At 43.1% G+C, this 144179-nt stretch overlaps 2 protein-coding genes across 5 annotated transcripts; both read left to right on the forward strand.

The window, feature by feature from the left end:
* The first annotated feature begins 9711 nt into the window (after window positions 1–9711).
* LOC147895580 (Protein kinase superfamily protein) lies at window positions 9712–102695 on the forward strand. Of its 4 annotated transcripts, none has more exons than XM_087383535.1 (12): window positions 9712–10050; window positions 10132–10260; window positions 10369–10426; window positions 18949–19029; window positions 38359–38479; window positions 49091–49343; window positions 62100–62171; window positions 95370–95558; window positions 95723–95804; window positions 95933–95979; window positions 102185–102266; window positions 102413–102695. In XM_087383535.1, the coding sequence occupies exons 1-12, from the start codon at window positions 9767–9769 to the stop codon at window positions 102494–102496; spliced, it is 1482 nt and encodes a 493-aa protein (XP_087239661.1). In that variant the 5' UTR covers window positions 9712–9766; the 3' UTR covers window positions 102497–102695. The 4 variants fall into 4 exon arrangements, with proteins under 4 accessions (XP_087239661.1, XP_087239662.1, XP_087239663.1 ...); XM_087383536.1 differs by having other exon boundaries at window positions 38359–38433; window positions 49096–49343; XM_087383537.1 differs by lacking the exon at window positions 38359–38479 and having other exon boundaries at window positions 49096–49343.
* A 30299-nt stretch (window positions 102696–132994) lies between these two features.
* Window positions 132995–137345, forward strand: LOC147895581 (alpha,alpha-trehalose-phosphate synthase [UDP-forming] 5-like). Its single transcript, XM_087383737.1, has 3 exons — window positions 132995–135609; window positions 135733–136006; window positions 136111–137345. Exons 1-3 carry the CDS (start codon window positions 133604–133606, stop codon window positions 136423–136425), a joined length of 2595 nt encoding a protein of 864 aa, XP_087239863.1. The 5' UTR covers window positions 132995–133603; the 3' UTR covers window positions 136426–137345.
* The last annotated feature ends 6834 nt before the right edge of the window (window positions 137346–144179 follow it).

Here is a 144179-nt window from a genome sequence, read left to right on the forward strand (position 1 = left end):
ACAACTTAGATGCTTGGTTCACAATTTCCTTTTGAGTAGGTTTAGATGGCATGCACAATACTAGAGCTCAACTTGCTTGGCAGATATTGATTTTAGCATAAGCATTAGGAAGCTAGGTATCATTGTTCTAGAGATGCAAACTAGTGCCCTTTTGGGCAAGCTAGTGGTCCATCGTGTCACCCCAAGTATAGAGCCCTAGAAGCTACTTCTCTAAAGAGGTATCCTTAGGAACACCCCCCACTAGAGAGGTATCCTCTAGGAACACCCCCCACAAACATGAACAATGGTATGGAGCCCTGGAAGTTACTTCTCTAGAGAAGTATCCTCAGGAACACCCCGCACACAAGTGAACAGTGGTAGCTATCCCATAGATGGATCTAGTGGCCCCTCTCACCTCAAGTATAGAGCCCTAGAATCTACTTCTCTAGATAGGTATCCTCATGAACACCCCACACACAAGTGAAGAGTGGTATAGCAGTCCCATAGATGGATCTTCTCAGTGGCTCCTCTCATGAGGAAAGGCTCCCCTCTAATGCAGAGTGCTTATAGCACTTGGCAAAGGCTATTTAGGGGACTAATTTGGGGTTGCCCCTCGTGCTAGGAAGAGTTTGAGAGATAGTCACTCATCTAGCACCTCAAGATGAGAGATGTAGAGGGTTGCATGCTTGGGTAGCACACACTCATTGGTTTGGAATAGTGGGACAATGGCCCATCAAGGTCCTTTTGGGCTTAGAAACAGTTCCCGCAAGTAGTAGAGGAGAAGATGTAGGTATTGGCTCACCTGAGAGGGGTAGCCACTAGGATGGCAAAGATTGATGCAGCGATATCAGACTCACGGTGGAAGGGGCTACTCAGTCCTACTGTTGGTCCAGCTAGTTCTCATGGATAGGGATGCCCCTCAGAGTGTGCTTCTTTTGAGATTCCCTTGGGTCCCATTGTCAAGAAATTCTATAGAGTAGGGCCAGCTAGCCCCCTACACACCGAGATTAATAGAGACCCAGGGGATGAGGAGCTCCTAGATGGTTTGGAGTGGCAGAGGATCAAGGTAGTGGGTCGTTTGGGTAGGGAGTGGCACATTGATATGGTCTCTATCTTATGAGAGTCAGAGGGAGTAGTTTGGTGTCTTTGGCTCTAGGAGTAGACCCTTTGCAATCTTCAATGGGACCCAAAAGAGTTGTTCTAGCTTATGCATGTAGGGATCTTAGACAGGGTGGAGGTGGTACCCTTCTTCTCTTACATGACATGCATTGGACATAGTATTCAACTAGAGGTAGTGGCTTGGACACCTTCGAGGGCATGACATTGGTTAGAGCAGGATGTCCCTTGGGAGGTATCCTTCTTCTCCTACATGACATGCATTGGACATAGTATTCAGCTAGAGGTAGTGGTTTGGACACCTTCAAGGGCATGACATTGTTTAGAGAAGGATGTCTCTTGGTAGGTCATCCTCCACTTTTGGCCATGTCTGTGGGCCAACTTTAGGCCACGGAAGTTCTCTTATTTCTTCTGGATGCTCCTTAGAGCAATGTCTAGAGCGTATCACTTGAGATGAGCAGTGAGGACATAGCTCATTATAAGTTGAGGTGAGTGTTAACCTCTAGTTAATAGGCCACTTAGACTTGGTTGACTCAATCTTAGCAGTAGTTATGACACTTTTATTGAAATTATGGATTTTTAACACATGAGAGGGAGTAATGGCTAGCACGATGACCATGTTTGTGTAGCATTTTGAGCATGTGAGGGGGACGGGTCGAGCACAAGATTGGGTTATCAAGGGGAGAGCGGGGCACCCTTCTATGAGGGGGATTGGGGGGAGCGGACAAGGCACTATAGAGAGTGACAATGTGGAGGAGGATTTTGTTAGGGGAATATGTTCAGTGGTGGGAAGGGTTAGTCGAATAGGGCAACATAGCAAAGGTATAGTTGAGGTAGTGGAGGGCACAGTTGGGGTAGCACAAGGGGACAAGGATGTGAATAGAGCAATGGAAAGGGCACAATGGGACAATGAGAGGGTGTGGTTTGGGGCAACTAGAGGTGGACAAGGAGAAGGTTTGAGTGGGGAAACGGGGTCGAGTAGCTGTGTGAGTATTGCTACAAAGGGGTAGCAAACAGTCTACAAGCATGGGGAGTGTGGGGTGCACGTAGGGGATGGGCAAGTGCAAAGTTAAGGGGATGGTTGGGAGAAGGAGGATAAGGGAGAAGAAGGAATAGGGAAGGAGTAGTTGGTAGGTAGAGGGAGTATAAGAGAATGGGCCGCAATGGTTAAGGGGGGGACCTAGGAGAAGGAGGACAAGGGAGAAGAGCGAGTAGGGAACGAGAAGTTGGTAGGAGGATGGAGTGCAAGAGTATGGGTTACAGGGGTGAGGGAATCCTAGTACACATTGGTACTTGAGACCAAAAAATGGGGGGGAAGTTGAGGGGGAGAATCAATGAAAAGACAAAGGGGCAGTTGATGGCTTATGGAAGTCCGTGATTGATTGGAAAAAAAAACAATGAGAGGGCATTGACATAGAAAAATGGGGAGGAAATGGGGGAAAGGGGGAAAAGATGGGAAAAGGGAAGGGGAATAAGGGGGGGGCAAGAGAACAAGAGGGCTCGATGGAATGTTGGGGGGGGGGTCGAAAAGAGAGGGGGGGAACATTAAAAAGGCAGGGAAGAGAGAAAATGGGATGGGGGAAGGAAAAGAGACGGGAGAGGAATAGAAAAAATAGGAGGAGAGAGAGAGAGAGAGGGGGGGGGTAGTAATGAAAATTTAAGAAAGACAAAAAATGGGCGGGAAGGATACAGAAGGGTATACCTTGAGCATCAGTTGGTGAAGGAGAGGTAGATGGAAAAGTGGAGGTAGAGAGGATGGACAGAAATTGGAGGTGGATGGAAAGTGATGGTGGGGGTGGAGAAGAGATGGACCGAAAGCGGTGGTGGAGAAGAGGGGGACAGAAAGTGGAGGTGGAGTGGAGAAGAGGAGGATAGAAAGTGGGATTGGGGTTCGAGAAGAGGTGGACGAAAAGTGGTAGTGGATTGAAAGTGGAGGTGGAGATTGAGAAGAGTCAATAGAAAGTGGAGGTGGGGGTGAAGAAGAAATGGATGGAAAGTGGACATCAAGGAGTGGTGGACAAAGTGGAGGTGAGAGTGGTGGACAAATAGAAGAGGTGGGGGCAGAAAGTGGAGGTTAAGGAGAGGTGGACAAAAAGTGGAGGCAGGGGAGGTGGACATAAAGTTGTGGTGGGGGTGGTGGATAGAAAAGTGGTTGTGGAGGAGATGTGATGGACAGAAGTGGAGGAGCGATGATGGACAGAAAAAGCAATGGCAAAAGATAGGTGGTTTGAGAGATCTAGAAGAGAGGGGGGTGTGCAAAACTGAATGGGGGAGGATTGAGGAATAGGGTATGACATTTATAAGGTGTGGGTGTTTAGAGAGCTATTTTTTGTAAGTAGTAGTTCATTTGCTTTATGGAAAACACCTTTTTGAAGCATGTAATTATGGTAAGATTTTATAATTTGAAGCATCTTTGTACTTGTTTGCCTCGATAGATTTACTATTGATAGTTTTCATATGTAGTTCTTTTTTATGGGGGGATGTTTTTTGGCAAGCATCTTTTGGCGAGCTTGCCCAAAAACAGTGAGTGTACTCTCTCTCTTCTCTCTTCTCTCTTTAAGTGTCTGCTTCCTTCTCTCTAATTGCACATGTATGCTCTCTTTTTCTCAACTCCCCTACATCCACTCGTCCCCCGATTCAGCCCCCCTTCTCTCTCTCTCTCTCTCTCTCTCTCTCTCTCTCTGTGAATGTCTGCTTCCTTCGCACTCGAGGGTGTCCTTTGGACACATGGCAGCCATTCAGGCTACCAACAAGCATGACTATGCATTTGATCCTACCAATTGAAAGCAATCCAAGTAAGTTTTCCTTCTTAAAAAATTTCACCAAACACATATACACAACCCAAAAAAAAAACACCCAAAAAAAGTTAATTTATACTATATAAAAAGACCATCATGTGGCAAGTTTTTTTGAGGTGTCAATTTGTTTCCATCGTCGAAATGCCGAGAGAGAGAGAGAGAGAGAGAGAGAGAGAGAGAGAGAGAGGGGGGGGAAGGGAGGGAGATCCACCCCCCCCAAACCGCCCCCCCTTATGCTGCCCCCCCCCCCCTTATGGGCCAAACACTTGAAACAACATCCTGGCCTTGAAATACGGGCACCACAAACGGGACTCCCCATAAAGGTCAAACCATCACATGGATACAAGAGCCAAGCAAAAAATGTAGCCACCCTTGCCAACACACGTGGACTACACACTCCATCAATCCTATGTTAGCCACATTAAAATTTATGCAAATCAACACTACCTAAAACTGCCTTTCTACTACCAACAAAATCAGCCCATAATCCTGCTCTGATGCAAAGACATCTACTTGCAAACATATCGACTTTATTCTTTTAAGAGTGATGGGCCTTCATCAAAATAGGCACATGTTCATCCATCAACTTATGCTCTCAATGATAGAGGTTGCCATGGCGCTATCTTGTGAGCAGACATACCCATGACTATGTGTGAATGATAATAGAAAATCACAATGTAATTCAAGGAGAGTTTTTGGGATATGAAGTTGTGACTTTCATCTCTATGCAAGATTCCATAGTCTAACATCTTAAGAAATACAAGCTCTCTTATGTTTCAATTTCTACTCTATTCCACAATCATTCATGTCTGAAGTTTGCTTCATTATAAGTTATCTCAAGTTTCAACTTTAAGTGAAAAACACATTTTTGAGTGGTTTATTTTCAATATTCATGCCAATCCTTAAATGTGAAGGTGAGATTTAATAAAATCATGTGTTTGGAAGAGAGGTCAAAGACATGGAGAGAGACTAAGAGAATAATGTAGTGCAATAATATTGATAAAGAAGACTAATAACTTCTTTCTAAGGGATGTGATGGAGAGAGAGAGAGAGAGAGAGCAATAAAATGACAAGAAAAACTAATATTTTTTTCAATGGAAAGGTGATAGAGAGAGAGAGAGTCATAGTGCAATAAAAATTACAAGAAGAAGAAAATCATTTCAATGGAAATGTGACAAACGGACAAACGGAGAGAGAGAGAGAGAGAGAGAGAGAGAGAGGGGGGGGGGAGGAGGGAGGGACGGAGGGAGGGAGAGAGAGAGAGGGGGGGGGAGAGGGAGGGAGGGAGGGAGGGAGAAGAGAGAGAGAGAGAGAGAGAGAGAGAGAGAGAGAGAGAGAGAGAGAGAGAGAGAGAGAGAGAGAGAGAGAGACTAAGCTTGCCATTTTTGAACATGCTCGCCAAAAAAATGCACCCTTTTCAATGCAAGCAAACATGCAATCCACTTCACTTTCGATGCCAATCTTCTCAGCAATGACATCAAAAGGTTGTCACTTTTTCCAAGTACTTAGGGATTAGACACCTATATTTAGGCTGTTGCACATTGTAGCACAGGTATTCATAATTGTAGAATAGGTCCTTGTGCTATACTCTAGTGAGAGGTGTAGGCTAAAGCATCAAAAGCAGTTCTAGTATGCACTTAGATGAAAAAGAAGTGTTAAGAAGTATAGGCCAAAGCATGGAAAGCAGGTTTTGTATGCAACAAGGTGACAAGTAAGTGTTGATCACAAGGTTTGATGGAGGTTCTCACCTTCATAGGGATTCAAAAGTTTAGGAAAGGGTTGTAAAATTCAAAAGGAGAATAGGATTGAGAAATCTAATCTGAGATCTAAGGTTGAGAGAGGGTTGCACGGTTGAGAAGTGGAGAGCTAGTCTCCTTCATAAATTCATGGGAATCGCCCTCCCCTTATGCAAAGATGAATGTAGGATGATTTTAGACCTACAAGAGTAGGTATGAAATCATGAGAGCTCAAGCTTAAACTTGCAACTCTTGGAAGGAAGGTGCAAGATATGGAGAGTGGTGGGAAAAAGGAATTCATGGCAAAAGTATTACACAAATGTAGCATGTCTCATCCAACACCACTGTTTCTCTCCATCATTAAGGACATTATCACTAATCAAGTAAAAGAAGAGATGATTGCTAATGCTAGTAACAAAATAAATAAAGTTGATCTTTATATGGAAGCAAAAGAGTAGGAATCTAGAGTGAAAATTACAATGATTTTACGCATTAGAGGGTTGAATATGCCTTAAGAAGGAAGTACCACAAGTTGAAAGGGACCAAAATGATATATGCAATATCAGTCAAAATGGCACATAAGCATAAAGTCTACTCAGAGGGTGGGCAGCAAGAAGGAGGGCACACAAGCACAAGTCTACTTCAAATGGATGGGCAACAAGAGTTAAGATCCTCAAACAAATGCATAAGCTGAAGGGTACAAAGACTTGGATATATGAGGAGCTCAGACAAAGAAATAGTGAAGTCACCAAAGCAAGGGAAGCACACAAAGCATGAAAATGGGTAGTTTATGGAGATCTAATTAGGGACTTCAAATCTAAACCCAAATACTCGCAATCTTAAACTGAGGTTATAAATGCCACCTTATGATACTATTAGAATGTAGTTATGCCCTATAATAACTCGAGAGGAGCTTAGCTTTGTGCACTCTCCTGACTCTCTAGTTACCTAGATGTAGTAAGTCACTTTTTAGTGTTTGTACTTCATCTCATTGACTTGTCAGGTATTTTTTGTAGATGTTAATAGACCTCTTTCTCTCTCTCTCTCATATTATGTTTCCACATATGGGGAAAATAATACATTCGGATTATCTGCTATGGGAATTTTTTTGCCTCTACACAAGCCAATGTACTCTACACTTTGTCAAGTCATGCATGCATTGCGAAAAAGATAGCATGGTACGTGACATTGCAGCCTCGTGTTGGGATGGTAGTGGAAGGCTTGCCTAGTTTGTCATCAAAATAAATAAGGTGCCTATGCCATTATTGGCTTGCATAGGGGAAGGAGAAGGAGGAGGGGTTCCCAAAGTTCAAACAAGGTACCTATCCCATTGTCAGGTTGTATGGGGAAAGGGGAAGGGGTAGGGGATGTTTAAACTTAGTTTCAGCTATCCGTAATCCTTTGATCCATCAACCACTCTTAATGGACCATGATAAACTCACATTTTGATCATCCGTAATTGCCTACGTGGCATATCACCTAAATAAAGAAAAGAAAGGAATTACACATTGCACAAAGCCTTGCATATGCCTAACAAAAGAATGAAAAACACACTAATCAACCTTCATTGAGATAGAGTTTCTTATACCCCACTATGCATACATTGTACTCTTTAAGGCTTCTCGCTCCACAACTGTTCTTCTCCTTCTCCAAGCTCTCATAGCCTTCCCTTGGCTATTCTAAGTTTTCCTTTGGTGTCGGTAAGCTAGATCAAGCATTTCTTGCTCACTTTAGTTCTCACTCCTCTCCTCTCCAAAATCTTATTTCCACCTTTTTCTTAGTCAAGTTTCATGTTGGAAACCAATGAAGTTTCTTTGAAGGCACATCAAAGGGATATATTAATTAAAGAGACTTAAATATTTACCCAACCATTTCCTCCCCTCAAAGATCACTTACGTTATTTTATTGCACTTTTCTCAAGTTATGCATGCATTAAGTAAAAACTGTACATGACGTTGCCACCTCTTGTGTTGTGGGAAGGTAGTGGAAGGCTTGCCATTATAAAAAATAAGGTGTCTATGCCCATTGCACAAAGCAAAAACTAAGGTACCTATGCCCATTGCACAAAGCCTTGGATATAATGAACAAAAAGAATGAAAACACCACTATGTACACATTGTACTCTTTAAACTGGGAAGCTCCATGGCTATTCCACTCCATCTCCAAGCTTCCATAGCCTTCCCATGGCAAAGTTTTCCTTTAGTCTTCCTCAAGATGTCAATGCTGTAGTTTAGAGGGTTTTAAACTGGATACAGATGCAGGGCAATATCTTCGATTGAAGGATGCATTGATTTATAGGGCCTTAGCAGTTAATGCAAAGAATTGCAATCAATGTTGTCAGAATTCATGAGCTTGCTTTGGATTTGCAGGGCATCACATCTTGCGTCCTCTGTTTAAATATACTTGGGCTCTATTGAAGGTGCTTTTTGGCACAAGTTTTAGTCCTGAATAATTCAACAGCAAGATGCCCCTGAGGTATCATGGCCACCTTTGTGATAATCCAAAAGACGAGTGAAGTGGCATTTTACTTATTGTTACCATCCATCTCCATGTCCATGATGTGTTTCATGCATCATTGTTGAGACCATACATGTGAGAAGGTGCAGGTTTTCTCTGAGTCATTGATGATGGCTGAGGAGGGATAGATCGTCTACATCCCCAAACACATCATGAGATTTAGTGATTGGGTCCTTCGGAACCTTGCAATGAATTTCTATGGCTCCATGAAAGGTTAGGGAAGGGGGGTTTGACCATAAATTGCAAGGTGTTTTGAATTAAAACTCATCGAACCAGAAGTGGATGATGCTCTATAGGGTGTACAAGAAAAGAGAGGTTTGGCGAAACAATGGAGCGATGGTGGAGCTATTTAACGAAAGAAGGTGCTAACATATGATCTATTGTGGGCGGCAACAAAGCGCAGGTTTCCCACTAGTCTATACTATCTATAAAGTAAGGGTTGGCTCGGGGAGCAATTATAGAGGTTCGAGTGGAGGCTTAGGGAGGTTCGGAGAGCTTCGAAGATGAAGATACGCTGTTCCATCCGTCTAAAAGCAGATACTCCGTTAGGTTCGTCCAAAGGTAGGACGGCCTGATGATGACATGTGGTAGAGGGAACAAATAGAGCAGAGAGCACAATGTGCGATGAGTGACACGTGTCGAGGGAGATGACACGTGGTGGCGCGTGGACACAGGTTGTAGGATTGACTGGCGACGACTGACCCAGCGCGATTGACTGTGCTGCTGACTGCATGACTCTTATGGCTATTGAAGAAGTTAGAAACTTTAGTTCTTGGTTTTGCAAGTTTTCCATATACTCTTATGGCTTTACCAGACACTATAGTAGTGTCATGTTGATAAGCAAAGCATGGGTCTACTTTCTCGGTGGAAACTCTCCAAGGTCATTAAGTGCCCATTAGCATGCATGTGTGTGTGTGTGTGTGTGAGAGAGAGAGAGAGAGAGAGAGAGAGAGAGAGAGAGAGAGAGAGTGTCACAAGAGAGAATTTGTTTATCTATGAGAGAGAGAGAGAGAGAGAGAGAGAGAGTCCATAATAAGGACATGTGCATGTATGTGTATGCCAATGTACATGAGAAAGAGAAGGGGGGGATCTCCTATGTTTGACCGTCCCCGTGTGTGCATATGAGGAATCCACTCAAGGGCAAGAGAGCACATGTGTGTGTGATGGAGAGAGAAATGTTATATGTGCACTAAGCGAGAGAGATTTTGTGTGTGTGTGTGTGTGAGAGAGAGAGAGAGAGCGGGATTTGCTCCTCGAACAACATCACCATCTAGCTTAGTTGTTGAGTAAACTTCTCATAGAGCCAAGGCCTACTGTGGGGGGAACGAAGGCGGGTCTAGAAACGTGAAATTTTATTTCTTAAAATTAAACACATTTTAAGATCCCACCTCACACGGAGTGGAGGGGATCTCTAACCCATCGTATAGTCTAGTCCAATTCAAAGGCTTGAATTGTAATACATAGGGGCCGATGACGTCAGCATGAGGGTATGCTTGCGGGAGCTGCACGTGGACCAACGAAACAGATGAGGCTCACGCTAGCCTACTTACTCTGGATTGCATTTGGACAGCAGCCCATTCATCATCATCGCCAACCCAAGGCTCCCCATCTTCCTGGAGGATGACAGCTATCCCTGTACGCATTTGCTGCTATGGTCACTCTCCTCGCCCTCTTGCTTCAATTTGCATTGGCATGTTCAGTGAATCGCACGCGGCTTCGTTCCATAGCCCCACTTTGAGCTCGTCCATGCTGGGCAAGAGGTTGGTCTCACCCCCAAGAAATGCAGATGGAAGACACCGGGGTTCTGGGTTTTCCAGTGCCTTCGCAAGCATCGAAATATGTAATCCTGAGGATTTTGAAGTCCAGAGGTTACTTGGAACTTACGGTTATATGAACGTCACGAGGTTGGTTTATTGCTTTCCCCCGGGCATGTACAGCTCACTGTGTTGAGGTGCTAATTTCATTGCATTCGCCTTGGTGAACAGCTATGCCCCTCCACAAGCGGGTGGGCTGTTGGGTGGTGCCTTTTTGAGCAATGTCCCAGCAGGATACGATCAACGGGACTTCCAACGGATGAGTGAGCAGGAAGTTGGCGAGGGCGGAGTGCAGACCAGGTAATCAAATATAAAATGTCGCCTTGTGGACTGCTTCACGATGTGAGAATCACAATTATGGCGTCCAAGTTTACGCTCATAGTCTTCACGTTGACAGTCTTCATGCAGGTTGTACGCTGGTCGCGTCTCTCGTGGTGGGAAGATGGGCACACGCGTCATATTAAAGGTGCTTGTGTGTGCGCGTGCGTTAGAGAGAGAGAGAGAGAGAGAGAGAGAGAGAGAGGTTATAAACATCCATTTATGGCCTAAATATACTGTTGGGAGAGTTACCATCCGGATGGATGCAGAAGAAAAGATCAAAGACCAATTTCTAGGATATAATTTTATCCTAGCCTGCTCCTTGTTCCATGGCATGTCGTCCAAAAATACCAGTTTTATGTGTGACAAACAAGATCCAAAGTATCAATTAAAGGTGGTACTGCATCACATATACATTGAAGGAGCAACAGAGAGATTTCAGACGGAAATCTATCCTTTGTGAATACTTGCACACATCTAAGGCACCTTCTCTTAGGAAATTACAATTCATGCACAGCAAACAAGCCCAAGTATGGAGAATAAAGGTGGAGCTTTGAAGACCGGAGAACCTGTCTGCTTCATCAATTAATAATGAAGAGTCCAGATTAAACTTTACCCCCCTCCTAATCTCTCTTTATATGTCACCTTTGTAACCGAGGCTTTGTTTTGTGAATTTAATGACGTCCTCAAAATCTGTAGTTGATGTAGCCCTTAGTTTCTTTCCACGAGCAAGATTACATTACATATGATGAGGACGCAATCCTTTAGGCACCTTACTCATGGACTGATTTCATGTGCTTAGGAGCGAATGATGATGTAGAGTTAGGTTAATTAAATATAGCTCACTTGCTTCAGTAAAAAGTTACACAAGAACAGCACAAAAAGGAGTTTCGAAGAGATCCTTTTTCATAAATTCAAGCATGGGTCAGGATGCAGGATCCGGGAGTTTACACCAAGTTCTGTGATCTGGGAGTTTACACCAAGTTCCGTGACCGAAGTACCCATGAAGCAGTGTGGTTGGACGAACATTTTTTCCAGGAGTTTCCCCAAATATTGGCGGACTACTTGGAAGCAACGAACCTACCGCCAAGTTAAGGAGGAAATGTCACATGCACCCCTGCACTTGGTGTAAGAAATCCTAGATTTACTATATTTAGAAATGTGCTAAGGAACAGAAAGGAGACTGAAATAGTAGAGAACAGGGAATATTTGTATTGCTTGAGTGTCTGTAGTGTGTCATCCATACAGTTGGGCCTCTCTTATATAGAGAGTGAAGAGTCACACATGAAAAGGTGTGTACTCCAAAGTGTATGTGCATGAAGAGGTGTGTACCCCTTGTGAAGGGTGTGACCCTTGATGAGAGGGTACATTACAATGATAGTCTCTTCAATAGAATGTGTCTCTTGTGAAGGGTCGTGCCTCATAGGAAGTCCCGTCGAAAGGGCATACCCTTCCACAAGTGTCCATTCATCAAACCATCCATAAGTCTAAGGTATAGAGAAAGGAATACGTCACAGATTGTGACATCCCCTCCCACTCAAAATAATGGTGGAGATAATGAACTGGTAGAAAATATCACGGTAAATTCTGAAAATATTGCTGTAATATGTCAGGGTACTGTTGTAAATCTTCATCAGATTTCCAAGTAGCGTCGGAGTCGTCGAGATCTTGCCAAAGAACAAGGAATTCCGTGATAAGTCGATGTTGAGTCTCTCGCTGTCGATGGTCCAGAATATGCTCAGGAATAAGGACATAATCGTTTTCGATTTCTGGGACATAATCACCTTTTAGTCGGAACTGGAAGAGGCTGAAGAAGTCCTGCTGGAAGTCGTTGGCTTGCTTTCATTTGTTGACAAGATAAGCAAGATGTAACCATTTTGATGACGTCGCTTTTCATCTGAGGCCAGTAGTATGTTGCACTGATTAACTTGTAAGTCTTGTTGATGCCTGGATGGGCCCGCATAAGGAACTACATTATGCTCTTTTAACAAAAGACATCGAACATCCTTGTTATGTGGTACACAGATGTGATCTTGATAATACAAAAGGTCGTCCGTATAAGAATAGGATGAGAAAATCTTATGTTCGGAAGTCGAAGGTTGATCTTTCGAAAGAACTTGTAGTGCTGTGCTGAAGTCTTTATCATTGAGATACTTCCCTTTGAATGAATTTGGAACATCTACAGATAATGCAGAGATTACCATAGCTGATACTAGAGTTAACCTGCTGAGAGCATTTGCAACTACGTTGCGTAGTCCTATGTACTCAATGGTCATGTGAAAGTAGGCTAGAAACTCAACCCAGCGTGCTTGTCAAGCGTCCATTATTGGCTGAGTAAAGATATACTGTAGAGAGTAATGGTCTGTCTTTACCACCGAGTCGGCTCCCATGAGAGAATGTTTCCAAGAGCGATAAGCATGTACAATGCCAAGAACTCCTTATCATAAACCGGGTATTTGGTTTGGATATCAGAATGTTTATGGCTGTCAAAAGCAATAACTCTGCCTTCTTGCATCAAGACTGCTCCTGTAGCGATGTCGGAAGTGTCGGTCATGACCTCAAATGGAAGGTTTGGGTCAGCAATAGCCATAACAGGTGTGGTAGTGAGTGCTTGCTTGAGTCATTGGAAACTATACTCTGTTTCGGGAAGCCACTGGAAAATTGCCGTGCTTTTCAATAATTCAGACAAAGGAGCTGCAATCTCGAAAAAATGATAGACCTTTGTATGGTAGAAGTTTGCCAAGCTGAGAAAAGAGCAGACATCATGAAAGTTCTTAGGAGTAGGCCAGTTTCGGATTACCTCGACCTTCTTGGGATCCACAGAGACGCCTTGGGCTGAAATAACATATCCCAAATATTAGAGTTGGGTTTTGAAAAACTAACTCTTCTCAACGTTGATGTAGAGAGAATTTGCATGGAGAACTTCAAAAACTTGGTGAAGATGTTGTTTGTGCTCATGTAAGGATTTGTTGAAAACGAGGATGTCATCGAGGTAAACGATGACGAACTTATTGAGGAAAGGCCTAAAGATGTCGTTCATTAGTGTCATGAATGTGACCGGGGCATTGTTAAAACCAAAAGGCATGACTAAACATTCATAGTGTCCATACTTTGTTTGAAAAGATGTCTTGTACTCATCGCCTTCTCGTATGCGGATTTGATGATAACTTGAACAAAGATCAATCTTTGAAAGTTGTGTTGCATGCAGAAGTTGATCGAAGAGGTCATCAATGCGAGGCAATGGATACTTGTTTTTCATAGTGAGCTTGGTGAGGGCTCGGTAGTCGATGCAGAGGCACATTGACTTTTTTTTTTCCCCACAAGTAGTACAGGAGATCCGAAAGGGTTGCGACTAGGGCGAATGTGACCTTTGTCGAGTAGTTCAGACACTTGTCTTTGGATTTCTTCATTTTGAGTGTAAGAAACCTGATAAGGCGGTTTTGACGGTGGATTGCTGTCGGGAAGAAGTTCGATTGTTTGATCGACTGGTTGTTGAGGTGGTAATTGCTTTGGCAATTCTTGTGGAAAAACATCCAGGTAAGGCTAGAAAAAGGGTTGGTTGAGGTACTTAGGAGGATCCGTTGTCGGTGTCTCCTCAACTACCGTAACCAACCAACAGAAGTGAAATCTTTACTTGTCATTTACGAACCCACTTCTTTACTTGTAAGACGGAGGCAACTGGAGCTGAAGGAGAGTCCCTAGAACCAGTTAGCTCAATAAGTTTTCCTTGGTGGACAAACTATATAGTATGGCTGTGAAAACTGATCGATGGATCATAGTCATAGAGCCACTGTTGTCCGAGTATGACATCGTACCGCGGAAGAGGCATGATGTGGAAGTTCAACTTGTTACTTGTCCGTATAATGTTGGATGCGAAAGGACAGGTTTTTGACCTTGGTGTTGCACAAGAAGGTAGTTCCATTTGCGAGTTGAATCTAATAGTCCATGGGACTAGGACTGGTGGTCAACCGAAGTCTTTCAACCATAGAACTAGCTAGGAAATTATGAGAGCAGCCATTGTCGATGAGGATAGTGACCGTTGTTCCTCAAATTGATCCTTGGACGCAAAGTACTTGAGTGGCTAGGGAAGGCTCGGGGTTGCTGGCAGGGCTCATGTGGATGGTATTTGCCATTCGAACAACTTTGTTTTTCTTGTCTTGTGCCAGAGTAGCATCTTCTGCTTAGGACGTGCTAGATTCCATATTGGAATTTTGCTTTGGTCTCTTTGGACAGTCGAACCATCTATGGTCGCCAGTGCAGATGGTACAAAGTCCTTTTGTGCTGGAGTAGTTGTTCTCGTCAGACGCCGCATCTTTGTGTTTTTGATGACGGTCATGACTTTGTGAAGAGGAAGAGACGCAATCCTTGGTGGAGTGCTTTTGTTGGGATCCAACATACGATTTCTGAGACTTGTTGGTATCTTGAGACTGTCAATAACCTTGATTACCCGAGTTTTTTTTGAACTTGGGGTTATCTTGAGGGCGAGCACTCTTGGCCAAAGTAGAGTTCTGTGATCTATTAGAACACTGCTTCCCTGCGGTTTGGAAATCTGTAATGCGCTCTGCATAAGCAATAGCGCCAGCTGTGGTGATGTTTGCTTGCGTAACGAGGGATTTAGGTCTCAGATGAAAGCATGAAGGCAATCATCATCAGTTAAACCATCGATCTCCAACACCAATGTGGTGAACTGAGAGATGTAGGAAGACAGGGAGCCCGTTTGCTCCAATTGTCGAAGTTTTGAGCGTGCTTGGAAGTCCGCATTGGCAGGTATGAACTGCTTACGGAGCATGTGTTCAAAACCTTCCCAAGTTAACACACTTTTGCCGTCCTGTAAGCGTCGTTGCCACCATAGGAAAGCTGTATCTTTGAGGAGGGAGGCTGCCAAGGCAATCTTCTTACCTTCAGTGAGGTCGACAGTATCAAAGTACATGCGCAATTTGCGAGCCATTGGTCAACTGTTCGGTGATGTCTGCTATGCACAAGTGCTGTTTCAAAATGAAATCTCAAAATGACTCATTACACTTAGAAATCTTACACAAAATGCATACTTACAATGCGATGGTATTGTCGATTGATTGCTTGATGGAGAAAGGCACATGTCCTTCCCCATGTAGATGTGTTGCACCTTTGCAAGCCATCCTTTCTTACCAAGCTTGAACTTCATAATGTGTCCTTTCCATTCATGCTCAGCTAGTGAACAAAATACGAGAGTAGCAAAGTAACAGAAGTGTGTCAAGCACTTAGGGCTAGCACTCCTAGTACATGCTCAGGTTCCATATATCCAGGTAACCTGGTGGCACTGTGATGAGATGCGAGAAGCTCTCGTATCTGTGTTTGTCGAGCTGTCTCGCGACGTGGGGGAGGGTGTAGTCTCCTCGATCTCTGGATCAGGTGGGCTACGTCAAGGGTGATGCCTCGTCTCTAGCGGTCGCCTCTAAGAAGGGATGAGATAGACCGGACCACGATCGTGTGTACTTTGGACCTTCTCTGTGTAGAGAGAGAGAGAGAGAGAGAGAGAGAGAGAGAGAGAGAGATTATTAAAGTCTTTGGAAGACCGATGGGTCTATGAGAGAGAGAGAGAGAGAGAGAGAGAGAGAGATTATTAAAGTCTTTGGAAGACCGATGGGTCTATGAGACTGTGAAAAAACCTGATACAAATCAAGCTAGAGGGGGTCTCTGGCCAAATGACCCCTCTGCTTGCAACGCAGACACTGGCCTAGTAACCCAGAAATCTCGACTCGCTGGCGAAGTGTACCCCCCTTGAGGGTCTCTAGGAGGATCAACTCTGGGAGGGACTTTGGGCTCTCAACCACCAGTTTGATCCTGGGGATTCTGTCGTCTACTACCACTGATGCTGCCAAATCTGGCGGGGACTCCAACACCGTGTCAAACGCTCAACCAATGGAGGGGAGGATGGCTTTGTATTCCTTTGGGGAAGCCCCGAGAAGCGGAGCGTAATCGAAAATCGGGGAACATAATGTGTCGTGTCCATGTCCTCCACTGTAAAGCTGTGGTTCCAAGAGAAGAGGTACACCAAATGCGGGCCAAGGAGGATGGGGCTCTGCTCCACAAGTGTTAAGGTGGTAACGAGGGAACTCAGTTGGATGAGGAAGACGCCTCTTTCGTAATGGTGACCTTTTGAATGTGGTCGCCCTCTAGTGCCAAGCTCGCTTGGATCCACTCTCTCACCTGTCTCCTTGTGGATGTGAGGCCCACAATTCCGCCCACGATCGCCTTGTCGTGGAGGGACTGAACTGCTTGTTGCACCTGTTGCTTGTCGACTAGAGAAAGAAGGACCTTAATGGCTATGGGATTTGAGGGTGCTGCCATAGAGCCCCTCTGGCCAGACCAAGTGTCACTACCAAGATTTTCTTTCTCCGAACAAGCACAAAAATCCTGCTGCAAAAAAGGGAAAGGAAAAAGGAAGCCACCTAGAAGGTGGGCAGGGAAGCTGCCTCACCCCCAAGAGAGGCTAGGGAGAGCCGTGGAAGAAAGTGGCACCTCAAGAAGCCTTTGCCCAAGGGTCTAAGGAGTAGTCAAGAGAGGGCTGAAAGGCTGTGAAGTGGTTCTTTGGAAAAGGAGAAAAGGCCCAGCTTGCTTCCTGGGATGGTACCTGCCCACAGATGGGCTATGAGTAGTACGGGCTGCTCACTAAGGCAGCACCAAGAGTAGGTTGCTGCTCCAAGGTTCATGGGGCCTTGCAGGCAACTCTGAAGCACCACCCACAGGCTACGAACCAGGGCAGCAAGGACAAGGCGGGAGGGACAAGAAGGGCACGGGAGAGAGGCGAGAAAGAAGAGGTGGGGAGGGAGAAGGCATAGGCGGGAGGAGAGAGAAGAGGGTAAGGAGGAGATGCGGGGGGGGAGAATGGCGGGGAAGGAGGCGAAAAGGGGTGAGGTGGGGCGGAGAGATGGCGGGGGAGGAGGCGGAGATGATGTGGGGGAAGGCGGGAGAACGAAGGAGGGAGAAGGCGGGGAAGGAGGCAGAGATGAGGTAGGGGTAATGTGGGAGATGGTGGGGGAGATGGCAGGGGAGGACGCAAGGGAGGAAGGAGGGAGATGGCAGAGGGGAGGAGGTGGGAGAGATGGCGGTGGAGGAGGTTGAAGGAAGGAGGGGATGGCGGGGGAGGGCAGTGGGAGCAGCCAGGCTCCAAATTGCCATCTCCAATGACAATGATGTTAGGCACGGTGGATACTGGGATGGAAAGGATTTTGAAAAAACCCACGTGTAGAGTGGGTTTCTCATAATAGGGGAGTATACTTGAAGAAAACCTCTCATAACCCCTCTTCATGGGGGGTTTCTCCAAAGGAACTCGTTTGAAGGAAGCAGTTTCATCGTGGAACTACCTTGGCTTTGAAGAAATGCTCTCATCATCCCTCTTCATGGGGGGTTTCTCCAACAAAAGCCATTTGTAGGAAGCCTTCCAAGGTAGTTTCGCCGGCGAAACTGTCTTGGACAGCATTTTAAAAAATGTCATAACTATCACATCCAATGTCCAAATACAGTCATTTAGCCACTCAAATCGGCGAAACTGTCTTGGACAGCATTTTTAAAAATGTCATAACTTTCACATCCAATGTCCAAATACAGTCATTTAGCCACTCAAATCGAACGAAGAACGCCATTTGAGCACATCTACAAGGTTATAAGTTATAAATTATATCATTTAGAGTCTTAAATTCTGAATTTAATTTTTAAGAGTATAAAAGTAGTAATAATATATATTTAGTCTTAGTATATTTTTCACTTTTTAGTGAAATAATCATTGATTCTCATTGATGAAGCCTCTGATGAGAGACACAAAAAGTGATAAGAAAATTCTATGGAGAGGAGGTATAATAAGCTATGTTTGATGGAAGTGCAGTATTTAATTATTGGTCATTGTTTTTGCCTTGGTTTTTAGTACTTTCTACTTGTGCTTACTTAATAGAATAGACAATCTGTAAAATTCGTTCTACTAAACACTCCTAAATACTCTAGAAATAGCTGACAAATTGTGTTCTACTAAACACTCTAGAATGAAAATTAAGAGATAGAAGAGATTAGAATGAATTTCAAAGGTAGTTTCTCTACTAAACACTCCTTGAGTGTATTGCTAATCTTGAATCGCTCATAAAACCTCGCTCATACAATTTTGATTAGAGGAAGTGCAACCCCGTTTAGCCGCTGGCAGCGGGGCTGAACGGAGCGGCTTAGTGGAGCGGAGGGTCGGGTGAGAGGGCTTAGCTGAGCATAGGGTCAGGTGAAGGGGCTGAGCGATGGCGAGTCAGAGCAGAGGGTCGGGTTAGGGGGCTGCTGGCTGAGCGATGGCGAGGCTGAGCGGAGGGTCGGGTGAGGGGGCTGAGAGAGAGAGAGAGAGAGAGAGAGAGAGAGAGAGAGAGATGTGTGAGGGCATGTCCGTGGGCTGTTCTTGCTCTTTGGTAATTATAGCAGATTGTTTGCAGGGAAATTCTGCAACCATTTAGTTTTCTGTTTCACAAGGGGAAGGAAATGGTTCTCTTTTACGATTTTCACATAACACCTAGTTTAGTGTCTCATGAAGATTCAACACGTATGGTACAAAATGAAACACAAGCTAAAAGAGGTGGCAGGTGGCTACAGTATGTAAATGGCATCTTGTTTGGATTTTTAAAGCTCTTTACTGGGATTGCTGTTCTCCTTGGCATACAGGCATATCCAGGACGTGCAACAGGTGGAGTAGATGCTGATGCAATGGCAGCAAATGAACTTGCAACTCATGCGATCCTGCAGGTTGTTGCAAAACCTCTTCTTCTCTAGCTATTGTGCTTTCCTCTTTGATCTGCAACTAGTTTGTAATCCTTAACGTGTGAACATGGCTCCTAGTGTTTTTTAATATATATACATAGGTTCAATTCACTAATTACAAAGATATACCAAGTATAAGACTTCATACACCCCTCCACTCAAAACATCGTTTACAAGTATTGCAATTCATCCTTGCTCATTTCAGCAGAAGCAAATCTTCAAGCATTTGTTCTTCTCCTAGATGGGTTTTGGGTTAATAGGAGTTGTAAATTGATCATTTGATTCTCCAGCTTTGAAATAGGCTTCCATTCAACATCCTAGATGGCTTTCATTCAACATCCTACATTTCTAAGGCATACAAGATCCATTTTAGTGGCTCAAGTGCCTTTAGAGCATATTGGTGCCTTGAAATTTCTTTGGTTTATAGATCCTTATACATAATCATCATTTTCTTTGGTGTATTTCTGGATGGATCTGCCTTAACTAGCATACTCTTGTGTTATGGCCGTGCTGCTACAACAATTGATTTACACAGCTAATAAATATAACCATGTTCTATGGCAGGATTCTCAAACATGCAGGTGTGTAAGGTGAGACTTCTAACATGCATAATATGTTGGAAGTTAATGCTCCACCCTTTGTAGAAGCCATGAGCATAATAGCCTAGGTGAAGAAGAGATGTAGATGCATCATAGGGCAGCCACATATCAGCATGGTGGGAGGGGCTGCATGTTATGGACAGCTCTTGGCTGTCTAGGACAACTCCATGCTGTCCATGGGTAGTCAAAGCTGCAAAGGGAGGTAAAGTAAATTAGGCAAAACTCTTGGCAGCGAACATCAATGATCAGACTGGGAAGATGAAGGTGGGCAACCAAAGACATGCAGACTTGGATCTCAACACTTTTTGTTGGCAACAGATGATAGTGAATAGAAGGGCATTGCAAAGTAGCTTGATGATCTCTCGCTGCAATGAGGGAGCCTTGACTGGGGCGCTGGCTACTATCCTGAAAGCTTGGGGCAGCTTTAGGAGTACTCTTTGGGGAGTTCCTCGTTTTTGTTTGGAAGAGATTTATAGACAGCCCGTCACGTGCAATGACATTATACTTGATGATTATGGAGTTCCTTCTTTCTCTTTGGAAGAGATTCATAGGCACAGCTTACCACGTGGAATGATAATATACTTGATGATCTTGGCAGACCACTTGGTACTTCTCATTATATGCCATGGTCTAGATGGGGGAGAGGCTATGCTTCCTATGTCGTCAATTTGAAGGATTTCAAAAACCTTACAGTTGACCATAAATTCCGATTAGTAAGTCACCTCAAAGGAAGTGCAAGAAAATATTCAACAGATTTATAAAGCCATACCTATGGATTGGGTTGATACAGATGACAGGCCTCACCATAGCTCTACTTGGCTTGGGGCTTCTGATAGGTATTCCTCTATAGGTCATAGGACTACGACAAGGTTCAGATGGGGATGTCTTGATCTGAGATATTCACTTTGGGGGCAGGTTGTCCAAGTCTAGAGATGCAGATATCTGTGTGGATGTTGTTTTTCAGCCTGTTAGGGTTTTAGATAATGTGGAGCGGTATTTCTTGGCTTCAGGATGGCATCTAGACCCTAGCCCGAACGACATTCCCTTGGGTTCAGGGAGAATTTGGCTCTACGGAGATGTCCCGATGTTACACTGCTTTACTCCCAAATCCACCAATTCCTGCCTTTTAGCAGGGTCATCTGTTGGCTTTTAGTATTCTTGGAGTAAGGATGGTAGAAGTGTTGGTGACACTTGGCAGCTGCCTCACATGCAGTACTAGATGTGGATCTTGTAGCATTAGACATGGTTCAAAGGGGGTTCCAGTTCTAGATGGCCACCTCTTTATCCTCCCAAGTTTCCGGCTGCAATTCCTGACTCTTGTCACTTGATGAGAGAAAAAATATGGATTATGGGCTTGGTTTAGAGCTATGTCCCCACTAAAAAAATCTGCCCACTACATCGTCCACTTCTGCCCCCATCCTTCAACTTGAACTCTAGAACTCTCTCTCTTGGATTAGGATGAGGAGAAGAACAAGGGGGAGGGTGAAAGAAAAAGAAAAGAAAGACAAGGAAAAGGGGAAATGTGCAGGTCCGGATAGTACCGAGGACCAATGCAAGGTACAATCACATCTAGATGTACCCTATAGCACCGTCACATACCTGGATGGCTCCACTTCAGCGTGCCCACATATTGGCGACTCCCCTAACCTTAAGGCCCCTCAGATAGCCCCTCTTGGCTCACCCCAGTCTCCGACCCTATCTCCTCTTCCACTCACAAAGTGTCTCCTCTCTCCTCCTAGATCAGTGCCCCCCCCTCGATATCCATGCCATATCAGACCATGACTGTTTTCTCCCCAGCTCATACTTTGCCCGCTACACTCCATGCTATGTGCCTATCCACCATAGCAGCCCATGGCTTATCCGGACATCTTGCAATTGCTACAATATCTTCTCACGGAGATGATGCACATGTGGGCCACAGAGTCATGATATCGATTGGATGGACAGAGGAGATCATGAGCATGATTTGGGTCAAACAAGGTTGTTTGTTGTCACTGACCGTATTTGGTCTATAATCAACGAGCTAGAGTCGTTCATCATGTCTTTGGGAGGTGCAGGTTCTCCCTTAGCTGGTTCCTTGATTCCAATTCTACTATACGCAAACCATGTGGTTCTAGTCTCTTCATTAGCTAAGGATTTCCAGTGGCATTTGAATGCACTCCATGTCAACTTAGGTAAAACCAAGGTCATGATCTTCAACAAGGTAAAACCAACTTGTTTAATACTAAGGTCGTGATCTTCAACACATCCCGAGCAGTTGCGCTTCGAGAGTAGTTTGCTTTTGACTGGATTTAATAGAGATTGTTGCATCCTATACATACATGGGGGTGCTCTTCTCAGGCTTTTGAGTGCTTCAACACATCCCGAGCAGTTGCGCTTCGAGAGTAGTTTGCTTTGACCGGATTTAATAGAGATCGTTGCATCCTATACATACATGGGGGTGCTCTTCTCAGGCTGATCTTCACGATGCAACCAGCCATGCAGGCTCGTTTGAGCAGAGGGTATGCTGCACTAGCCAAACTCGGGCATGAGTGCTTTCACTCAAATTTGTAGGACCCGAGATTCAAGTCTCTTCTCTTTGACTCGCTTGTCCATCTAGCAAGGATGTATGGTAGCCCCATTTGGGAGAAAGATCTATTGAAGATAGGTTGGTTTCACATAGAGAGACTACAAGTTTTCCTTCTTGCTCGAATTATTTGGGCAAGCCATCAGTCCCACATCATCTTCTACTAGCATAGTTGGGATTACTCCGCTATGGCTCGATGTAGTCTTCTAGGTGGTCACTTATATCCATAGAGTTAGGGACTTCTGGCCATAGTTACCAAGAAACGCCGTTCCTTTTTTGAAACAAGGGGAACGTTGTTTCATAAAGCTAGGGGAAACTAAAATGTTTGGAACGGTTTGCAGGGATGGAATGCCAAGGGAACGCGTTTTGTCATTATCGACATTTTGGAATGCGTTCCCGCTCAATTGATGGCGTTCCGGTTGGTGGGGTAGCACAGGATTCTTAGAATTGCCGAAACCTATGCATTCCGCCTTATTTCTTTGCTCTCAGCCTTCACTCTAGCCACGTCCAGCCTTCACTACTCTCTCCCACTCTCTCTTACCCTCTCAGCTCACACTCCACTCTCAGCCCCCTGCTAAGTTCTCTCAGCCCCACCCTTCTCTCCACTCTCTCCTCTCTCAGCACCGTTCTCTCAGCCCTCTCCACTCTTAGCTCTCAATTTTTGCTCTCCACTCTTAGCCCTCCCCTCGGGCCTCCTCTCAGCCTCACCGCATGGCCCTAGTCGCTTACAAGAGTGATGCCACACCACAACTTCCATCCACTCTATATGCTCAGACGTCTTATGTGCTAGTGTTTCTATGGTTATTTTTATTTGTCTTGGGTGTAGATGTCTGCTTAGAGGCTTCATCCATTTAGCTCATTCTATTTGAATCATTTCAGTCTCGTAGACTATTTGGTCTTTCAAAGACTTTTAATAAACTTTCTTTCTTTCTCTCTTTCAAGTTTCATCCCCTCTTTCAATGGCTCCTCTGTGGCATTGAGACGGATGCTAAGTCTCCTTGGTGGTTGGGTGGATCCAATAGCCAAGTATGACAAAGCAAAAGGAGGAGCACACAAGGGGGTTTGTTGCCTTTGTAAAGTACCGAAAAATGGAGGCTTAGATTGAGTGCGGGCTCATTTATTGGGATTGAAGGGGCAAGGCATTTACCATTTTCCCTAGTTCCAGTAGTAGACCTCACATGTTTTAAGGCACTTGCAGAGAGTTGGACAGTATTGGATCACAAACTATGATTCTTGATTCCTCAAGGTCAAGCATTAGCCCTAGGTGCAGCAAGTTCTTTCATGTGTGGTAGCACACCTGCTTTTGCTTCTATTTCTGCCTCCATGTTTGGGAGTAGAGATTTATCTGGACATACAGGTGGAGCTCCTACTTTGCCTGCCCTAAGAGCATGCAGGCTAACCTTGTGGCCTCATGGCATCTTGAGAGGAGCGCAGAGGTAGATGTAGCAATGGGCATCTTCTTTTACGGAGTAGATGTATGCACAGTAAGAGCCCGCAATCCTTCCTTCATTGGTATGGTGAAGAAGATTGCAGCTTTTGGACCATCATACACTCCTCCATTATGTGAGGTGTAACATGCAACGGTAATTTGATTGTCAAGAACTTCTTCAAACCTTTAGCGAGGAATTAGCGTTATGCACCATAGAGAGAGAAAGGAGATAAGGGTAAAGAAGAGAAAGAAAGTTGTATTAATGTCTTCAGGAGACCTCGCGGGTCTATGAGACAAGATACAAGATATATGTGACCCATACAAGCCACCGTGGGCTGAAGCAGAGGGCACACCAAAGCCCTTGTTGAGTGCTAAATGATAAGAATGCCCCCCCCCCCCCCCAAAAAAAAAAAAGCCCTAGTACAACTAGTACAAAACATAGTAGGAAAAAGAGGGCAATCAACTACTCAGAACCAGAGCTCCAAGTACATCTGGAGGCTCTATATAGCCCACCTCCCTGATGGCCCTTTGATGTGATGCAAAGAGCTCATGTATCTGTGTCTGTCAGGATGTCTCTCGTGGTGGCGGGGTCGCGCTCTCTTAGATCTTTGTATCCGATGGGCTACATCGAGAGTAATGCCTCGTCTCTGGCGGTCCCCTCTTAGGAGGGCTGAGATAGGTTGAACCTCAATTGTGGATGCTCTGGCCGCCCCACGTGTCGTGTGTGGTCTCCGCATCTCTTGTCCAGCCATATTGTGGTGATGACGGGTCTCACCCAGGATCCATATGCTCTCGTCTCCTCAAGCTCCTCCCCCTCGATCTCAATTCACGTTGGCTCGGATGCATAAAAATCGATGATGCGTGTTTGTGCTCGGTGTCCTGAGGCATCGACTGCAGCTGATCTCTGGCTTGCCGCACAAGGGAATCTATGTCTCTGCATCTCAATCAGGTACATCCCAATGCAATTTGGTCGGGGAAATGAATCAGCCGTGTGAGTGGTCCGAAGCCGAGCCCCTCCTGAAAGTGGCACTGGTATCGCCCTCGAATCTCATAGTAGGCCGGACAAACACATAGAAAATGCTCCTCTGTCTCAACCTCCTCCATCGTGCAATCTACAAACCTGCTACTCTCTAGGTCTGCCGGCCGCTCTCCCAGCCTCAATCCGCAGCTGATGGGATGAGACTCGTATCTGTCCAATAGCAATTCGTAAGGCATGTGAAACTCTCTTATCCTCGAGGTACTGGGGCTTGATGATGAGACCATGCTCTGATATCCTCAGAAAGTGGTCATCATAGAACTGGGTCTTGGTGGGGAGCTCCTGATCCCCCCCCCCCCAGCCTGAGGTGTGTGAAGCTGGAGAAGGTCTAGCCGTATGATACAGTTAATCTCATCACGTGGAAGGAGCTCCGATGGTGCATCCATGTTGTACTGAAAGGGCGGGAGCCTATCCATTTGGATACTGTGGCTATCAAACCATATGGACACTCGCGCATACCATGTTGTATCAAAGCCTCTCTCTGCTTGGCGTTGGGATAACTCCAGTGCCAATCTTGGTAATCTCTACTGAGGTAGGGTCCAAACTCTGTGGAGAAACGTCACGGTCTGGAAGAGGGTGTCTACCTGGAGTAGTGTCATGGCGAAATGAGGACTATGTCATTTGCATATAGTAGTATTTGCACCATCAAATCAGCTAATAGGGAGCCCTCTCCTCCTAGGCGATCAACAAAGGATGTGATCTCATCAATGTATAGCCCGAAGAGAGTCGGTGAGAGGGGGCAACCTTGCTTCACCCCTATGGTACTCTCAACCCAATCTGATAGCCCCCTAGGAACGCGGACTCGCCCTCTGACGGACTTGTATAGGCTCATCACTCCCTAGATCATGACCTCTGGGAGATGCAACTCCTATAGTCGCCTGATCAGGCGAGAGCGAGGGACTGTGTCAAAAGCCTTTCGAAAGTCCACAAAGCAAGTGTAGACCTTATGGCGTCTTGACTTCGCCTCCTTGATGATGGCTCTCAGGGTAAAAATATGGTCGAGTGTGGAGTGGTGTCTCCGGAAGCTTGCTTGTCCAAGAGCCCGCTGTCCATGATCTTGTGTATAACTACTGATCGCCCTCTCCAGTATCGATCCATAAATCTTAGCCAAAGTGTGACCATTCATGAGAGTGCGGTAGTTCCCAGTATCCATAGGGTCCCCTGCCTTATGTATCGGTACAATGGTGGTAGTGCTCCAAGTAGATGGGAACCCGTGACATACTGCATGGTTGAACAGCTGCGCTAGAACTAGGGCCAAACCTCCTGTCCATGTGCGAAGTGCTCTGTACGTAGCCCCTCATGGTTTGGTGCTCTCCGGTTGTGCAGATACCCATTGACAACAAATTGGGTCGCTGTACCCACTGAGGGGCCCCTCCCCCAATGAGGGGAGACTTTGCTTTATACTTAGAGAACTGAGAAATACAAATAACACTCTTCGAGAGAGCACGGAAATGCGCTTCTGAAGAGTACAGTGCACACATATAGCAGACCCAAAGACGTGAGAGGCAACGCCGTTTAATACCGAGACCTTGATGCTGTTCACACTGACAATGTAGGGCACTTCTACAAGGCAAGGAAGAGGCTTGTGCTGTCCACCGGGATGCAGGGTTACTCCGTGAGTGAGAGAGTGAAAGCTAGGAGTGATAGATCCTAAAAGAGAGCTGAGAGATGACTGAAATATAGCTAATCCTCCCCATCCTAAGTGCTGCCTTTGGGGGCCCCTTGTGGGGATCCTACCATGGCTAACACTTGCCCTAACTAAACCTAAAATGGACTTACACACTCTTCTGTCACTCGCCATCACTATATTTTGGCTATTCTTCGCAAGATATCCAAAGAATCTGTTGAAGTATTTTGACCAATGCTTTGCGTACAATTTTATCATGTTGAAGTGGCTTTTTAAGAGACATTGGTAAGTTGGATTGGCTGGATCTTGCCATTGATATGGCCAATCATGTTGTCTCCTCTGTCACTCGCCACCACTATATTTTGGCTATTCTTCACAAGATATCCAGCTTGTTGTTTCTTCCGAGTGGGATGCATGGTGTGAACATAACTCTGCAGGGGCTCAAAGACTTGACTCCATTGTTTTGGATGACATCTTTTGGGGTGTTGTTGCCCTATCACTTCTGTTACCAAGCCTATTCTCATGATGTTGAGACTTCTTGATGGGGTTAATTCTTGTATTGGGAAGGCATATGAAGGGTTGGATAGGATGATTGAGATAATTTAAAGTCAGGGTGCTTTGTATGTTTGGAGAAAGGAGGAGTTGAGGGCACTTGCAACCTCTCGGTGGATAGAATATCGTTCACCGTTGGAGGTTGCAGCCTTTGTTTGGATCCAGAATTTCAAGGGAAAGGTAAAGAAATTGATGCAAAGGTGCAAGGATGGAGTCTTGAGACGATTGGCTCAAATGCAGAAGATAGGAGGAAACTGCAAGAGGAGCTGTCATAATATAGGCAAAGAAAAGGGTTGTATGATTTGGAGGATGTACATAATGGTAGGTTTAAGATTTCCTCCATTCGTTGGTGGGAGGACTATGGGGCAGATGCTCCATTGTTGTAGTGTTTTGCCATTCGCATACTTAGCCAGTGTGCTAGCCCTTTGCCTACTTGTGGAGCAATTTTGGAAACATTCCATCTAAAAGGAGGAACATGCTTGGCGTTTAGAAGGCAAAGGATCTTGTATTCGTTAATGCAAACTTGCTTTTGCTTAAAAAGTTTAGGGCAGCGTGCACTCCTGAACCCTATATTGGATTTTGACTTGATGAGGACTTAGACAGTGATGCAGCAGAGGATGCTCCTGAGCATGAGGCAGGCCCAAGGCCATGCTGATGAGGCTCAGGAAGAGGAGAGAGAGGCCTGTATTACTACGCCACCTTCAGACCATTAGGGCTGACTGCGTGACTCTCTCTTTTTCTATATATCATGTACTTGACTCTTGAGTCAAATTTTCCTATTTTGTATTGAGGCAAGGTTGCATGCCTAAGGTATGGCCTCCTTTTCTTGGATTTTGCATATTATATGCTTTCTATTCTATAGTATTTTGGCATTTGCACTTCTATGGCACTATGCACATCGCGAATATCTTCATGAATGTACATTTCAGTTTCTAAAGCTGAAATGTAAAGTTTAAAGCTGCTGAAAGTGATTTTGTTTTCATAGTTTGGCATATTTCAATGTGATTTGATGACATGCCATATGACATGGCATTCCCATTCCCCTTCCACGTTCCCCCATTGCAAAATGTTCCCTTTCTGGGATCGGATGTTCCCAGAACGTTCCCATTCCGTGGTAACTATGATTTTCGCACTATGATCTGGACAATGCAGATTGCCACTTCATCTATCGCAATGGAGGCAGAGGAGGATCAAAGGATCTGTATGCTCGGATACATAGATGGTTTGCAAGCTTGGGACTACATATGGATAGACTACCACCATTTTAGCATAGCCTTGAGGTTCCATCCATTCTGCTCACATGTCATGAGATGAACCACGTCATTAGAGAGGATTTATTTAAGATGCAAAAATGATTTTTATTACCTGTGGGACGAGGGGGACAGATCACTTGTCCCAATATCATCGCAAAGCCTGGAAGCTCTGTTCTCATGTAATTTGAAAAATCAACCACTTCAACCCATACAGGGCAATGATGCTTGATGAGATTTCGATAGTCCTTATTAGGAGACCAAGGCATGATGTGCACCATTTGACGACCAAAAAATAAAGGGGACATTTCCAGCATCTTTTGTTTTGTCAAGGCATCCAAGAGGTGAACTTCATAAAATCCTCGGGAGGCAAAATAGACTCCTTCCACATAGCATCCACCTAGGAGGGAATTCACCCATTGTCCCACATCATTAGCCGAGGGTATTTTGCCTGGGAAAAGGATGATGACTGCAGTTTGAGAGAGCTTCTTCAGAGGATGCACAAGAGAAGGCAACTTCATTTTGTAAGTGAGTTCCGGAGCAGGTAGCATCCATTCTCTTCTACTTTGTTGAAATTCCTCACATGTCAAACACATAGGAAACATCTTCAGATGAAGGAGCTATGGGGGCAGAGTCTCCCTTGATTTTCTTTTAGGTTCTGGAGAGAGCGCTCTCTTGACATAATACTTATTTGTTTCTGCCATTGAAGCTAGTCGATTTAGTAGGAAGAGTCAAAGCAGAAAAAAGGCGGCAAGGCTATATCAGTAGGGCACGGAATTTTGATAGAAGGGCATGAGACCTGTTGCGACAGAAGACTTGCTGGAACATTGCCTTACACATGAGAGAACACAGGAACCTGTTGCGACAGAAAACTTGCAGGGATACTGCCTTACACTCAACTAGCTAATCCAACATAGTGGAAGGGTGGACGGGATCTGAGAGGAAACCCGTAGGGAGGCGCTTGGTGGCTTGAGAGGGCACACAGGATGGCGAAACAATGGCGAATTTTCAACAAGAAGAGGTAAGGGTTGCGATTAGGCTGCACACAGTCCAAAGGAAACGTGGAGCAGATCGTCTTGCTCACAGACACACAAATGGAGAGCTACAGGGAACACACACACACAAACGGGGAGCTGCAGGAATATGCCTGAGGAAATTGTTGTCCCATCGTAGAATGCAATCTCTGTGTCCAAATAGTCCATAGTACCCAAAAACGAGTCCAGTGAAAGAAAAGGATGAATGGAGACATCTGAGATGAGAAGCATCCAAACATCCAGAAGAGTTTCCTGAATCTGATAGAGGGAAACCGAAGCCGCAGCAAATGAGAAACATGAGTGATCAATAACCGAGAGTGCGGGCAAGACCATAACAAATGGGGAACTGTCTCACGGTGATGAGAGCAACGGGGGCAGGAAGGGGAAGCAATGCGACGTGCTACCAATTTCACCTCAATGGAAAAAGCTCCCACTATACATCTCCAAAAGAAAAGCCTCTGTTTCAATGGCAATTTGGCTTTCCAAATTTTCTTGAGTCGTGATTGCCACCAAGATAAAGGCCTATCCAAATTCCAAAGAGTGTTGGCATGCTTATCAATCCATGGCGGTGGAAGAAGAAATCTGTAAACCATCGAGGAGGCCAGATTATGCATTGAAAGTGAACAGGTAGCAGGGGATAAGGAAGTCAGATTCCAGTCTAGCAATCTGTCCTATACAAACAGTGGAGGAACAGGAACAAATGGCTGCAACATAGTTGTAAGTATTCTCCAAATGGGCCTATGATGCAGACCCAAGGGGAATGTCCTGCAAGCTTGTGGAAATGAAAGCACATAACCATGTTGATCCACAACATCTCCGACAAATCTTATGCCCAATTTCATAAGATTATATGCTTTAATAGGTGCCTGTAAAGCGAGAGGCGATTCAAACACCTTGCTCCAATGGATGCTTTCCAAGCGAAAAGAATTACCATGATGGGAAGAAGCACCTGTCCATTTAGCATAAAAGAGAATTCTCTTCCAATCATGAATAAAAGCAGTAGAAATAGGACAACCAGGAATTTTCCCCTGAAATGTGGTCATGACTGCTTCCCAGTGATCTGTAATCCAATGCCCATATGCATGGGACGTCATGTTTCCACACATAGCTGCTAACATAGTAGCCCATGGCTGTTTTTGCTGAAAAAAATCAGCAATCATAGTGCTCTTTCTTGCCAACATATGAAACTGAAGATTGAGAATATTCAGTCCCCCATGAGTCTTAGGAGAACAAACAGACTGCATGGGAAGTAGTCGTAAAGCCTTTTTGTGAGATTTACTTTTCCAAAATATCTCCATAGCCTGGGACATATAGGAAGCCAAATGCTTAAAAGACCAGGGAAGAAGAGGCAAATAAAATTGCACGTATGCCATAATGATAGACTGTACTATCCGAAGTCGAACATGTAGAGGCCAAGTGGACAAATGCCAGTATTCCAGCTTCTTGTTGATCTTTTGAAGCACCCATTTGAGCTGTTGTTGAGGGGTAATATTCCAGCCAATGGGATACCCTAAATGCCTCACAAGAGTATGGGAAGGGAGGATGTGGCCTGGCCAGAGAAGTGCATGCCAATCAGCTTCTTTCAATGCTAGAAGATTTGATTTCTGAAAGTTAATATGCAGTCCAACAGCTATGCCAAAATCATTCAGAGTATGCATCAAATGAGAGAGGTCACTTTGACAATTCCTGGGCATGAAATATGAATCATCGGCATATGCCTGTGCAAGAAACGGCTGTGCCCCTGGAATTTGCAAGCCATGAAGCTGCCCTGTATCTGCAAGATGGTCCATATGCAACAATAACGGATGAGTAGCAATGGCATACAGTAGCGAACTAAGAGGGCAACCCTGTCTCACTGAGCGGGTCATAGTCCATGCTCTTGACAACCCACCACCAAGCAAACACTGCGCAGTGGCATGAGAATAGAACCAGTAAATATGGACCAGCCGAGGGCCAAATCCCAACTTATGCATAGTCTGAGAAATAAAATCCCAATGGACAGTATCAAATGCTTTGGCAATGTCCACTTGCAGAATGAGAACATCTTGTTTAGAATATTTGGCATACTCAATTGCAAGCAAAGCATTGGAGATATTGTCAGTAATCTGTCTTCTGGGAACAAACCCATACTGCCTGGGATGAAGTCCTGCTTGCAAGATGAATCGAACCCTGAGGACAATCATTTTGGCAATGAGTTTGTAAATGACTGGCATAAGAGATATGGGTCGCCAATCAGCCATTGTCTCACACAACCTTTTTTTGGGGATCAATTTGACAAGGCCATGTTTCCAAGAAGGAGGAAGAGATTGTTCTGCCCAAGCATGATTGATCATAAGAAGCAGAGTGTTCTTGAGATCACCCCAAAATGCACGGAAAAATTCAACAGTCAATCCATCCCAACCAGGAGAGCTGCCTTTACGTAAATGACTCAAAGCATCATCCAGTTCATTAAGCATAAAGGGCTGCTCTAGTGCATGAGCCTGTTCCGGGGACAATATAGGCTGAACATGCATCAGAAATTGAGACCTAGCTGCATTCACTTGCATTGAATGATCAGGCTGAGGAGAAAAGAGATGCTGGAAATGACTAGAGCATTGCGATTCCAATTTTGATTTGGAGGTGGTCCAGGTGCCATCATCTTGCCTGATCTTGCAAATATCCTCCTTTTGCCTATCCGCATGCAGGCTTTTGAAGAAGGCTTTGGAGGAGCAGCCCTTATCCAAAAGGGGTTTCATGCGAGCTCGGATTTGCTACTTCTTTAATTTGCAAAGATCATTTTGATGATTGATGTGAACCGCATAAGCACAAGAATCCTGTTCAGAGGAGGTGAGCTGCCTATAAGAGCTGATTACATCCATTTGTTGCTTGTGAGATTGAGCCCATTTCAGCTTAAGCCTGAGGTTTCCCATGTAACTCCGTCCATAATCTTGAATAACAGCCTACAAACGATGGGCAAGACTGATCCAAGCGAAATCCATGTCCTCCTGAGCATGTAAGAGGAGGGGGCGGACAGCCACTCTCACCATGTTCTGAAATTGTTGATGAAGCAAATAAGCACTATTAACATGGAGTAGGCGACGACCAAAAAAAGGCATATCATCTGTCAAACGTGCTATAGATAATGTCAAGCATACTGGAAAGTGATCAGATAGCAAGAGGGAATGATCAACCCATAGTGCACATGTGAAACTAGCATACTGCTGAGCATGCAACAAATACCATCTGTCAAGTCGAGCCCAGTAATGAGTAAAGGCATTGTGACGGTATGTGTAACGCATATCTCTATCCCTTGTTGAGAGCCATAAATCTTCTGCATGCAAGAAAGAAAGCATATCTTCCCAAAGTCGAAGCTCAGTGGGGATCATGTGAGAACGATGAGTGGTGTTGTCTTGGATGGCAGGCGAGTTATTAAAGTCTCCACACAAAAAGGCATTAGACAGCCATGGATATTGTTTGAGGGAGGCCCACATTTGAGCTCTTGTCGCAGAAGTTTGAGAGGCATAGACAGATGCTATTTCATAAAGATCAGCATGACTGATGCATCTGATCACCATCCATCGAGCCTGGGGGTCATTGTAAGTAACCGTGGGCTGCATATCATGTTTCACCAGCATGCATACCCCCGAAAAGTGCATTGTACCAGCATAAAAGATGTCATAACCAGCAAAGTGGCCTTGCTAGCCAGCCAAGAAGTGTTGGTTGTGTTCCTGTAAAGAAATTACATCGGGGTGCATTCTATGTACATAGTGCCAAAAAAGTCTCCACTTATTGACATTGCAAAGACCTTGAACATTGTATGTAATGCAAGTAATTGAAGTAGACATGGAAGGTATGTACAGCCGAACCAAAAAGCATAGTGAAGGTGTAAGTTGTTAGGCCTCAGCCATGACATCGACGTCCACCTGGCCTTCTGGATCAGTAGCTCTATAATCCTCATCATTGTCACATACAGGGATGCCCCTCTTGAGCACATCAACCCACAGTTGAGAAGTGAGGCTATTAGCAGGGGTAGAGGCCTGACCAGGGGTGGAAGTAGAGGCATCCTAATGGCGAGATTGTAACGGTCGTGGCTTGAGCGCAAATACCTTTTTGGGTTGCTGCTAGGCACCCTGGGGAGAGGCATGAGATTCTGAAATTTTGCCCTTTCCCTTATCCTTTTGCTTGGCTGGAACCTGAACTACATTTTCTTTGGGAGGGGCAGATTTAGATGCCATATCCCCCAACTTGCTAGGCATAGCCTTAGGCCCCGGACCATAAGTTGGAGGGGAAGTATTTTCTGGAGCAATAGCTGTAGGTGGGAGCTGATGCAGGACTGGAGGACACTGTGAAGCTAGGTGGCCAAACTTATGACATGTGAAACAAGCACCTGCAAATACTCCCCATTTCAAGTCAAAATATTTTTCGCCCAAGGGAACATCCTCCACCTCTACCGCAATGGAAGGAGGGGTTGGGTGATCTGTATCCCAAAGAACACAAAACCGATTTCGATTACCCGAAGGACGGGGTGGGCATACAACTTGTCCCAAAGTAGCTGCTAGACTTGGTAACTCAGCCCTCATATAGTCCGGAAAATCCACTACCTCAACCCATACAGGGCAGTGATGTCGAATGAGACCGTGATAATCCTTATTTGGCGACCATGGCATGACATGGACCATTTGTCTACCATAGAATAGAGGGGACATCTCCAATATCTGCTGACGATATGAGGCATCCAAAAAGTGCACTTCATAAAAACCTCGAGGAGCAAAGTATACTCCTTCAACAAAGCAACCTCCCAACAAAGCCTGAACCCACTGAGCTACATCATTTGCTGAAGGTAGCTTCCCTGGGAAGAAAATGATAACTGCTTGCTGAGAAAACTTTCGGAGAGGAGCGACCAATGAGGGCAGCTTCAGCTTATATTTAAGGGCCGGGGGAGGTTTGGCCCACTCCTTTCGGCTGTGATGAAATTCATCCTTGAGCATGTCGAAAACATAGTGAGCATCTACAGAGGCTGAAGTAGAGAAATCAACTTGCTGTCTTTTGGAGTCCCGGGACAGGTCCTTTCGGGAATAGCTTTTAAGATGGTCCTCCATGGAGGTAAGCAGGGCAAGATCGATGAAGTGGCAGAAAAAACCAGCTGTACAGCAGGGTTTGTACAGGGCAAATAGCAGGGGAAAAATACAGGGCAAACAGTACGGACAAGGTGAAACTGTAGTGACTGTACGGATAAACGAGACTGTACGGGATGCTGACAGGGCACGCGGAGGCTGTACGGAGGGAGACGAATTGGACGGAGATGCTGACGGGGCGCGGGGGGGCTAGACTGTACGGAAAAAGGCGGGGGTGTATGGACGTACGGAGGGGGGCTTTAGAAGGGAACAGCAATGGCGATGCACACACACACAACTGGAACGGGATTGCGTAGGAAGAGGCGGGCCTGTTCGTACGGCCGTACGGCACTTGTACGGCGACCGTACAGGTGCACGGACAGGTGGGGGAGCTGTACGGGACCTCCTCTGTCTCACGACCTCCTCTCTCTCACGCTCTCACACACACTTTTTTTTTTTGTGAAACCAAGATACTTATATTATGAAACATTCATTTACATCCGGGCAGTGCTCAAAAGAGAGCCGAAGCCCTATCCATTAGAAGCAGTAAAAGAAAAGTTGAATACAAGAAACATCCAAATCTTCCTCATGTAAGGCATCATATAAAGACTGCCGCAATGAGGCTCTGAAGAACTCATAAGGATGCTGAAGGGGAGAATTCAGATATGCTTTATTGCGCTGCAGCCAGAGGGTCTATAAGGCCCAGTATCTGATCCAGTGGAAGAAGAGAGAATACTGTGACAAAGAAGCTGATAGTTTGCCATACATCCAGAAAAACCTGTAGAACCTGTGTGCTGGAAATCTGAGAGATAAGAAATAGGAGATTCTCTCTAGAAGGTCTCTGGAATATGAACAAAACCACAATAAATGCGGAATACTCTCAGATGTATGGTGACATCTTGGACAAAGAGGTGAAGCTATCCGTCTTTGAGCCAATTTCACTCCCACTAGAAGAATACCAACAATACATTTCCATAGAAAGAGTCATTGCTTCAATGGCATTTTCAACTTCCATATCAATTGCAATTTTCCTTTCCACGAGGCTGATGATTTGTTCAGATGCCATAGAGAATTAGCATGATGGGCAATCGAGGGAGGAGGTAATATCAATCGGTAAGCCTGTATAGAAGTCAATAACTGCAAAGGCCTAGAGGATATGCTTGGACTTGAAGACTGAAGGTGCCAATCTTGAAGCCTGTCTCTGACATTCAATGTCGGAATCGGAACCAGAGGGAGTAGGAGATCAGCAATAGCTTTCCAAATAGGTCTATGATGCATCCCCAGATTGTATTGTCGACATGCTACTGGAAATGTGAGAATATTTCCTTGCATATCTACCACGTCATCAATGAACCGGATACCCAATTTCATAAGATTGTAAGCTCTGATGGGTTGTTGAACAGCAAGGGGAGAGGAAAACACAGCACTCCAATGAATACTTTCCATTCTGAGTGAAGAAGCTATAGAAGCAGGATGAGGAGACCATTTGATGTGAGAGAGTACTTGCTTCCAGTCCTGAATCAAGGAATTAGAAAATGGACAACCAGGGATTTTACCTTGAAATTTTTCAAGTACTACTTCCGATGGATCAACTAGCCAATGTCCATAAGCATTTGTGCTCATCTGACCACACAAAATTGCCAGCATGATAGACCAAGGCTGCTCTTGTTGAAAAAATGTCTTGAGCATAGTGATCTTTCTTGCCAACACATGATATTTGATGTTTATTATATTCAAACCACCATGCATTCTTGGTGAGCAAAGCAAGTCCATTTTGAGCAACCGTAAAGCTTTTTTATGAAGCTTAGTTTTCCAAAAAATCTCCATGGCTTGAGACATAAAAGATATGAGATCTCGAGATGACCAATGTAATAGAGGAAGGTAGAACTGGACATAAGCTAGAACAATAGACTGGACAATTCGAAGCCGTACATGCAGAGGCCAAGTGGAGATCTTCCAATATTCTAATTTGTCCTGAATTTTGTTTGATACCCACGACATTTGTTGCTTATTGCTGATTTTCCAGCCAATAGGATAGCCCAAATGTCTTACTATGTTTTCCGGATAAATAATCTGGCTTGGCCACAGGATAGCATGCCAGTCACAATGCTTGAGAGGCAAGAGTTTTGATCTCTGAAAATTTATTTTTAAGACCAGCTGCCAACCCAAAATCTGAAAGGGTATCCATCAAGAGGCGAATCTCCAATGGACTGTTCTTTGGCATGAAGAATGAATCATCTGCATAGGCCTGTGCAATGAAGGGTCGTGCACCAGAAATCTGAAGCCCCTCTAGCTGTCCAGCATCAACCATGTGATCCATATAAAGAAGCAAAGGATGGGAAGCGATGGCATAAAGCAAAGCACTGAGAGGGCATCCCTGTCGAACTGAACGTTCGAGAGTCCAAGACTCAGACAAATGATTCCCTATAAAGCATTGTGCAGTGGAATTTGAGTAAAGCCAATATATGACATTAACTAGCTTTGGCCCAAAACGAAGTTTTAACATGATTTGAGAGACATAATCCCACTGTACTGTATCAAATGCCTTCGCCACATCCACCTGCATGACCAACACATCTTGATCTGAATATTTTGCATATTCCATTGCGACACGCTCTCACACACACTTTTTTTTTTTTTTTTTTGGTAAAATCCATTGTATTTATATGCTCATGAATTTACAATATGGGAAGTCTCCCACACACTAGCAAAAAACTCCGAAAGAGAGCCCGATAGAAGAACTCAAAAACAAGTAGAGAACACTTCAAGGCAAGTAGCATCCAAATCCCTTGCAGCAAGACTGCCATGTAAAGACTGCTTAAGGGACATTCTGAAGAAAATATATGCCTGAGGAAACTGTTGACCCATCCTAGAATGCAGTCTCTGTGTCCAGATGGTCCATAATACCCAAAAGCGAGTCCAATGAAAGAAAAGGAGTAGTGGAGACATCTGAGATGAGCAGCATCCAAACATCCAGAAAAGTTTCCCAAATCTGATAGAAGGGAACCGAAGCCGCAGTAAATGAGAAACATGAGTGATCAATGTGCGAGAGTGCGGGCAAAACCATAATAAGTGAGGAACTGTCTCGCGGCACGCTCTCACACACACACACACACACACATACACATACACATACACATTTTTTGGTGAAATCCATTTGTCATTATATTACAAAGGACAGTCCCAAAGAAAGGGACAACTGCCTACAAACATCAGAAGATGTCATTAGATGACAAGAGATGCTTGGGATAACTGATATATAGCCAGAGGGGGATCACCAAAGACCTGATGATTGCAGTCCTTCCATAGGATCCAAAGTGCCTAGTAATGAAGCCAACAAAAAAAAAAAGATCATAGCCTTGCCTCATAGGATGAAAACCAAACAGCCAGAAGTTCTTGCCAAAGGAAGCATTGGGAAAACAAGCGTGGAGTTGTTGCTGTACAAGAAGCATGGAATCATGAGACTTTGGGCAATGCCAAAACAGATAAGACATAGACTCCTGAATAGACAAACATCGTCTGGGCATCGTACACACACACACACACACTCTCTCTCTCTCTCTCTTTCTCTTTCTCTCTCTCTTTTCCCTCCCAAAGAGACACATGCACACTTTTTTTTTGTGTAAAAGAATTTTGCATTAAGAGCGCATTTACATTCATGGCTATCCCAGAGTGGGACACACACACATACACACGGGCACGCACCTATGCACGCACACATACATAGAGTTTTACTTCTTTCTTTTTGTCATCGTTAAAAACAATATGTCAAACGATTGGATTTATTATAGACAGAAGGAGGTATGCTTTTATTTTTCTCATTTGCTTCATTTAATGCTTGTGTATGGTATAATTGGCCATATTGTTAGGTCGATGACATTGAAGAATGTAAGGAATTATCTTGATGCATCTCTTGTTTTTTGTTTTGATACTATTCTCGTCTGATAATCACCTGTTCCATATTATCATTGTAGTATGCGAGGAGGGCATACCAAGGCATCTTTTTATTAATATCTTTGCTCTGAATTTTCTTCTGCTCAGTTTTTAGTTCATATTTCTGCTGTGATTTGATGTATAAGCAGCATGAGGAACATGCATAAAAGTCTACTTGTGTGTCTGATTGTACAGGAGAGATCTGAAAAAGCAAGTTGCCCTAATCTGGCAGTTCTTTTAGGTGGTTTCCAGACTCGGACAGGAGAGCAGGTGCACAAAACTTGCATTTTCTTTTGCCTATTTGAGAAAGGGCATGGTGGGTACACATCTTTGGTATATCTTTTTCAATATTCAACTGTTCTGCAATGTAAAGTTTGAATTTAATGTCATGTATATGCCTCAAATTAGTATGAGTTTCCTGCAAGGCAAAGGAAGCTTTAATCTGCTGGTCTCAGATATTTAGAGATTCTAATTTGTTCATAAGCTGTGCTGTACATATTCTTATCCGTTGTCAGCAAAATGGTCTTGGGTTTTACCAAAGTTTTCAAAGTGCAAAATCTCCAGATTCCATAACATGCACACTTCGAAATTCGCAATGGTTTTCTATTGTCAATTCGTCTCAAGTTTTAAAGACATGGGACCTACTTAAACAACTTGCTCTTTTGTCCGTGTTAAACCTATGTAGGTCATTGATTTCTGTGAGGCCACTATAGAAAAGTTTATATCATTTTACACGTGCTATTATCTTTTCCTTGCTCACAGTGAAGCGTGCCTCTGCAAACAAAACTGATAGATTTGATTTAGTATCGAAAATTTACTCCTTGATTGGATTTCCTGATGCTTATTGTTTGACCAGGTGGCTGCAAGTCATTTCCTTTCTTTGAGGAAACTACAGGATACTTACTAATACCTGTGCTAACAAGGGAATGCAATGCACATCAATCCTAGTTGCTCATAGCTTGCCTTAAAAATGTCAAAGCAACCTATGAGAAAACTATACAAGAACTTTTAAAACTTGAAAAACCTGTCCATGGGTGCACAATGTCAAAGCTTCAAGTTTGGACTGGAATGCTCCATTTGATTTGGATGATCTGATATAAGGCTGCCAAGCCATTCTAAAGCTTCATGAATAAGTTGTAGTGATTTTAGCGTTGGACTTCATCTGACAGCTCGACATAGCTTTCCGGATAGGACATTATCGTGAGAAGTCAAAATTGAAGATTGTAAGCCTCCATCTTACAAGCAATTCCAGAGCATGGCAGGGAGCTCTTTTAGTGGCAGATGAAGCATCCAAGAAGTGGAAAAGTTTCAAGAAGCGGTTTTTCGAGAAATTCTTGCCAAATAATTTTTTGTGATGATGTGCATACAACTTTGGAGAGTGTATCCATGACAAACATAGATGCGGTTGAGACTTACAATCAGAAGTTCTTTTCAGCGTACCTCCATATTACTCCCTTCAAGGTAATTTCAAAAAAGTCAAAGATACTGAAGTATCGGGCTGGTTTGCATCCAAGTATTCGTACCCAAGTGAGCATTTAACGCAAGACAAAGCTGCCAGATCTGATGCACTCAGCCCTAGTGGTTGAAGAAATGACGGAAATATTTGCTATGAATGATGGCTGCCTCAAAAAGCAAAGATGGAGATACCTTGAAAAGGAACACGACCTCGACAGTTCACTGAGAAAAGCATCTCCAGTTTCAAAAGCCGAGGGGTTCATCGAAGCCCTACAAAGCAAAGTTGAAGTTTTCACTAGCAAATAAAGGCCTTCGAAAGGATGGAAAGTGTTTCCATTGTGGAAAAGAAGGGCATTTGGCTGCCCAGTGCTCAGAAAAGCCTCCGAGTTTGAGGGAGCAAAAAATGCTAGAGAACCGTCAAAGCCTTTAACGGGAGAAGTCCTTGATATGTTGGGAAGAGCTACTGACCTAGAAGCTCGAGAACTTTGCCTCTCATGGGGTAATGTAAGAGACCAGAATGCTTTGATCTTATTTGATCCAAGAGCTGCATACAATTTCATCTTAGAAGACCTAGCTTTGAGGCTAGGAATCAAGACTGAAGAGTGGGGACCAGCTGTAGATGCAGAATATGTTTTTAAAGGAAAACCAGTTAAAATCACTCTATTGATTGGAAAACCGATGTCATTTTGGGTATGCGGTGGTTCCACAGAAAGGAAGTAAATCTTGACATTAAGACAAGAACTCTCACTTTCATGCACAGAAACAAGGAGCACAAGATTTTGTCCAAAGGAAGAGGCGAGACAATCCTAGCTGTATCTAATATTTCTATTGCTAAGACAATAAAATCAGCTATTTCTACGTACTTTGTTTTCATACGAGAGAGAGAGGGTAAACCTCGAGTGGAAGTGAACCCTGTTGAAAAAGAAAAATGTCTATTCTTTCAGAGATTGTTTCCTAGATTCTCTTCTAGGAGAACTTCCTCCTGAGTGGCCGGGAGATCATGTCATAGAGCTCATTCCAAGAAGTGAGCCCCCGAATGGGCCGCCTTACCACATGAGCGCAGCACAGACTGAAGAAATCATGGCACATGTATAAGATCTACTTTCTAAAGGACTCATCAGACCCAGTTCCTCACCCTTATGTTCACCCATGCTCTTGGTTCAAAAGAAAGATGACTCCTATCATATGTGTGTGGATTATAGAGCCCTCAACAAAATGACGGTCAAGAATAGGTTTCCAATCCCTCACATAGACAATATATTGGATAGACCAAAAGGGGCCACAATCTTTAGTCACATTGAGTTGAAAAGCGGCTACCATCAAATAAGGATCCATCCTCAAGATGTTTATAAGACAGCTTTTCGGACCACGTTGAGATTGTATTAGTTCTTGGTGATGTCCTTCGGGGTTGACCAATTCACCGACCACTTTGAATTGTATGATGGACAGGATTTTCAGACTCGCATGCATTTCACAGGTACTTTCTTTGATGACATATTGGTCTTTTCAAAGACAAAAGAACATAAGGAGCATTTGGCCAATGTGTTCCAAGAACTTCGAAATCACAAGCTTTTCATTAATGGCAAGAAGAGTGAGTTTTCTTGGATGAGATTCACTATCTCGGACACATTATCTCTAAAGAAGGGATTGGGATGGATCCCGCCAAGATAAGAGCCATACAAGAATGGCCAGAACTTACCTCAGTACACGAAGTACACAGCTTCCTTGGGCTTTGCTCCTATTACAGACGGTTCATCATACACTTTGCTGATATAGCAGCCCCTTTATGATGGAAATGGAGAGAGAGAGTAGGAAGCAAGAGAGTGTGAGAGCTGAACGCTGAGTATATGCAATTGAAGAGTGAACCCAAATATAAAGGGGGGATAAGGTTTTGTCTAAGTGACAAACCTTATCCTTCACCAACCGTAGTTAGTGAACTAACTGTGGTTAAGGGGAAAAACCTCTAAATGAGGGAAAAGTGCCCCTAACCCACTTATTGTCATTACATTGGTCACTGCCTGGAATATATCAATAATTCTAACACCCCCCTGTAGTGCCAATGTCATGTACAAGGAAATGATCAATCACCAAAAGGAGATAAGTTCAGGGCATTGCGAAATGCCTCAATTTTCTCGCGTGGAAGTGCTTTGGTGAAGATGTCTGCAACATTGTCATGTGTTGACACATAGATCATACTGATCTGTCCTGCATGCAACTTCTCTCTGACATAGTGATAGTGAACCTCAATGTGCTTTGTGTGAGCATGAAACACATGATTCTTTGCCACTGCTATAGCACTCTGACTATCAGTGAGAATCGGAGAAGGACCCTCCAATGAAAGATGAAGATCAGCAAGCAAACGACGCAGCCAAACACATTCAATTGTTGTTGTGAAAGCTGCCCTCTACTCAGCTTCACATGAGGAAGTAGCCACAGTAGATTGCTTCTTGCTCAGCCAAGAAATGCAAGCTTTGCCCAAAAAGAAATAATTACCACTTGTGGACTGCCTAGTGTCATAGTCTCCAGTCCAATTTGAATCACTGTAAGCATGCATCTGCAAGTCACCCCCCCTGGGAAATATCAAGCCATAAGACTTTGTGCCTTGCAAGTAACGAAAGATGCGTTTTACAACCTACCAATGTGTTGTCTTTGGGCTGTGCATATACCTGCTCACTTGAGATACTGCAAACTGAATATCGGGCCGTGTATTGCACAGATATATGAGGCATCCAGCCGCCTGACTGTAGAGTGTGGCATCTACAGATTCTCTTGCATCGTACATTGTAAGCCTCAGCCCTGGCTCCATGGGAGTAGCTATAGGCTTGCAATCTTGCATCCTGAATCTATCCAAGGGTTTTTGAACATACTTGGATTGAGACATAATGATAGCACGTCTCTCTTGAATGAATTGGATCCCCAAATAATAATGTAACATGCCCAAATCTGACGTGTCAAAAGTGGCTCTCAATTCAGCCTTGAAATCTGCAATTTTATCACTATTTGGCCCTGTGAGCAGTAGGTCATCTACATAAAGAATGATGACCAAGATTTCCCCTCCATCCTTCTTGATGTAGAGGGTACTTTTAGTTGGACTATTGCTGAAACCCTTGCTGGATAGAAAGGCATCTATCTTTGCATACCAAGCACGGGGATCCTGTTTCAGCCCATATAAAGCTTTATTCAGCTTACATAGCTTACATGCATCATCTGATACCGCAAAGCTTGGAGGTGGTTTCACATACACCTCTTCCAACAAGTCTCCATTTAAAAATGCTGTTTTTATGTCCAACTGATGGACTTTCCAATCCAAATGTGCAGCCATGCCAATAACAGTTGTGATGGTTGTCATCCTGGATTAGGAGCAAATGTTTCCTCATAATCAATGCCCTTTTGCTGAGCATATTCCTTGGCAACCAGCCTTGTTTTATACCTGTCAATGGACCCATCGGGCTTCTGTTTGACCTTGAAAACCCATTTTATACCAATGGCATGCTTACCTGGTGGCAAATCCACAACAGTCCAAGTCTGATTTTTCTCTATGGACTGCAGCTCATTGTGCATGGCTTGCATCCATTGCACAGTATCCTTTGCTTCTTCAAAAGAGTCAGGCTCCTCTTCATCAAGGAGAGTCCCTCCATAAGCTGTCTCAACTGAAAGAGCCCCCCCTGCGTGCCTTATTGCACTACGAGTCCTGCTAGGCAATGGAGCCTCAAGCCTACTGTCCCTGAGAGTCTGATGCAACCAATTCGGGACTGTTTTGGCTGTGTGTATCTCTTGAATCTTTTGCTTGACAACTACATCCACACTAAATCAGCCGGTGGCTGGGTTGGGGCATGTGGATCTGGAGGAGGTTGCTGTAAATTCTGAGTTTCAGCGGGGGAACCAAATGCTATAGGAAGCATCCCCTCAAACACATCATTTGAAGAAGCTGGAATCTGAAATTCAGCATGTGTATATGCTGAATTTTCAGAGAATATAAAATCTCTACTAACAAAAATCTTGAGGATTATAGAGACGATAGCCTTTGCTTTGTGAACTATATCCCACAAAAATGCATTTGAGTGCCTTATTTGACAACTTGTGTCTAAACTCCATAGGCACGTGGGCATATGCAACCCAACCAAAAACTCTGAAATGGTCCACTGAAGGCTTTCTCCCATGCCATGCCTCATAGGGAGTGATTGTCTTAAAAGCCTTTGTAGCATCTATCCATCTCCATGGCAATGCGATTCTTCCGCTCAGCTTTGCCATTCTGTTGAGGTGTAAGCCTCACTGTAAGCTGATGCATGATGCCTCTCTCCTTCAAAAATGTCTCAAATTCATGAGACATATACTCTCCCTCTCGATTTGTGCGAAGTGTCTACACCTTGAGTCCTGTCTCATTCTCAACCATAGCCACAAAGTGTTTGAAATGCATAAACACTTCTGATTTTGCCTTGAGACCATAGACCCAAGTGTAGTTGGTGAAGTCATCTATGAATATAACAAAATAGAGATCACCCCCAAAAGCAGGTATCCTCATGGGACTGCAGACATCAAGCTGTAATTTCCGTGTAGCTTTCACTGCACCATCCTTCTTGAAGGGAAGTCTATGCATCTTGCCAAGGATGCAACCTTCACATGCATGTGGAGGAGGCGATTCCAAAGGAGGCAATGCATCAACCATATCATGCCTCTGAAGTGTCATTAAGCTGCCATAGCTCATGTGCCCATACTTGGCATGCCATAACTCCGCATTCTGCATCGCAGCAATGGGAGTGCTAACACATGCAATATCGGATGTTTTTTCACATAGATCAAGCTGAAAAAGACCCCGATATAAAGTGCCAGACAACATCAAAGCATAGTCATTCTCTTTGTCTCTGAGTGCGCACTTGTCATCATAAAAAATAACCTGAAATCGTCGTCTATTGAGTGAGGACACTGAAAGCAAATTCTTCTTTATCCCTGGCACATAGAGACATCTAAAATTCTGAAATCTGTGCCATCAGTGGATGTGAGAATAATGTCTCCCACTCCACACACTGAATAAGAAGAATTATTTGCACAAGTCACCTTCTTTTGGTGGGTGAAGGATGCAGAGATACAAACAGACAAGTGATGTGCTTTGAAGCACCACTGTCAAAATGCCAAGTATGAAGTGTCTCATCGACACTGAGAGAGCATGCATCCTTTGAAGGATCATAACTGCAAGTCAAGAAAGCATATGGGTCATCATCATTAGTGGCGGTAGCATTTGAACAACCCACTGAAAAATCTGAAGTGCAAGACAGAAAGGCATAGTGCTTTTCCACAAAGTCGGCTGGAACATCTCCCCCATCATGAGAATGTGAAGCCGATGCTTCTGACACAGCCATACCGGAATCCCTTTTCTTCTCTTTGGCTATGCGCTTCTTGCATTCTCCAATATAATGACCTGGCTTCTTGCAATAATGACAGATGCCCTCCATCCAACTTATCCTCTTGTGTGAGAACTCCGAACACCTCATTGGGGTTGTTCTGAGCCATTTTCACCAGATAATCTCAAAAATACAGCAAACTGAAAGTAAAATCCCTTCCTGGGATGTAAAATGCACAACTAAAATCTGCAAAGAAAATCTGCCCACAGTAACAAATACTGTCACAACCTATCAAAGGCTCAAAATGCACTTCAATTATCCTGCAAATGCTCTCAATCTGCCAACCAAACACTGCAAAACTTGCCAATGTCTGCAATGTCACTCAAAATGAGTCCAAAATTGCCTGCAATAGTCCCAAAATGCTTGTACACTGCCAAATTGCATCAGAATGCCAAAAGCCCCAATTTCTTCAGGGAAATTGCATCCAAAAGAGGGCAAATTTCCTGAAAGCCCCAAAAATGCAAGAAATTGCAGTGTAAAGCAAAAAGCCCCAAATTTTTGCAAGAAATTGCAACTCAAAAAGAGGCAAATTGACAGAAAGCCCCAATTTGCAATTTATCTGCAAAAGAACCAAATTCTACTGCCAATGTGTGCAAATGAGCACACCCACAATCTCTAAATGCACCTGCTTGAATCCACAGCCAAACAATGGCTCAAAATGCACCAGAGTAAAATATCTGCAAAAAATTCCCAAATACTCAAATGTGACTCAAACTGAGTCCTAAAAGCCTGCAAAGCTCCCAAATTTCTCTTTCACTGCAAAATTGCAATCCAATTGCAGAAGCCCCAATTCCTTGCCACGTATTGCAACGAGAAGAGGGCAAATTGACTGAAAGCCCCAACTGTTGCAAAAATTACAATGCAAGTCTAAAAGCCCCAAACTCTTGAGAAATCTTCAATCTGCCTGCAATACTTGTCCAATCCACAAAATGCAAAGTGCAATCTACACCTGCAAAGCTGCCCTTGCAAAGAATCCTCTGTTGAAAAAGGCCTTGCAAAGAAAACGATTGATGCACGAAGCAAGAAGCAGGTTCAACATTGTACGACAATACGGCACTGATGCTATTGTACGAACCTGTTGGTACGGTTTTGACAACCGTACAGTTGTGCGGACTGGGCAGATCAAACCTGGTGCAGAGTTGTAAATGTACGGGCGCTTGTCCATACAATGTACGGACGACCGTACGTATTGTACGGCAGGTAGCGGCTATGATGTATGGAGGACTGATAGGCAGCTCTACGGCTGTACATTGATGCCTGTTGTACGGATGGCAATTGAAGCTGGTACGGTACCTATACTACAGTACGATGCTGATTGCAGGTTTGTACGATCAAGTAGCGGGAGTTGTACGGCAGGTTATACTACAGGTTGTACGACAAGTTGTATGGTTGGAGCGTCGTTGGGTGTACGGCAGAAATGGAGTGTAGTAACGAGAGCTGTACGGACGAGTTCTCCCAAGCTTGGAATGGAGAGGGTCGAGCTCACAAGTAGGGTAACCTGCTCTAATACCAAATGATGGAAATGGAGAGAGAGAACAGGAAGCAAGAGAGTGTGAGAGCTGAACGCTGAATATGCAATCGAAGAGTGAACCCAAATACAAAGGGAGGATGAGGGAAAAGTGCCCCTAACCCATTATTGTCATTACATTGGTCACTGCCTAGAATATATCAATAATTCTAACACTTTATATGATTTGACCAAGGAATTTGTAGTCTTCAGGACAGCTTTTAACACTCTCAAAGAAAAGTTAACAACCGAGCCGATTCTCATTGTTCCAGATTTACACATACAGTTTGATGTGGATTGCGATGCATGTGGGGAGTGTGTAGGAGCTGCCCTCCACCAAGATGGTCATGTCATAGCTTATGAGAGTCGGAGGCTGTGTGACGAGAGAGATTCATGGGTGTTCAAACCCCATAGGTATGGGAAGGAGAGGAAATACCTGCTTCAAACGCTTGCTCACCGAATTGTGCAAAGCCCAGCCATACTCCCACTCACGATAGATAGCCCTCATACATCACGTATTATTGTGCATGCACATGACGTGATTACCATAATGGCTGCGATTCAAACCCCATACGTATGGAAGGAGAGGGAACACCTTCTCCAGCCGCTCGCTCCCCAAATTGTGCAAGAGAAAGTTGAACGTAGCGTGATCCGGTTGAATTTCAGATCTCATAGAGGCAACCAAGGTCAGTCCCATGCTCGATTAACAACATCCATGCTTTGTTGTTTTACAACATACTCCCACAGTGGAACGAAAGAAACATAGCTGATCTTGCATCAACTCACATTGGCACAGATAGTTCCCCCAACAACACAATACACCCAAAATGCTTTGATACCAAAATGTTATATCAAAATCATGTACTGGAATAAAACACCCGCAGGCATTTGAGAGCCAGGCTTCATCCATCCATTTGCAATCTAATCACATGCTCTTTTTTTTCATGCCTACCTAGCTTTGGTATGTAACAATTTCTATCACTTTTCTTTCTTCAGCGTGACCTAGGTACTAACCCACGTGTATTAATAACCTTAGGCCCTTTTGGGTACTCACATCAATTGTTAGCCACACCTTTTCCCTAGCACCTTCCCTAGGCATATGACTAACAAATTTCCCTGGGCATATGATTAACTAAAACCGATTTGCACGGAGGTTCATTGACCTTTCTTGGAGACCTCCAGACCTTGGAAAACAAATCCTTGACTGTAATTTTCCAACTCAACATAACATTCACATATTTACATGTATATACATTGCCAACGATCTCTCTAAAAGGATATTCTGTCACCGATCCATGCGAGATCCTGTTACAGTCTAACTGAAACGTAATAGGTACTAGCAAAGTTCTGGCTGGGGAACTTTGAAAAAGCTTGTGTCTTCAATCCATTTGTGTAGACGAGTGTGTGTGTGGGGGGATTTGTGTGCATTTTTGTGAGCATTGTTTATACTATGGTCTACTCCCACCATTAGGGCTGATGATATTTATGTGGATGCCATAGTAGGTAGTCCTTGAAATTTTTGGTTAGTTTATGTTTTTCAACATTGTTAATGACTGCCATGAGGTTGAAGCTGCACTATTTCGTTATATTTTTAGAGGAAATTCTTGTCAACAATGGATCGGATAGTGGTGATAAACTGAATTTTGTGGAAGTTAGGGGGGTTTTGACAAGAAAAAAGTTGCTTGGCTTTTGTGCACAACCAGGCAGCAAGTTCCTTATTTTGCAGTGGGTGAATCAGTCTCAAGACATATATGTGGAGTCTTCATTCTATATTGAAGTCAATGTGTGACAATATTGCTCATTGCATGCTATAGGTGAAGAATTTGCATTTAATAATTGAAAGGCCAAATCCTATAAGTGAGGAGGTTTACATTCAAGAACAACTACCTTTTAGCCTTAGACAAAGGCTTCATCATCAAACCATTTGAAAAATGAGTGCCAAAATTAGGAAGCCATACACTAGGAAAGTTTAAAATATATAACCTAAAGCTTTGCATAAGAGTAAAGCTTGTCCTTGATGTATGAGATGCTTTGCTTCCTTGCTAATGTGTATGGTAATGTTGAGTTATTGAAAGTCAAACGTACTCCTAAGGTAAAAGCAACAAATTAATGTGCCTAAAGGCAAAGCTGGTCCTTAGATCTTATTTAATAGTAATTTGGGTCATTCTTTGATTGAGGAGAACATATGTGCTGATTGGATGCGACATTACTGTGTTAGTCTTGGAATATTGCACAGCTTGATAATATTTAGGACACCATCAGGTGCGATTTGGGGTCATTTTTGAACGAGTACACTAAGACAAGATAAAACTCAGTCAAAGAAGTTACAAATAATATTCAAAGGATAGGGCAGAAGAGTCACTAGTTGTATTTCCCTCTTAAGCATTATGTATTGTTGACTTTTTATGACTAGATATAATTGTTGACTTTTTGGTTTATCGTGCACATAGAATTACAGCTCATTTGTTTGGATATAAAATGACGTCTCATTTTTTTTGATTTTTGTAAGACTTAATCTTTCTGTACATTTCTCACAATTGTGTTTTCCTATGTTCTCTGTTTCTAGAACAGTGGCTTGTGTTCCGAGATGATGGGCAGATAACTGCAGCAGATTATGCAAAGACTGCTAGTACAGCCACTACGGAAGGTCGAGCTGTTGGGGAGTGGGACTTTTTGGATATTTTTGACCGCAGTCGCCCCATCAAGAGACGGCGTGTCTTCCTTACTAAGCTTCTGAGGGGAGCTTTTAATGGTTTAGCTTATATGCATTCTAGCGGCCGACTACACCAGAGCCTTGGCCCAGCTTCTGTAGTTATCAAGTATGTTTCTATGTTGGAAATATTTGCATTTGCATTTCTTAGTGGATGTGCACGATAATGGCACTTAGTGGTTGAAAAGGAGCTTGATATTATATCTGGGGTTTCCCAAGGTTATTTGTGATTCAGTTCTCTGGCTTATCTGTAGAAAAAATCGTTCAAAAAAGCTGCAAAGGTATAAGAAAAAAGTTGAAATTTTTATTTGGTTGCCATTGGGTTACTTGACATGCTCAGTCTTGACTGTTAATGATGAGTTGGAGATCTAGCCAAGCAAAGAGTGACAACAATTTAAACAAATATAAACTGATTGCAATGTTGCAAGACTTTTAGCTCTTGTTTTTAACTAAAAGTTTCTGTTGAGTTTTCCAAGCTACTATTCCTGTTTAATCTCTTCCCTTCAATCCTCACATCAATTTAATTGGGGGAGTTTTTAAAAAACCCCTGGAATTAGCTTACCAGAGCGTGGCAGTATGTTCCTAAAAACTGAGCCAGTCTTTCTTTAAACGTTTTGCTACATATTGTATCTTCCGTGGGGAAGATATCAGCTGTGCACAGTGGTAATCTTTTGTTGCAAATAAACAAAGTGTAAAGGGATATTATAAACTACTGAGCAAAACAGAGTTTTGCTGTAGCAAACAGGGAAAGCCGTGATGTTTCTTGATCCTTGATTTGGACAATGGCAAAGAGTTAGAATTGTAGTGTGCTTTGAGATGCAAGGGTTTGTCATGGCAAGGAGTCAAAGTGTAGTATGCCATTTCAGGAGTACATAGATTCTTAGAGATATTTTGCATGATTCAGTCCCTGGTAAGTGATTTGCGTCCTAACTTCAGTGGGTTTACATCCTCTGGAATATCTATCTATGTCTGGGAATAACCCATGGAACATCTTTCAAGAAATGAAGCAAATTGAAGAATTGCTGTATCTTTTTGTCAGGGGTTTGAAAGTTTCCACTTAGCATGTTTCATAGGATTGAAATTTGAAGGTGTGTTTCTCTTCAGGCATTCTCTTGTCATTGCGTTTTTGTGATGGAGTGCAGAATTGCAATTCTTGTTTAGATTTTAACGTGGTTGTTTCTCCCCAACTTGATTTTTGCTTTGATCCTAGAAGATATTTTTTGATACTGACTTTCAACTCTGGGCAATATCAGAAACAATGTGGCAAGATGAAGCATAAGAACTCATAACATTCTCAAAAGCAAAGATGAAATCATCATTCTCTCTGTCCTCGAGCTCAGCCTTCCATTCCTGTACTGGATTTCAGCTTCAATGTCATTCTACCAGGTCTTCAAGTTGATTGCATAGTCCGCGATTCCTTTCAGGATTTTTTCTGTGAGAATCAAGTCATGTTCCATGAGCTCTGCCAGTTTCTGTTGTGTGGTTAGAGGCTCTTTTTTCAGATCTCTTTTCTTTTGAGGTACCCCACCAAGACTTCCACAGTAGCACAAAATTAACAAAATCATAATTAAACTGAAACTAATTTCTGAAAAATCCATATAAACCAGAGAGCATATGCACATATGTTTAGTCCATTCAGCCAGCTGAAGGGTCCTGGGTCAGTGGTAGAAAAGCAGCTTTCCTGGCAAGGCATTCTACAGTCCTCTCTCACAGCCTTCCAAGCCTTTCAAACTCCATGGAAGGCCATGAACACAAAAAATCCTCCCCATGGGTTTAGATATTTAGTATTCATGTTTGTGTTTGTATTTGTCGTGGGTGTGGATGCTCGCTTAGTGGCTCCGCCCATTCAGCTTATTGTATCTGGTTTTTCAGTCTCATAGACCCTTTGGTCTTTCGAAGACTTTAATAAACTTTCTTTATCTATTTATTTCTTTTTGCTGAAGCAAGTCTATTTAGCAAGTAGATTCCCTATCCTACGCCCTCTATTGCAGGTTCAGTTTGTGGAAAAGACTCTCTAGCAAATTTCTTAAAATCCCCTCATACTTGCTGCTTGCCATCGGATCTTGTCTGCTGTTCTCATGTCCACATAGCACTTGTGGTGAATAGCTGCTGTGACCTGCTGGCCACTAGAGTACCTTGAAATTGCAGCCAGTTGCAGTGATCAAGTCACCTCAAGACTGCCCTTTGAACCAGATGAATTTCCCCTACATCCACCCTTAAATTTTGCCCCACAAATTTCCGCAGCTGTGCAGAAGAACTTTTGGCGTAGGTTCTAGAAATCCCTCAGGAACAGAAAGGTCACTCTTTTCTTTTGGCTTTCTATTCATGGAGGGATTGCAGTGAACCTGTGGAGATCCAGGTTCGGGGCTGACCCTACTTGTCCTCGTTGTCACATGGCAGTTGAGTCAGTACAGCATTGCCTTTGGGAGTGCAGACAGGCGAGGACGATTTGGAAAGGTGTTGCTAGGATTTTCAGCATCTTTCATACAGCACCTTTCTATATGACCTGGGGTTCAGTGGCTTGGTTCTCTCTTATTGGCCCACATGTGTTCTTCGAGGGACATGATCCAGATCCAGCTTTCATTGTACGACAACATTCAGTGGAGTCTTGTTCCCTCCAGGATGTTCCCCACACTCCTTTCAGAGCTGCTCATGCCTCAATAGACACGTCTTGGGAGATTTTGGCTAGCATTGCAGCTTGGCATATTTGGAGAGCCAGGCGTACAGAGGCTCACCCTTCCCAGATTATGGCCAATATTTGGACTGACACAGTACACACTCTGCTGGCCATTTGGGCCAGCATGCAGGGATCCTCCAGAGCAGCCACTGCTAGGAGAGTTACTTTTTTCAGAGTTTGGAGGGGATCTCCTTTCTTCTTTGAGTTGCCTTTAGGGTTGAGATGGCATTTTCAGCCTCCGCCTTGGTTCTTTATTAGCTCACTTTGAGCTATTTTTTCCTCATGCATTGCATGATGTACTCCCGCATTTGAGCTTGCTCTTCCGCCTTGGTTCTTTATTAGCTCACTTTGAGCTGTTTTTTCCTCATGCATTGCACGATGTACTTCCGCATTTGAGCTTGCTCTCGTGGTTTTCATTCATACTTAATGAATAATTTTTTTGAAAAAAAAAAAAAAATTTTTTTGCCTCACATTCAAGTCTCATTTCCCTCATTTATCCCTCCTCTTTTCCCCCCATCCATCTCATCTCCTCCTTTCCTCCCATACATCTCATCTCATATCCCACCCTTAGTAGCTTTGCTGTTATGTTGAGATGGATATGTTGGAGAGTACACCGGAGGAATCCCTTCATAGATTCAGTGCATCCTTCACTAGTTGTAGCTATCAACTGAGTTACTCTCATTTCCCTAGGCCCTAGTTGGGTAAGGGTGATCAGCCAGATGCTATTCTCTTCTCTCCTTTGATGGCCAAGGTTGACAATTTTCAATCTTTATAATAATGGAACAGTGCATAACAGAATTCTATCTTAAGTTTTTAAAACTAAGTCAATCTAGGAATTGATTAAGTTGATGTGAATGGGCATGGATCTCCCATGTTGGGCCAAATTAGAAGTCTTGTGCACTCAGCTATCGGACTGTGTGCTTTCTTCGGTCTCCTAAGTCTTGTTCAGAGGTCACAACCTAAAGGTGGATTGTGTCGAATAAAACAAGCCTTTTGGTGGAGGTCCCACGTTGGCCCCTCAATTAGTGTCTTTCTTTGCATGGCAATCATATACTGAAAAAGAGACTAAAACAGTGACTTTCAACCTACCTCACTAGCACCAAGGGTTCACATCTTTTACCTATAATATTTACAACAAGTTCTGTATATATGAGCTATGGCTTAGCTTTTCTTCTTTTGCTTGGATGCAAAGAATCTTCTCTCAATATGAGGCTCACAAGGGATCTCTCCAGGGATTCCAATAATACGTTGGCTCAGCTTTGTGTATGCAAGAATGGCTAGAAGACTGCCCATAAGGGGTCTTCACAGGTCTAGCCCTCAACTTGAAGCTCTGATACCATGAAAGGAATTAGAGGAGTTTCACCAGACTGTGATTCTATGATAATGGGGGAATTAGAATTTGAAATGCACACACTGAATTGCTACGATTTGAAAAAACATTTACTGGCTACATTCACTAGCTACAATGCTCTTTTGAGATGGAGAGATGCACACACTAGAAACTGCAGCAGGTTGGAAATGGAAGCAAGAGTCAAGAGAACAAGAAGCTGAAGGAAGCTTGGACCCTAACTAGGGTCAAAACATGTGGTGACTAATTGACCCACAAACTCTACCCTAATTGAGGTTAGGGGAGAAAGCCTTATAAAGGAAAAAAGTACCCCTAGCCCCTTATTACATTGGCCAGTGCCTTGGAGATTAAAATTTCTAACACCCCCCTTGCAATGACAATTTCAAAATGTACAATGAATAATATCATCACCAAACGGTAGGTGCTCTCACTGCATGTAGCCACTCCTTGACATTCTAATAATGTATCTCTATGTATCTCATACATGTATGAAACACTAGGATTCCGTGCCATGGCAACGACACTCTGCTTATTAGTGAGAGTTGGAGTAGGCTCCTCCAATGGTGCATGTAGATGTACCAACAAACACCTCAACCAAGCACACTCCACTGCGGTTGTGAAAGCTGCCCTGTACTGAGCTTCACAGGAGGAGGTAGCAACCATCGATCGTTTCTTGCTCAACCAAGAAATGTATGAGTGTCCGAGAAAGGAATAATTACCACTGGTTGTTTGCCTAGTGTTAAAGTCACCAACCCAATCCGAATCGCTGTAAGCATGTTCATAGTAAGTGCAAGTCATCCCCCTAGGAAATAGCAAACCAAGAGACCAAGTACCTTGTAGGTATCTAAACACACATCTCAAAGCCTACCAATGTGAAGCCTTATGGTTGTGCATAAATCTGCTCAGCTGGGCTACTGCATATTGAATCAGAATGTTTGGCCATGTATTACACAAGTAAATTAGGCATCTTTCACGAGGGCATGATTTCTGGCGCATGCATGTTGGCCTGCATGTGGGCAGGACCGTGGGAGAGCAAGGAGCGAGGTCATGGGTTGCTTGATGTGCTAGAACCCCTAGCAATTGTGCCTTGGGGTTGAATTTTGTGGTTTGGACCAAGAAGGAGGCTAAGTACCTTAGTTTCAAGTTAGGCCATTGATATAGAGCCCCACTAGAAGGGGGCTAGGGGCAAATGAAAACGTGGGTTGCCACATGGCTAGCATGCAAACCCAAATTGGTAAGGTTGCCCATGGAAGGTCTGAGAAAAAGAACCACGAAGAAATGACTATGACGGGCGACGTGGGTGCACGGGAAAATACACCACGGGCTGATCGGCCATCACGGGAGTTGAGACAAGGACATGCAAGCCCATGGGTTGGGGGAAAAGGATTCTGATATGGCATTATATTACAAGAATAGTTACCTCCAAAAAGAGGCACTAGAAAATCACACACACACACGTTTTTTTTTTAGGGGTAAAATCTTTTATTTCCGTGTGGGAAATCCCAAAAAGAGGTAAAAACCCACCAATAAGTACAAAGAAAAAATTTACGAGTAAAGCCTCAGAGTAAGAGTCATGAGGCAGCCAAGTAAAAAGTTACAAGATCAAACTGGAGGAGGATCAAACAATATATCCTCCAGTTTCAGATTGTTGCTTTGTAAAAATTGATGTAGTGAAGAAACTACACCATCAATAAAAACCACGTGTTTTTTGCCCTTGTGATTCTTCTTAATATAAGCTGGAAGCTGGAATTTTTGAATCACAAGGTCAAAAACCTGTTGCAACATAAGATGAAAAGACTCCAGAGAAAAAGAACCATCTGCATCTTGAACAAAAAGAGACTCTGGCACAGTCTTCACAGACATAGGAAGTGGATCAATATCTATACTCTCTGAAGAAGGAGCATCTGACGAAAGAGCTACATCAGATAAATCAAGACTTATCATGTCAGCTTCAGTCGGGATAGCAACTTGAGAGAGAGCATGTGAATCATCCTGTAAAATCCCCTCTGCAAGGGGCACATCCATATCCTGAGGAGAAGGAGACCGATGGTGCGATCTTGAGCTTCTTCAGCAAGAGAAAGATTGGCCTGTGATTTATCTACCTTCCTCCAGTAGTGCTTCGGAGCAGTAGAAGAAGGCTTCTCCAATGAAGCCATAGTAGAAACCGGAGGAGAAGGGAGAGTAACCTTGACAGTTGAAGAAGGAGTAGGAGGAATGGGCCTGGATGCAGAAGGGCAATCACGTGTAAAATGACCAACCTGTTGGCACCGATAACATGCAGTGGGAAAAGATGCAAAATGCAGCCTGATGCGCATTGGATGGGCAAATTCCAAATCAAGATCCAGAGTAGATGGCGCGGGCTGCATCATATCCCACAAAATGCAAAGGCGAACATCACGGGAAGCTTGCAAGAACTCCTATCGTGGAACATGAAGAGGCCTCCCCAAAAGCGTTGCAAGAGTAGGAAGATGCTGAAGAAGAGGCACAAGCAATGCTTTGAGAGTAATCCAGACCGGACAGTGTGTCAGAAGGGTAGCAGAAGGATCAAAAAGTGGATCCCAGGGTGTCACATAAGCAAAGAAACCAGCCCCAGGAACACCAGCACGACTGACAAGCCGCTCCACCACATCAGTTGAAGAACAGTGGGCATAATAAAACCCTTTGCCCAGAAAGATAAAGGAGAAAATACAATCTGGACCCACTGCGGCTTCAGCCTAACGACGAAGATGAGCGGCAGAAAGAACCCTGCCCATAAAGTAGAGACAGACTCCAAATTGTTGAGCTTGTCGAAGACTTGAAACCAGAAGGTCAAAATCCAATGAACAAACAAACGGGGAACCCACCGATGAAGGAACATCTGTGACAAAGGCTGAACATAACTCGCGCAGAAGATCCAGCTGAAGGGAAGAAGAAGGGCCATCTGCGAGATCAAGCTTTGCCGATTTGAAAGAGGATGAAGAAGGCAAAGCACCGCACTTCTGTCGAATGAAAACTTGGGCAGGAGGAACAGAGGAAGCGAAAAACACAAAAGAGGTTTCGGGAGCCTGTACGGATTGCAAAACTGGCTAGGGGACAGATGCAGAGGCGGCAAAAGTATGTACGGATGGGGAAGAGGGTCGTACATGCTGTACGGACGTCGAAAAATGCACAGAGGGGGGTTGGCAGGGTACGGATGAGAGCGAGGAAGGCCTTGGGGTGGACAGACAGGGTATAGAGGAGGGCTAAGGTACGGGCAGGGAGGGAGAAGCAGCCGAGCTCTCCATAGCTCTCACACACTTTTTTTTATAGTAAAATCTTATATTTTTGTGTGGGAAACCTCAAAAGAGGTAAAAACCCACCAATAAGTACAAGGCAAAAATTTACAAGTAAAGCCTCCGAGCAAAAGTCATGAGGCAGCCAAGTAAAAAGTTACATATCAAGCTGGAGGAGGATCAAACACAGCATCCTCCAGCTTTAAATTATTGCTATGTAAAAACTGATGCAGTGATGAAACCACATCATCAATTGGCCATGGAAGTAGAAGGGCAGGCATGTGCAAAATGACCAACCTGACGACACCGATAACAAGCTGTATGAAAAGAAGCAAAATGTAGCCTGATGCGCATCGGATCAGCAAAGCCCAAATCAAGATCCAGAGTAGATGGCATAGGCTGCATCATATCTCATAAGATACAGAGTCGAACATCATGGGTAGCCTGCAAAAACTCCGGTCTCGGAACATGGAGAGGCCTCCCCAGAAACATTGCAAGAGTTGGCCGATGCTGAAGAAGAGGCACAAGCAGCGCTTTGAGAGGTCGAGGCAAAAGGATTTTATACAATGCAGGAACAGTAATCTGAGATAGCCTCAAAGGACGAGAAGAGGACACTGGAGGAGTCAAAGTTCAATCTTCCAGCCGGTCCTGAAGTTCCAAAGGAGGAATCGGAACAAAAGGCGAAAGCATAGAATTAATTTGTTGCCACAAAGGACGATAATGAGAGCCTAATCCATATCTGGTGGCTGCCAGAGAAAAAGAAAGCACAGTACCAGCATCATCAATAACATCAGCAATCGAGGTGATGTCTTTAAATGAGACAAAGTAGGAACGTCGAGGTTCCTGTAAAGCGGATGTGCACACTTTCTGAGCAAAAACCTATGGGCAGAAAAATCTGAGCGATAATTTTTGACACCAACCATGCTTGTATATTTCTCAAAGGAATATACAATTCTTTCTTAATTTCTCATTTATGGAACCATATACTTACTTATTTTTCATTATAACCCTCATTTTAGAGAACATCATCTATATATGAACAAATAGTGAACACTTTAGAAACTGCTATAAATACCTCCCTACCATACTCTCTTTTGAGGATTATGGTAATTAAATCAATTTAAAAGAGTTTCCCTAATCTTTAGCAATTCCATATTTGAAGCTCTCATATAACAATGTATACCATATTCTTTGGATGAGTAAGAAAAAGATATTGGAAACCTCATACTTGAGGCCATTATAATCGATCATAAATTAATCTCTAATATATTATCAAATATGGGAAGGCAAGGAACGAATTTTCAAAATGTTCCCAATTCTCCAAACCTAAGTACTTTTAAGGAAATGTGGTATCTATTGAGCTCCTTCCTACCATAATATGAATTAGGGAGCAGTTGTAACTCTCATATACATCTTGAAATTTTTACTTTTTATCTTTTATAACTATCAAAAGTATAATTTTAAGCCTACCATTACATAGATCATGAAATTTTGAACATTTTTCCTTTTTATAGCTCCTCAATCTGAGATAAGGAGCAAAAGTTATGACCGCTTGTGCGTAGGCTCTCCAAGGGTATTCCGCCGGCGGAATAGGGTTGGGGGGCAAGCTCTTCAAACCATATTATCTGGAAAAATACACTTAGAGGGTCTATTAAAAAAGTATTATATTATTTTCTTAGGTCATCCTGAGGAACTATAAAGAGGATATTTGCTCAAAATTTCATGATCCAACCAATGGTGAAAGGAAAAGAAAGGATTTTTGAAAGTGATAAAATAAGTCACCACTTGGACATTATATATGTATATTATATAAAGGTATATTTATATCTATATCTATTTATTAGTATTTCGTATTTACTTACATATTCCTTGAAATAATTTGGATTTTTTTGCTCCTTAAAAATGACTTGAGCCTATATATTTTGACCCCTCCTACCTTTTGTCCGCTCGTTGCTCGGGGGCTTGTCGCTCAGGGGTTTTGGCTCGAAAAATGGAAACCCCCCTGTAAAGCCAAGGGAGACTGAAAGACTTTCGACCAATGAATGCTTTCAGCTCTCAACGAATTTCCAAGCAAAGACTACCGACCATTCCATTCCAGATGAGAAAGAACATGCTTCTAGTCAAGAAGCAGGCGAGAGACAAAAGGGCAGCTAGGCAAAGTACCATCAGTGCAGCCAAAAAGGAAATCCCATTGATTGAGATGCTAATGACCAAACACAGAAATACTGATATGAGTGACCAGAGATCTAATCATAAGAGCCCAAGGTTGATCACCTTGCAAAAATTGCAGCAACATTTTTCCCCTATGGGCAGGGATATGCACGTGAATATCCGTGATGTTCAATCCACCATGCATCTTGGGAGAACAAATGTGATGCATCGAAAGCAGCCTGAGACTTTTTCTGCCATGTTTGGATTGCCAGAAGATTTCCATAAAGACAAACATGAAAGATGTAAGATCTGCCTTAGTAAACATGATCAATGGCAAGTAAAATTGATCATATGTCATAAGGATGGACTGCACTATTCAAAGGCGAACATGCAAAGGCTAGGTTGCGAGTTTCCAATACTGAAGCTTTTTCTGAAGCTTAGCCAAAACCCAATCAGTTTGTTGTCAGCGAGTGAGTTCCCACCCCAATGACGAACAAACTGAGTGGGTGGAATGATATCCCCGGGCCATAAGAGACTATGCCAGTCTTTGGAATGCAAAGGGAGCAGCTTAGACTTCTGAAAATTAACATGAAGACCAGCTGCCAAACCATAAACAGAGAGGGCCTCCATCAAGGCACCAAGATCATGGGGCGTATTCTTTGAGGTAAAGAAAGAATCATCAGTATAAGCTTGAGCAACCATGTTGCGATTAGCATCCAATTCCAAGCCATGAAGTGATCCTATAGCCACAAGATGATCAATATATTGCAGCATAGGATGAGTAGCAATGGCATACAGTAAAGCACTGAACTTTAATAGAGGACTTTAATACAATCATATCATATCATCTCTCTCTCTCTCTCTCTCTCTCTCATAAGAGGACCTAATGGAAAAGAATAGAAAGTTTACATAAGAGATTTCTTATAGGGGAATTGGGGGTTAAGGCTCCGACACCTTACCCCGTCCTATTGCTGAGACGGGCATGATACCTCTTGAAGGGGAGGCACTATGCCAATTCATAGCTTACCTCAACAAAGTATACCTCACAAGGCCTTGGAAGCTACACAAAACATTGGATATAACAGTAGCTGTTGATTTACCAGAGGATGCATGTGAGATCAAGGGGACAATGACATAGAAGATGCTACAAACATTATTGCAAAACCTAGGGGAAAAAATGATGTTCTACAAATGGGAAATTAATCCGATGGACAGCTACGGGATGCAAAAATACCTTGGGGAAGGCTTATCAATGATTAAAAGGCATCTAATATGCAAAATGAGAATCAGCTCACATGACCTGGAAGTGGAGAAGGGAAGGTGGGCAAGACCTAGGGTATCAAGAGAAGAAAGAATATGCAGAATCTGCCCCGCAAGGGAGGTGGAAATGAGCAGCACGTACTCCTAAGATGTTGGGCCTATGCACACATCAGAGAAAGATATGATGAAAATAGGGAAAACCTGGAAATTCCATTAGAGCAGCTGGCTACAAAGCTAGGAAGTTATATAAAAGAAGTTTTGGAACACTGCAATAAGGTACTTGGACTAGCACACAAGCTAAGCTCAAAAGTACTAGCTACATAGCACGTCAAACATTATTTTTTTCTTTCATCAGACGTAAAAAGATCACTATTTGTTGATAGTTATCACTAGTCCCATAGATCCTGAAAGGTCTCAAGAGGACTTTAATACAATCATATCATGTGTGTGCGCGAACGCGAGTGTGTATTCCTGTTCAGGCACTCTAGTAAGGCGCTTTGTCTCAGGCATTCAGCTCATTTGCTCTTGCTCAAGCACTCTCGCTTAGGCACTCCTTCGGCTAAGGTTGCACAGTTGTTCTTTTGCTTCCCTGGGGCCTGAACCCCTCTTTCTCTCTTTGTTATCCCTTTGTTAAGCTACTTCTCCTCTAGGCCCGCTCCCTTTTTCCCTTTTACAGTTTCACAATTTCAACTACGCTACCTCTATAGTCTCAACTTCCTCTCTTTTTCCAACCTTGAGCTTGAGCTGATCCCCCAGGTCAGTTCAAGGATTAAAAGAGCTAGGGGTTTTGCAGCTTAGGCCATTATGGAATAGCAGAAGCTAGTTGCCGCTCTTGCCACTGTGACTCTCACAAAGAGATTATCCTACTCTTTCATCACCTCTGCCGTGACACCCACCCCTTATGCAATGACCTACAAGAGACAGTGGAGAAAACTTGCCGTGGGTTTAGACCAACAAAACAATATCTATTTTCTATAGCTTAGAGTGATCAGGCTTCTTACTTGCGTCCTTGGAGAGGAAAGTCTTTGGCCTGGAAAATAATGGAAAAGTGGAGATAATCTAGGAGGTAATGCAAAAATGCAATGTAATAATAGCTGCGCTATAGTCGGTATTGAAGGTTTAAGATAGGCTACCACCTAGCTCAAGTCCGTGAAGCATGAAATTACAGCAGCAACAGAGAACAAACTCAATACATGGGACGTGCATGGGGAATTAAAATAGCAAGAAACTAAGGATTCCGATGAGACGATTCTATGCATAGGGGGCCAGCTTGAGGGCTGGTATGCCGGAGAAGCGTGCACGGTAGAAAATATTGATCCCATTAAGGAGAAGATACTAAGGAAAATAAGAATGACAACAAATGTTCTTAGGAGCAAGGAGCAATAATGCGAGAAGCGGAATCCGTAAAATACACAATATAGAAAGTGCACAGAATGGAAGAGAAAGAGAGACACTGATATTCATGGTTTACCCAATGTGGGCTATGTCCACGGAGAAATAGCCAGTTCTGTGTTTTTCTTATCTATCAACAAGCAAGAAGAAACAAGATACAAGCAATATATCCACTGCTCTTATGCTATGTGAGCCACACCCTTATTTTACAAATTTGACCACACAATTCATGCACCAATTTTCATGTATTTTTGGCTTCAAGGCTGGCGACAGTAGTAGGGGGGGGCTTTGTCCCCCTCCCCCCCCCCTCTTTCATAGAATGGGTGTAGACATGCTTGGGTTCAAAGCACGGCTAAAAAAAGATTAGGATCCACATACAACAAAAAGATTAGGATCCACATACAACAAATGTAGCGGAAAGTAGAACTAGACTATAGAGTTTACTAGGGAGAAACTACGTTCTTGCTGTCATAAACACCCCTAATGTGTTTATATATTTTTGTATTTTAATGTGCATGTTTGAGAGTGAGGAAGAAGAGATGAGCTAACAGCTATAATCTTGAGTACAGAAGAAGACAGGAGAATTGGAGGTTTGAGTGTTTACTCACTGCCATCAGGAAGTGATGGTTTCATAATATTCTATAAATTATTTTGGCATTTATCATGAGAGGATCTGTGCCCCATTAATCTTTGCAATGGTTGTGAAGGCTGGAATTTATAGTCTTGTTAAGTGCAAAATTTACATAAAACTTTATATGATTTTTCTTTTTTATCTTTGTTTTGTAGTACAATGGAGGAAAGAGATGTTTACTTTCTTGAATCTCAACTGCGAGACCTGGCTTTTGCTGTTGATGTGAGGTAATTTGTTCAATCTTGATTGCGTCTCCTTCCTACCGAGGACAAAATATACTAGTCTTTCCATCTAGTTTTTGTTACTATGTCAATGCTAGGTATATGCAGAAGAACAATCCTTTTAAATCAAGTGTCATGCAGTTGTGATGGAGTGTTTTGTTCCTTAATTTGAAGGTTTTATACACCTATCAAGATAGCTATGATTTTATTATGACATTCTAGAATCTACACCATGTGGGGTACAATGTGTATGAACCAAAGGGTTGTGAGAAAAATGGAAGCAAGAGCAAGAGTGAGCAAGTAGAGAGTGAGCTGAACGTAGGTCACTCCCAAAGTGGACTGAATGAAGTGTAGCACAATGAAAGAGATGAGGGGTTTTGTCTAAGTGACAAAACCCTATCTAATCACTAACCGTAGTTAGCGATTAGACTGTGGTTAGGGGGAAAAACCTCTAAGAGGGAAAAGTGCCCTTACCCCACTTATTACATTACATTAATGATTGCCTAGAATATAATAATAATTCTAACACTCCCCTACAGTGTCAATGTGGTGTACAAGGTAGTGATCAATCACCAAAAGGAGATAAGTTTAGGGCACTGTGAAATGCCTCAAACTTCTCACGTGGAAGTGCTTTGGTGAAGATGTCTGCGACATTATCATGTGTTGACACATAGATCGTACTGATCTCCCCTGCATGCAACTTCTCTCTGACATAATGATAATGAACCTCAATGTGCTTCGTGCGTGCGAGCATGAAACACAAGATTCTTTGCCACTGCTATAGTACTGTGACTATCAGTGAGAATTGGAGAAGGACCCTCCAATAAGAGACAAAGATCAACGAACAAACGTCGCAGCCAAACACACTCAACTATCGTTGTGAAAGCTGCCCTATACTCAGCTTCACATGAGGAAGTAGCTACTATAGATTGCTTCTTGCTCAGCCAAGAAATGCAAGCTTTGCCCAAAAAGAAACAATTACCACTAGTGGACTGCCTGGTATCAGTCTCCAGCCCAATCTGAATCACTGTAAGCATGCATTGGCAAGTCACCCCCCCTGGGAAACACCAAGTCAAAATACTTTGTGCCTTGCAAATAACAGAAGATGTGTTTTACAGCCTGTCAATGTGTTGTCTTTGGGTTGTGCATATATTTGCTCACCTGAGATACTGCATACTGAATATCGGGCCGTGTATTGCACAAGTAGATGAGGCATCCAACAGCCTGGCTGTAAAGTGTGACATCCATTGATTCACCTGCATCATACATAGTAAGCTTCAGCCCCGGCTCCATGGGAGTGGCTATAGGCTTACAATCATGCATGTTGAATCTATCCAAGAGTTTCTGCACATACTTGGATTGAGACATAACGATGCCACGCTTGTCTTGTATAAACTGGATCTCCAAATAAAATTTAACATGCCCAAATCTGTCATGTTAAATTCAACTTTCAACTCAGCTTTGAAATCTGCAATTATATTCTCATTTGACCCTGTGAGCAGCATGTCATCGACATAAAGAACGATGACCAAAATATCCCCCCCATCCTTCTTGATGTAGAGGGTGCTTTCCGTGGGACTATTATGTAACCCCTTGCTTGCAAGGAATGCATCAATCTTGGCATACCATGCACGTGGGGCTTGTTTCAGCCCATATAAAGCTTTGTTAGGCTTGCAAATCTGAATTGCATTGCCAGAAAGTTCAAATCCAGGAGGTTGTTTGACATAAACCTCTTCTCGCAAGTCCCCATTAAGGAAAGCTGTTTTTATGTCCAATTGATGGACATTCCAAACAAAATTTGCAGCCATTGCAATAACTGACCATATGGTGGTCATCCGGGATGTAGGAGCAAAAGTCTCCTCATAATCTATGCCCTTTTTTTGTGCATAGCCTTTGGCAACCAGCCTTGCCTTGTACTTTTCAATAGACCCATCTGGCTTCCTTTTCACCTTGAAAACCCATTTGGTACCAATGGCATGCTTACCTGGTGGCAAATCCACGACAGCCCGAGTCTGATTTTTCTCGATGGATTGCAGCTCATTGTGCACGGCATGTGGATCTCATGCCATGTCGCATAGGGAGTGATTGTCTTCAAAGCCTTTGTGGGGGCCCGATTCAAAACATAGTTGGCACACATGAGGCCTTCAAGCCAAAACCTGTGAGGCAACTTTTTACTAGTAAGCATGCATCTATCCATCGCCACAAGAGTGCGATTCTTGCGCTCAGCTTTGCCATTCTGTTGAGGTGTAAGCCTCACTGTAAGTTGATGCGTGGTGCCTTTCTCCTTCAAAAATGCCTCAAACTCATGAGACATATACTCCCCCCCTGTATCTGTGCGAAGTGTCTGCACCTTGAGTCCTGTCTCATTTTCAACCATAGCCGCTAAGTGTTTGACATGCATAAACACTTCTGATTTTGCCTTAAGACCATAGATTCAAGTGTAGTTGGTGAAGTCATCTATGAATGTAACATAATAAAGATAACCCCCAAAAGCAGGTGTCCTCATGGGACCGTAGACATCACTGTGAATAAGCTGTAATTTGCGAGTAGCTTTCACTGCACCATCCTTCTTGAAAAGAAATCAATGCATCTTGCCAAGGATGCAACCGTCACATGCATGAGGAGGAGGCGACTCTAAAGGAGGCAATGCATCAACCATATCATGCTTCTGAAGTGTCATTAAGCTGCATAGCTCATGTGCCCATACCTGGCATGCCATAACTTCGCATTTTGCATCGCAGCAATGGGAGTGCTCACTTATAATGCAAGATCGGATCTTTTTTCATATGAATCAAGCTGAAAAAGACCCTAATACAAAGTGCTAGACAACATCAAAGCATAGTCATTCTGTTTATCTCTGATTGCGTACTTGTCATCATAAAAAACAACCTGAAATCGTCCTCTATTGAGTGAGGACACTAAAAGCAAATTCTTCTTTATCCCTGGCACATAGAGAACATCTGAAATTCTGAAATGTGTGCCATCAGTGGATGTGAGAATAATGTCTCCCATTCCACACACTGAATAAGAAGAATTATTCGCACAAGTCACCTTCTTTTGGTGGGTGGAGGATGCAGAGATACAAACAGACTCTTCTTGGAAGTGAGGTGCTTTGAAGCACCACTGTCAAAATACCAAGTATGAAGTGTCTCATTGACACTGAGAGAGCATGCATCCTTTGAAGGATCATAACTGCAAGTCAAGAAAGCATATGGGTCATCATCATTAGTGGCGGTAGCATTTGAACAACCCACTGAAAAATCTGAAGTGCAAGACAGAAAGGCATAGTGCTCTTCCACAAAGTTGGCTATAACATCTCCCTCATCATGTGAATGAGAAGCTGATGCATTTGACACAGCCATACCTGAATCCCTTTTCTTCTCTTTGGCTATGCGCTTCTTGCATTCTCCAATATAATGACCTGGCTTCTTGCATTAGTGACAAATGCTCTTCTTTTTCTGCTTATCTGCATCACCCTTGGCCTTATAAGAGGGCTGTCCTAAATCAGCTTTATGCTGATGTGTGGGCTGATTGGCATGTTGCTTTTGCTGCCCTTTTCCTTTGGTCTTAAACTTGGAAAGCATGGCATGCTCGCCAGCCTGGGTTGCCATATTTCTTCGTGTCTGCTCCTCCTGCAACAGAAGTCCTACCAACTCATGAAAAGAGAGAGGATTGCTATCCCTCCTCAATGACAAATTCAGCGAGGTGTGGAAACCAAGATAGGACTCAGGAAGAGAATTTAGAGCGGTGGTAATCATCTCTGAATTCGGAATGACTTCATCAATATTCAGTAGTTGCTCCCTCAAATCCTGAAGCTTTGTGAGGTGAGAATTCATGGAATCTCCCTCATCCATATGCGTATGAGAAAGCTCTCGCTTTAGAAAGGAAACTCTGGCATCATTTCTTGCTACAAACATACTCTCCAATATCTCCCAAGGTGCCTTTGATGTCTTGCATGACCGAATGTGAGGTATAATGGACCTCTTGATAGAGAGAGAAATCACTGATAGAGCTTGTGCATCTTTAGAATCCCATCTTTTCTGTCTTGCTGTGGGAGCTCCTGGAGGGGCAGCTCCAACTACTTGTGCTGCATTTTGACCTCTACCCCTGCTTTCAGTTGTAGGAGTGACAGGTGTGGCCACTGTATCTGGTCTTGCTTCATCTCCATTGGCATAATCCCAAAGATGTCTGCTAACCAAGATATTGCGAACCATAAAACTCCACAAGTAGTTGGTGCCATCCAACTTATCCTCCTGTGTGAGGACTCCGAACAGCTCATTGGGGTTGTTCTGAGCCACTTTTGCCAGATAAACTTAGAAATTCAGCAAACTGAACAAGTAAAATCCCTTCCTGGGATGCAAAATGCACAAGTAAAATCTGCCAAAGAATATCTCCCCACAGTGACAAATAATGTCGTAGCCTATCAAAGGCTCAAAATGCACCACAATGCTCTGCTGAATGCCCAAATCTGCAAATAGAATTTGCAAAAAAATGGCAAAAATCTGCAAATTGACTCGTATTGAGTCCAGAACTGCTTGCAAACTTCCAAAATGCTCTTTTATCAGCAAAATTGCAACCCAAATGCAAAAGCTCCAATTTCTTGTGGGAAATTTCATACAAAAGAGGGCAAATGGTCTGAAAGCTCCGAATGTTGCACAATTTGTACTCTGCCTACAAATGCCCCAAATTTCATTGCAAAATTGCAGTGTAATTGCAAAAGCCCCAAGTTTCTTCAACACTTGTAGATCTACTGCAATGTTTGCCCAAAAAATACAACTGTGCTCCCAAAAAATTGAGCCAAACAATGGCTATATGCGATGAATGCGCCTACAAATGAACCTTGCAAGTCGGACCCTGCTCAGACGTTATGCATCAGTCTGTACAGTACGGACCGTACGGTTGTATGGAATGACTTGCTGAAAGAACCTGTACGGACAGAAGGTACGGAAAGTAGTACGACTGACAGTATGGCGCTGCAAACTTGCTGTATGGAATGTAGTACATGGAGTTGTATGGAAGTTTTGACGACAGGTGTACGGAATATGTGTTAGAATTATAGATATAATTCAGCAGTGACCAATGTAATTTAATAAGCTAGTTAGGGGCACTTTTCCCTCTTTAAGAGGTTTTTCCCCCTAACTGCAGTTAGTCCACTAACTATGGTTAGTGACTACTAAGGTTTTGTCACTAGGACAAAACCTTATCTCATTCCTTCAGTTGTATCTTTCTCACTCTCATCTATTTGCAACTAAGCTTTCAGCTCTCTCTGTTACGCTCTAGCCGAGGTAGCATGACCTCGGAAGAATCAGTCGACATTTCCCTTATAGGATCTATCTTTGTAATATATGTGTTTGCGCTTTATGTAAATGATCGGGAGGGATTAATGTCAAGGTCCTAGGTGAGGGCTGATAGCACCGGACTAGATAGATCTGAGACCAGGGGCCTAGTGCAAAGAATGTGCCTAGGGGCAAGGAATTAAATGCATCCCAAGAGAGGGGTGAACTGTTGCATTAGTAAGGCCCTATATGGATGACATATGGCATCTAGATCTATCTAGGGAATTGGGGTGTCAAAGCTTGTGAGAGAATGGAGAATTGGGTAATTACGTGATTTCAAAAATAGCTCTCTCTCTCTTGCTTTTGAGCTTTGGCAGTTTGGCTGGGTGGTTAAGATGGTGCTACTCCCGTGATCAGAAAACGTGGCTTGGAAGAGAAAGTCGTGATATTTGGTATCAGAGCTGAAGGTTGGAAGGAAGGGTGAATCGACGAACGGGCTGTTGGAGCGATCCAAGAGAGGGGTGAAAAGGGTCCGTCTGACGATCGCGTCAAATGGGTATTACGATTGCGTAAGCTGCACGGAGCGGGGTAGGAGAGGAAGCGAACGAAAAGTGCTGACGTGCGACGAAGCATAGCAGTTCGCCATTCTTTTACGTACGCGTCTGAAAAAGAAAGGTGCCTAGGCACTCGAGCGATCGCCTGGCGTAGAGCATGGACCGTGTCGCGATGCCTTTTGGGAATCTAACGGAAGACCTGGATGGGATACGCCGTTGATCCGACGAGGAGTCTAGTGCAGCCCTCCCACGATTGGCACAGTTGAGCGGACCTGACGGAGCGCAGCGGAAGCGTGGTATATTTGGTCTTCGGTCAACGCTGATAGGGCGACGCGCAGGCTGGAGAACAAGGATTGAATTTAGCTGGTTGCAGAACTCGAATTCCAGGGAGCTTCCTACCTATTTTCCCTTTTGGGTTTGGATCAAAATTCATAGACCAGGAAGGTTCTTTGTCATTTCTGTCGATTCTGTGTTTTTTTCCCTGGTTGGTTGCTGATACTCCGTTTGCGTGAAAAGCGACAAGTAAGCATAGAATTTAATGCTGTAGTAAGGACAGACTATGCTTGAGAATATGCCGGTGGGCTTCAGTCAGAGTAAAATGCAGTAGCTTCCCTAGTATAGGGAAAGGCGGGATTAAATGCATATGCCTGTGTCAGATACGTAATTAGTGTGCATGTCAGGTTGCAGGAGTTCCCTAGTATAGGGAATTGTGTTCAGAGTGTCAGTACCCTGAATTGTGTCAGCTTTTGATTACAGTGTTCTAGGGGTGTTTTTAAAAAAAAAAAAAAAAAAAGAAACCCCAAAACAAAACGCCTACTGAACTAAATGGAAGCAGAAGAAGGGGCTTCCAGGAGGGACCCTGGTGAATCAGGAGTCCGGCCGACCCAGCAGGGATCGCGCCCAGTAGCTCATACCTTATCTGGCAGAATTGCATTGTTGGAGGATGCCTTACAACAGTTGTTAGCACAGCAATTACAAGCTAATGCAGGGCAGTCCGAACTTAGGAGAACACTCCAGAGTATGTCTGCCAGACCTTCTCGAGAGGAGAAGGGAAAGGCTCCAATGGAACCGGAGTCTAGTGTCCATACGGTCGAGCCTAGGAAGGCAAAAGTGCCAATTATTGCCAATTACAGACCGGAAAAGTATTCTGGTCGGATGAACGACCGTAGCTCCGATGTCATTGAGACATGGTTACACAAATGGGACGAGGCGTTCGCCATTTGTGAGATCAGAAATGACATCAAAAAGATCCGCGAGGCCACCCACATGTTTAGTGAGGCAGCGGATCGGTGGTGGATTAAGCAACAAAAGGATGGCATAGCATCCACTACCTGGGAGGGGTTTAAAAGAGAGTTCAGGAAACACTTCTTACCTCCTGACGAGGCATCCCGAGCTTGGGATCAATATAGGAACCTGCGTCAGAGAAATTTATCAGTGGCAGAATACACTGATAAGTTTCGAGAGAGTGTAATGAAGGTTGATGAACCCCTGCCTCAATCAATCCAAGTGAAAGATTTCATATTTGGATTGAATGACCGAATAAAAATGGAAGTTCGGGCTAAGTACGCGAACACGCTAGATGATGCAATAGCTATAGCCTTGAACTATGAGGATGCCAAGGGCAGCAAGCCAAGTGGGTTTGCACAGGTCGGAACCCAGTATGGGTATCCAAAGAAATCTGGGTTTAAGAAGAAGTGGACTAGTAAAGGGAGTGGTTCGCAGCCGAGTGGTCAAGCCAAGCAGGCGAGACCGGCTGAAACTCCTAAACCAAGTACCACCATTGGAGTGAAGAGAAAAGTAACTCCAATGGCAGCCCGGGCTTGGTCTAAGTCTCCCTTGAACCCGGAACAAAGGGAAAAAGCGAGGAGAGAAGGCTTATGCTTTGGTTGCCTTCAACCTCATCAGTGGAGAGATTGTCCACGTAATAAAGATCGTCGGATGGCTGAGATGGTGATCTCAGAGTGCGACGTGGAGATGCAGGGAAGTCCCAGAGCGGAAGAGATGCAGATTCAGCTAGCGGGATCTTCTCAGAGGTTAGTACCTTGTTTGTTTTGTGTGTCTGTTACTAAGTTAGTGACGAGTGCACCTGATAACATCCTATCTAAGCCCGCAGCAACGGGGTATACAGCCTTCAATGATACTGAGCTAATCAAAATGAAAGGGCAAGTGGCCAATCATGATGTCATTGTGTTGTTTGACTCAGCGTCAACTCACAATGTGATTAACTCCAAGCTCGTGAAGAGGCTGAAATTGAAAACAAGTCCATCTGACTATGCGTATACAGTCAGGATGGCTGATGGAAGTTCAACTGAAGTATGGGACCAAAGGGTTACCCAGTTGGAGCTTCAGATTCAGGACTATACTGAGAAGCTTGATTTTGAAATAACCAAGCTTGCTCATGCGGATATAGCCCTGGGAATGGCGTGGCATTCTAGGAAGAATCCAGCCATTGATTGGAAAAAGCACGTATATCAATTCAAGATGAATGATGTGCTTTATGTCTTGCGAGGTGGAAGAGATATACCTCAGGGACCGTTGGTTTCCGTGATGGAAATCAGAAAGGCTCAAGTAGAGTCTTTATACCTTTGCACAGCATCGGTAGAGTCGGTGGATGAGTCTTCGGCTAGCACTGATGTTATGCAAAGTGATGAGATGGCCAAGCTGGCTAATCTTATAACAGAGGAGTTCTCTGAATGTTTTAGGGATGAACTACCTTATGGGTTACCTCCAGAACGGAAAGTTCAGCATAAGATTGAACTGATCCCGGGGGCAGAACCTGTAAATAGACCTCCCTATAGAATGAGTTTTACTGAAGAAGCGGAGGTGCGTAGGCAACTGGAAGAATACCTCAAGTTGGGGCAGATTCAACCAAGTTTCTCACCTTTTGCTTCACCAGTGATATTAAAGAGGAAAAAGGATGATACGTTTCGCCTCTGTATAGATTACAGAGCATTAAATAATATCACTGTCAAGCACAGGTATCCGATGGCTCGGATTGATGATTTGCTAGATGCATTACATGGAGCCGTAATTTTCAGCAAGATAGATCTTAAGTGCGGCTATCATCAGATCCGGATTAGAGCCGAGGATGTGCATAAAACCGCTTTTAGAAGCAGGTTTGGTCATTATGAGTTTTTGGTAATGCCCTTCGGACTTACCAATGCTCCAGCGACTTTCGTCATGCTTATGAACGATTTACTACGACCGTATATCGGAAAGTTCGTAGTACATTTTATTGACGATATCTTGATATTCAGTAAAAGCATTACTGAGCATCGTGAACACTTAAGGATAGTGTTCAGTACTTTGAGGAAAGCCAGTCTATATGTGAATAAAAAGAAAACTATACTGTGTATGGTTAGGCTTGAGTATCTAGGGTTCATAATTACTCCACAAGGGGTAGAAATGGATCCGAAGAAAGTGGCTCCGATACTAACTTGGCCAATCCCTCAGAGTCTGACCGCGTTGCGATCATTCTTGGGATTTGTCCAGTTTTATAGAAGGCATATCAAAGGATATTCCGGAATAGTATCGCCATTGACTGATCTAACCTCAGGTAAAGTACCTTTTATTTGGGGACAGAATCAACAAGAAAGTTTTAACACCATAAAACAAGCTGTGGTCTCAGGACCGGTGTTAAAAATAGTTGATCCCCAGAAACCGTTGTTCCTAGAAACCGATGCAAGTGGCATTGCGGTAGGAGCAGTCCTCCTTCAAGAGGGAAGGCCAGTAGCCTTCGAAAGCAAGAAGCTTTCTCCCTCTCAAAGGAATTGGCCAACTCATGAATTGGAGTTGTATGCTGTTATCCATGCTTTGAAAACATGGAGGCATTATCTGTATGGTTCAGAGTTTTATGTGGATGTGGATCATGATACTCTGAAACATTTCTGTAAACAGCCTGACTTGAGGGGCCGCCAAGCTAGGTGGGCAGAGCTCATGCAGGAGTTTAATCTTACGATTCGGTACCGAAGAGGAAAAGACAATAAGGTAGCTGATGCGTTATCTCGCATTATGCACAACCTGAGTTTCACGGTATTAGAGAGCGCTCTAATGACCGAAATAAAAGAAACTCAGAAGGTGGACGAGTTTGTCCAGAGCTTATGGCCTAAGGCTCATGTGTTAAAACCCGGGGAAAATGAAAAGGATGACCTGGCATCCAGAAAAGGCCAAACTTATGCAAGATATACCATAAGGGATGGTATGCTAGTTAGAAATGGCAAGGTTGTAGTACCTGGTCAGAATGATCTCAGGCAGAGAGTCATTCGACAATGCCATGATAGCCCGTGTGCGGGACATCCAGGTGTCGAGAAGACGTATGATCTCGTGAAGCGAGACTTCTTTTGGCCAAAGATGAAAAAGCATATTCATGAATATGTGACACGGTGTTTCTCGTGTCAGGTAAGTAAGGCCGAGCGGGTGAAGCCACCCGGACTTTTACAACCCTTGGAAATACCACTAAGTAAGTGGGAGAGCATTTCCATGGATTTTATTGTAGGGTTACCTGCAACACAAGGAGGGTATAATTCTATCCTTGTGGTGGTTGATCGTCTAACCAAGATGGCTCACTTCATTCCGACTAGAGAGTCTGTTAGTGCCCCGCAAGTAGCGGATTTGTTTATTAGACATATTTTTCGTCTGCATGGATTGCCTAGATCCATAGTGTCAGACAGAGATGTCAGGTTTACCGGTCACTTTTGGACTGCGGTATTTGAGACACTAAGGACTGAGTTGGGAATGAGTAGTGGGGATCATCCTGAGACGGATGGTCAGACGGAGAGAGTCAACCAGACTTTAGAGGATATGCTGAGAGCATATGTGTCATTGAGGCAACATACATGGGACAAGTGGTTGCCATTGTTGGAGTTTGCCTACAATGACAGGAAACATTCATCTACTGGGTTCAGTCCGTTTGAGCTGAACTATGGTTATAGGCCAGCCAATCCAACTATAGTTGGAGTACCTCAGAAAGTGCCTAGTGCCGCGAACTTTGTAGTTCAGATGCGGGAGATGCTAGCACTTGCGAGAGCTAATATCCGCCAGGCTATGGATAGAGCCAAGGTGTATGCGGATGAAAATCGGTCTATAAGAGTATTTGAAGAAGGAGAAAAAGTTTTTCTCAGAATTCCTTCGCACTCGAAGTCGTTGACTTCAGGAGAGTGTGCTAAGTTATCACCTCGATACTGTGGGCCGTGGTTAATTCTGAAAAGAATAGGCAGTGTAGCCTATAAATTAGAATTGCCACAGGGGTGTAAGGTGCACCCGGTTTTTCATGTTTCACGCTTAAAGAAATTTTTACATACTGGTGACTCACTAATCGAAGGTGTGGTTTTGTTTCAGGAGATAGAGGATATTGCAAGGCGCAAACCAACAAGAATCCTGGACCGAGGAACAATGCAAATACGAAATCGGAAGATACCCACGGTGTTGGTTGCATGGCATGGTCAGCCTCTATCCGAAGCTACTTGGGAGTCCGTATATCAGTTGCGGAGAGTGTTCCCAGACTTTATCATCGAGGACGCTGATGTCTGAAGAGGGAAGGAATGTTACGCTCTAGCCGAGGTAGCATGACCTCGGAAGAATCAGTCGACATTTCCCTTATAGGATCTATCTTTGTAATATATGTGTTTGCGCTTTATGTAAATGATCGGGAGGGATTAATGTCAAGGTCCTAGGTGAGGGCTGATAGCACCGGACTAGATAGATCTGAGACCAGGGGCCTAGTGCAAAGAATGTGCCTAGGGGCAAGGAATTAAATGCATCCCAAGAGAGGGGTGAACTGTTGCATTAGTAAGGCCCTATATGGATGACATATGGCATCTAGATCTATCTAGGGAATTGGGGTGTCAAAGCTTGTGAGAGAATGGAGAATTGGGTAATTACGTGATTTCAAAAATAGCTCTCTCTCTCTTGCTTTTGAGCTTTGGCAGTTTGGCTGGGTGGTTAAGATGGTGCTACTCCCGTGATCAGAAAACGTGGCTTGGAAGAGAAAGTCGTGATACTCTCTCTCTCCCGTTTTTCTGCTCTCGCATTTGCTCTCTCTCTCCCATCCTCACATTTGGTATCAAAGCCTCGTTGAGCTCTTGCCTCCAGCCCAATCTTGAAGCATCCCATACAGCTTGCCGTATCGTCCGTACAAATATGTACGGACTGATTCCGTACAGTCCGTACTGTACCTGCGATGCCTTGCCATTCGTCATCGTCATCGTACAGCTCCTGCACTGATTCCGAACAGCACCGTCTGCTTCATCGTACGGCCGTACAGCTCGTCGCCGTACAACTTGCAACCTGTACTGTACCTGCGTTGCCTTCCGTACAGCTCCTTCGCTATCTTCACCGTACAGGTCGTACGGCTCCTGCACCAGATTCGGTACATCGTCACCAACCTTCATCAGTACTACCCGCACGTGTGGCGCCTCGTAGTTCGTGCAATCTGTCAGGTCGTACACATGTAGCTAGTCCGTACGTTTGCCGTACATCTGTGCCAGCTTGCCGTACATATCCGTACAGCCGTACGGATTTTGACAGTACAAGCTGAGTTGCACAGCTCCGTACAAACTGCCATACTGTTTGCAGGTGGGCTTGGAAATTTACAGTTTTGCAGGACTTTTGAGCAGGGTTCTACTTACAAGGTTCTTTGGCAGGCGCATTCTTTGCATATAGCCATTGTTTGGCTCAGTTTTGTGGGAGCACAGTTGGATTTTTTGGGCAAACATTGCAGTAAATCTGCAAGTGTTGAAGAAATTTGGGGCTTTTGCATTCACACTGCAATTTTGCAGTAAAATTTGGGGCTTTTGCAGACAGAGTGCAATTCTTGCAACATTTGGGGCTTTTGATCAATTTGCCCCTTTCTAGTTGCAGTTTCAGGCCTATTTTGGGGCTTTTGTGTTGGGAGAGCAATTTTGGAGATTTCAGTTCACACTGCCTTTCTGTAAGTGTTTTGCACCGCTTTTGGCAGGTTTTGGGAGAGATTGGATGCTCTGGCAGATTTCTGACAATTTACAGAGATTTGAGTTGCATATTTAGCCAGTGTTTGGCTGTGTTTTCTGGGATTTGTGCGCTCCATTCCCAGCAAGGGAATTCAGTTTTGCATTTGCTGTATTTTCTTTCTTAGACATGGCCCAGCAAAATCAGAATGATTTCGGTTTCAATGGTCTCTCACAAGAGGACAAGCTGGATGGTACCAACTACTCCCTCTGGAGTTTTATGGTACGCAATATTCTGATTTCTCGTAATTTATGGGACTATGTAAGTGGGAATGAGTTCCGGCCAGCAAATGTGGCACCTAATACCCCTCCCTAACAAGGAGGCGGCAGAGGTCGTGCACAGGGTACAGCTGCAGCACAAGTTATTGGTGCAGTTATACCTACCACTCCAGAGCAGAAGAGATGGGATTCACGGGATGCCTTAGCTTTGTCATACATCTCTCTTTCAGTGAAAAGATTTATCATTCCGCATAGCCGGTCGTGTAAGACCTCGAAGGCAGCGTGGGATATCTTAGAAAGCATGTATGCAGCCCGGAATGATGCAAGGGTATCTTTCTTGAAAAGAGAGTTAAGTAATACACATATGGAAGAGGGTGACTCCATGTGAGTCCACCTCACAAAGCTACAGGATCTCAGAGAGCAATTATTGAAGATTGATGAGATTATTCCTGATTCAGAGATGATTACCACCACTCTGAATTCTCTTCCTGGGACTTATCTCAGCTTTCATACCTCGCTGAACTTATCATTGAGGGGGAGTGCAAATCCTCTCACTTTTCATGAGTTGATAGGACTTCTGCTTTAGGAAGAGCAGACCAGGAAAAACTTGGCTTCACGTCAGGTGAACAAGCTATGCTCTCAAAGTTCAAGTCAAAAGGAAAGGGACAGGCAAAGACATCAGTAAATCAGCCTTCCAGTGGACAGCCTTCACAAAAGGCTAAGAATGATGCAAGTAAGCCCAAGAAGAAGGGTTTTTGTCATTACTGCAAAAAGCCAGGTCATCACATTGCAGAATGCAAGAAAAGGCTTGCAAAAGAGAAGAAAAACAGCTCCGGTATGGCTGTTTCAGATTCAGCTCCTCATGCATCTGACAGTGGGGATGCTGCAGAGAGGATTATGCCTTTTTATCTTGCATTTCAGATTCTAGGCTGGCTGCTACAAATGCTCGGGATAGTACAGCCACTTGTAATGATGATACATATGCCTTTTTGACTTGCAGTTATGATCCTTCCACAGATGCATCAGCTTTCAGTGTCAATGAAACATTGAATACTTGGTATTTTGACTGCGGTGCCTCCAAGCATATCACTTCTAGGAAGTGTCTCTTCACTTCCTTGCATCCACCTCCCGTTGGTAAGAAAGTCACTTGTGCCAACAACTCGTCATATTCAGTACGTGGTACAGGAGAAGTTGAGCTTACCGCCATTGATGGCTCAGTTTTCAGACTTTCAGATGTCTTGTATGTGCCTGGTATCACCAAGAATCTCCTTTCAGTGTCCACTCTCAACAGGGCTGAATTTCAGGTCATCTTTGAGGATGACAAATGTGCTATTCGAGACAGAGAAAAGGATTATGCCTTGAGATTATCTGGTACTCTGCTGCGTAGGCTTTTTCAGCTTGATCTTTTTGAGAAAAGAGCAGCCCATGCTCTTGCAGTTTCTACTCCTACTGCTGCCATGCAGAATTCAGAGATATGGCATGCCAGATATGGCCACATGCATTACAATAGCTTGATGACACTTCAGAAGCACTCTATGGTTGATGCATTGCCAGCTCTTGAGATACCTCCTCCACATGCCTGTGAAGGGTGCATTTTAGGCAAGATGCACAGATTCCCCTTCAAAAAGGATGGTTCAGTTAAAGCTGTCTGAAAATTACAGCTTATACACAGTGATGTCTGTGGTCCCATGAGGACTCCATTATTGGGTGGTCATCTCTACTTTGTTACTTTTATTGATGATTACTCCAATTTCACTTGGGTCTTTGGGTTGAAGCGCAAATCAGAAGTGTTCATGGTGTTTAAACACTTTTCAGCCATGGTTGAAAATGAATCTGGACTCTAGATACAGACATTGCGCACAGATAGAGGTGGGGAATACTTGTCTGTAGATTTTGATGCTTTTCTGAAAGGCAAGGGTATTGTGCATTAGCTCACAGTGAGGCTGACCCCTCAGCAAAATGGCAAAGCTGAGAGGAAAAATAGAACTCTTATGGAGATGGACAGATGTATGCTGAAAAGCAAACACATGCCTCACAAATTCTGGCTTGAAGGTCTAATGTGTGCCAACTACATCTTAAATCGGTCTCCCACTAAGGCTTTGAAAACAAAAACTCCCTATGAAGTCTGGAATGGGAGAAAGCCTTCAGTGGATCATTTCCGTGTCTTTGGATGCCTTGCATATGCTCATGTGCCTAGTTGAATTTCGGCATAAGTTGTCAGATAAGGCAATTAAGTGCATATTTGTTGGGTACAATGCAGAAAGCAAGGGGTACCGTCTCTACATCTTGCTGCACGCAAGATCATTGTCAGTAGAGATGTGATATTTGCATAAAATTCAGCTCACACTCAGGCTGAATTTCATATGCCTTCTTCTTCAGAGGATGTTTTTGAGGGGTTACTACCCATTGCCTTGGGTTCCCCTGCTGATATTTCTGATGCAAATCAGAATTTACAGCCACCTCCCGATGCTCCAGTTCAGCCACAGGATGTCTTGCCACCTGCACAGGCAGTGGAATAGGTGGTTCAGCAAGAAATTGCAGACATACATGCAACAAAAACAGTCCCAAATTGGCTGTTACAGGCTGTCAGGGAGAGTAAGATTGATGCTCCATTACCTGGCAGGACTCGCAGTGCAGTAAGGCACATGGAAGGTGCTAATTCAGTGGAATCAGCATATGCAGGTACTCTTCTCGATGAGGAGGAGCCTGCAACATTCCAAGAAGCAAAGGACAATGTGCATTGGATGAATGCCATGTACGATGAATTGCAGTCCATTCAAAAAAATCAGACTTGGAATGTCGTAGACTTGCCACCAGGTAAACATGCCATTGGTACACGATGGGTTTTCAAGGTGAAACGGAAGCCAGATGGCTCCATTGACAGATACAAGGCAAGGCTGGTTGCCAAAGGCTATGCTCAGAAAAAGGGCATAGATTATGAGGAGACTTTTGCTCCTACATCTCGGATGACCACCATCCGATCTGTTATTGCAATGGCTGCACATTTTGAGTGGAATGTTCATCAGTTGGACATTAAAACAGCCTTCCTAAATGGAGACTTGTTGGAAGAGGTTTATGTCAAACAACCTCCAGGCTTTGAAATTTCAGAAAATGCACTTCAGGTATGCACGCTAAATAAAGCTTTGTATGGGCTGAAATAGGCCCCTCGTGCATGGTATGCCAAGATTCATGCCTTTTTGACCAGCAAGGGGCTGCACAATAGTCCTACTGAGAGCACCCTCTACATCAAGAAGGATGGGGGGGAAATTTTAGTCATCATTCTTTATGTCGATGACTTACTGCTCACAGGGTCCAATGAAGATAATATTGCAGATTTCAAAGCTGATTTGCAGACCAACTTTGACATGTCAGATTTGGGGCTGCTTCACTTTTATTTGGGGATCCAGTTCTCTCAAGAGAGACGTGGCACTGTTATGTCTCAATCCAAGTATGTGCAGAAACTCTTGGACAGATTTAACATGCATGATTGTAAGCCCATAGCCACTCCCATGGAGCCGGGGCTGAAACTCACAATGCATGATGCAGGAGAATCAATTGATGCCACATTTTACAGTTAGGCTGTTGGATGCCTCATTTATCTCTACAACACTAGACCTGATATTCAGTTTGCAGTATCTCAGGTGAGCAGGTATATGCACAGCTTAAAAACTATGCATTGGCAGGCAGTTAAGCGCATCTTCCGTTATTTGCAGGGCATGAAGTCTTTTGGCTTGTTATTTCCCAGGGGGGTGACTTGCAGATGCATGCCTATAGTGATTCAGATTGGGCTGGTGATTATGACAGTAGGCAGTCCACTAGTGGCAATTGTTTCTTTTTGGGTAAAGCTTGCATTTCCTGGCTGAGCAAGAAACAATCTACAGTGGCTACCTCATCATGTGAAGCTGAGTATAGGGCAGCTTTCACAGCAACAGTTGAATGTGTCTGGCTACGTCGTCTATTTGCTGCTCTTCATCTGTCATTGGAGGGTCCTTCTCCAATTCTCATTGATAGTCAGAGTGCCATTGCAATGGCAAAGAATCCAGTGTTTCATGCTCGCACGAAGCACATTGAGGTTCACTATCACTACGTCAGAGAGAAGTTGCATGCAGGAGAGATCAGTATGATCTTTGTGTCCACACATGACAATGTTGCAGATATTTTCACCAAAGCACTTCCACATGAAAAGTTTGAGGCATTTCGCAGTGCCCTGAACTTATATCCGTTTGGTGATTAATCATCCTTGTACATGACATCGGCACTGCAGGGGGGTGTTAGAATTATAGATATAATTCAGCAATGACCAATGTAATTTAATAAGCTAGTTAGGGGCACTTTTCCCTCTTTAAGAGGTTTTTCCCCCTAACCGCAGTTAGTCCACTAACTATGGTTAGTGACTACTAAGGTTTTGTCACTAGGACAAAACCTTATCTCATTCCTTCAGTTGTATCTTTCTCACTCTCATCTATTTGCAACTAAGCTTTCAGCTCTCTCTCTCTCCCGTTTTTCTGCTCTCTCATTTGCTCTCTCTCTCCCATCCTCACAATATGGCGCAAGTGTACGGAACAGTGTTGCACAATTGTACGGAGCAGTACGGTTGATGCAGACTGATAGGTACAGATCTGTACAAGACTGACCGTACGAAATCCGTAGACTTGTACGGGACGATGAGCATAGGAGTTGTACGGCGCACGTGTGAGCCGAGCGCAGCTATACGGAATCACAGCTTGCAGGTGGCAGTAAGGCACCTCAAAGCTTGAGCTGGAGCTGCGTGACGTCGAGAGCTTGGGAGCTGAAGATGGGAGCTAGTTTGGGAGCTTGGGTAGAAGGAGCTGGTCCAAGAGCTTAGTCTACTCTAATACCAAAAGTGAGAAAAATGGAAGCAAGAGCAAGAGTGAGCAAGTAGAGAGTGAGCTGAACGTAGGTCACTCCCAAAGTGGACTGCATGAAGTGTAGTACAATGAAAGAGATGAGGGGTTTTGTCTAAGTGACAAAACCCTATCTAATCACTAACCGTAGTTAGAGATTAGACTGTGGTTAGGGGGAAAAACCTCTAAGAGGGAAAAGTGCCCCTAACCCACTTATTACATTACATTGGCCATTGCCTAGAATATAATAATAATTCTAACAAGGATCACCCATGTTTAGGTGATGGGAAATGGAGAAGGGTGCATGAAGGCTCGAGTGCAAGCTATATGCATTTGGACTGTCCCAACGCAGGCTACAATGCTCAGGACCCTCTGTATAAAGTTCACAGGCCGGAAGGCTGCATCTAACTTCATTGGGTGGCCACAAACTCTGCTAGCATTATGTACCTGTACTAAAGGTTACAAGAGGGACTCAGATTGTAGAGAATTGTCCTTTCTAGCAAGCCTTTGGGATGTCCTCGTCCCCTCATCTCAAGCCCTCTCTTGAGGCCTCTAAAATAGCTACCTCTATCTCCTTGATATGATGCAGAATGCAAGGACTCCAGATAGGCCTTAACAATCCCCAGAGTTAGTGCAGCAAGATAGAACAGCTTAAAAAGGGTAGTCAGGGGAAAAGCATAAGTTTTAGGTAAATCAAGGGGATGAGATGCTTTCGTTATTATATAGTAGCAACTGTTAGCTTTTGGAGCCACAATTGTCGAGAATTTCATGCAATGTGATCGAATAAAATTATGTTTAATTAAATCCACCACACAGATACAGAAATCTGAATAGAGGCGACACAATATACTGATATATTTCGACACAAAGAGCCTCACCCATACCCGGTTTGTTGGCAATACAAAACTGCAGACTTACTAGTATGCTAAGCTAAGAGCAGCTGCTCACTACAAAGACACCTATAGGCATGTAGCCTCAACAAAAAGACCGACTATTGCAACTCTTCACGCATTTGTGCAGATGACAATAGCCTCATCTCAATGCTACCAGAACCGCCACGAAATCTCCACGCTAGATTACTCCAAACTACCACGCCACGTCTCTTTGCATGCACTATCCAACCAATCGACCATGAGCCTCTTGCATGGACCAATGAGAAGACCTCAACCAGCCACGAGATGTTACCCACACGAATCACATTCTACACTACAAACCTATCACCCTTATGAGGATCATTCCTCCAACACCCTCCCTTGATCCGAATAGGGTGACAGCATCAAAACACAACAAAAAAGATAAACCTCAAAACTCCACGAAACAAGGGACATCATAGTCCACACATCACTCTTCTGAGCATCGGAGTGCAACAATGTACCTGAGCATCATAGCTCAGTGCGCCCATACATAGAAAGTTTCCCCAAGCATCATAGCTTGGTGTTTGGCATCGTAGCCAAACAAGCCACCACAAATTTGATCTCAGAATGCTCAGTCCTGATCGGGGATATTATCACTCACAAAACCAGCCATCTCCTTTGAAGTAGACTCCTCGATCACACATGCCTTGTGCTTTTCCTTTTTCGCCTCTTCATCCTTCTGCTTTTTGACACAGAACCTCTCAATGTGGCCAGGCTTGCCACAGTAATAACATGCACGGGTGTCTCTGGTCATATTCTTCTTATCGTTCATAGCAAATGCAGCATCACCAGAAAAGAGATTATCCTCCCTCTTCTGCTCGCTCATAAGCAGTCCTACACCGTTGATGAAGTCAGTTTCATCATCCACCCTGAGAATACATGCAGACTCACTGAACTTGGAGGGGAGACTTTTCAACAGTATGGCTTTCTTGTCATCCTCTTCAACTCTGGATCCTAGATCCTGCAGCTGCTTCAAAAGTGCCTGCATTCTATTCAAAAACGTTCCAAGACTCTCAATATCATCCATCTTGAAATCATAGAGTTCCTGCTTCAACATTGCTTTAGAATGCTTCATGCGTACACCAAACAGAACTTCCAGGACTGTCCAGTTCTCAGCTGCAGTTTTAGAAACATCTAGGTGATGAAAAAATTCTGACCCAAGAGCTCAACCCATCATCCCAATAGCCCGCTCATTCTTTTGCTCCCACATTGAAACTTTCTCAACATCCTCGCCAGACTTGGTTGACTTCTTCTCATTCCAAGAAACTATCCCCCACAAATTCTTATGCATGAGCCACAACCTAGTGGACATCTGCCAACTTGGGAAGTTCTTCCCATTAAACTTCAAGATTGACTCAGCTTTCTCCTTTACTAGCTCCATAGATGACAAGGTACAATGATCTCCTTGTGTTTTGTAGACCGCGGACCTATTGATCTCTTTGTCGCTCAGCAGGAAGACACACGACACCAAAAATCTCCACAGCGCAACTATGTTCACTGGACCTGAACCGAGCTCTGCTCGAACCCAAAAAACCTCAATCTCTCAGATCCTCTGGAACAACCTGGATCTGATACCACTGTTAGCTTTTGGAACCACAATCGTCAAGAATTTCATGGAATATGATCACATAAATTGATGTTTGATGAAATCCACCACACAGATACAAAAATCCGAATAGAGGCGACACAATATACTGATATATTTCGACACAATGAGCCTCACCCATACCCAGTTTGTTGGCAATACAAAACTTCAGATTTACTAGTATGCTCAGCTAAGAGCAGCTGCTTACTACAGAGACACCTATAGGCATGTAGCCTCGACAAAAAGACCAACTATTGCAACTATTCATGTATTTGTGCAGATGACAGCCGCCTCATCTCAACGCTACCAGAACCGTCACGGGATCTCCATGCTAGATTACTCCAAACTATCACGCCACGTCTCTTTGCATGCACGATCCAGCCAATCAACCGTGAGCCTCTTGCATGGACCAATGAGAAGACCTCGACCAGCCACGAACTGTTACCCACACCAATCATATTCTACACTACAAACCTTAATCACACTATCACCCTTCTGAGGAACATTCCTCCAACAGCAACTTGCTTGAATTCTGCAGTCTACTGGCAATGAAATTACTATTCTTTACTCTGGATATGGGAGGAGTATGCCCCTAGCCTATATGAAGCCCATGAGGAGCAGCAGGAATACACCTTGCCAATTGACTCCAGGAATTCTTCTTTTTCTCAGGGAAAATGGTTGAATTGGCCATCAGCAAATTTACAACAGGAGAACAAAGAGACATCAGAACTTGCAGACAGAATTTCTCATGCACAGCTTATGTACTCGGACCTCATAGTGCAAATCCCTTCAATGAGGCAGTCAAGGTGGGCTTCCCCTCCACTCAACAAATGAACAACCATTCAGCCTAGATATCGTATGAGGGATCCATGGGAACCATCCATTTACATGACAAATCAGGATTGGGCACGTCAGGGCTAAGCTGTTTGGGACTACATTGGAAATCTTTGTTAGTGAGTTTGCAGAGTCGCATGGGTTGAGGGCCAGAGGTGAGGCAAATTCACAAAAACCACTCCACATTGGACCATATTTACCGTTTGAGCCCTTATAGAGGAGCTAAGCGCAGTAACAGAAAGTCTAATGTTGCTTCATACGGTTCAAAAAGGCTTTCGACTCAATGCTCACATCAATTGAACGACTTGGATATCCCACATGAATGCCTTGGGGCTGTCATGGCTTTATATGAATAAGTGAAGGGCCAACTGCTCACTAACAGGACTATCTGGGCCTGTTTCCAGCAACATTGGGTGAAATAAGGCTGCCCTCTATCTCCAATGCTTTTTGGGCTTTACATTCATAGATCGAAGACATGGGTCATGCAGCACAAGGGAAGTGGGGTCTACATTTGCACAGACTCTAATGTCGATTTTGCTCTATGCTGACGATGTGGTTCTGGTCTCTTGTACCCCCAAAGGACTGCAAGCCCACTTAGATGCACTGTCAGGACATTGTAGTTTCATTCAAAATGAATGTCACTATTTTGCATACGTACTATCTAGGGTGAAGGATTCTTCTTCTTTTTAATGGAAGAAAGTCGAAATCATCAACCTCCTACAACTATATCAGGCTGGAGTTTGATGGCCCCCAATTTAGTATGATCTTAGCTAGGAATACATGACTGGGAAAAAGTGCCCTCTTTCAGGATGTGGAAATGAGATCTCTCTTATTTGACTGATGGTGTATGCAAGAGCCATTTAGGGGCCAAACTGTAATGACACGGATTAATTGGGTACAAGTGCTAATATTCTCTAGGCTCATCAGGAGCACGTCAACAGTAACACATCAGAGCATGCGACACCCTTCATTTAGAGCTCCCTCGCACTCTCAGGACCCTTGGATGATCAGGCGCTTGCTTTGATAGAGGATCAGAGGAGTGGGGATACCAGGAAAGCACTACGCATCGACTCATATTGTTTTCAAAGCTTGCTGCCATACAACCACTAGAGACAACAACTGCTTCCTTCTAGAAATTACCAACAGAATTGCCCTCCATCCTTACCCATATACCGAGCATCATACAAGTTGTCAACCAGTTGACTGAGTCCCAAATGCCATCATTTGCTATAACAGGATCCTAAGCAAGGAGATGGTGAGAGGGCATCCAACCCCCGCTAGTGTCTTTATAAAGGTCTCGAGCTCGTCTATGTAGAGGCCAGCAAGGTTGGTGATAATGGGCAACCTTGTTTGACCCCTATGGCACTCATTATCTCCTCTATCCATCCAGCCCCTGTCTGGACTCCGCTTGAGACCCTCTCGTAAACTGCCATACCAACCCATATGATTCCCTAGTGCAGTAGAGTGGCATTGGAGTTCCAGTAGGTTCAGCTATGACAACCTCTTTGTTGGTGATTCATCCTCCCTCGCCTGTTCTCCCCCCTCTGCCCACCCCCCTTCCCTCGCATCCTCTACTCCCACCTCCCGTAGTAGCATCTATCCCTACCCGACCGTCCCTTGCCTCCGCCCCCCCCCCCTGGCTCCCCCCGCTCCCCCTTCTGCCACTGCAGTCCCTTCCCCTTCCTCTGCCCCTAGCTCCTCCTCTAGGTAGGAGGTGGCCCCTTAGCCCGGAGGCGAGGGAAAAGCCGGGGCCTTTCTCCTCACCTTGCCCCCTCAGGTGGAGACTCCCCCCAGCAGTAGATCGGATCTTTAACCTTTGCCGAGGGAGTTTTGGAGACTGGGACCGTGGAACTACCTTGAGGTCCTTGATGCATATCCTCTATCCTTGGAGATGACCGTGTTGATTCTACAAATCCTTAAAGGGAGCTCTATTGGCGTGGTTGGCTCTCGTACCCACCCGTTTTGGGAACTTCACTTTGCATCCACTAGAGGAGCAGTGGGGCCCCATCTCTTTTCGACTGCATGATGGGTGAGCAGATGCATCGCATGATGCAGCAGTGGATGGGCTCACTAGGAATTGTCCTGTGGCTCAACCATGGGGACTCTCCCACTCATCAGCTAGGCTTTTCCGTATCGCAGCTAAGAGAGGGCTTGGCAGTAGCAGTGATCCATCTGCCCCCAGAGGTGGAGATCACACATCCAACCTATCGGATGCTTTAGCAGCGTGCTGACGAGTTTGGGGCCGATGTTTCCTTTATGATGTAGCATGTGCGAAAGGTAGGCATTGAACTGGTTATGCCCCTAGTGCGTAAACGCACGGATACAGACTACTCTTCCAAGCCCCCCCGAATCACACAAGTCTGAGATTGTGGTGCAGGCTCCCACACACAGGCGAGCCTTGTTCACTATGTCATCTTCCCCATGAGCTGGACCATGGTCAACTAGGATGTGCACGGTCTCCATGATCGCGCAAGGAGCGAACCACAGTACTTGTTACTCTAGTAGGAGTTGCAGAGGGCAATGGTACGATGAGCAGTGGATTTCCTTCCGATTCATGAGCATATGTTTTCAGCAGCAGATATCAATCGTCGTCATCACTTGCTTTCGGGGAGGGACTCGGAGGTGTGGTCTCCCACAATAGGCCGTAGCGGAGGCGTTTACATTTCGGCATCTCAAGTAGTGGCAACCGAGGTGTATGATCAGGGGGAACTTATCACTAGTCGAGCAGTTTGGATGGGTGTCCTCATGGGCGAGTCTAGGATTGGCATTCTGAATGTCTATGCACCAGCCAGCTGACAACACCGCCCAGCCTTTTGGAGATGCTTGATGGAATGCCTCCCGGATGTAGACTCTTGGATTGTTCGGGGTGACTTTAACAATCTAGAGTTCGAGGAGGACAAACAAGGAGGTGCTTCTTATGCAGAGATGCAAACAATAGAGAGGAGCACGTGAAAGCAGTTCATCCTTGTGGTTAGTGGTAGGGACCCATGGAGGGAGGTAGAGTTCACTAGGATCCTAGGTAGCCTACTCCTTTTCTTCGGACAGAGAAGACATTATAGGCTGCTAGAGCACCTAGACCGATTCTACGTCGGGGACTGGGCACTACATAGAGGGGGCTCTATAGGGACTCTGGTAGGCACCACCTTATCGGATCATGCCTTTGCAGTGCTACACCTTGATCAACCCCATAGTGGTCTCTCCCCAAAGGCGTTTGCATCCTAGACGAGCTACTCCAAGAGGAGGAGGTGCAGCTGGCAATTGCAGAGACCTGGCAGTAGCCAGAAGGAATATGCCGTGTGCCAAGTATAGCCACTGACCACTGGTAGAGGACCCTCGTGTCTTTGTGTAGAAGACTATGTCATGACCTTTATATGATTCCGAGAAATTCCCTGGTTCCGACCATAAGGTCCTATTACAGTTCCAAATGGTGCAGGATAGGGTCTCAGATGTCTAAGTCCCATAGACCTCGCCCCCGGTAAGGAGTGGCCCATCTCGTACTACCGCCCACTTCCATCCTTCTGGGCCTGATCTTGCTGCTGTAACAGAATGCATCTCTCCTCTACTTGCAGGGGGTTGAGATCCTCATCCACGGAGATCGGTGGGTGATCTCGTAGGACAGATCTACGTCGTAAAGCAGCGAGTCGCGCTCGTGCATCATGAAAGCATATAATGAGGGGTTGCTCTCGGTTTGGGTCTCTCCCGACTCGCCATGCTCTCTCAATGCCATGCTCTGCTACCCCTAGAGTGGTGACTACAAATCTAGCCACGTCACTCTTCGGTGTACTCTTGGTGCACGGAATGCCACGAATCTTGATGTTGAGAGCCTTACTGGCTCTCTTGTCGCTCCAAGAGAGTGGCCGAGATAGTTGCCTTCGTTGGTTCTTGCTTGGCCACATCCACCAATCTCGTTGTTTCCTCAATGAGACCGACTACATGCTCGCAATCTATGCCTCCACAACTAGTGCGCTCCTTGGGACTTTACAGATAGAGGTGAACAACTCCTTGAGCTGTGAGATGTTCTGTTTGAGCCCCTGGATAAGACCAGCCTGCTCCTGAATGAAGCGGGCCTGCTCGTGTATGACACGAGCTAGATCTTGAGTGTGTCTGGCTGTGAGAAGCGAGTGAACTCTACCTCTCGTGCTCGTATATGGTGTACCTCTATGAGTAAGGCCTTCCATGTGTCTGGTGGATCAGCTAATCCCTGTCGCAGCTGAAACTGAAAAAGGCCGAGGTACAAAAGTAGGAGGGTGGTGTAGGATGGTAGGTGGCAACTGAGCGACCTGAGTAAGTAAAGAAGATGGTTGAGGAGTGGATGAGAGGAGCTCAGTGGGGTATGAGAGGGAGGCATGGGTGAGATCATCCCAGTGGGATGTGGGAGAGAAGGATGACTGAGAGGGAGAGGTGAAAGGAAAGTCGAGTAATGTGGAGCTGTGTATCGCCTTTGGTGAGGGTGACCCAAGTGATGAGTCGGCGGATAAAAGGAGCTGTGACACAAGAGGTCAAGATAGACCAGCTATCATGAGTGGGGATGTAACTGTAACTGTAGGTGTCACTGTAGAAGTAGCAGTGGCTGAAGCAGACCCCCTTGATGTAGCTGTAGCTGGGACTGAAGTGGATCCTGTCGATGTAGCTGTAGCTGGGACTGAATTGGATCCTGTTGATATAGATGTACTTGTGGCTGCAGCTATAACCGAGGTGGAGGTCTTATGGATTTCCATGCTATTCACTCCAAGCCAGCTACGATTGAAGCGCTTATTGACATCTTCAAATTTGAGTTGTAGCTGTTGAGGTTTGTCTTCCTTCTTCAGTTTGTCCTTTTCTTTGTCAGTGTCCTTCTCTCTTTCCCCTTTCCCCATTGCAACTGATAAATCTCTGTTATGTTTGTTTTTGCAGGTGCAATGGCCATACGGTATAATAGAGCCCCCCCATTGTGGTCTTGTAGGTAACCGGGGAGGGGAGGGGGGGGGGGGGGGGGGGTTGGGGGGAACTGTGGATGGAGGGGTGGGCTGTGAATGGCTGAGCAGCCAGGTAGAGAAAGAGCCAAGCGGGATAGGAGAAGGCAAATGGGAGCTGTAGGGGGAGAGTAGACGGGTGGGGGGGCGGGGGGGGGTTGTGGAAGAGCTGCAGCAGGTGGGGAGGAGCTGCAGCGAGGATAGAGAGGCGGAGGGCAGAGTTGTGTGGATGGAGGAGCTGCACGGGTGGAGGGTGGAGGAGATGTGCGGGTGGAGGCAGGTGGAGCTGCACGGGAGGGCGGAGCTGTGTGGATGGAGGAGCTGCACGGGTGGAGGGTGCAGGAGATGTGCGGGTGGAGGCAGGTGGAGATGGGTGGAGCTGCACGGGTGGAGGGGTGGCGGAGCAGCAAGGAGGGGAGGCGGGTGGGCAGGAGAGAGGCGAAGCAGCTTGAAGGGGTGGCGAAACAGCCAGGAGGGGAGGTGGGTGGGCAGGAGGAGAGGTGGAGCATTAGGGAGGGGTGGCGGAGCAGCGCCGAGTGAGAGGGGCTGCAGGCGGGGCAGGAGAGCAGTGGGAGCTGCAGGCGGGGGAGCAGCGCCAAGGGAGAGGAGATGGGCAGGTGGGCAGGGTGAGGAGCTGCAACGCTGCAGCTAGGGCAGGAGGGAGGAGCTAGAAGAGAGAGAGAGAGAGAGAGAGAGAGAGAGAGAGAGAGAGAGTTGTATTAATGTCTTCAAGAGACCTCGCGGGTCTATGAGACAAGGTACAAAATATATGTAACCCATACAAGCCATTGTGGGCTGAAGCAAAGGGCTCACTAAGGCCCTTGCAGTGCTAAAAGTGCAAAAATCTAGTACAAAATAGTAGGAAAAGAGCAATCAAGTATTGCTTAGAACTAGAGCTCCAAGTACATGTGCATGCTGTATATAACCCGGCTCCTTGATGGCCCTCTGATGTGATGCAAAGAGCTCACGTATCTGTGTCTGCTAGGCTGTCTCCCGCGAGGGCGGGGGTGCACTCTCTTGGATCTCTGTAGACTGTATCCAATGGGCTACATCAAGAGTAATGCCTCGTCTCTGGTGGTCCCCTCTTAGGAGGGCTGAGATAGTTCGGACCACAATCGTGCGTGCTCTGGTCACCCCATGTGTCGTGTGTGGTCTCCACGTCTCTCGTCCAGCCACATCCTGGCGATGGGTCTCACTTCTGATCAATAGTGCTCTCGTCTCCTCAAGCTCCTCCCCCTCGATCTCATCTGGTGCTGGCTTGGATGCATAAAAATCAGCAACGCATGTCTGTGCTCGGTATAGCTCGGTGTTTTGAGGCATCAACGGTAGCTGATCTCTTGCCTACCGCACAAGGGAATCTCTGTGTCTCCGCATCTCAATCAGGTAGAGCCCAATGCAAACCTGGTCAGGGAAATGTATGAGTCGTGTGAGTGGTCCGAAGACGAGCCCGTCTTGAAAGAGACACTGGTATCGCCCTCGGATCTCCTAGTAGGCACGACAGACAAATACATAATGCTCGTCTGTCTCGACCTCCTCCATCATGCATAGTCTACAAATCCGCTGCTCTCTAGGTATGCCGGCCGGTCTCCCAGCCTCAATCCCCAACTGGTGGGACGAGACTGGTATCTGTCCGATAGCAATCCGCAAGGCGTGTGAGACTCTCCTATCCATGAGATACTGGGGCTTGATGATGAGACCATGCTCCGATATCCTCAGAAAGTGGTGATGATAGAATTGGGTCTTGGTGGGGAACTCCTGATCCCCTCCAAGCCTGAGATGTGTGGAGCTAGAGAAGGTCTAATCGTACGATACAGTTAATCTCATCATGTGGAATGAGCTCCGGTGGTGCATCCATGATGTACTGAAATGGGGGGGCCTATCCATCTGGATACTGTGGCTATCAAACCATGTGGACACTCTTGCATACCATGTTGTATCAAAGCCTCTCTCTGCCAGTCGTCGTGATGACTCCAATACCAGTTTCGGTAATCTCTGCTGAGGTAGGGCCCAAACTCTGTGGAAAAAAGTCATGGTCTGTTGGAAGAGGGCGTCCACCTGGAGAGGTGTCATGGCGAACTCTGCCTGCATGATCTGATGGGGAAGTGAAGGCTTACTCCGAATCATCCTAGATCCCACAATCACCCGTAGCCTCTCAGATCCCTTCCAATCAGTAGCTGAAAGGTGACTTCCCTAGAAAGGTGCTGCATACGTAGCAGTTGGTCTCATGAGCGTGTCAAAGAGCCAGCCCTTCATCCATGGATCATGGAAATGCGCCTGGAAGCACTGTCTCTCTAATCGGGCCAAGGCACCCTCTCGTGTGAGTCGGTGCTCTGGCGGCATGGGTCATTGTGAAGCCTGGTCCCGTGAATATTGACCCTAGGTACGTGTAGGACTGCAATATCTCCACTGGCCCCCCTCGGTAAGCGAAACTATGTCGACGTCAATGTCGATGAAGCACTGCTTGGGATTTGTTGAAGATCATAACCTTGAGTTTCCCATTGTTGACTGTCAGGTCCCTCTCTCTACAGAACATCTCCAAGGCCTCCTAGTGTTTCTGCAAGCCCTCTGCTGAGGACGAAATGAGGGCTATGTCATTTGCATCTAGTAGTATTTGTACCATCAAATCAGCCAATAGGGAACCCTCTCCTCCTAGGCGATCAACAAAGGATGTGATCTCATCAATATATAGCCCGAAGAGAGTCGGTGAGAGGGGGCAACCCTGCTTCACCCCTATGGTACTCTCAACCCAATCTAATAGCCCCCCAAGAGCGCGGACTCGCCCTCTGACGGACTCGTATAGATTCATCACTCCCCAGATCATGACCTCTGGGAGATGCAACTCCTGTAGTCGCGTGATCATGCGAGAGCGAGGGACTATGTCAAAGTCCACGAAGCAAGTGTAGACCTTGTGGCGCCTCGACTTCGCCTCCTCGATTGATGACTCTCAAGGTAAAAATATGGTCCAGTGTGGAGTGGTGTTCCTTTGGAAGCCTGCTTGCCCAAGAGCCCGCCGCTTTCCATGGTCCTCTGTATGGCAATTGATCGCTCTCTCCAGTACCGATCCATAAATCTTAGCCGGAGTGTGGCCAATCATGAGAGTGCGGTAGTTCCTAGTATCCATGGGGTCCCCCGTCTTATGTATCGGTACAATGATGGTAGTGCTCTAAGTAGGTAAAGTTGCATTAGAACCTGGGGCAAGACCTCCTGTCCATGTGCGAAGTGCTCTGTATGTAGCCCCTCATGGTCTGGTGCTCTCTCATTATGCAGACTGAGGCATTCCGTTATGCAGACGAAGGCATTCCTCACGTTCTACGCAGTGAACAAGTGACAAGTAGTGGGTTTGGGGATAGAGGACATATTTGGTGGCATCTGACTTGGGATGTCGTATAAGGAGCATGCATATCTGTGCCAAAGCTTTGGGTCCGTGATGGGAATGGGCTGCTTCCCCTTTGATAAGAGTCCCCAGCTGATAGTCGGGTCCCCCCCTCGAAAGGATTCGACCACCTCATCAATCTTGCGAGTGAGAAAAGTTCGTTTCTTACGTCGTGTCTTCCGAGTAGGTGTATGAAGGACTCTCTCTGTTGTTGGCCTGGTAGTGGAAATACAGCATGTAAGGTATGAGTGGTCAGCAATGAGTGGGGAAGGGGGTACTACAAAGTCGTGAATTTGAGATGCGAAGGCAAGGGAGCCCATCGGGTAGTCCAATGTGCTTTCCTCCCCCCCCCCCCCCCCCCCCCCCCCGGGTGTGAAACAAGTGAGTGCACCGGATGATGGCCATCTCTGAAGGCTATTGTATATGATCAGATCATGTACAGCTCCATCACAAGTAGGTGCCGCCCATACCCTGTCATGTGTGGAGCATCTGCTGAGTGTCTCACTATCCCAAGCCCAGCTGCATCTAACTTTGATACTATGAGGGAAGCAGATGCAAAGTCAAGTAGTCCCACCTAGTTGTCCCTTTTGCGTGCATTGAAGCCACCAAGGAGGAGGGTGTCACCCAGTCTAGAGAACTCTGTGATATAATCATGTATACTCTCATACGGGCTGTTCCCTTCTGTGGCAACCTCACGTGCATAGGATGATGTATATGGATGGAAATTACCACACTGCAATGAAGATCGGTCATGCCTCTGGTAGCTGAACTCTAATCCACATGTGTCGTGCATGTTCCTCTTTCCTAACCACTGAAAGGAGTGGCCTGAGAGAGCTGATTTGAAGAGGACAGCCACAACCCCAGAGACTTGTACCCCACTATCCCTCCTCAGTTCCCTCCTATGGGCATACTCCCATGTGTATCCTGTCACGGTGGGCAGCCCTCTCTTTGGGCTCTCGTGTGTCTCGGTATAGAAAACTGTGTCTGTGTCAGTGTATGTCTCCAGGAAACCTCCTAGGTCAGACCAGAGGGTGCCATTGCAGCTCCAAACCGCCATTTTCAAACCTCCTGAAAGAGGCAGTGATTGCTCCCTTGGATCTCATAATAGGTGGGACAGACACACGAGAGAGAGAGAGAGAGAGAGAGAGAGAGAGAGTTTATTAAAGTGTACTAAAGAATGATGGGTCTATTAGACTGATAGAAAACCTGATACAATGAGAAAAAGGGTGGGGCTACTAAGCGAGCATCCTAACCCACACTACAAAACTGTGTAGACATAGTCAATGCCATCATCATACATATCACATAGTCATAGTCCTCATCATCATCATAGCATATGCAATCTAATCCGATACCATACAATATAATGCAGCACACACAAGGCAAGAAACGTCAAGGTATGCCCAGTGATGGGATAGGCAGTCTAGGCAAGAAGCCCATGATAGGTCACTGTCTTTTGTCTGGAGGAGAGAGAAAGTCTATTAACGTCCACGGGAGACCAATAGGTCTATGGGACAATCAAAAAAACCCATCTAGTACATCTGCTTAGGGAGGGCATGACAGCTCCCAAGGAGTCCAAAAAAGTGACTCCAGTTATTTAGAGTTCCCACATAATAGTTTGAAAAACATAATCAGCCATACATAAGTTTAAGACAGAGAGTCTTTTGGTTTGGATTGAAACTCTTTAGTGATTGCTATGCTTTCGCGATATACTGTCCATTTTCGGTCCTGCCTAGCAGCCTTGACCTTGGCTAATTCCTTTGCCTTATTCTTCAATTGAGCTCGCGTGAGTTCCTCAGCTATTCATATCCTGTATTAAAGTCCACGTGAGAGCCTTTAGGATCTATGGGACTGGCGATTACTATCAACTGATAATGATCCCTTACATCCAGTAAAATAAAATATTTTTAACTTGTTATGTGTTGAGTACTTGTTAGGCTAGCTTGTGTGCTAGTCCCAGTACCTTGTTGTGATGTTCCAAAACGTCTTTTAGGTAGCTTTCTAGCTGGCTGCTCCAGCAGATTTTTCAAGTTATCTATGCTGCCCTCATAGCCTTCTCTGATGTGTGCATAAGCTCTACATTATAGGGTACATGTTGCTCATTTTCCACCTCCCTTGTGGGGCAGATTTTGCAAGTCCTCCTCTTGTGGGGATCCTAGGTCTTGCCCACCTACCCTTTTCCGCCTCGAGATCATGTGAGCTAGTTCTGATTTTGCAGATTAAATAATGATATGTATGTCTTCCCCTAGGTATTTCTGCATTCCATAGCTGATCATGAGTTGATTTCCTGTTTGTAGGGCTGCATTTTGTCCCTTGGTTGTGCCATATTTTTGTGGCATTTTCTGCATCATTATCTCTCTGATTTCACATGCATCTTCTGGTATATCAGTAGTTGTTATACTCCATGAGTCCATCTGCTTCATTTCCTCTCTGTGGCAACCCATGGTTTGCGTAGCTTACATTGCCTTGTGGTATCGTATTGACGTCCATCTTCCCAAATTTGTTGAGGTAAGCCATGAATCTACATTATGCTTTCCCTTGTAGAGGTATCATACTTGTTTCAGCAAGTAGGATGGGGTAGGGTGTCTATGCCTTAACCCCTAGTTCCCCTATCAGGAACCGTTTATGTAAAGTTTCTATTCTACCCTAGTAACTCCTAGAGAGCCTGGGTGCCCAAGCTGGGTATCTATAAAGGATTACATGTCTGCACAAGCATGGTGTATAGAAACTTTCTCATTTCCCAATTCCATAGATGTGCTTTCCTGCATTTGTTTTGGAAGCTATATAAAGGTTTCAAACCTCCCAAATTCCTCCTTTCCTTGCATGCATTCCATTTGCAGTTGTTTGTGAAATCCAGTCCTAGATATTTATATGTGTTGACTGTGTCCAGGGGTTCCCCTTCGAAGGTGATGTCCACTTGTTTATTACAAGTCCTGATCACCATTACCTTTGTCTTATCCATATTGACTTGCATTCCTGAGTGTTTGTAGAATTCTCTCAGTGCATCCTTTTTTTTGCAAACAATACCACATCATCTGTGTAGATAAGCACTAACAAAGCATACCCTGCAATCCGAACACCCTCCTTGCTGTGTATTCTCGTTGATTCATCCAAATCATCAATAAAGAGGCCGAAAAGTGTTGGTGAGAGGGGACAGCCTTGTGTAACCCCTATGTCACTGTTTATTACAGCTTTCTCGGTGGAGCATGATCCATCCACTAGCGGCTGTGCTAACTCTGCTAGAACTCTTTCATAGAGTTGGTACGTGGCTTCTCTGAGTTCTTGAGGGACTTCAAGCTTGTCTAGTCTTTCCCATAGCCTCTTACGCGGTATTGTATCGAAGGCTTTCTTGAAGTCTACAAAGCAACAATAGACAACCTCTTTCTTATATTTGGCTCCTTAAGTTACAGCCCTTATGACAACCAGATGATCAACCGTTGAGTGTTTGGGATGAAACCTTACTTGGGATGGTGCCCTTCCTTCTTGTTCCTCCGCCCATTTGTATGATGCACACTTGAGGATGATGTGTGGAATGTGGTCCATGAATGGTTCGGCTGTATTAATTTGTTTTCTTTTCATTTTTTTCTTGCAATGGAGGTTTGTTGTGTTGGATGCAGCAAATACTTACTTTAAATTGTTTTTGTTTCAGTGATGAAGCAATTTTTCGCAGTCCTGGAAAAGGGCTGTCCTGGAAGCAGCAGAGCATTGCTGGTGGTTTGGAAGATATATCAGCGGAATTACCTGCTTCAGCCTTGTCAGAGGGTTTGTGGCAAAGAGCTAAATCGTCTGGGGCCATCACGCCACTTGAACGGAAAGCTTTTGGGATTGCTGATGACATGTGTGGGACAGTCCTGTCCAAGCATTCTTACAGACAGTTCCTATTGAAACTGATATGTTTTTTGTTTTTTTCATTAGATCACTTTAGTTTAACAGAGAGGAGAGAACCCTTAATTCCCTAGACAGAAGAAGTTTCTGAAATAACAGTTCTCGTCTTTCAATCAGTTATGCTGCAGGCTTATTAATGGCTTACATGATATTCATTCCTTTTTGTGAGTCTGGGAGCATAGATGGGCCTTCTCTTCAGGTTCTTGTCTGTATACTCTGTATTTCTGTTTTTGTGAAGTGAGCTACAAGTTAATCAGTCAGCAAATTTGCAGAACTAGAATAATCAATTTACAGAAACCAGTAGGAACTTTTTCCTGATGTATGCAGAGGCTCTTTGAAACTACTTTTCGTCTGGACCTCCAAGCAGCTAGGGAGTAAGCATTTTCTTATCTCAGACCAAAACTCTTATTCTCTGTTTGTTTAATTAAAGTCTGGAGTTTCTGCTTTCGTATTTTGTTCCAGTGTGATGAATGTTGTTTTTTTAAGTCATAATCAATATCTCATGTAGCTGTAAGAGAGCATGTACCCAGATTTGACCACAAAAGGGAACTTGATAATTGCCTGCCACACAGCCTTGCTATTCGGTTCAGTATGTTATTGGGAGCCTGCTTTCTCAGAAAGACCTCTGTTATCATGTTTTCACCCCCTTTTGGGAAACAAAAGCTTCACAAGTAACTCTCCACAGTCCTATCTTGTCATAACGTCCCCCCCCCCCGCCCCGCCCCCGCCCCCGCCCCGAAAGGAAAAAAAGACGAGGGAGGAAAAACAAAATATTGTTATAACATGATGGGAGTGAGATCTTATGTCTCATTCTCTCTTTATGATTGCCTTTGCATCCACAAATAAAAGAATACCTTGGGAAGCATACAGAGACAAGAGAAACTACATTTATAACCTTCTTAGAAAGCTTTCATATGGCAAAAGATAGAATGGAATGTTTACACTTGGCCTTGGTATGGCCTTGTAGGCTAGTTAGGACACATAGTCCTATTGGGACACTAGTACACTTGGGACATTTTAGTCCTAAGTTGACTTTGGTTGACTTTGGGCCTTAGATTTTCCATCTCTTGTACTTTCACATTATTTAGTTGCAAGTACACTTCATTTCCTTTGGCTTGTTCCTTGAATTCCAACTTCCTTCCATTGCTCCTAGAATCCAACAGTGGTATATGAGCAGGATTTCTTGCTCCTACTTGCCTCATTGCCAGCCCACCTTGCTCTCAAGGATTTGAATGCTATGGGTGAAGACATGAGCCAACCCAATGAATGATGGAGTAAGGGTGTGAGTGGCTTCTGTTTGTATGCTTCAAGCATTAGTCCAGGGTCGAGAACAAAAAATACAGGATTCTCACCACAGCTCATATGTTTTCCTTCCTATAGTTATTCTGAAATGCAAGGCATTTTTCTTCTAGCCTATTTTCTATAGAACCTTGCCAGTTATTATGGCAGGGAAGTTCCACTCCCACTCTCGCTATGTTGTCCTTTGAAGGTCAAGTGCATCCATGTCATTTTTCGATCAAAGAATTGAAAAAATGGCGACTCCCTCGCTTGATCCCGGGGATTCTCTTGCCCAGCAGCTCCTACCACACCTACACTTGACCTGCTCTAGACTTGTTTCTGCACCGCCGGTGACTGACATTGCAGCTTTTGTGTTAGTTATTTGGGTCGACTTTTGCCAAGAAAGTCTCAACTAACTACCATAACTGTTCACACCTACAAAAAATATAGAGCCCTCACCACACCTACTATCCCTCACCTGTTCCAGCATATTCCATTGCCCCAATAGTTCGCATCACACCTGACCTACTCCAGGTTTGCTTCTGTGCCACCTGTGACTGAGATTGCAGCTTCTGTGTCAATTATTTGGGTTGCCATTTGCCAAGGAAATCCCAGCAAAACAGCTGTGATTGTTCATGCCTACGAAAAATATAGAGCCCCCACCACACCCGTGACCCCCTCGCCAGTTATTTGGGTCACTATTTGCCAAGGAAGTCTCAGCAAATAGCTGCAACAACTGCTCACTCCTACGGAATATATAGGGCCCTCACCACATCTGCGACCCCCTCGGCTATTCCAGCCTAGTTATGCTGAAATGTATTTCAAGGCCTAGCTTGCCCTAAAATGCTGTTTCAGGAAGGGCGCCAACATGAAATGCCGTTTCAAGCTGAAATGTTTCAGCCGCTTTAAATGGCTGGATGAATCCTTTTAGCCCAGCTGAAATGCGTTTCAGCAGGCCGACACAGCCCATTTCAAGTAACATCCCCCCCTCCCCTATTTCACAATTTGCGCCGGCAGGTTCTTTGCTATTTGCAGTTTCGTTTCAGCCTCCACATGCAAAATTTCACTCCCTCCATCCCTTCAGCCTCACACTGTTGAACTTTTGAGGGTTTTCCAGCCTTCCTTGAGCTCCATTCACTCCCTGGGAGTCCTTTCTCTCCTGCAGGCTGCTTCGGCCCTCCTTCATAATCCACTCCCCTTCAGCCCTCCTTCATAGCTCAGCCTCCACTCCTTCAGCCCTCTCTTTCGGCCCTCTTTCATGTAAGAACGCCCCCTAGCCATGCAAGACCCCTCTCTCCTCCCAAAGATCCTGGGAGGGATGAGAGAGAGTGGGCGAATGAGGCCTTTATATCCAAGGCCCCCCAATACACACATAAGATTATGGGATTACTTCCAATAGGGACCCCCAAATGGAATAATTAAATTGTTCGCGCAGGGATGGAGAAATTAACCTAAGGCGAGGGGCACGATGGCAAAATTGTTCTAAGGCGAGGGCCGATTGACGACAGGGAGGGGGGCTGTGAAGCCCTCCTAACACAAGCAGAAAGAAGGCGAGGAGGGGGAGAGCAAGAGGAAGGGGCAGAGAGAGTGGAGGAGTGGGAAGGAGGAGGGGGGGAGGAAGGAAGAGGAGGGAGGGGAGGAAGTAGGAGGGGAGGAGGAAGGAGGGAGGGAGGAGCGGTGAGAAGAGAGAGAGAGAGAGAGAGAGAGAGAGAGAGAGAGAGACTGAGGAGGGAGAGAGCGGCTAGCGAGAGCTCTGAGCTCTAGAGAGAGGCGATTGGAAATTAATTTGAGTGTTTTAGCTTAGGTTAATCGGGAAAAGGGGGGTGGTAGAGCGCAGTAGATTAATTGAAATAGATAGAGGTGGTAGATTACATTCCACGTGTCAAATAGGCGAGGCCCCCTCAAATGAACCAAGCTCCAATGCTAACGAGGGGTGAGGCCACCACCTCCAACACCCCCTAGTGGACAAACCCCGAAGTACAGTTGATCGAACAAAGGCAGCCCACAACCAAATCAAGGTTGGGCTAACCAAACAGGGCCACGGGAGACAAATCACACGGGGCACAGCCGCCCAAAGTCCATGTTAACCATCTGCCCACGGGTAGCCAACTGCCAAAGCCAACGGGAGAAAACACATGCATCAAGGAGATAGGTGCTGTCGCCAAAATCAAGGTACAGGCACACTTAAATGCCACTTCGGATCACCACCAACTCTGCCGCCAAACAGTCTACGACGGCCATGTGTCGTCCACGCGAGGACCGCGCCGAAACGCATAGTCAAGCCCGTAGGCCGAGCATGCTCTGATACCATGTAAGCATGCCATGTGTGCACCAGGTACCGGGGTCCCAAGCCCGTCCCCTAGCCATGCAACACCACTCTCTCCTCCCAAAATATCTCAGGAGGGATGAGAGAGAGTGGGCAAATGAGGCCTTTATATCCAAGGCCCCCCAATACACACATATGATTATGGGATTACTCCCATCAGATTCCACGTGTCAAATAGGCACGGCCTCCCTCAAATGAACCAAGCTCCAACGCTAACAAGTTGTGAGGCCACCACCTCCAACACAAACATGTAAGCAAACTACAAGCAAAACGAATTCATTATCACGGAGAATGAAGTAGAAGAAACACGATCAACGTTTTATTCAATCACTATCTCCTCAGCTCTACTGAGCTTGTTGGAGATCCATTACAACACACATACTCAACTACAACCATGCATCTACTAAGGCACCGAGCCATGGAAGATAAAGTGATGGTCTGGACAAGACGCCACGCTTGTCATGATCGGTTTCGAGGGCGAAATGTGAGCAGCTACATGCGAGCAACAACAGAAGACCATGCTAACTTCACTTGTATTATTCACCCTCAAACTTTTGGCTAGACTACCTTCACCTGTATTATTCACCCTCAAAATTTTGGCCAGACTAACTTCACTTGTATTATTCACCCTCAAAATTTTCAGCCAGACTAACTTCACTTGTATTATTCACCCTCAAAATTTTGATGATATCGTCATAAGCAAAAGGAAGGCTTGAGAGAAATATGGCCTTCATATCATCCTCCTCCACTCAAACACTGATTTGTCAATTGTCGAACAATTGAGCGCATATGATTTAGATGCTCTCCCATCGTCTGGTCATCACGCATCTTGAGAGTGAATAGTTGTTGCTTGAGTAGGATCTTGGAGTTTCTGAGCCTTGAACCGAACATAGTCTCTATCATCGTCCAATTCTCGCACATTGTCTTGCTGAAGTCAAGACGGTGACAACTTTCCACCAAGTGCTCTCTCTAGAATACGAAGTCTTTTCTCCCATTGATCCACCAACTCAGGGGAGTCATGTGCCTTTTTCCCACCTTGTTTCTTCTCTGAACCTGAGGCAATTGACCAAAGACCCTTCTCCATTAGATACAGATGAAGCGTGAGCTGCCAGACCGGAAAGTTCGTTCCATTGTAGGATATTAACTTGACAATATGCTGAGATTTCCTTTCCATATCTTGGAACTTAGCTCTGATACCACTGATAGCCCTATTGACTAATTACTGTACTGCATGTAAGCAAACTACAAGCAAAACGAATTCATTATCACGTAGAATAAAGTAGAAGAAACATGATCGACATTTTATCCCATCACTATCTCCTCAGCTCTACTGAGCTTGTTGGAGATCCGTTACAACACACACACTCAACTGCAACCATACATCTACTAAGGCACTGAGCCATGGAAGATAAAGAGATGGTCTGGAGAAGACGCCATGCTTGTCACGATCGGCTTCCAGGGCGAAATGTGAGCAGCTACATCCAAGATGATTGTGCCAAACGAATCTATGTTACAGCAAAAGTCCACACCCTCTAAACACTCCATGCAGCCCGCTATGCATGCTCCACGTGGAGTTGTTCTACCAGCGTCAGTTACTTGTGTTGCCATTTGCCAAGGAAAGCTCAACAAACAGCTGCGAGTTTTCATGCCTCCTTCTAGACCCCCCAAGCAGGCTTGTGATCTATTCAAGCCAGCTTTGCAGTAGCATTCTAGCCAGCTTCTGATCTTAGGCGCCTATCGTGACAGATTTTTAGCCTTTTTGAGCTCCCAATTTTGCATTTCGACGCCGTTTTGACCTGCAACCAGCTCCAAGTGAAGGTGCAAACACCTGCTACAGGATTTCGACCAAGTTCTAGCCCACGTCCACCTATCCATAAAGTCATACAGATGTCCATACATATGCACGGACTTCCTATCAACAGTCCGTACAGCATTTTTATTGTGCATTGTAGTCGTCAGAGTCATTTTCATAAAAAAAGCTCTAGTATTGTGCTGTTTGTACAGTTTTTGGCAAACTACCTTCTCCTATAGATTGCCAAAATTAGTCACCAGAGCTGCAGTAGCTCCCGCAGCATTTGGTTGGGTTTTGCATCATATTGGCTCAGATTTGCAGTGACATTGCAGGGACATTTGTATAGACAAATTTGGGGAGTTTACACATTTGCCCTCTTTTTGGGTTCAATTTCTCTCTATGAACTGGAGCTTTTGTTCAATTTGCAATCAGAGTGCATTTGGTGTTTCTTTCGGGGCCCTAGGTCTTCTATGAGAGAAATGACTCTAGGGCTTCTATGAGAGACATGACTCATCTTGGGCTTTATCGATGAGTCGCCATTGAGTTGAGCCATGCTCTCTGGATGATGTTCCGGCTTTTTTAGAGCTATACATGCGTCTGTGGACTCTTCTTGGGGAATACTAGCGAGTATTACACCTGGCATATTTGAAGCGCCAGATGCACAGAGGCTTTGGATTGATTCCAGGTCCCCCCTTCTCATACCTTGGCCAGTATATGGACAGACACTTTACATACATTGATGGCCATCTAGGCGACCATGTAGGGGTCCTCACATGCAGTCTCTGGTAGGAGAGCTATATTTTTCAGAGAATGGGCAAGCTCCCCTTTCTTCTCTGAGACTACTACAAGATTGAGACAGCATTTTCAACCTCAATCTTGGTTGTTTTCTACCTCCTTTTGAGGGGTGTTTTCTCATACACTGCATGATGTATTCCTACCTTGAGTTTTTGCTCTTGGGGTTTTGTTCATGCTTAATGGGAGTCTTTTTTATGAAAAAAAAAGAGTGCATTTGGTGTGAAATTCTGCATTTGTTCTCCTTTGACATATTGCCTTCTCAAAATTTGCATCTTTACTCCATTTGTTGTTGGAATTGGCCCTTGTGTTGTTGGCATCCGAAGTACTACCACAAGTATGCTTGGGTTTCCCACATGGACTTGATTATTGATTGTTTTTTTGAATGAAGATACTGTCTAGCAGATGATCGATGGCTAGAGGCTGTAAAGTTTCTCGACCTTGGTGATGGTTCTGGTTGGGAACTGCTTCAGGTCTCTTAATGCAGTTCAATTCACAGATTTGTCTTTCCCTTCTGTCTAATCTTTGTATAAATATACCATTCTAACTTGTGCATTCCTCATGTAAGCGTCTTAACAAGAAGAATTTATGTCAAAATATAATTGTTTGGACTGTGCAGGCCATGTTGAACCGTGACTACCGACAACGTCCAATTGCAGAAGCTGTTTTGAACCATAGATTTATGACAGGCGCTGTATTATAACAAAATTCTCATATTTTGCTACAGAATGAAATTTTGTAGTGCTGAATCTCAGCTGTAATATTCTTCTGCATCTTTCTTCCATTTGTAAGTCTTTTATTTGTGGTTATTTTGAATGGAATTTGACTTCTCACACTCAAGGGAGTATCCCCTACATAACCTTTATTTATATGCCTTGTGTTATGAAGCGCTCTGACCTATTTTGGCATTTTTGGTTGCAGCTTTTTTTAAGATCTAACAAAGATGCCTGAAGGTATACATGTGTTCTGGGTCCTCTTTGATAATAGTGGTCACAGGCGTGAATGAGATATGCTTAGAAGACTGGTGAACTTTCTCACAAACTCACAAGGGATCTTTTTCATCAAATAGGAAGAGAGGTGATGGTCAATCAAACATAAACAAGGAGATAGTACCTTTTTTGATAACCCTGAAGAGACTTCCTCACATAGCATCTCAAGTAAAACGAGAACCGAGATGGATCCTTGGTCTGCCCTTTAAAAAAAGTATTTTTCATATTTTCACTGGTATAGTACTTACTTATGGGAGGTGCCCCCTGAAGGGACTTTAGTTGTTGCAACTGCATCCAACAGTGGTTCCTTGAGACAAGAAGCTCAACCTGACACCAGTGCTGGGATCTCTTATAAATCGTGAGGGGACAGACTTGGATTCTGCCACTGTAAGTTTGAGGCTCCTATATTGAGTCCCTGAAATTCAAAACTAGATCAGATTTCTGTATTTCTGCAAATCTCTTCAACCTCTGATACATGTCAAGATAATGGATTCCATCGGAAGTCGGTGAAATTCCAGATAACGGAAATACATAAAGTCCAGCATTTGGACTGCGCCCTTTCTCCATACTTCGAGTGAACAAGGAGAGCATATGTTACCTCAGCCAGCCTTGAGCAGGCCAGATATGATGCAAAATGCCCCTTCTGCCTGCATCCATAGCTCCCTCTTTTGCTAGGCTGGCAAGTTACACAATTGCTCTAGCACTTGCAGAGGCTACCTCCAGCTTGTTTCCTGCCTTTTTACAATGGAGCCTCAAGTGACCTTTATGTGCTGACATTTAGTTTCTCTTTATTTTAAGGACTTTCTTTTTTATATTTCTCTTACGGCCCTTTGAAAGTGTTACCTATTAATTTTGATGCTTCCCTTCTGAAATAGTAAGGAAATATTTGTAAGGAATGTACAAGTTTGCTTGCCATATGCCATGCCACATCATCATACTTAATGTCATCAGTTGCCTCACCAATACCATCAATGGTAAGTCTAAAAATAGAAATTTTTATGTCAAAGATGCTAAATAGTAATTTTTGGCATACTTTTTTTCCATTCATTATGGGAGATTTGCACTCAAAAAAGGTCTTCAACACTTAACGACAACATTTCTCATTGGTGTCCTCAAATTGGTCACCCCTATTACTAGGTTCCACTTGTTCCTGCCTCCCCTCTACTATTTATTGCACATCCCAATAAGTCCCCACCTCCTAGTTGTCCCCACCTCCCAATTGTCCCTACCTCCCTCCTTTTTTGGTTTGTCGCCACCTCCTCTTAATAGTGCTCTCTTAGTATAGCCCCACCATCCATTCCCCTCACCTGTCACAAGGTGAACCCAGTCATTAGAGAGGAGCTCCTATAGCTCCACACGTACAGGACACTCCACAAGCTTTTGATAAAATTCAGCTTCTACAGTGATCATTGCTTGCAGATCTTGGAAGGTTTTATCATTCCCCTGGCTATGCTCGGATCCATCTCCCACATGCCTTGAAAATCTCGATTGTGCAGTTCTAAGTATCCTTTCACCGGCTATGTATTGAGACAAGACGAGCAAATAACATCCGATATAGAGAGATGGATCAAGATGTAGGAGGTTGAGATAAAGGATGACTTTGTAATCAGATGCCCTATGTACTATTAGATCCACAAACAACATTATTGTTTTTGAGAGTGGATTTGGATCACTCAGATTTCTTGTTCCATCTTGATCGGCGACGCATGGTGACTTCCATACTAAGGCCCATCGATAGAGGCTGAAACCTTAAATTGTAGAGGTAAGACTATGAGGGTCCGTCGGAGTCCAACCAGATGATGGTAACAAACTTCCCTTGAGGACTTGAGCTAGAGGCAATGGGAGACACGACACAGTTAGGACCTATAGAGTGCGACACTACAGACTTACTTTTGAGTTGACTCACACATAAGGACGGTAGATATCTCCTCTTTATAATTTGACTTGGGGAGATAGACTATTGCAGTGATATTGCGAGATGATGAGCTCTCTCTCAGAGAACATAGCAAGAGAAAGAGGCCCACACAAGCTAATGAAGTTGGGCATGAGTATCACTCTAGTATTGATTTCCTTGCCCGACAGCACCATCCCTCACCAGAGCAAGAGCTAGTGTTGGCTGAGCCATCTCTTCAAATCTCAGTCAACCGACAGAGTTGGTCTCCCAGGTAGCATACATAGGTTTTGTCACTCCGAAAATTAGCTCGAAAATTAGCTGATTGACTGGCCCATGGACATGGATCTTACTAGTTTTTTGGTGTTTTGATTCTCAAACGGACAATCATTTGTGCACTCTTCAGCAAAGTTAGCAACGTGTATTTCTTTATCAATACTCGGCATTGGCCTTGTGTGAGGATGCTCGCGTCCTCGTGTATGCCACAATGCGAAGGATGCAAATGGCAGACTTTTTAGTTTCCAAGCTTTTAATGTATGGCCTCCAAAGCTATCATGCCCGTTAAGGCTTGATATCTATAGCATATCCAATTGATTGTAGTGATGAGTAGTAATGAACATAGCAAGGGAATGGATGAATAGCATTACATGCCTATTGAGGCTTGATATATCCAACCAGCTATAGTGATGAGTAGTAATGAACATAGCAAGGGAACGATGACTACATCAAGGATTTGAAATCTCAAAACCCCAATATATAAGATAATGGGATTCTAAGCAAGGCGATAACTTTAAAAACCTTAGTATGGTATCCAAAGTTAACATATTGATAGCATATTCTACAAGGTTAAAGCACTCATTACAAGCAAAATCTTAGAAAGTGGGTACTTACTTTTATACATTAAAGTTGTGGGCGTCATGTAGCATTTATGTATAGCACAAGCCTACCATATGCATATCTGTATAAGGTAAACTTACAATTTATGAAACATTTATGTATAACATAAGCTTACCATATGCATATATTACATTTCTATATTATAGATATAGATGACATGTTTAGGATCTTGAGGAGTTGAAATCCTTATTTTTTTAAAGTCTTACACTTGTTTAAACTTACATGTAGATCTTGTTGAGCTCATTACAATGGTGCAAGCAACATGTTGTCACTTTTGACCATTTCCAAGTAATATTTTAGTTAAGAGGAGTTGTGACAATGTTCAGTGAGATTTCACAAGAGACAAACTTTACACTACGGATTGGAGAAGTTCGTCTCCATGAGGATTCAGGCGTAGAAAGGGTTAATGGGGTTTAGAAATAGCTTGGTTTGAGTTTAGAAGGGTGGATTTTTTTGAGAAAGAATAAGAAAAAGGAAGAGAGTTTGGCATCAATATAGAAAGGGTGGACTTGAGAAAGGATAAAAATGGGTTCTACAAGGTTTTTAGAGCTCTATTCTAGGAGTTGAAGAGTCTGAAGAGTAATTAGGATAAGGAAATAAGGCTTACAAAGAGGATTGGGAGAAAGAGTTGAGAGTTGAAGTAGATCTAAGTTGCAAGGCATGGGGATGAAGGTTTAGAAAAGGGTTTAGAGGGGATAGAGATATAAATTTCAAGTTGTGGGGATTAAGGTTGAGAAAAGGGTTTAGAGGAGATAGAGATTTGGGGTAGTAAACATGTAGAGATGGAGTAGGGGAGAATATAGGAAAAGAGGTATGAAGTAAAGAATAGGGGAGACTCTAAGGGTGGAAGGTTTGAGGGAAGATTTCTAGTGCACCATCGGAGTGTAAGGGGGCATGGACACTTCAGAAGAATGCACAATTGCACGAGTGAGCTGAATACAATGTCCAAAGAGTATGGGCTTTATTCCATTATGAGCTATTTGTACATAAGCTTGACACTTCGGAGTGTAAGGGGGCATGGACACTTCAGAAGAATGCACAATTGCACGAGTGAGCTGAATACAATGTCCAAAGAGTATGGGCTTTATTCCATTATGAGCTATTTGTACATAAGCTTGACACTCTCTTTGTTGACTCTAGCTAGGAATTCTCTATTAAGGATTCTTTCTCTCATGGCTATAGCTAGGATGTTGTCTCTAGAATATTTTTAATAAAGATTAAAAAGGGTTTCTAGTTGAAGAGCTACGATACTACTTAGTACACATGTGTTATGATCTTCAATTGCTTCTTGATCGTGCTTCAAACCAACGCATTCGCAGGGTTGGTCTGATCTCTCCTTGGGTAATGATTGATTTGCTTCCAAGTTGTGTTACTATCATTTTCCCTAGTTGGTATAGCAAAGATGTCTTTGGAACCTCCATTGATGAACTTGGCTTTGTATCTTGGTCCTTAATGCTTTGGCTCCATACAATTTATGTTATGCCTCCATAAAGCTTGTGTTGATCATTCTCTTAAAGTGGTATACATAACAATCGTTAAAAGTGTTGACTATGTCGTACAGGTAGCTTGTGGTTTGAGAATCTATCTTTCTATTAGGGATGAAGCTAAGTATGGGTATAGTTTATTAACAGTGATAAGACTTTTAGGGTGACTACTAGTGTCAAGTGATATGTAACACTATTCCATAAGATTGCATCGAGGTTATTGCTTTTTTTTTTTTGGGCATGTAGTTAAAGTGCTCAAATAAATATTAGCTTGTATTGATAATTTTACCTTTGAATATTTCTTGATTCTCGATCAATCGATCTTTGCATCTTGAGCGAGTATCGATTGTGGCATCCCATCTATGCCTTCATGGTATTGCATCAAATTTAGGATGTGTTCTAAAGCATGAAGGTGCCTGGAGATATTATTGTAGATAGTTTGCTTTAAATAAGTTTATTAGCCTTGTCCATTCAGGTTGTGAATCCAATTTGCATATCAAGGCTTCTATGCTCATCAGCATTCCTTGAATGTTCAATCCTCCCCTGCTTTGTATTTTTGGGTGCGCTCATCGAAATTCCTTGAATGTTTCATCCTTCCCTACTTTTTATCTGTAGGTACTTACTCCACAAGTCCCCTATGGGATTGCTTGGTATTGGCATCTTTGCATGTCTCTCATGGGTGTCCATTTTGGATCTTGGAACTAATACAAGATTAATTAATGTTAGCTTCTGCCAATGGCATATTTGTTTGTTTGAGAAATTGTATACGTCATTAAGATTCATGGAGTGATCGGTAAGAGAGGAGTAAATTGGTATAGAGAGAAGAATCAAGTGGAGTTTTAGTGGATATGGAGGGCAGATTACAGTCAAAGGACGAAAGAGGTTTGGTGGGTTTAGATAAAGAGAGGCAATTGGCTTCTTGAAAATCCTTTATGGTAGGATTTTGAGGGTTGGGAAAGAAATCAAGGGTCAAAGGGTGGTATGATTGTGATTATTGGAATAGTAATAAATAGTCATTAAGCTTTGATCTCCTTGAATAAGGTAAGACGTAGAGGTTAGGACCATTAGGAGATTGTAATGTAAATCAGCAAGGTATGAAAGGCTAGAGGTGATAATTTTTCCCCATACTTTGCTAGCACAATCAATTTCAAAACCAAGTGCTTTGTTGTCTTTTGCTATAGGGATATTGGACTACCAATCACTCTAAGAGAACTTCCTAGACAAACATAAGAGGTGAAAGCAAAATGTTTGAGCTTGACAAACCATATCTCTTTCGTTGGTTTCTCCGTTATGGCTTAGTATTTGAGACTCGAGCTTGGAGGTTGTTAACTTTTGAATTTTATAGTTCTATCTCTAGTAACTAAAATAGCCCTGTGTATGAAATGGAACCTTTTTCCATGTTTTTTTAAGCTGAGCTTTAGTTGTCATGCATAGTTGCATCATCTATCCTATTTAGAGTTTTTAACTCTTGAGTCTTTTTTATTTTATCTTTGAGTCCTTAATTGACTTTTGCTCAGTGTGACACATTGGATTAAATCCACTCCTTCATTATGATATAAGCACTCAACAATTGTATTGATTCTTGTTTCACTTCTTCAGCTAATTTCCCCTTCAGATTTCTTGTTGTGTTCTTTGTAAATCCATTGTGGCTTCTATTGCACATATTTGACTATCTTTCCAAGCTAGTTATACATACATCCTTTCCATTTCTTGCGCATCATTTTGCTTTCAACGCCATAGTTTTGGCTTCAACTTCTGAAAGCCTTTGACCAATGATTCACGTGAATGAGAGACTTGAATGAGTCAATTAGTGATAGTGTCCTTTCTGCTACTGCTTATTCTCCTTCTTCATGTCTCTTTGAGGTAGTTCTTTACTAGCTGTTTGACCATTTATTGTAGCGAGTGTATGTTTTCTCTTCGAGGTAGTTCTAGAATGGAAAGATGTTGGAAGGGATTTAGTCCTTTGATTCAAATTTTCTTCACTTAACAAAACAAACTGAGAGAGGCAAAAAAGAGTAGAGAACACACACACTAGGGCACAAAAATAAGGGCTAGACCCCCCTCGAAAGTTTTTATTGCAATAGAATAAGCTTTGTACAACTGGCTCATAATAGAGCATTAGGCTGAGTACATCTCTTGAATGAATCTAAGATCATTGAAGCTCTCCTTTTATAGACTTGGCCTAGCAAAAAGCCAGACATGCTTTTCTAAAAGCTGAGCTTTCTTGCTTTTGGCCCACCTTGGGGTAGCTTTATTGATCTTTTTAGAACCCCATGGGGCCCTCCTTAATGGCGCTATCTTCTTGGTGTTTCGTGGCCTTGCTTTTTGGCACTTTGCTCCATCATTGTGAGCCTTTTTGCACTCTTCCAAGTCCTAGATAGCCACCAACACTTTAACCCATTAACGGTTACAAAATGCATGCATTCATAGTTCTTGGACTAATCGTAGTCCCTTGTGGGCATCCCCAAGTTCTATTTTACCAATGCAAAGCAAAGTAAAAACAATGAAACTTATTCTAGTTAACCAAAGTCAACTTTCATGGATCATAGTCAATCTAATAAAGACTCCTCTTTATTTCTTGGAGAAATACCAATTGGTGATGACAGCCATAAACCTAGCATTTAATTTTGCTTTTTAATGCTCTGGTCTTTGTCTGGTTTGCAAAATAGTTTGTGGAAAGAATGCTTTACCAAGCTTCAATGCCTTTTGTGACTAGATATATGGATCCTATAAAGGTAATCTCCCATTTTTTATCACATGTTCATATGCATCCACAAGGTTAGCCACTAGTAGCTACGAGGATTCTTTGCATTGTAGCTTCACCAACAAAATGTCCACCTACTATGCCTTGGTAATTCTTGTATCAAGGTTCTCTTTAGCTATTGGATCCATTTGGTTGCCTTTTGGTTTAAATATTCACTTTCTATTGTTAGCCATCTAAATTTGTGCATTTTATCTCATGATAAGATCCTTAAGAAGAGGTTCTTCGCATTGTGAATTCCTTCAAGACCTTGATTCCTAGTCTAATTCTAGTTCTTTTGGATATTTTTATTGATTGAGTCAAGTATAGTTCCTCCATTCTTTCTGCACTCTTCAATCCCATTGAAGTATTTAGCTTTTACTTTATGGCATCAACCATCTTCTTTCTTTTTTCTTAATCTTCTCCTACTAGTAGATTGGGGGAGGTCTATCCTTAGAACATCTAGTATTGATATTGATGATTCTCTCAACCATGGGCTACCTAGAGGAAAGGGATATGATGTTGATGCCTTGGCCAATTTTAATATGCTAAATTTGAAGGTAAATCTAACTCCTACAACTTTAATAGGTGCAAAGTCAACAATTTCCAGTTGCCAAGTCTATTATGAAAGTGTGCCTCCCTCATACGTGGTAACATCCATTCATCAAGTAGGTCTTCCAACACAATGTTCACTCTTGGAACACCATCCCCACTAGTTGAAATTTGGTCAAATTCCTTATGATGGGTGCAGTTACATGTTAAATGTCATCCTTGTCATTGAATTTCTCTAATATGTCCTCAGTTGCCTCTTAATGTAGAGAGATTCTTCTTGTCATTAGTTGAAAATTTGTCAAATTCCTTATGATGGGTGCAGTTACATGTTAAATGTCATCCTTATCATTGAATTTCTCTAATATGTCCTCAGTTGCCTCTTAATGTAGAGAGATTCTTCTTGCTTCAACCCACTGTTTGAAATTCTCCCACAATGCAAGGTAATTTCTCAATAGGATTTCAATTAGTATTGTTACTATAGCACATATTAGACTAGCTACTATAGGATTTCAATTGGTATTGTTACTTTAGCACATATTAGACTAGCTAGTACTACTCCTTCCAGATGTTGTTTTTAAGGTACATTAAGCTTCAGTACATTTTGGTTCATTGGTGGTTCAATTAATGTATCTATACTTGCTAGCATCGACCCTCTAGCCTTTGCCTTATGCTTTCTTTTCTACTTATGATAATTTGTTCCACCCATTGCCAAAGTGCCTGATATCTTTGCCATTTATGTGCCTTCATCCGAATATGCACCACCACTACCGAATTGGTCCATACTGGCTATTAATGTGCTTGGATGATCTTCACTTCACGTTGGAGATTGCACATTTTTCTCTTTTCATAGGTGACTTAGGAATCTAAAGTAGGGGTGGTTTCTACCTTTCTTTCTCTTTTTGACTTTTTGTGACCACATGCACTGGTGACTTTTATTGCTACACTTTGTCTCTCTGTCCCCATCATAACTAATAGACATCTGTTAATATTAATTTTGTTGAATTTGATGTTCACCCTTTTGTGATGATCTAACTCTTTCTCTGTGGTGGTTTGAGGAAGCATATTCTTGCTCACTTATTCAACCTTTTCTAGCTTGAATTGTTTATGTAAGACTATTTGCAATCCTTCAAATGTCAACACTTGCTTTTGGATTGCAACACTTTAATTTGTTTTAGAGTATGCTTAAACAATAGCCTATCTCGACGAACAACCATATCATTTGGGTAATGTACCATCTATATATTTCCATCTATCATGTATAATAAGTATTGTTCCCATTCTACATTTCCATGTGACATAGGTTGAGTTGTTTACCTTTGCTAAAGACTCAAGATTGATGTTGCCTATACTTGGCACGATTTGGGTCAAATGACCTAGTTACAATGTAAATACATAAAGAGATGATATTTTGGGTTTGACTTTATAAATGGATACAAAATTCCTTAAACTTGTCTTGAAATGTTACTTTTGACTTGTTAAAATTGTTGGCGAATATCAAGATTGATCCAGATATGGATACAAATGTTCAAAATAGTGTTTGAAATTGGTGTTGAGCCTGCCAACATAATGGACACAATAACAATGCCCACAAATGGTCAAAAGTGCTTTAAAAATGGTGCCAGAATGTAGTCTTCCCATGTGTGAAACCAGGTTTCAAATAAGGCAGATTGGATATGTATTGACCAAGGTACTATAGCTTCAATATACATGTTTCCACGCATAGGGAACAAATTTTCTATGGGTGCCACCTTGCCACTTCTACCAAAAAGCATACATGTGACAACATATTCGTTTTGGTTTACATGGTTGGATTTTGTCGAGTTTGACTGTCAGATAACCAAGCACTCAAACCATCATTAGAGAAGAAGAAAAAATTGATATAAGCATAAAGCATGAAATAAATTTAATGACCTGGAAGCTTAGTTCACATGTAGGGTGTGCTAGTGAAGAGAAATTTATGATCTGGCACTGTGTATCATTTGCAACAAAGGGTAAGTGTGCTTGTAGAGAACTATGTGCCTAATAGGCATTGTTGATGTGGCATGTGTACATGTGGTAATGACATGGCATGTGTAGATGTGGCTACTATTGTGGCAATGTGAATATACAATATACCACTAATGTGAGGATGTAAATGTACTGTTGATGACGATGTGACAAATTATGATTGTATTCCTATTGACATGGCATTTTCTTGGTCGGTTTTTATTTGTAGTAGATGGTAACATGCAAGCATGTCAACTCCACAACCCTTGCATAAGGGTGGAATGTGATTGGGTTGCTTCTATGGGGACATTGTGTTATTCTATGACTCAAACCACATCTAAAACATTTGATCAATACTAGTTGAGCTACCCTTAATTTTTTATTAGGGGAATGTATCATTATTATTTCATTTTTATTTCCATTTATTCAACTCTATCTTCATTAGTTTAGTACCTATCAGCACTACCTCTTTAATTTTTTGGTATTCCTATATTCTTATAAGGATTTCCATCATTGTTTATCAATATTTGAGTCAGCCATGTCATCTTCAATGTCCATTGTTACTTCATGTGCATCACTATGTTAACATGCAATCTCAAAATCATGTGCAATTGTTAATATCCATTAATGGTTGAGAATGCTAAAATAACACTGGGTGTTACATGCCCTGACCTTAAATCTAAATGGTCACAGGAAAATTGTATCTATTCAGTCTTTTCGAGTAATGCTCGAGTGCAACTAGTTATTCATGTACGCATGCTCCTATTTGTGCCCTCTCTCCTATCCTCCCTCCTACTTTTACATGATTAGGTTGCTTTCATTGAGACTTCCTCTTTTCCCATTGCTATAGATTCCACCCCATGGTGTAGATCCAATTTCCCCCTACATTCTAGTGTAGAAAGCTCTCTGATCGAGAGCTTTTAATAGAAAGCTATGCTATTTCGAAGCTTCATCTTTTGTCTTTGTTAGAGAGAGAACTCTTGTGTATACCTTCAAATAAAGGAAATATCCAAGGAAGAGAAAATTGCATCAAGAAGCATAAAATGCAACTATTACAACAAACTTGGTCACTATGAAAAAGAATGTAAAGAGAAGCAGTATGACCAAGGTGATCAATATAGCAAAGCAGTATGACCAAGGTGATCAATACAGCAAGGATACTTTAGACAAAGAGGCATTCAAAATTAGAGTCATGGTCGTTATGCCAGTCAACAAGAATGAGGTTATGGAAATATGAACTTCATTGGAAGGATTAAATAATGTTAACCATATGTAACACACCAACTCCTATCTACGGAAAGGTAAAGTATCCATAAACAACTATACTAGAAGGAAAGGAGTAATTGATGATGTAATTGATGCTTCAAAGCTTAGGAAAAATTGCTTATTAGTTGGGAACATGATAGAAAAGTCCTATAGAGGAATCTTTGATGGAGATCAATGCACAATTAGAGACAAGTGAAAAAGATATCAACTTCTGTGGTCGGACAGTACACCAAGTCGACCTCTCCATCCATGATGAGCTCGTGTACAAAGTGATATTGAATCTCAATGTGTTTTGTGCGAGCATGGAACACAGGGTTCTTTGCAATTGCCATGCAACTCTGATAGTCACATGATAATTGCATAGGCTTGTTCTGCACTGCACCCATGTCCCCTAAAATCCTCCTCAACCACACTGCCTCACAAGAAGCAAAACATGCTGATTTTTGTACTTAGCCTCGGTAGAAGAAAGAGCAACTGTGGGTTGCTTCTTGCTGACCCATGACACAGCTCCAGATCCAAGTGAGAAACAGTAACCTATCACTGATCTCCTACTGTCCACGTCTCCTGCCCAATCCGAGTCACAGAATCCGGTCAATGGTGCAAAATGGAGCAACTAGCCTACGATCCCCATTCCGCCCAGAGCCATCCGGGATCATCTAGGACTCCAAATGGGCCCCGCAACCCGAGAGTGGGCTACCCTGAGAAATGCTCCGTCTAGCCTCAGTGCGGTCAGTCATGGGATGCCTTCCCACACTTGCATGTAGCCTAGTTGGCAGTGTGCCAACTCTATCTAAAGCCCTCCAACCATCAGGCCACACATGGCCCCATCTGGTATCCAAACCAGGACCTACCGGATAACCGAGCTACTCAAATGCCTTCTCCTCATATGGGGGGCTTACAAGAGGAGTTAGTTGGTTCCTGCTTTCTCCTTGCCTATGCCCATTTTTGGTTTCTTTGTGGAGTGTGTGGGATGGAGATTACTCTCCCACCTCTGTTGGAATAGCCTTTTGGCCATTTTCATGGAATATATTACTATTTTATTGTAATTGTTTCACATCAACTGAGGTAAGTTTTCCACTCTTTCTTTCTAAATTGGCTTCTTTTAATTTATGAAATATTTATTTCCTTAAGAAAATTTTTTGTTCATGTTACATGAAAACTACCTCATTTGATAGCAATGGAGAGGTGGGAGTGAGGGTGATAGAGAAGATGCGGCCTCCTCTAAGGACTTTACAATTGCAATCTCTAGTGTTTAAGTTTTTAAACTCTCCATTTCTTGGCAAATATATGCTTTTGTATCCCCTAAAGACATTGCCATTGCATTACTATGTATAGATGATCTAGTAGTATTAGGAAGCAATGACTACTCAAACAAGACTTAGTTGTAGGGTTTGACATGATCTGGGGCTCGTGCATAATTGTATTGGAATTGATTTTTGGAGAGATATAGATGGCTTCATTTTGCACATACATCACTACACTTGCTGCTACTTAGGCTAGCATATGTCCAATTACTTTGCTTCCTTTTGCTTGAAATACACCTAGTTTAGGTGACCATGTGTTGATCATTTGGCATCTAATTTGAAGCCCAATTGCACCATGATTTTACACAATAAAATCACATGTAATGCATGTCCTTTTGACCCATAATAGCAAGTTTTATGCATTGTTAAGCCTACTTATAGGTGCATATTTTAGCACTTCCTTTTTAGCATATATGGCCATATCTTGGTCATTACTATTGATCTTAGTGCACTCTTCTCAGACACCTTTGAGAAATCATATGCCAACACTCTGATATTTTAGTTTTTTATTTTTTAGTCTTGGTTGCTATCATATGCACCAGAATCCAAAATAATACCTTGTACATGCACCCTCTACTTACCTAGTGCAATAGAAGAGGGGGTGTTAGGAGTAGCGTAATTTTCTCTATTTTAGAGATAGCATTAGGAAAAAAGGGAGCTCATTTTGGGGCCTTGAGGGAAATTCACGATTTATTCATTTTTCTTTCCTCTAAAACAATAAAATATGACATAATCCCACTAATGTACGATGCAAAATTTGGTATTTCTGACATTACCAGCGCATCCAGAGCGGGCCAAAATCTCCATAAAGGCTTTTGAAACACCAAATACGAGCCCTCGGAGGCTTGAAAAAGACCAAAAAGGCTCGAAAAGCAACCCATACAAATGAAAGCGATTTGACAAGTTGGACCAAATCGCTTTCATTTGTATGGGTTGCTTTCTAGGCCTTTTTCGAGCCTCTGAGAGAGAGAGAGAGAGAGAGAGAGAGAGAGAGAGAGAGAGAGAGAGGAGGGAGGGAGGGAGGGGAGGGGGGAGAGAGAGAGAGAGAGAGAGAGAGAGAGAGAGAGAGAGAGAGAGAGAGAGAGAGAGAGAGAGAGAATATTCAAAATAACAACCACCCTGCTAGTTCTAGTTGGGGATCTATGTAAGTGTGAATGTTACTAGTTAGGAATCTTGGCTGTGCATACCAATTATCAGTCTCTTGATAGATTGTATGCATTTTGGGCCAATGCATAATCGAGTGTAACTTCTTTTTGGGAAGTTCAAGGTGATAATGGAGAGAGAGAGAGAGAGAGAGAGAGAGAGAGAGAGAGAGAGGAGGGGGGGGGATGGTATGTTCTACCTTCTTAGAATGCATGTTGCATAAGAGTGGCCCTAGCCTTATTTTGCATGAGATCACCCCTAGAGGACCTTGCGGATCTTGTTCGACTTGCCCATGGATAGCTTTAAGCTTGCACATGTAAAACTAAAACACACACGCACACACACACACATACACAGGGAGAGAACTGAGAGAGAGAGAGAGAGAGAGAGAGAGAGGGAAAGAACTGAGAGATAGATAAAGAGAGCAAGAGAGAGGGAGAGAGACAGACAGATAGAGACAGAGACTGACAGAGCTTGGCTGTTGGCTTTTCTATGCCCCTTTTTTGCCTTGATTATTGGCCCTAGCCTTGTTGTGCATGATTTGGCCCTAGAGGACCCCGCAGATCTTCTCCAACTTGCCCATGGTGAGATTCAAACTTGCATATGGATGAGATAAATCATTCTCCTATGAGATCTTAGTGAATGTAACCTCTCTTCTATTCCTTTCACCATCTTTTGTTTACAACCACAACTGTCTGTGATGTCATAATCAAGTGTGCCTTTGATGTATTTCAGCACCCGCATCCCTGCCCTCCAATGGTTCTCCCGGGGCTTATTGGAAAACCTGCTTAGTACACCAGTCGCAAAGCTGATGTCTGGCCGCATGTTGCACAAGTAAATCAAACTGCCCACAAGCCTTCTGTACTTCGCTTTGTCCACTAGTGGTGATGAATCCTCATTTGCCAAAAAAACAACCAAAGGAAAAAAGAAAAATCCATCGAACCATATATGCATTAGTTTTAAGCATACATGCAATGAATCATATGCACAAAATAATCTGCCAGTGCCATGACATATGTGCAATGATATATATGCACTTGTATATATGCATACACCCCCCCCTCTCTCTCTCTCTATTTCTCTCTCTCTCTCTCTCTCTCTCTCTCTCTCTCTCTCTCTCTCCACATCGAAGACATTCTCTCCAATTATTATTATTTAAGTACGATAGGAGTGAGTCTTTATACAATGTCTAGATTTCAAGTGCTTTTTTTTAAAATAAAACGTCTCAAGATATCTGATTGTTTTTATATGATTAAATGTCTCAAGATATCCTTTTATTTCCTAAATTGTGCACTTAAACCAAGTGAATGTTCTAACATTAACACACATGTATTTTGAAATAGCATTCCCTCTCTCTCTTCTGAACACACTAGGTTTTTCTCCAATCACCATCATCTAAGCCTACAAACATGTCTGAGTGTTCCACTATAGTATTTACCACCACCCAAACATTGTGTAAATGTAAAAGAAAATTTCCTTCTCCCTAATCTCAATTCTATTGTTCCTTTGACCCTAAATAGCTCCTTGGAATGCATACGAACACACAATTGGATATTGGGCTAGAAAGGCTACTTTGCTGAAAAGTGTAACAAAATAGGGAGGGCCAAATTTGCATGCACCAAAAACTTAAATTCCCTACCAAGGGAGATTTTTTATACTCATTAAAAGGAAAATTTTGTGCTCAAAAGTTAATTGTTGAAATTTTTTGTGTAAATCCAAAACTTCAATAGCCCTTCATCCATGCATGATGAGTAAATCTAAAATATGTAAAAATGACTACTCAAAAGTATGCTAAATTATTATCTTAAAAACATCTTAACTCTCTCTCTCTCTCTCTCTCTCTCTCTCTCTCTCTCTCTCTCTCTCTCTCTCTCTCTCTCTCTCTCTCTCTCTCTCCATGTTTAAGAGATTCTCTTGAATTATTTTTGTTATCTTTAAAATCCCCCTCCCTTCCTCCCTCCCTCCCCCCCCCCCCCCTCTCTCTCTCTCTCTCTCTCTCTCCCTCTCCACATTAAAAACATTTTAAAAATATTATTATCAAAAAATATTAAAAATATAATTATGTAAAATATATCTCAAAAATTATTTTAAAAACATATTAAAAATGTTGAATGAACATATGAATGGAAATGATGTCTATATGAATGAACATATTGAAATGGAAATGCATAAGCATTGCGTAAGCATTTTACATGAATGCATGATTTATTACACTATGCATGCATGCATGCTAATGTTTGTGAATCTATCTAAACATCCATGACATGTCAAAATAAAAAGTCCATAATGCCAATGATGCATCATATGTATTGAAACATGCATTGTACTATATGCAAGAAAATAAAAATATTTATGTATATCTTAAACAAAACAAAAATAGCAAGGAACAATCCATCTCCATAATTCAGATATTAAATTAATCTGACTTGCACCACCATAAGTATACCTCAAATGAAGCCGAGAAGCTTAAATATATTATCCAAAGAAACAAAACTAAATAAAAACATTTGCAAAATGGACACAAAAAACTTCTCCTGCTAAATAACTTTAGGATGACCGAAGTATGAAAACCCCATAGAAGGATTTTGGAATCCTTTACAAAAAACCAATATGGAAGTCCCAAGAGTATCTCAATTTTCATGGCTTGCAACTTGCTCTACTCTACGACTCATTCTAGTCATCAAAGCAGTTAACGTATTTAAACCAACTTCAAGCATTGACACCTTAGTGGAGAGTAGATGAACTTGTTCTTCCAGCTTGTCAACTTGTAGTCTACACCCATTCTCACGTACAACCAATCCTTCTCCACCTCTCCCCAAAAGTTGTTGCATGCACTGATTGGTGTCCTTCACAATGTTCTCAATTTGAGCAATCCTTGCAATGAGGGTTCTAGAGGATCGTCCCATGTCTCTTGTTACTACTCCACCACCATCCGAATGGACTTCTGTCCATAAGGAGGTCAAGTATCTCATGTTCATGGCACTTAGATCTTTATTACTCTCGCACATGTCTTGAATTGATTTTAAACGATGTTCAGTAGAGAGATCGTATTGCCTTAAAGATGATAAGCTCCTACTTGCATGCTCGGTCGCAAGGCTTGAAGCCCCCCCCCACCCTTCAAAGTGGTTTCATTATAATAATAGAGTGACACTCATGGTTGGGCTTACAATGCCTTGGAATAGCGATAGCATTTTGTCTTGAAGGCAACTTGGGTGCCTGGTTCCTCTATGGGTGGAAGTCTTTGCCCTCAAAACTACTTTTATCGCACGAAGGCTTTGCGGCTCATGAAAGGTCAACAACACGACGTCAAAAAATGTGGAAGTATGAGCCCTTGCACTTCAATTCATGAAGGCTTCGCCCTTTCATGAAAGGATGGCTCCCTAATGCTAAAAGTTGCCTCTTCAACATTTGGAACAGATAGAAGTTATCTCTACAACTGCATCCAAAACAAAATACAAATTCCTTTTCAAGTATGTATTCACCCAATTGTCTAATTAGATTAGACTCAACGGGAATTTAGAAACTCAGACAACTCAACTATGATATAGTTTGGAAACTCTAGAGAGAGAGAGACAAAGAGAGAGAGAATGCACTATAACTCATGGCATAGAGGTGTACTTCGATATATGTGTTGAATCGATTGTCTGATTGCATATCAAATTGAAGGACGCATATGAATTTTATGATTAGATGCTTAGAAATACACTAAGTATGTTTCCCTATAGTGGATGATTGAATGGCAATGTAATTTCCCTATCTTGCAAGTGTTACAATTCCTAAAGTGTGCACTTAACATACAATTTGTACTACAAAAGAATAAACATAGAGTGGATTAATTTTCTTAGCACATAAGTAAGGCTACCTTGTATAGACCCATGAATGCTATATTCTCTACCTTCATTCCCTCCTCGACCTTAGAAAGCTCCTCAAATTCCTTCTCTAAACACCTTGAACCTTTGGAGTTTGTTGTATTTAAGGTTTCTAACATCAAGACAAAGTCATTTAGAACATGATCAAGGGTTTTGATGAATAGGTCTAGGAGGCTAGTTGGGGGAATCCTGATAATTTTTGAAAGACGGCCTAGGAATATTCAAGGACCTCATGGGAAGCTAAAAGTTCATGGCTTGGAGGGGCGAGAGCAAACATAACTGCTTCTCTTAGAAGTAGGAGGGGTAGTGAAGAGCAAAGCATGGAAGTAATAATAGATTGCCTTTTGACTTGCAAAAACATTTTCTGCTGAGTTGCCTCCTCTGCCTCTTTGAATTTGACCTCTCCCTCAACTCTCCCATCCTCCACTGTCCTCACATAACCAGTGGATTTCTTGATTGCCCCTCCACACATGAAACCTTGTGATTGGCATATGCAACATGATCTACCTCTATTCCCTCATGCATTAGATATTGCAAGCAACTCTTGCTCACACACACACACACACACACACACACACACACACACATTGATCCCATGTTCTTCAAAGGGGTCTATGAGAAAAGGATTGATATCTTTAAGAAAACTAAATTGATGTAACTTTTGACAATATTGCAATCCCCCAAAAAAAAATTTTAATTGCTAAGGAAAGCAAGAGGATTGGCAATAGAATTTCTCTTTACATTGAGTTTGCAAACTAAAGCAAAGAATCAGTACAAACATGTCAAATTCATCAGTTAGTCTAGGCTCCAAGGTCAAGGTCTACTTACCTGCCACCATCCAAACCAACCATTTGTTAGAGCAATAAAGTTGAGCTTGGGTAGACAGGTAATGCCTATATTCCCTGGCTTGTTATTGCTTTACCTAAGAACTTGACCTAACCTTTCAGATCCTATAAGAAAGATGAATCAACTAGATTGATTTAAGATTGAAATTTTACATGTACATAAACTGCTTTATTGGGAAATTCTAAATTAGAGCAAAAAATCCACATATAATGTGTGATTACAAAAAAAAGGGTTTTATATGCACACATAAGAAGAAACATCATATAAAATAGACCAAGAGACAAAGCACGATCTTATGAGAAAAGCTTAAATCTTGCTAAAGGGAGTAGTCTACACCCTTTTTAGAAAAAATTAAATATGGGAGGTAATCCTCACCCATCATTGCACAACAAGGGCAATCTAGACAAAGATTTTTTTAGAGGGAAAATAACCAACTTGCTTAAGAATTTCTATATGTATTAGTGGAAATTAATTGATTTAACCAACAAATAATTGAAGGCAAATTATTGAAGGAAAAATAGGGGAGAACTTCTAACCAGGGCAATAAAAAAGGTTGGTTTAAACAAGGAAAAATATTTAATAAAAAATAAAAGCAATAGAATGAAAAAATTCAAACTAAAACTTGTTAAGGACCAAGGGAAAAAGGTGACTTAGGCCCAATAATTTAAGGAAACAACAACAAATTTCTCTATTAAACTATGCATGTAAGACAGAAAAATCTAGGGGACAAAGAACTCCCTTGTGTAAAATCTTAACTTATCAAGCAATTACCAGAATAAATTAATTTGACAATGAATTAAAAGGAAAAAAATGTAAAGAAAATTAGATGAGAACTACAAAAAAACTAAAGGAATTACAATTAGGTGAGGGGGGTCATCCACACCCTCCCTAAAAATAACCGAAAAGTATTAAATAAGGAACTATCCTTCATCATCTTTTTAGCACATAAAATAATGTAATAGGTTATATACATATATAAGGAAGCAAAAGTGAAAGAAGGCAAAATTTTCAACTACCAAGGGACACATGGCAGTATAGCAAAGTATGTAGAGTATATATATATAAGTGTGTAACTAAACATGGAAAGTAAAAGAAAGAAAAAAATGCTAAGACAAAACAAGGGAAGGACACATGGCAGTATAGCAACTACGTAGGAGCAAGGGAAGTAAATTAGAAGCCAACCAAATAATTTATAAGGCAGTATAGCAACTACTTAGGAGCAAGGGAAGAGGCGTCAAGATTCGAATGCAAACGATCCAAGCAAGAAGTAGAGCTCATTGAAAAGAGAAGGGTAGGAATGCGACAAGAGCTAGGCAGGAAAAAAGAAGGGTAGGAATGCGACAAGAGCTAGGCAGGAAAGAAGAACGAGCTAGCAGGTCCAAGTGAGAGGAGCTAGCCGCATAACATGCATCACGTAAGGCATTGGGAAAAAGAGAGGTAAGAAGTTATGATGCTTCTAACACGTAAAGCCCGTTGTGATGCCTCTATCACGGTTGCATAGGGGTCATGATGAGAAGGTACGAAAGAGAAACTTGATCATAAGGGAAGGGTCGCCATAAGGGTGCTGCAGCAAGGTAGAGGTGCAAAGCCAACACGTTGAGCTAGCTAGTGATCAGTAATGTCGCCAAGAACCAGTAAGGAGTCTCTAAGCACCATGCAATGCATGTCAAGAAGTAGATGAGAAGCTAGAGAAGCTACCACACAATCAAGTCAATGGAATACCATTCGGGTCGACAAAGGGAGCCATGAAAAAGCGCAAGTAAATGACTTCGTGCTCCTGCACCACATGAACACATAGAGTTAATGGTAGCCTGAGCCGAAAAGAAAAAGCTTGCTGAGGCAGCATGGGATCAAAGGACTAAGGTGAAGGGAGAAGGGAAGCTATGAAGATGTGAGTGCACCACTCAGAGAAGCCGATGTCACGAAAGAGTTAGGCTTGCAAAGCAGGGGTAGCAAAACAAGAAGGTTGGCAAGAAGGAGCTAAGGCCTTCAATAGCGAGATCACAGCGATGGCAAAAACATAAGAGCAAGCTTGTTCATGGGCGGTGGCTCCACGACATGCAAAGTGGCAGTTAAAATGACCACGGGGGGCACGTATAAGAGAAGAGAGCGGTTTAATTGTTAGGTTTGGGGATGGTGGTTTAGTTAGGGGGTTTAGCATAAAAAATGTTACTGTGTAAGGGATGATGTGTAACTATAGGAGGTTGGGGGTTAGTGTAGCTATCAGGTTGGGGTTAGCATATATTGTAACTATCAGGTAGATTAAAGAGCATAAAGGAGTATGATATAACTACATCTATATATATAAATATATATATTTACATATATGTATATATACAAGTGGATTGTAGCATAGTAAACTCCAATGAAATTGTAAAATTAAGGTGAGTGGGGGACCATAAAAATCTAATATAGACATACATATATGGGTGTAGTGTATAGTTTCAATAAACAAAAAATGGTTGGGGGGGCTTTATATATATATATATGTATAGAGAGAGAGAGAGAGAGAGAGAGAGAGAGAGAGAGAGAGAAAGATAGCATGGTTGTGTATATACTAGCTCAGACTCTACCTTTAAGTAGTGCCACTAATTATATGAAGAAGTTATGTAAAAAAGTCTTTAAAAACTTTTTAATTAAAGATTCAATGTTAAAAAAGGAGTGAATATGGGGAAAGTTAAAGAAAATTATATATACCTTTATAAGACTAAATTAGCATGAACAAATCCCTTTAGTTGAATTTACAAGCATCAGGTTCAAGGATAAATAAAATTATTGTTTGAATTGCAAATTAAGGGTGGTATAATAAATGTTAATTAATTATTAGTGAGAAAAATAAGAAAGAATTAAAAAGAGGGAGCATTAAATCACTTATTAACATTCAACTAATGTGTTAATTGTGGAACTATTCACATACCATACTATAGAGTGAGTGTACAAATATGTAGTACAAAATAAATAAAATGTAGAAAATGTAGGCCTATGTGTGTGTTGCTATTGTTAAGGGGGGCTTGTTTAAAATAGAGTTTTGAGAGAGGAGTGTGTGTGTGTGTGTGTGTGTGTGTTTAAGAAATAATACCTTTTAACAACACGGCACATGAAGCTCAAATAAGAGTGGATAAAACAATGTATTAATATATGGGTGTACATAAAGTAAAAATTGCTACAAAAGTGTTGAATCTGTCAGGTCAGGGTCCACTTACCTCTCACCATCCAAACCAACGATTTGTTAGAACAATATAGTTGAATTTGGGCAGACAAGTAATGCCTATATTCCCTAGCTTGTTATCGCTTTACCTAACGATATAAACAAACCTTTTAACTTCTAGAAGGATAGTGAAACAACTTCTAAGATTGCCAAAAAATTTAACAAGTCAACAAAACTTATTATTTTAGAGAAAGGAGTAAATTGTGAGGGTAATAAAATGTACATAAATTACTTGAGAAAACACTTAAAAAGGGGGGGTAGTCCACACCCTTAACCAAATAATTAATTAAGAATTAAAAGAAAAGGAATAACGGGGGTATTCCACACCCTTAGAAAATTTCCATATGCATTATGAAAATTACATAACAAAGGAAACAAATTAAATGATCATAAATTTCATAAAAACTTGAATGAACTCCTAAGAAGTATTAAGTAAAACAAAAGGGGAGTTAGATAATTATGAAATGTTTATTTTTTAAATTAAGGAATTTTGTGGTGCTACAGAGAGTTTTCTCTCTCTCTCTCTCTCTCTATATCTCTATATATATATATATAGAGAGAGAGAGAGAGAGAGAGAAATAAATAGGAAAAAAAACTAGAGATACAAACATCAAAAGATATAATAATTAAATTCAAATCTCTATAGAAAGAAGGGAGATTAAAATTAGTGAAGAGAACACCGCACACTTAAAGGAGATAAACACACACACACACACACACACACACACACACACAAAAACACACAGAGAAGTATATAAAAATAAAAATGAAAATGTTAGTAAGAGAGGGGATAAAATGCTAGTTAAGGCGAGAAAGACAAAGAGTTATTTTTAAATAAACAAGGAGAATCAAAACAATTAAAAAAAGGAGCAAAGAAACAAAAAATATTAAAGACTATTGCATGCTACGGGACTAAGACTAAATTTTGTATGTGTGTGTGTGTGTGTGTGTGTGTGTGTGTGTGAGTGTAAAAAATATATAGGAGACGATAGAGTGAGCACGTAAGAGGTCATAAGGGACTATCCTACCATATGCTCAAAGATGTAAACAAGTTTCTAAAGGGGAGTTGCAATGAGCCAAACACTGTCAATGAGGAGAAAGGCGAGCTAATAGAAGGGCGAGCCAAAAAAAATTGATGAGAAATTCAGTCATGTCCATGCACACGTAGAGATATTAAGAGCCATGAGTCGTTTGCACTAAAGAAGGGCATTAAGTCATTTGCGTTAATAAAAAATGAAGCAAGGAGAGAAGGAGCTACACTAGTAGATGGAGACAACTCCATAGAAGATTGTGTGAAGAGAGAAATAGGTGGCGGCTCAACTGCCCATAAGCCAAGGGTCTTGAAGTAGCTATGAGACAATAACACAAGGCAAGTAGGAAGGCATGCAATTCGTCGTGAAAGACAGCCTCTAATGGGAGCCAATAAGAACATCGTCAATTTGTACATGACTTAGTACATGGAATGAGAGCTTTTAAGTGGCAAGGAGTTTATAAGAGTAAGCAAGAAATCCAACACGGCATCTAGCACCAAGAAGCCAGAGAGTTAAGAAGTGAAAGTACAAGCGAGACACACCAAATAAGAAAGCCTCCATAAGTAAGGCAAAAGTTGGCAAGAAGCAAGGTGAAGGCGTAAGAGGCAAGGACACCGAGTGAGGCAAAGGGAACACATGGTCTACACCTTAGAGAAGATAACCACAATAAGCAAGTCTTGTAAGTTCGAGGGTGGCACCCGAACAGCAGAGGCTAGAGGAAGCTCGAGCATCAGTAAAAAAAGGCAACGTCAATAGGAAGGGCAACCAAAAGCTAAGTAAAGGCAAAAAGGGCAAATGAGCAGCTGATAGTCAACTGAGCAAGGCAAAGGAGTAACGGTTGAGCAAGTCGATAGAGACGACGAGACGAGAGGCAAGACTAGTAAGAAAAAAGGTGTCGGCTTTGGTTGGCAACTCAGAGACAAAGTTATAGTGGAGGAGACGAATAGCACAGCGAGGACACGATAGTGCAGCTAAGGAAGAAGGGATCAAGAAAACAAGGAGAAGGAGAGCTCGGGCAGCCAAGCAAGAGAGCAGGGGGACTCCTCAAGTGAGATGGTGAGACAGAGTGTTTGAAGGTGACCCTGCAAGAGAGGGTTGGCAACAAGGGTGCATAGTTAAGAAGGCGCAAAAGGTGAAGGCCTTGTGTTCCTCAGGATAGCCTTGTATAGACAACTTGGTGAGAGCAGGTAGGATCAGGGGGTGGAGCGATTACCATGAACGTGGGCGGTGCAAAAAAAACGAGGGGAGAATAGTGCAATATACATATAAATATATCTATTAAGAAAAATAAAAAATCAATTCGCTTAATTGCCAAAATAAGGCACAAGGAAAAACCCAAAACAAAAATATTAATTAAACAACACTTAATATGTGCCATAAAAGAAGAAAATAATGTAAAGGTTACTTAAAGAGTTAGGGGGGAAATTAAACTAAAGGGGGGGGAAATCTTTTGGCGAGCTTTTTAATGTGAGCTTTTTTACCATTTCCTTTGTTTTTGCGAGCTTTTTTTAGAAATCCATACATGTTTTTGTTATAAGAAAGATGGGGGGGTTAGAAAGAGGGGGAGAGAATATAGGATATGTTCATTTTCATAGCATGTGGGAGGGGTGGAAGAGTGTATACTATGCACAAGGGGGGGGCGGATATGAGTGGCAGTAGGAGGCAAAAAATTATGGAAGATATGTCCATATTCAAAGTAGAAGGGAGGAACTATTGGAGATATGTACATTTTAAAAGTGTATAATTTGAAAATTTTGACCTCATATTTGGATTCCTCGTCGAATTCCGGTCATTTTGAGTACCAACATGACCATATTCTGATAAAAATTGGAAAAATGGTGTTTTTGTCATTTTGGCCTGTTTGGGGCCTATTTTGAGTCTGCGCTAGGCCCCAAACAGGCCAAAATGACAAAAACACCATTTTTCCAATTTTTATCAGAATATATGGTCATGTTGGTACTCAAAATGACTGGAATTCGACGAGGAATCCAAATACGAGGTCAAATCTGTCAAATTATACACTTTGAAAATAAACAAATTTCCCACATGCTCTCCCTTCCCCTTTACATTTAGTAGATGAACATAGCTTTCACATTCCTCATCCTCTCTCTCCTCCTTGCACTCCTCTTTGCATACCTTATAAGTTCCCTCTCTACGTTCTCCACTATGATAATGAATATATGTTCCAACTCCCCTCCCCTCCCTTCTCCATGCCACCGTAAGCCATGCGCCCGTCCCTCCCCCTTTCCTTTATCTCCCCTCCCCCCCCTCTCTCCTCTTAACTGCAACCACAACCCAAACTTTCAACCCACCCCACTCCATGACGCCCTCCCCTGTCTCTCTCTCAGGTGAATGAAAAGCTCGCAATATTCATGAAAATTGAAAAAAAGCTCATGACAAAAAGCTCACCAAAAAATCACACCCACTAAAGGGTAGGGGGTAATATAATGCAAGGGGTGGGAGTAAAGCAATGTAAGGGATACTTAAAGAGTTATGGGGAGAAAATAAATATAAACTAAAGATTACACTGGGGAAAATTACAAAGAGAGAGAGAGAGAGTATAGAAGAGAGAGAGAGAGAGAGAGAGAGAGAGAGAGAGAGAGAGAGAGAGAGAGAGAGTGTGCATGAGGAGATTGTAGATGGTCTACCTCTGTGACCTCATGGATCCCACTTGTCCACCTACCTTTTGTGCATAAATTAGTTCAAAACTTCACTTATGCTTCTCATGATGCTTGATGACACCCAGTCTTCCTTTTGTTATGATGACCAATGAATGTAACAACGTTTCCAATGTTGAACTTTACAAACTCCACTACTTTCCCAGTTTCAATTGATACCTTGATTGTATCATTAGCTTTAGTCAAGGGATCTACATATTTGATCCTATGGCCATTATATGTAATGTAGGGGATCCCCTTGTCACCAAAGTTGGAAACCCAAACCTTGTTGAGTTTGTACTTTTGCTCTTTATGGTTTATGTATATATATGCGTAGTTTTCATGTAGTTCCTTCAATACAAAAGATTATGCCTCTCAAGAACCATCAAGATCAAGGGGTAGGATCAAGGGTGTTGCTCTCACCATCAGCAAAGGCCTATTTTTCTATGTGCATGCAAGCGCGTGCACATGCATGTGTGTGTGTGTGAGAGAGAGAGAGAGAGAGAGAGAGAGAGAGAGAGAGAGGAGATTGTAGACTCTCTCTCTCTCTCTCTGCCCCCTCCACATTTAAGAGATCTCTTGAATATTGGAGGACCTCATGGGGAGCTTAAAGTTTATGGCTTGGAGGGGGGTTATTAAAACATTAGAAAAACGTCATCCTTAGAATTATGATCTTACAAATATATTTAAAATATTTTTATGTTAAATTATTATTATCGAATTGTTTTGTTAAAAGCATCTGTAAAAATACTATTTTAAAAACATAATACATCTCTCTCTCTCTCTCTCTCTCTCTCTCGTATATTAAATTTATTATCTTAAAGACATTAATAATATTATTATGTTAAATGATTATCGAACTATTATGATCATAAAACCATAATAAAAAAATATTATCTTAAAAACACAATCTCTCTCTCTCTCTCTCTCTCCACATTGAAAACATATTAAAAATAATATCTATCTTTAAAAATGCCTTATTGAATATTAAAAGTCTCTCTCTCTCTCTCTCTCTCTCTCTCTCTCTCTCTCTCTCTCTCCATATTGAAAATATTATTACATATAATATTGAAAACATATTTAAAATGCCTTAAAATTTATTGTAGATTAAAAATATCTCTCTCTCCATATTTTCCATGATGTTATTATTCTAAATATGTTTTCAATGTGGAGACAGAGGGAGTGACATTGAGAGATTGAATAGGTAGAGAGAGAAAAAGAATGTGGAGGAGAGAGAGAGAGAGAGAGAGAGAGAGAGAGAGAGAGAGAGAGAGAGAGAGAGAATTTGCTTTCATTTCAAAAAGGAAAAAAGAAATGACAAATACTTGATTTGGAGCCAGATGGATTGAGATGGAGGGGGAGCCCAAAGGATTGCAATGGAAGGAGTTCAATGGCGTTGACGTATGGACGGAGTGATGTTGTCAGACAGAGTGGAGATGTATGGCATAGTTCTATGGCATCGGTGTTAGCGTCTAGACAGAGTGCCACATTGTACGAGGCATCCTTGTCCTCGTCGCGCATTACCAACTTGCCAGATGGGAAGGGGCTCTATCATTGCTAGAGGTGAGAAGGGATTGCTCTGACGTTGCCATCACCATCTGATGTGGAGTTGGGAGGGGAAGGGTTTTGTCAGCACAATCACCGGATGGAGCTAGAAGCACAGAAAGGGGAGTCAGACCGTAGTCGTTTTCTAATGGGGGTGGCGAGAATGCATGCGGTGGGAGTGCTCAGAGAGCTTTGGAGAGGGATACCATTCAATGCAGCCCAAGAGGGCACAAGGGCACTAGGCTACCCTTCTGCTGATGATGGGAGCCTTCATTCTAGACTCTCCAAGGTGTCTTGATAAGGAATACTTTGTGATTTGCTATCTTGTCTACTTTGTGATGTGCTATCTTGTTGACTAGCATTCGTCTTTCCTTGCACTCTTGTTGATTCAGATGCCCCTCTGCCTCATCGTCGGTATCTTCATTCCTTTGATGCTTTTCGTTCTTTTGGTGACCCATTGGTATCGATCCTTCCATGTCTTGTTGGGGTGGTGCTTGTCTTGTTGGTTCATTGAGTGACTTTTGCTTCTACTTCTTCGAATGCCAAGAGAGAGAGAGAGAGAGAGAGAGAGAGAGAGAGAGAGAGAGAGAATGGCCAGAGAGAGAGAGAGGGGGGGGGAGCCAGATAGGCATGCTTCATTTTATTTTATTATTTAACACACATTGCCTCCTGGAAAAGATAGAAGTGTATTTGGTGACAGGATATTAAAATGTGCTTTTGTGTATTCTTCATCAAGCGATTACATAGTCTTCATGACATGCCATTGCATCTGTCTCTTTTTGGATCATGATCTTTACCTATTGAAGAAAACTCTAGGTTTTTCCCAAGCACACTTGAAACCTCCATGTTGCTTAATCGAGTGCCAATTTTAAACCCAAATTTTGGACTTTGCTACTATCAGCAAAGAGGGTAAAAGCGATGGTCTAAACATGACATATCCATGCCAATAAATCTCCCATGATGTTTTGGGAATATAGATTGATCATGGTCAAGGAAATTATCAAATAACGTTTTTCTTAGAGACTTTCTTTTTCCAAACATTCCCTACTATGAGCCCTTGCTACTCTATTACTATGGTGTAGCCTTATGATTTTTTTTTTTGCCCATGTCAATAAATTTATCATCATTTTAGAATAACATAGATTGAGCATGGAAAAGAAGATTATCAAATAAGGTTTTTTTTTAAGATTATTTTCCCACACCTATGAAAAACCTTTAATGTCCCATAGTGTCATCAAACGGGTGCTAAAAGTGATGCCTATATCTTTGATGCTACAAAATGCAAAGCAGCCTAATGATGCCCTTCACAAAAGTTGCCTATGAATACGTACTATGAATAGCGATGGCTGGCATGCAAACCTAGTTGTAAAGTGACATTGAGATTCATCACCAAGCACCTTGAAAACTTGCTTCTTGCCAAGAGACATCAATATCTTCTAGTGTTATTTCTTGAAAAACCATAACAAAGATATCTTTGGGAGTGTCGATTTTATTATTTGAAAACAAATAAGACTGCCATTTTTTTGACAGTGGGATTTTGCACATTTCAGAATGATCATGCTAGGCCACACTAGGATTCTAGGACTTGGTAGTTAAATCGAGGTCTCTAGTTGCTCTTTCTGACCTCTATCTTTCTTCTTTGACTTGCTTTATAGTTTAAAGGAGAGAAATAGTCCACATCCCTTATAGATGACAAATATATAGAAACTACTTTCATTTTTGTAATTCATTCACACTTGTCAAGGTTAAATATTAATATCTTGTATCACTTGTTAATAGGTGGGGCCCACTCGAAACGAATTCAAGAATGTATTAACTAATGGAAAAGGTAGGAGGGGTATTTATGTGAAGAGGGGGCCCATCCCCTCTTATTGATGAGGGTGAGAATTTATAACCATATCTTTATGTAGGCTTGTGAGTGAGAGTGACTCATGGAGATTTTGAGTTCAAGTCCCCCATTTACGTGAAATTTTGAAGTTATCTCTTCCACTATAGTTTATTTGGGTCACTCCACCTTTTCATCTAAGAAATCAAATGAATTTCTCAATTGGCAAATAAAGGCCATTTCTCCTTAGCTTAGGTTATATGCAAGGAATAGTTTGTCAATATTAAGGGCCTTTAGAATAGGTAGATGGGAAGTATAGATAAGCAAACTAATGGAAGAATTGGGAAAGAGCCAAAAGATTGCATTACTTTGTTATTTTTTCATTTCCTAAAGCTTTTTGCCATTGTGAATTCTTTTGTTTTGTTATTTTTTCATTTCCTAAAGCTTTTTGCCATTGTGAATTCTTTTGTTAAAGGGAAATTATTGAGAGAGAAGAGAGAGAGAGAGAGAGAGAGAGAGAGAAGCTTGGCATGTGTGAGGGGCTAAGTATATAATTCCCAATTTAATGGAAAAGTATTGTATATGGGAGTATGTCATGATGAAGTTAGTGCATTTGTCTTGTCTGTAGTTTTGAATAAAGAGTTAAAGTTTGAATGGCAATGATATGAGGAGCTTATGAAAAGATTTAAAGTACTTTTGCCTAAGTAAGAACTTGAACCTTTTCACATGTATTTTGGAGTAAAGATAAAAGCTTCAAGTATTGTGTGGTCAACTTAGACATGTGACTAAGAAAATCTTAGATTTTGAAAATTGGGTAGGCCTAGTTGCTCTTTTGTAATAACTCCCTGGTTATGTTGGGTATTAAGTTCAAGAAGCATTACAAATTGTGCTTTGTAGCCCGCTTACAAGTCTTGAAGACATCTTCGCATAAGCATTTGGGTACGTAGGGAATGTGCTCAACGGTACAACAAATTGCTCATGTCAAAGTAGAAAAGCGACTATGCAATAAAATAGAATTAGTAAATGATCCAAAAATATAAAGCTTTTGGGCCGGATGCAGCACTAGCGATCGTATCCAGGATTGCGATCACTAAAACATACCATGCCAACAAGGAATCGAATAAGGCAAGGGAAGCTGCTGTGGCTGCTGCTGTGAGAGAGCAACTTTGTCAGACGCAGAATGGAGAGAGAGAAAGAGATGAAATATAGTTGACGATCAGATCATGCAGATGCTGGATTTGCTGGACTGCGCCGCCTTAAAAAAGCAACAAAAAGCTGAGCGGGTTTGTGGGCAGCGAACTGGAGTTCAGATATGAAAGGAAGCATGTAATACAGAGAAAAGCGGGCATCAACGATCATGTGGAGAACAAGTGTAGTAGTCTAGTCTGCAGAGTTGATTCGTTGTGGGTAAAAGCCTTCATTGGATCAGAGGAGCAGTTAATATAGATAGCTAGCTACACATGACATCGATGAATACTATAATCGCCTTGATCCATAAAAAGCTCTTATGATAGCTTGAAGATGGAGATGAGAGACCAAATTAGTGGATGACAAAAAAGAAACAAAAGCTGATAGATAGCTGGAAAGGAGGAATCTCTTCACCATCTTCATCTTCAGCTTCGCCTTGACTGCGACTTCTTCTTCTTGCTACATCAGACATTGAGAGTACTAGCCGTGATCTCACCTGTACCACCACCTCTTGCTCCTCCTCGTGCTCCTACCTTCCTCTAAGTCCTCTTCTTCTGCTTCTTCTTCTTCTTCTTCTTCTTCATCGCCATCACCATCTTCATCAACCAACCACATCATCTCCTCCATCCTCCGCTTCTCTCTGTAGCTCTTTGAAGGCCTGCCTATTCTATCCCAGTCTAGCACGACCCACCACCGTTGGGAACGCAGGCCGAGGACCAGCACGAGCATGCGGATAAACAAAAGCCCAATTGGATTGATTGTCTTTTCAGCAGGTGATTGCCCTCCTTCCATTGCCTTCTAGCTAAGCACAGCTCACATACCAACGCCCTTCTTCATCGGATCTCCCCCGCCCCCCTCTGTCTCACAGGTTCCAGCGCTCCAAGGTCTCCCACACCCACACACTTTCTACAGCGTCTGCCTCCTCCTTCGCATCACTATTGTGCATTCCACCTTTTCCATTTTAGCAATCCGATGCTTTTCTTGCATCGAGTGTCTCCCTTTACCTCATTTGCTTCGTGGGCTTCCATTCTCCACCCTCGATTGCGTGGATTCTCATCACCATAGACTCCTTTTGCATCACGTCTCCTAATCTACCTCCCCCTTCCCGCGACCAGGAGCCTCTGCCTGTAAGCGAGAGTCTTCAACATGCACTTCTTCAAGTGTTCCAAGACGGGTAATTTTGTTGATTCCGTTCTCAACTCGTGCCATCCCTTCTCCCTGAACGCTTGCCACAGGCTGGAATGGCAAGAACCTGAGGATAGCCCAACCTCGACTAGCACACGCATGCCTGTCATCACGAGTGACTACCTTGCAGCCTAGATCGCTTCAGTCCTGCTTCCTTAGGTACTGCGTACACAATTGGCCGATAAGAGCATTGCCCCGGAAACCATGTCGTCGAGATCTTATACAAACCTCCTAGATCTGACTGGAGACTACAATCCTCCGTCCTTCTCTCGGGGAGGAGGAGGAGGAGCCAGACGTCTTTCCAGGGTTATGACCGTTCCGGGCATCCTCTCAGACTATCGTGACGACGACAACAGCAACAGCGTCACTTCCGACGCTCCCTCTTCAATTTCTCAAGACCGTTGCATCGTCGTCGCCAATATGCTCCCATTGAACGCAGAGAGAAGACCTGACGGGAAGTCTTGGCAATTCAGTTGGGATGAAGATTCCCTTGTCATACAGCTGAAAGATGGCCTGCCGGACGACATGGAGGTGATTTACGTGGGCTTTCTCAAGGTGGAGGTGGATCCTTCCGAGCAGGACGACGTGGCTGCAAATCTGCTGGAGACCTTCAATTGCGTCCCGGCCTTCGTTTCTCAGGATCTTCGAAGCAGGTTTTATCATGGCTTCTGTAAGCAAGTGCTGTGGCCTCTCTTCCATTACATGCTTCCACTCACCCCCGACCACGGGGGTCGATTCGATCGTCTGCTCTGGCAAGCATACGTGTCCGTCAACAAGACGTTTGCGGCTAAAGTGTTGGAGGTGATCACCCCCGATGACGACTTCGTGTGGGTTCACGACTATCATCTGATGCTTCTCCCCACACTACTCCGTAAAAAGTGCAACAAAGTGAAGCTGGGTTTCTTCTTGCATAGCCCATTTCCATCCTCGGAGATTTACAGGACGTTGCCGGTCCGAGATGAGCTCCTCCGCGCACTGTTGAATGCAGATGTGATAGGGTTCCACACCTTTGACTACGCCCGGCATTTTCTTTCCTGCTGCAGCAGAATGTTGGGACTGGAATACGAGTCAAAGAGGGGCTACATAGGTTTAGAGTACTACGGCCGCAATGTGAGCATCAAGATAATGCCCGTAGGAATACATATGGACCAGTTACAGGCTGGTTTGAATCTCCCAGAAACAGAACAGAGGGTTCGTGAACTCAATGCCGAGTTCAAAGGGAAAACGGTTTTGCTTGGGCTCGATGATATGGATATTTTCAAAGGCATTGGTCTGAAACTGCTGGCATTGGAGAGGCTGCTGAGTGACCACCCTGAGCTTCAAGGGAAGGTGACCATGGTACAGATTGCAAACCCTGCGAGAGGGAAGGGGAAGGATGTGGTTGAAGTTCAGACAGAGATCTATTCTGCTGTGAAGAGAATTAACGAACAGTTCAAAACTGAATGCTACGAACCCGTCGTGCTTTTGGAGAGGCCCGTTCCTCTCTATGAAAGGCTTGCATTCTACACTGTCGCCGAGTGCTGTGTCGTAACTGCTGTTCGAGATGGGATGAACTTGATTCCCTATGAATACATCGTTAGCAGGCAGGGCTGTGAAAAGTTGGATGCGATTTTCGCTTCCTCTGAAGACCCCCCAAAGAAGAGTATGCTGGTGGTGTCTGAGTTCATCGGATGCTCTCCCTCTCTGAGTGGAGCCATCAGAGTCAATCCCTGGAATGTAGAGGCTGTGGCAGACGCCATGAACATGGCCATCTCCATACCCGAGTCTGAAAAGCAAATGCGACATGAAAAACACTTCAAGTACGTGAGCACACATGATGTGGCATATTGGGCTCAGAGCTTTATGGGAGACTTGGAGAGGACTTGCAAGGATCATTTAAAGAGACGGTGCTGGGGCATTGGCTTCGGATTGAGCTTTCGAGTGGTAACTCTCGATCCAAATTTCAGAAAGCTTTCAACAGAGCACATTGTATCAGCCTACAAACGAACCACGAGTAGAGCCATTTTACTGGATTATGATGGCACCATGATGCCACAGACATCGATCAACAAAACTCCCAGCCCTGAAGTTATTTCAATCTTGAACCTATTGTGCAGTGATCCAAAGAATGTTGTCTTCATTGTGAGTGGTAGAGGGAGGCAAGAACTTTCTGGATGGTTCGCCCCGTGTGAGTGTCTAGGTATTGCAGCTGAGCATGGATACTTCCTGAGGTGATATTATTTTTGGATGGCTCTTTTGTTTCTAAATTTTGATTTTTCAGGATTTTTCTTACTGTAAGGCACCTTTTACTAGGAGGGATTGCGACAGGTTGCTGATCTGTTATGTTCTTGTAGATGGCATCGTGATGCAAGCTGGGAGACCTGTGTACCCGATTCTGACTTTGACTGGAAACAGGTCGCTGAACCAGTCATGAAGCTGTACACAGAAAGCACAGACGGTTCTTTTATCGAGGCAAAAGAGAGTGCAATTGTCTGGCATCATCATGATGCTGATCCAGATTTTGGCTCCTGGCAAGCTAAGGAGTTATTGGATCATCTGGAAAGTGTACTGGCAAACGAACCAGTTGCTGTGAAGAGTGGTCAGCAAATTGTGGAAGTGAAACCCCAGGTAAACAACATGTTCTGCTCTTCTTTTGTGCAGCCCAATTCACGTTTGTTTGCTACACAATCTACTCTGGAACTTTATCCCATTCTGGCTTTAATGCTGAGCAGGGGGTGAGCAAAGGAGTGGTGGCAGAGAAACTTCTTTCTTCAATGGTAAGCAGAGGCACACCCCCAGATTTTGTTCTTTGTATTGGTGATGACAGATCCGATGAAGACATGTTCGAAAGCATTGCTGATGCCATGGCAGGCCCTCAGTCTCCTATCTCGGAGGTATTTGCCTGTACGGTTGGGCAGAAACCAAGTAAGGCTAAGTATTACCTTGAAGACACAGTAGATGTCATTCAGATGCTACAAGGTCTGGCTGAAGCTACAAAAGCAGCACAACGAAATTCAGCTCGTGTGCCATTGGCACGTTCGCTGTAATTGTCAGGTTGCCTCACTCTGTGCAATGCACTCAGGGCAGGTCAGAGAGTGGGGATGTCAGGGCCAGCAAAAGTGTAACCGGAAATGTTCATGTGCATATGGTTGATCAGATTCTTATGCAACGGGTCGATCTGGAATGAGTAGTTACTGTAATTAGAAATCATTCTTTGTAAGGAGGAGAGTAGTTCTTGAGCTCTTAGTTTCCAAGGATTGTTCACAGTGAGAAAACATCTGTTCCCTGGCTCTTTCTTTTGTCGCCCGTGGAGGTTAAGAAGCATGGTTTTGAAGCTAGAAAACATTCCTAGTGATGGTTGGGCTGGCTTGAGGGGATGTCAACTGGACACGTGTAGCACATGGTGCAGAGGGGGCTTGATTTAAGGTCATCGGTCAAATCCTTTGGAGGAAAAGATGGCAGAGAGTCTGAACCAATTTATATTTTCATAATTGTGGCTGTTATTGTCTGTCTTCTCAGTCCAATTTGTGGATTCTGACAGTCTCATCCACACAGAAGTTACATCACGTCTTTGACATGTAGGATGTGTTTTGGAGGATCACATGTATCTTCACTCACAGGTTCTTGCTAAGGGGAGATTTGTTATTTCCATATGGTAGTCTATTGATACACCAGCGCCAAAACAATTATGTATATGTTTGGCCGGCGATGTGCGAATTAAAAAGAGTGCTTCTGCCTCTTCACTGTTATAGTTGGGCCAGAAAAAGGCGTCATATTTAGGGGAATAATAGCTGAAGGTGACAACCAGACCATTTCTGCCATTCAAAATTAAGCAGACGTTTCTATTGAGTTGTTATGATTATACTTTATGTTCACCATTGGAAATATCTAAGTTCGAGCTACCTACCCATGCTGCTCTCTGCTACCCCTTATGGTCCGTTGAGAAATGTTAAGTCTTTTGTGTGAAGATGTAGTTGAAATCACTAAAAGGTTGAGATCCTAGACAAGGGATTGCAAACGGTTTCACCTCTTCAGTGAAAAAATGCTTAACTTTACGTCATCATGCATTGCACGCTCGTCAGATTTGCAGATGTAAGGTTGTTTGGTGTTATGGTGAGCTATAGCATTTATGTTTACAGATCTCAATAGCTCTCAGTCTGACATTCAATTGTACGCACAGGTAGATAGAGTACACTTAAGAATGTGGAAAAGTAATCAGTAAAGTAGGCACCAAAATGTCTTCATATAGAGGGATAACTGAATGACTGCCCGCCCCCTGCCCAAATTGCCCCTCCATCTGGCAGACTAGGGCCTGGAGATGGCTGACCAGGGCATGTACCACTCATACCTTGGCCAGCCCCACAACGTGAACCCGTACCCTACTGCTGCTGACCTGGCTTCCAAAGCACTCGAGCAATGTCTGTCCTGGCATGGTCCTAAGAAGCCTATAAAGCCTCTGGCCTTTTGGCCCTTGTGGGTGGGCTGTTGAACTCGGGGGGTCACTATTGTAAACCCTATATCACGTGCATTCAAGGCCTTTTTCTGAAATCCCTTATCTGTGAATATCATATAGTACAACCACCCTTTTTCTATTCAAATCTCTCTCTCTCTCTCTCTCTCTCTATATATATATATATATATATATGCTTTTCATGATACCACTTTGTAAGGTGTCATGTCCCTCTTGTGGGGTCTCACATGTGGAGCATTGACGAATTTCTCTAACATTCAAGCTATCAGCTGAGATTTGAGAAAGATAGATGCAAAGTGCTAAAAATTTGAGAAAACAGCTTTATGTTGTGACTTTTTGTGGCTAATTAATAAAGATCTTTCCAAAGTAGTAGATTTTGAAGATGTTTGCTCTTGGATAGATTTTCCTTTAGATAATCTTTACATTACAACGGGTGATAGATTTTCCTTTAGATAATCTTTACATTACAACGGGTGAATGTTACGCTCAAGTTGAGATATTGACCTCGGAAGGATCAGTGGACATTTTCCTTTAGAGGATCCACTTTTGTATTATATTTATTGTGTTTCATGTAAATGGTCAGAGGAATTAATGTCAAGGTCCTTGATGAGGGTGACATGATACGGACTAGATGGGTCCAAGTCTATGGGTCTTAAATTCATTAAATGTGTAAATGTGCCTAGAGGCAAATGAATTAAATGTGATCCTAGAGTAAATGATGCATTAAAGAGGTACCCTAGAATGATGACAAGTGGCAAATTAGATCCATCTAGGGATTTGTGGGCTTTGTGGATTAGCATGAATGAGGAAAAACGTGAGTGACGATTATGTGTTCATCAATATGGTGCCATCGCCAGTGAATTCTTGTATTGAATCTTTTAGACCTTGTGATATTTGGATTATGTTGTAACATTGGTATCAGAGCGTTGGTCGAATGATTGCATTGGTTGCGGGAGTATGGAGTGATGCTTCGCTCAGAGTTCAGAGCACGTTTAAGGATACAGATGGATGCCGCTTAGCCGAGATGTGAGGTTCACTAAGTACATCGTTTCATGAGCGAATCTAGAAGGGCACTATTTCTTTTACAGATTTCTAGTTTTAGGAGTTTCGGATAGTACTTATATAGCAATGGGCTTCAAAATTTTGATGTATGCAATTTGGGACTGCAGCAGTAGTTTTTTTTGGTTACTGAGATTGCAGATATCTCCCTAGTATAGGAAAAAGGTATTTGTTTCAGTTGTGAGTATTTGGAGGTATGCCTGTGTAGCAGTATTAGGTTTTTGACTTATACATATTGGAATTTTAGCTGGGGACAATGTTTTTAAAAAAAAATCAAATGACCTAAATGGAAGCTGAAGAAGCAGCTTCTAGGGTGGATCCCGTAGAATCGGGAGTCTAGCCAACCCCGTAGGAGTCGCATCTAGCAGGCCATACAATGTACGATAGAATTGTATTATTGAAGAGATTCTGGCTCAACAACTACAAGCAAATGTAGGGCAATCCCAGCTTAGGAAAATGGTTCATAGTATGTCTATTAGACCATCTCATGAGGAGAAAGGTAAAGCTCCAATGGAGCCTGAAACCAGTGTTCACACGGTCGAACCTAGGAGGGCTAAGGTGCCTAATATTGCCAATTATAGACCAGAAAAGTATTCTAGTTAGATGTTTGACCGTAGTTCCGATATCATAGAGACCTGGTTACACAAACAGAAGAGAGAAGGCTTGTGTTTTGGATGCCTTTAGCCTCATCAATGGAAAGATTGTCCAGGAAACAAGGATCGTCAAATGGCTAAGATGGTGATCTTAGAATGCGACATGGAGATGGAGGAAAGTCCCAGAGCAAAACAGATGCAGCTTCAACTAGTAGAGGTTAGTACTAATTTTGTTACGTGTGTCTATTGCTAAACTAGTAAATAGTGCACCTGATAACATCCTATCAAAGTCCGCAGCAACGGGGTATACAACCTTAAGCGATACGGAGTTAATTAAGATGAAGGGGCAAGTAGCCAATCATGACGTCATTGTGTTGTTTGACTCAATGTCAACGCACAATGCAATTAACTCCAAGCTTGTAAAGAGGCTGAAATTAGAAATTAGTCCATCTGACTATGCATATATAGTAAGGATGGCAGACGAAAGTTCAACTGAAGTATGGGACCAAAAGGTTACCCAGTTGGAAGTTCAAATTCAAGACTATGCAAAGAAGCTTGATTTTGAAATGACAAGGCTTGCTCATGCAGATATAGCCCTGGGTAAGGCTTGGCATTCTAGGAAGAATCTAGCCATAGATTGGAAAAAGCACATTTATCAGTTCAAGATGAATGATATGTTGTATGTTTTACAAGGTGAAAAGGATATACCTTAGGGACCGTTGGTTCTATAATGGAAGTTCAAAAAACTCAAGAAGAGTTTTTGTTTCTTTGTACATCATCGGTAGAGTGGATTGATGGTCCATCAACTAGCTTTGATGTTACCCAAGATGGGGAGATGGCCAAGTTGGCTTATCAAATAGTAGAGGAGTTCTTTGACTGTTTTAGAGATGAGTTGTTTTATGCATTACCTCTAGATTGGAATGTTTAGCATAAGATTGAACTGATCGCGGGAGCAGAACCAATAAATAGACCTACCTATATTATTTAGTGCTCTGTGATTTATACAAAGGCGAAAAGTATCGTCCTTCTTTTCTTCTCTGTGATTCATACAAAGGCGAAAAGTATCGTCCTTATCGAAGTGGGGCAAATTCACAGCCCAGTTTCTCTCCTTTTGCTTTGCTAGTAATATTGAAGAAAAGAAGGACGATACTTTTCGCCTTTGTATAAATCACAGAGCACTGAATAATATCACTATTAAGCACACGTCTCCGATGGCTCACATCGATGATTTGCTAGATGCATTATAGGGGGCCATAATTTTTAGCAAGATAGATCTTAAGTGTGGCTACCATCAGATTCGTATTAGGGCCGAGGATGTGCATAAAACTACTTTTAGAAGCAGGTTTTGACATTATCATTTTTTGGTAATGCCGTTTGTACTTACTAATTCTCCAGCTACATTCATCATGCTTATGAATGATTTACTATGCCCATATATCGAGAAGTTTGTAGTACATTTTATTGACGACATTCTTGTCACTTGAGAATAGTGTTTAGTACTGTGAGGAAAGCCAGTCTGTATGTAAATAAAAAGAAAACTGTGAATATTTTGGATTCATTATTACTCTTGAGGGGGTGGAAATGGATCCAAAGAAAGTAGCTGCGATACTGACTCGGCCTATCCCTCAGAGTTTGACCGCTTTGCAATCATTCTTGGGATTTGTCCAATTTTATCGAAGGCATATCAAAGGATATTTCGAGATAGTATTGCCATTGACTGATCTGACCTTAGATAAAGTACCTTTTATATGGGGACAGAATCAACAAGAAAGTTTTAATGCCATAAATCAAGTTGTGGTCTCAAGATCAGAGTTAAAAATAGTTGATCCCCAGAAACCGATGCGAGTGGCATTGCGGTAGGAGCAGCTCTCCTCCAGGATGGAAGGCTAGTAGCCTTTGAAAGCAAGAAACTTTCTCCTTCTGAACGAAATTGGCCAACTCATGAATTAGAGTTGTATGCCATTGTCCATGCTTTGAAAACATGGAGACATTATGTATATGGTTCAGAGTTTTATGTTGATGTTGATCATGATACTCTAAAACATTTCTATAAACAACTTGACTTGAGAGGCCACCAAGCTAGGTGGGTTGAACTCATGCAGGAGTTTAATATGACGATTCGGTACCGAAGAGGGAAGGATAATAAAATTGTTGATGTATTTCTTGCATTATGCATAATATGAGTTTCACAGTATGAGAGAGTGCTCTAATGGCCAAGATTAGAGAAACACAGAGTTCGTCTAGAGCCTTTGGCCTAAGGCTCATGTGTTTAAACTCGAGGAAAAGGGTGACTTGGCATTTAGAAAAGGCCAGACTTATGCAAGATATATCCATAAGGGATGGTATGCTGAAAAGAAATGGCAAGGTAGTAGTACCTAATCAGAATAATCTCAGGCATAGAGTCATTCAACAGTGCCATGATAGCCCATGTGTGGGACATTCAGGAGTCAAAAAGATGTATGATCTCGTGAAACAAGATTTTATTTGGCCAAAAATGAAAAAACATACTCATGAATATGTGATATGTTGTTTTTTGTGCCAAGAGAGTAAGGCAGAGCGTGTGAAGCCACTCGAACTTTTACAACCCTTGGAAATACTACTAGGTGGGTGGGAGAGCATTTCCATGGACTTTATAGTTAGTTTGCCTATGACATAAGGTGGATATGATTCTATCTTTGTGGTGGTCGATCATCTTACCAAGATGGCTGACTTCATTCCGACTAGAGAGTCTGTTAGTGCCCCATAAGTAGCGGATTTGTTTACATATATTTCGTCTACATGGATTACCCATATCCATAGTGTCAGACAGGGATGCTAAATTTACCATTCATTTTTGGACTACAGTGTTTGAGACACTAAGGACTAAGTTGGGAATAAGTAGTGGGGATCATCCAGAAATGGATGATCAGATGGAAATAGTCAACCAGACACTAGAGGATATGCTTCGAGCATATGTTTCATTGAGGAAACATACGTGGGACAAGTGGTTGCCACTGTTAGAATTTGCCTACAATGATAGAAAACATTCCTCTACAGGGATAAGTCTGTTTGAACTGAACTATGGTTATAGAACAGCAAATCCAACTACAGTTGGAATACCTCACAAAGTTCCTAGTGCCGCAAGCTTTGTGGTTCAAATGCAAGAGATGCTAGCACTTGCGAAAACTAACATTCGCCAGGCTATGGATAGGAGCTAAGGCATATGCAGATGAAAACAAATCCGTTAGGGAATTTAAGGAAGGTGAAAAAGTTTTTCTCAAAATTCCTTCACACACCAAGTCTTTGACTACAAGAGAGTGTGCTAAGTTATCACCCTGATATTGTGGGCCGTGGTTAATTCTAAAAAGAATAGGCAAGGTGGCCTATAAATTAGAATTATCACAGGGGTGTAAGGTGCACCCAGTGTTTCATGTTTCTCATTTAAAGAAGTTTTTGCACAGAGGTGACTCACTGATCGAGGGTGTTGTTTTGTTTTAGGAGATAGAGGATAATGCAAGGTGTAAACCAACAAGAATCTTGGACCGAGGAACAATGCAATTACGCAATCGAAAGATACCCCCACGGTGTTGGTTGCATGGCATGGTTTACCTCTATCTGAGGCCACTTGGGAATCCGTGTACCAAATGCAGAGAACATTCCCATATTTTATCATCAAGGACACTGATACTGGAAGAGGGAAGGAATGCTATGCTCACGTCGAGACAATATGACCTCGAAAGGATAAGTGGACATTTTCCTTTAGAGAATCAACTTTTGTATTATATTTATTGTGTTTCACGTAAATGGTCAGAGGAATTAATGCCAAGGTCCTTGATGAGGGTGACATGGCACGGACTAGATGGGTCTCAGGCTATGGGTCTAAATGCATTAAATGTGTAAATGTGATCCCAAGAGAAGGGTAAATGATGCATTTAAGAGGTACCCTAGAACGATGACATGTGGCAGATTAGATCCATCTAGGGATTTGTGGGCTTTGTGGATTAAAATGAATGAGCAAAAACATGAGTGACGATTATCTGTTCATGCTACACAGAGATTGGCTCGGTGGATCAATATGGTGCCATCGCCTATGAATTCTTGGATTGAATCTTTTAGACTTTGTGATATTTTTTTGGGTAGAAAAAAGTTTGTAATATATTATATCCACAAAGATTTGTTGGGGGGAAGGTCCTCTCAAATAAAAGCCTCCCTTGTTTGCTAAGGATAGGGATTGCAACCAGGTTTTGGTAGTACTATCATGTTCCCAAAAAGACTGGGACCAAAAATGTAAGTAATATTTCATTCTGAGCTTGGAGAGATGGAAGATGGTGATGGAGATGGAGACCTACAAGCTAGATTTCCTCGCCCACCACTCAGGCCAGACTACGGTGCAATAAACCATGGAAAGGACCCGGATGAAAAGATGGAGGGTGAGAATGGAAATGATAACGGTGGTGGCCTGTCACATCATGCTCTTCGATCTTACCAAGACTGGTCTGCTGATTTGACAAATGAGGACATGTTCCCTGTGCTTGGTGAAAAGAACACGTTGTCTTCTTTTGAGCATCGCCAGCCTTTTTTGAATAGAAGCAGAGCGTCCCTGAGTCACTAGAGAGCATCTGCCATGTCGATCGACGATCCTTTATCACTTGGTAGGAATGGACACTCACCATCAGCTATCCGAGCTAGGAGGGGGGGG

This window comes from Dipteris shenzhenensis, chromosome 13, assembly GCF_047967505.1.
Source record: "Dipteris shenzhenensis isolate YYH24624 ecotype China chromosome 13, Dip_SZ_1.0, whole genome shotgun sequence".
Taxonomy (NCBI): domain Eukaryota; kingdom Viridiplantae; phylum Streptophyta; class Polypodiopsida; order Gleicheniales; family Dipteridaceae; genus Dipteris; species Dipteris shenzhenensis.

Bases quoted from the DNA above. Each gene is read 5' to 3' on its own strand.
- LOC147895580 (XM_087383535.1), top strand. From the start codon at position 9,767: ATGACAGCTATCCCTGTACGCATTTGCTGCTATGGTCACTCTCCTCGC. The intron at 95,805-95,932 runs GTTCTTGTCTGT...TGATGTATGCAG, and splicing joins TAGATGGGCCTTCTCTTCAG to AGGCTCTTTGAAACTACTTT. The intron at 102,267-102,412 runs GTCTCTTAATGC...TGGACTGTGCAG, and splicing joins CTGGTTGGGAACTGCTTCAG to GCCATGTTGAACCGTGACTA.
- LOC147895581 (XM_087383737.1), top strand. From the start codon at position 133,604: ATGTCGTCGAGATCTTATACAAACCTCCTAGATCTGACTGGAGACTAC. The intron at 135,610-135,732 runs GTGATATTATTT...ATGTTCTTGTAG, and splicing joins GAGCATGGATACTTCCTGAG to ATGGCATCGTGATGCAAGCT. The intron at 136,007-136,110 runs GTAAACAACATG...AATGCTGAGCAG, and splicing joins TTGTGGAAGTGAAACCCCAG to GGGGTGAGCAAAGGAGTGGT.